Genomic DNA, 142,942 nt, shown 5'->3' with positions numbered 1-142,942 from the left:
ATTCAAGCGGAAAATAGCCCCAAGGCATCATGGTAAATGCAGTCATTTAAATATAAATAGCGAGAATTTTTCAAAAAATTATTCACCCTAAGTAGGTGCAGCAAGTACCGTATCGCTGTAGAAAGTTTTTCACCAAAGGTAGGTGCAGCGAGTGCCGTATCTCTGGACACATGTTTCTGGCTTTCGGCCGTCATCAGCAGAGAGCGTATGTAACTAAAAGGGGGCACTTGAAATGCCGCCAAACGTCTTCACAGGTTTTTGTACCACTCAGTAGGCGCACAGGTGCATCGCCAGTGCTCGTCAGCAAGACGCTCACGGGAGCCGTCATTTAGACATCCAAAAAGAAAAAGGGAGCACACTGCCTTGCATTCAAGCGGAAAATAGCCCCAAGGCATCACGGTAAATGCAGTCATTTAAATATAAATAGCGAGAATTTTTCAAAAAATGATTCACGCTAAGTAGGTGCAGCAAGTGCCGTATCGCTGTAGAAAGTCTTTCACCTAAGGTAGGTGCAGCGAGTGCCGTATCTCTGGACACGTGTTTCTGGCTTTCGGCCGTCATCAGCAGAGAGCGTATGTAACTGAAGGGGTCGCTTGAAATGCCGCCAAACGTCTTCACAGGTTTTTGTACCACTCAGTAGGCGCACAGGTGCATCGCCAGTGCTCGTCAGCTAGAGGCTCACGGGAGCCGTCATTTAGACATCCAAAAAGAAAAAGGGAGCACACTGCCTTGCATTCAAGGGGAAAATAGCCCCAAGGCATCATGGTAAATGCAGTCATTTAAATATAAATAGCGAGAATTTTTCAAAAAATTATTCACCCTAAGTAGGTGCAGCAAGTGCCGTATCGCTGTAGAAAGTCTTTCACCTAAGGTAGGTGCAGCGAGTGCCCTATCTCTAGACACGTGTTTCTGGCTTTCGGCCGTCATCAGCAGAGAGATCGTATGTAACTGAAGGGGTCGCTTGAAATGCCACCAAATGTCTTCACAGGTTTTTGTACCACTCAGTAGGCGCACAGGTGCATCGCCAGTGCTCGTCAGCAAGAGGCTCACGGGAACCGTCATTTAGACATCCAAAAAGAAAAAGGGAGCACACTGCCTTGCATTCAAGCGGAAAATAGCCCCAAGGCATCATGGTAAATGCAGTCATTTAAATATAAATAGCGAGAATTTTTCAAAAAATTATTCACCCTAAGTAGGTGCAGCAAGTTCCGTATCGCTGTAGAAAGTCTTTCACCTAAGGTAGGTGCAGCGAGTGCCGTATCTCTGGACACGTGTTTCTGGCTTTCGGCCGTCATCAGCAGAGAGCGTATGTAACTGAAGGGGTCGCTTGAAATGCCGCCAAACGTCTTCACAGGTTTTTGTACCACTCAGTAGGCGCACAAGTGCATTGCCAGTGCTCGTCAGCAAGAGGCTCACGGGAGCCGTAATTTAGACATCCAAAAAGAAAAAGGGAGCTCACTGCCTTGCATTCAAGCAGAAAATAGCCCAAAGGCATCATGGTAAATGTAGTCATTTAAATATAAATAGCGAGAATTTTTCAAAAAATTATTCACCCGAAGTAGGTGCAGCAAGTACCGTATCGCTGTAGAAAGTCTTTCACCTAAGGTAGGTGCAGCGAGTGCTGTATCTCTGGACACGTGTTTCTGGCTTTCGGCCGTCATGAGCAGAGAGCGTACGTAACTGAAGGGGTCGCTTGAAATGCTGCCAAACGTCTTCACAGGTTTTTGTACCACTCAGTAGGGGCACAGGTGCATGGCCAGTGCTCGTTAGCAAGAGGCTCACGGCAGCTGTCATTTAGACATCCAAAAAGAAAAAGGAAGCACACTGCCTTGCATTCAAGCGGAAAATAGCCCCAAGGCATCATGGTAAATGCAGTCATTTAAATATAAATAGCGAGAATTTTTCAAAAAATTATTCACCCTAAGTAGGTGCAGCAAGTGCCGTATCGCTGTAGAAAGTCTTTCACCTAAGGTAGTGCAGCGAGTGCCGTATCTCTGGACACGTGTTTCTGGCTTTCGGCCGTCACCAGCAGAGAGCGTATGTAACTGAAGGGGTCACTTGAAATGCCGCCAAACGTCTTCACAGGTTTTTCTACCACTCAGTAGGCGCACAGGTGCATCGCCAGTGCTCGTCAGCAAGAGGCTCACGGGTGCCGTCATTTAGACATCTAAAAAGAGAAAGGGAGCACACTGCCTTGCATTCAAGCGAAAAATAGCCCTAAGGCATCATGGTAAATGCAGTCATTTAAATATAAATAGCGAGAATTTTTCAAAAAATTATTCACCCTAAGTAGGTGCAGCAAGTGCCGCATCGCTGTAGAAAGTCTTTCACCTGAGGTAGGTGCAGCGAGTGCCGTATCTCTGGACACGTGTTTCTGGCTTTCGGCAGTCATCAGCAGAGAGCGTATGTAACTGAAGGGGTCGCTTGAAATGCCGCCAAACGTCTTCACATGTTTTTGTACCACTCAGTAGGCGCACAGGTGCATCGCCAGTGCTCGTCAGCAAGAGGCTCACGGGAGCCGTCATTTAGACATCCAAAAAGAAAAAGGGAGCACACTGCCTTGCATTCAAGAGGAAAATAGCCCCAAGGCATCATGATAAATGCAGTCATTTAAATATAAATAGCGAGAATTTTTCAAAAAATTATTCACCCTAAGTAGGTGCAGCAAGTGCCGTATCGCTGTAGAAAGTCTTTCAACTAAGGTAGGTGCAGCGAGTGCCGTATCTCTGGACACGTGTTTCTGGCTTTCGGCCGTCATCAGCAGAGAGCGTATGTAACTGAAGGGGTCGCCTGAAATGCCGCCAAACGTCTTCACAGGTTTTTGTACCACTCAGAAGGCGCACAGGTGCATCACCAGTGCTCGTCAGCAAGAGGCTCAAGGGAGCCCTAATTTAGACATCCAAAAAGAAAAAGGGAGCAAACTGCCTTGCATTCAAGCGGAAAATAGCCCCAAGGCATCATGGTAAATGCAGTCATTTAAATATAAATAGCGAGAATTTTTCAAAAAATTATTCACCCTAAGTTGGTGCAGCAAGTGCCGTATCGCTTTAGAAAGTCTTTCATCTGAGGTAGGTGCAGCGAGTGCCGTATCTCTGGACACGTGTTTCTGGCTTTCGGCCGTCATCAGCAGAGAGCATATGTAACTGAAGGGGTCACTTGAAATGCCGCCAAACGTCTTCAAAGGTTTTTGTACCACTCAGTAGGCGCACAGGTGCATCGCCAGTGCTCGTCAGCAAGAGGCTCACGGGAGCCGTCATTTAGACATCCAAAAAGAAAAAGGGAGCACACTACCTTGCATTCAAGAGGAAAATAGCCCCAAGGCATCATGGTAAATGCAGTCATTTATATAAAAATAGCGAGAATTTAAAAAAAAATTATTCACCCTAAGTAGGTGCAGCAAGTGCTGTATCGCTGTAGAAAGTCTTTCACCTAAGGTAGGTGCAGCGAGTGCCGTATCTCTGGACACATGTTTCTGGCTTTCGGCCGTCATCAGCAGAGAGCGTATGTAACTGAAGGGGTCGCTTGAAATGCCGCCAAACGTCTTCACAGGTTTTTGTACCACTCAGTAGGCGCACAGGTGCATCGCCAGTGCTCGTGAGCAAGAGGCTCACGGGAGCCGTCATTTAGACATCCAAAAAGAAAAAGGGAGCACACTGCCTTGCATTCAAGTAGAAAATAGCCCAAAGGCATCATGGTAAATGCAGTCATTAAAATATAAATAGCGCAAATTTTTAAAAAAATTATTCACCCTAAGTAGGTGCAGCAAGTGCCGTATCGCTGTAGAAAGTCTTTCACCTAAGGTAGGTGCAGCGAGTGCCGTATCTCTGGACACATGTTTCTGGCTTTCGGCCGTCATCAGCAGAGAGAGTATGTAACTGAAGGGGTAGCTTGAAATGCCGCCAAACGTCTTCCCAGGTTTTTGTACCACTCAGTAGGCGCACAGGTGCATCGCCAGTGCTCGTCAGCAAGAGGCTCACAGGAGCCGTCATTTAGACATCCAAAAAGAAAAAGGGAGCACACTGCCTTGCATTCAAGCGGAAAATAGCCAGTAGGTATCATGGTAAATGCAGTCATTTAAATATAAATAGCGCAAATTTTTCAAAAAATTATTCACCCTAAGTAGGTGCAGCAAGTGCCGTATCGCTGTAGAAAGTCTTTCACCTAAGGTAGGTGCAGCGAGTGCCGTATCTCTGGACACGTGTTTCTGGCTTTCGGCCGTCATCAGCAGAGAGCGTATGTAACTGAAGGGGTCACTTGAAATGCCGCCAAACGTCTTCACAGGTTTTTGTACCACTCAGTAGGCGCACAGGTGCATCGCCAGTGCTCGTCAGCAAGAGGCTCACGGGTGCCGTCATTTAGACATCTAAAAAGAGAAAGGGAGCACACTGCCTTGCATTCAAGCGAAAAATAGCCCCAAGGCATCATGGTAAATGCAGTCATTTAAATATAAATAGCGAGAATTTTTCAAAAAATTATTCACCCTTAGTAGGTGCAGCAAGTGCTGTATCGCTGTAGAAAGTCTTTCACCTAAGGTAGGTGCAGCGAGTGCCGTATCTCTGGACACGTGTTTCTGGCTTTCGGCCGTCATCAGCAGAGAGCGTATGTAACTGAAGGGGTCGCCTGAAATGGAGCCAAACGTCTTCACAGGTTTTTGTACCACTCAGTAGGCGCACAGGTGCATCACCAGTGCTCATCAGCAAGAGGCTCAAGGGAGCCGTAATTTAGACATCTTAAAAGAAAAAGGGAGCACACTGCCTTGCATTCAAGCGGAAAATAGCCCCAAGGCATCATGTTAAATGCAGTCATTTAAATATAAATAGCGAGAATTTTTCAAAAAATGATTCACCCTAAGTAAGTGCAGCAAGTACCGTATCGCTGTACAAAGTCTTTCACCTAAGGTAGGTGCAGCGAGTGCCGTATCTCTGGACACATGTTTCTGGCTTTCGGCCGTCATCAGCAGAGAGTGTATGTAACTGAAGAGGGTACTTGAAATGCCCCCAAACGTCTTCACAGGTTTTTGTACCACTCAGTAGGCGCACAGGTGCATCGCCAGTGCTCGTCAGCAAGAGGCTCACGGGAGCCGTCATTTAGACATCCAAAAAGAAAAAGGGAGCACAAAGCCTTGCATTCAAGCGGAAAATAGCCCCAAGGCATCATGGTAAATGCAGTCATTTAAATATAAATAGCGAGAATTTTTCAAAAAATTATTCACCCTAAGTAGGTGCAGCAAGTACCGTATCGCTGCAGAAAGTCTTTCACCTAAGGTAGGTGCAGCGAGTGCCGTATCTCTGGACACATGTTTCTGGCTTTCGGCCGTCATCAGCAGAGAGCGTATGTAACTGAAGGGGGCGCTTGAAATGCCGCCAAACGTCTTCAGAGGTTTTTGTACCACTCAGTAGGCGCACAAGTGCATCGCCAGTGCTCGTCAGCAAGAGGCTCACGGGAGCCGTCATTTAGACATCCAAAAAGAAAAAGGGAGAACACTGCCTTGCATTCAAGGGGAAAATAGCCCCAAGGCATCATGGTAAATGCAGTCATTTAAATATAAATAGCGAGAATTTTTCAAAACATTATTCACCCTAAGTAGGTGCAGCAAGTGCTGTATCGCTGTAGAAAGTCTTTCACCTAAGGTAGGTGCAGCGAGTGCCCTATCTCTAGACACGTGTTTCTGGCTTTCGGCCGTCATCAGCAGAGAGCGTATGTAACTGAAGGGGTCGCTTGAAATGCCACCAAACGTCTTCACAGGTTTTTGTACCACTCAGTAGGCGCACAGGTGCATCGCCAGTGCTCGTCAGCAAGAGGCTCACGGGAACCGTCATTTAGACATCCAAAAACAAAAAGGGAGCACACTGCCTTGCATTCAAGCGGAAAATAGCCCCAAGGCATCATGGTAAATGCAGTCATTTAAATATAAATAGCAAGAATTAAAAAAAAAATTATTCACCCTAAGTAGGTGCAGCAAGTGCCGTTTCGCTGTTGAAAGTCTTTCACCTAAGGTAGGTGCAGCGAGTGCCGTATCTCTGGACACGTGTTTCTGGCTTTCGGCCGTCATCAGCAGTGAGCGTATATAACTGAAGGGGTCGCTTGAAATGCCGCCAAATGTCTTCACAGGTTTTTGTACCACTCAGTAGGCGCACAGGTGCATCGCCAGTGCTCGTCAGCAAGAGGCTCACGGGAGCCGTAATTTAGACATCCAAAAAGAAAAAGGGAGCACACTGCCTTGCATTCAAGCGGAAAATAGCCCCAAGGCATCATGGTAAACGCAGTCATTTAAAAATAAATATCGAGAATTTTTCAAAAAATTATTCACCCTAAGTAGGTGCAGCAAGTGCCGTATCGCTGTATAAAGTCTTTCACCTAAGGTAGGTGCAGCGAGTGCCGTATCTCTGGACACGTGTTTCTGGCTTTCGGCCGTCATCAGCAGAGAGCGTATGTAACTGAAGGGGTCGCTTGAAATGCCGCCAAACGTCTTCACAGGTTTTTGTACCACTCAGTAGGCGCACAGGTGCATCGCCAGTGCTCGTCAGCAAGAGGCTCACGGGAGCCGTCATTTAGACATCCAAAAAGAAAAATTGAGCACACTGCCTTGCATTCAAGCGGAAAATAGCCCCAAGGCATCATGGTAAATGCAGTCATTTAAATATAAATAGCGATAATTTTTCAACAAATTATTCACCCTAAGTAGGTGCAGCAAGTGCTGTATCGCTGTAGAAAGTCTTTCACCTAAGCTAGGTGCAGCGAGTGCCGTATCTCTGGACACGTGTTTCTGGCTTTCGGCCGTCATCAGCAGAGAGCGTATGTAACTGAAGGGGTCGCTTGAAATGCCGCCAAACGTCTTCACAGGTTTTTGTACCACTCAGTAGGCGCACAGGTGCATGGCCAGTGCTCGTCAGCAAGAGGCTCACGGCAGCCGTCATTTAGACATCCAAAAAGAAAAAGGAAGCACACTGCCTTGCATTCAAGCGGAAAATAGCCCCAAGGCATCATGGTAAATGCATTCATTTAAATATAAATAGCGAGAATTTTTCAAAAAATTATTCACCCTAAGTAGGTGCAGCAAGTGCCGTATCGCTGTAGAAAGTCTTTCACCTAAGCTAGGTGCAGCGAGTGCCGTATCTCTGGACACGTGTTTCTGGCTTTCGGCCGTCATCAGCAGAGAGCGTATGTAACTGAAGGGGTCACTTGAAATGCCGCCAAACGTCTTCACAGGTTTTTGTACCACTCAGTAGGCACACAGGTGCATCGCCAGTGCTCGTCAGCAAGAGGCTCACGGGAGCCGTCATTTAGACATCCAAAAAGAAAAAGGGAGCACACTGCCTTGCATTCAAGAGGAAAATAGCCCCAAGGCATCATGGTAAATGCAGTCATTTAAATATAAATAGCGAGAATTTTTCAAAAAATTATTTACCCTAAGTAGGTGCAGCAAGTGCCGTATTGCTGTAGAAAGTCTTTCACCTAAGGTAGGTGCAGCGAGTGCCGAATCTCTGGACACGTGTTTCTGGCTTTCGGCCGTCATCAGCAGAGAGCATATGTAACTGAAGGGGTCGCTTGAAATGCCGCCAAACGTCTTCACAGGTTTTTGTACCACTCAGTAGGTGCACAGGTGCATCGCCAGTGCTCGTCAGCAAGAGGCTCACGGGTGCCGTCATTTAGACATCCAAAAAGAGAAAGGGAGCACACTGCCTTGCATTCAAGCGAAAAATAGCCCCAAGGCATCATGGTAAATGCAGTCATTTAAATCTAAATAGCGAGTATTTTTCAAAAAATTATTCACCCTTAGTAGGTGCAGCAAGTGCTGTATCGCTGTAGAAAGTCTTTCACCTAAGGTAGGTGCAGCGAGTGCCGTATCTCTGGACACGTGTTTCTGGCTTTCGGCCGTCATCAGCAGAGAGCGTATGTAACGGAAGGGGTCGCCTGAAATGGAGCCAAACGTCTTCACAGGTTTTTGTACCACTCAGTAGGCGCACAGGTGCATCACCAGTGCTCATCAGCAAGAGGCTCAAGGGAGCCGTAATTTAGACATCTTAAAAGAAAAAGGGAGCACACTGCCTTGCATTCAAGCGGAAAATAGCCCCAAGGCATCATGTTAAATGCAGTCATTTAAATATAAATAGCGAGAATTTTTCAAAAAATGATTCACCCTAAGTAGGTGCAGCAAGTACCGTATCGCTGTACAAAGTTTTTCACCTAAGGTAGGTGCAGCGAGTGCCGTATCTCTGGACACATGTTTCTGGCTTTCGGCCGTCATCAGCAGAGAGTGTATGTAACTGAAGAGGGTACTTGAAATGCCCCCAAACGTCTTCACAGGTTTTTGTACCACTCAGTAGGCGCACAGGTGCATCGCCAGTGCTCGTCAGCAAGAGGCTCACGGGAGCCGTCATTTAGACATCCAAAAAGAAAAAGGGAGCACAAAGCCTTGCATTCAAGCGGAAAATAGCCCCAAGGCATCATGGTAAATGCAGTCATTTAAATATAAATAGCGAGAATTTTTCAAAAAATTATTCACCCTAAGTAGGTGCAGCAAGTACCGTATCGCTGTAGAAAGTTTTTCACCTAAGGTAGGTGCAGCGAGTGCCGTATCTCTGGACACATGTTTCTGGCTTTCGGCCGTCATCAGCAGAGAGCGTATGTAACTAAAAGGGGGCACTTGAAATGCCGCCAAACGTCTTCACAGGTTTTTGTACCACTCAGTAGGCGCACAGGTGCATCGCCAGTGCTCGTCAGCAAGACGCTCACGGGAGCCGTCATTTAGACATCCAAAAAGAAAAAGGGAGCACTCTGCCTTGCATTCAAGCGGAAAATAGCCCCAAGGCATCATGGTAAATGCAGTCATTTAAATATAAATAGCGAGAATTTTTCAAAAAATTATTCACCCTAAGTAGGTGCAGCAAGTGCCGTATCGCTGTAGAAAGTCTTTCACCTAAGCTAGGTGCAGCGAGTGCCGTATCTCTGGACACGTGTTTCTGGCTTTCGGCCGTCATCAGCAGAGAGCGTATGTAACTGAAGGGGTCACTTGAAATGCCGCCAAACGTCTTCACAGGTTTTTGTACCACTCAGTAGGCACACAGGTGCATCGCCAGTGCTCGTCAGCAAGAGGCTCACGGGAGCCGTCATTTAGACATCCAAAAAGAAAAAGGGAGCACACTGCCTTGCATTCAAGAGGAAAATAGCCCCAAGGCATCATGGTAAATGCAGTCATTTAAATATAAATAGCGAGAATTTTTCAAAAAATTATTTACCCTAAGTAGGTGCAGCAAGTGCCGTATTGCTGTAGAAAGTCTTTCACCTAAGGTAGGTGCAGCGAGTGCCGAATCTCTGGACACGTGTTTCTGGCTTTCGGCCGTCATCAGCAGAGAGCATATGTAACTGAAGGGGTCGCGTGAAATGCCGCCAAACGTCTTCACAGGTTTTTGTACCACTCAGTAGGTGCACAGGTGCATCGCCAGTGCTCGTCAGCAAGAGGCTCACGGGTGCCGTCATTTAGACATCCAAAAAGAGAAAGGGAGCACACTGCCTTGCATTCAAGCGAAAAATAGCCCCAAGTCATCATGGTAAATGCAGTCATTTAAATCTAAATAGCGAGAATTTTTCAAAAAATTATTCACCCTTAGTAGGTGCAGCAACTGCTGTATCGCTGTAGAAAGTCTTTCACCTAAGGTAGGTGCAGCGAGTGCCGTATCTCTGGACACGTGTTTCTGGCTTTCGGCCGTCATCAGCAGAGAGCGTATGTAACTGAAGGGGTCGCCTGAAATGGAGCCAAACGTCTTCACAGGTTTTTGTACCACTCAGTAGGCGCACAGGTGCATCACCAGTGCTCATCAGCAAGAGGCTCAAGGGAGCCGTAATTTAGACATCTTAAAAGAAAAAGGGAGCACACTGCCTTGCATTCAAGCGGAAAATAGCCCCAAGGCATCATGTTAAATGCAGTCATTTAAATATAAATAGCGAGAATTTTTCAAAAAATGATTCACCCTAAGTAGGTGCAGCAAGTACCGTATCGCTGTACAAAGTCTTTCACCTAAGGTAGGTGCAGCGAGTGCCGTATCTCTGGACACATGTTTCTGGCTTTCGGCCGTCATCAGCAGAGAGTGTATGTAACTGAAGAGGGTACTTGAAATGCCCCCAAACGTCTTCACAGGTTTTTGTACCACTCAGTAGGCGCACAGGTGCATCGCCAGTGCTCGTCAGCAAGAGGCTCACGGGAGCCGTCATTTAGACATCCAAAAAGAAAAAGGGAGCACAAAGCCTTGCATTCAAGCGGAAAATAGCCCCAAGGCATCATGGTAAATGCAGTCATTTAAATATAAATAGCGAGAATTTTTCAAAAAATTATTCACCCTAAGTAGGTGCAGCAAGTACCGTATCGCTGTAGAAAGTTTTTCACCTAAGGTAGGTGCAGCGAGTGCTGTATCTCTGGACACATGTTTCTGGCTTTCGGCCGTCATCAGCAGAGAGCGTATGTAACTAAAAGGGGGCACTTGAAATGCCGCCAAACGTCTTCACAGGTTTTTGTACCACTCAGTAGGCGCACAGGTGCATCGCCAGTGCTCGTGAGCAAGACGCTCACGGGAGCCGTCATTTAGACATCCAAAAAGAAAAAGGGAGCACACTGCCTTGCATTCAAGCGGAAAATAGCCCCAAGGCATCACGGTAAATGCAGTCATTTAAATATAAATAGCGAGAATTTTTCAAAAAATGATTCACGCTAAGTAGGTGCAGCAAGTGCCGTATCGCTGTAGAAAGTCTTTCACCTAAGGTAGGTGCAGCGAGTGCCGTATCTCTGGACACGTGTTTCTGGCTTTCGGCCGTCATCAGCAGAGAGCGTATGTAACTGAAGGGGTCGCTTGAAATGCCGCCAAACGTCTTCACAGGTTTTTGTACCACTCAGTAGGCGCACAGGTGCATCGCCAGTGCTCGTCAGCTAGAGGCTCACGGGAGCCGTCATTTAGACATCCAAAAAGAAAAAGGGAGCACACTGCCTTGCATTCAAGGGGAAAATAGCCCCAAGGCATCATGGTAAATGCAGTCATTTAAATATAAATAGCGAGAATTTTTCAAAAAATGATTCACCCTTAGTAGGTGCAGCAAGTGCTGTATCGCTGTAGAAAGTCTTTCACCTAAGGTAGGTGCAGCGAGTGCCGTATCTCTGGACACGTGTTTCTGGCTTTCGGCCGTCATCAGCAGAGAGCGTATGTAACTGAAGGGGTCGCCTGAAATGGAGCCAAACGTCTTCACAGGTTTTTGTACCACTCAGTAGGCGCACAGGTGCATCACCAGTGCTCATCAGCAAGAGGCTCAAGGGAGCCGTAATTTAGACATCTTAAAAGAAAAAGGGAGCACACTGCCTTGCATTCAAGCGGAAAATAGCCCCAAGGCATCATGTTAAATGCAGTCATTTAAATATAAATAGCGAGAATTTTTCAAAAAATTATTCACCCTAAGTAGGTGCAGCAAGTGCCGCATCGCTGTAGAAAGTCTTTCACCTGAGGTAGGTGCAGCGAGTGCCGTATCTCTGGACACGTGTTTCTGGCTTTCGGCCGTCATCAGCAGAGAGCGTATGTAACTGAAGGGGTCGCTTGAAATGCCGCCAAATGTCTTCACATGTTTTTGTACAACTCAGTAGGCGCACAGGTGCATCGCCAGTGCTCGTCAGCAAGAGGCTCACGGGAGCCGTCATTTAGACATCCAAAAAGAAAAAGGGAGCACACTGCCTTGCATTCAAGAGGAAAATAGCCCCAAGGCATCATGATAAATGCAGTCATTTAAATATAAATAGCGAGAATTTTTCAAAAAATTATTCACCCTAAGTAGGTGCAGCAAGTGCCGTATCGCTGTAGAAAGTCTTTCAACTAAGGTAGGTGCAGCGAGTGCCGTATCTCTGGACACGTGTTTCTGGCTTTCGGCCGTCATCAGCAGAGAGCGTATGTAACTGAAGGGGTCGCCTGAAATGCCGCCAAACGTCTTCACAGGTTTTTGTACCACTCAGAAGGCGCACAGGTGCATCACCAGTGCTCGTCAGCAAGAGGCTCAAGGGAGCCCTAATTTAGACATCCAAAAAGAAAAAGGGAGCAAACTGCCTTGCATTCAAGCGGAAAATAGCCCCAAGGCATCATGGTAAATGCAGTCATTTAAATATAAATAGCGAGAATTTTTCAAAAAATTATTCACCCTAAGTTGGTGCAGCAAGTGCCGTATCGCTTTAGAAAGTCTTTCATCTGAGGTAGGTGCAGCGAGTGCCGTATCTCTGGACACGTGTTTCTGGCTTTCGGCCGTCATCAGCAGAGAGCATATGTAACTGAAGGGGTCACTTGAAATGCCGCCAAACGTCTTCAAAGGTTTTTGTACCACTCAGTAGGCGCACAGGTGCATCGCCAGTGCTCGTCAGCAAGAGGCTCACGGGAGCCGTCATTTAGACATCCAAAAAGAAAAAGGGAGCACACTACCTTGCATTCAAGAGGAAAATAGCCCCAAGGCATCATGGTAAATGCAGTCATTTATATAAAAATAGCGAGAATTAAAAAAAAAATTATTCACCCTAAGTAGGTGCAGCAAGTGCCGTATCGCTGTAGAAAGTCTTTCACCTAAGGTAGGTGCAGCGAGTGCCGTATCTCTGGACACATGTTTCTGGCTTTCGGCCGTCATCAGCAGAGAGCGTATGTAACTGAAGGGGTCGCTTGAAATGCCGCCAAACGTCTTCACAGGTTTTTGTACCACTCAGTAGGCGCACAGGTGCATCGCCAGTGCTCGTGAGCAAGAGGCTCACGGGAGCCGTCATTTAGACATCCAAAAAGAAAAAGGTAGCACACTGCCTTGCATTCAAGTAGAAAATAGCCCAAAGGCATCATGGTAAATGCAGTCATTAAAATATAAATAGCGCACATTTTTAAAAAAATTATTCACCCTAAGTAGGTGCAGCAAGTGCCGTATCGCTGTAGAAAGTCTTTCACCTAAGGTAGGTGCAGCGAGTGCCGTATCTCTGGACACATGTTTCTGGCTTTCGGCCGTCATCAGCAGAGAGAGTATGTAACTGAAGGGGTCGCTTGAAATGCCACCAAACGTCTTCCCAGGTTTTTGTACCACTCAGTAGGCGCACAGGTGCATCGCCAGTGCTCGTCAGCAAGAGGCTCACAGGAGCCGTCATTTAGATATCCACAAAGAAAAAGGGAGCACACTGCCTTGCATTCAAGCGGAAAATAGCCCCTAGGTATCATGGTAAATGCAGTCATTTAAATATAAATAGCGCAAATTTTTCAAAAAATTATTCACCCTAAGTAGGTGCAGCAAGTGCTGTATCGCTGTAGAAAGTCTTTCACCTAAGGTAGGTGCAGCGAGTGCCGTATCCCTGGACACATGTTTCTGGCTTTCGGCAGTCATCAGCAGAGAGCGTATGTAACTGAAGGGGTCGCTTGAAATGCCGCCAAACGTATTCACAGGTTTTTGTACCACTCAGTAGGCGCACAGGTGCATCGCCAGTGCTCATTAGCAAGAGGCTCACAGGAGCCGTCATTTAGACATCCAAAAAGAAAAAGGGAGCACACTGCCTTGCACTCAAGCGGAAAATAGCCCCAAGGCATCATGGTAAATGCAGTCATTTAAATATAAATAGCGCAAATATTTCAAAAAATTATTCACCCTAAGTAGGTGCAGCAAGTGCCGTATCGCTGTAGAAAGTCTTTCACCTAAGGTAGGTGCAGCGAGTGCCGTATCTCTGGACACGTGTTTCTGGCTTTCGGCCGTCATCAGCAGAGAGCGTATGTAACTGAAGGGGTCGCTTGAAATGCTGCCAAACGTCTTCACAGGATTTTGCACCACTCAGTAGGCGCACAGGTGCATCGCCAGTGCTCGTCAGCAAGAGGCTCATGGGAGCCGTCATTTAGACATCCAAAAAGAAAAAGGGAGCACACTGCCTTGCATTCAAGCAGAAAATAGCAACAAGGCATCATGGTAAATGCAGTCATTTAAATATAAATAGCGAGAATTTTTAAAAAAATTATTCACCCTAAGTAGGTGCAGCAAGTGCTGTATCGCTGTAGAAAGTCTTTCACCTAAGGTAGGTGCAGCGAGTGCCGTATCTCTGGACACGTGTTTCTGGCTTTCGGCCGCCATCAGCAGTGAGCGTATGTAACTGAAGGGGTCGCTTGAAATGCCGCCAAACGTCTTCACAGGTTTTTGTACCACTCAGTAGGCGCACAGGTGCATCGCCAGTGCGCGTCAGCTAGAGGCTCACGGGAGCCGTCATTTAGACATCCAAAAAGAAAAAGGGAGCACACTGCCTTGCATTCAAGGGGAAAATAGCCCCAAGGCATCATGGTAAATGCAGTCATTTAAATATAAAAAGCGAGAATTTTTCAAAAAATTATTCACCCTAAGTAGGTGCAGCAAGTGCTGTATCGCTGTAGAAAGTCTTTCACCTAAGGTAGGTGCAGCGAGTGCCCTATCTTTAGACACGTGTTTCTGGCTTTCGGCCGTCATCAGCAGAGAGCGTATGTAACTGAAGGGGTCGCTTGAAATGCCACCAAACGTCTTCACAGGTTTTTGTACCACTCAGTAGGCGCACAGGTGCATCGCCAGTGCTCGTCAGCAAGAGGCTCACGGGACCGTCATTTAGACATAAAAAAAAAAAAAGGGAGCACACTGCCTTGCATTCAAGCTGAAAATAGCCCCAAGGCATCATGGTAAATGCAGTCATTTAAATATAAATAGCAAGAATTTTAAAAAAAATGATTCACCCTAAGTAGGTGCAGCAAGTGCCGTATCGCTGTAGAAAGTCTTTCACCTAAGGTAGGTGCAGCGAGTGCCCTATCTCGGGACACGTGTTTCTGGCTTTCGGCCGTCATCACCAGTGAGCGTATGTAACTGAAGGGGTCGCTTGAAATGCCGCCAAATGTCTTCACAGGTTTTTGTACCACTCAGTAGGCGCACAGGTGCATTGCCAGTGCTCGTCAGCAAGAGGCTCACGGGAGCCGTCATTTAGACATCCAAAAAGAAAAAGGGAGCACACTGCGTTGCATTCAAGCGGAAAATAGCCCCAAGGCATCATGGTAAATGCAGTCATTTAAAAATAAATAGCGAGAATTTTTCAAAAAATTATTCACCCTAAGTAGGTGCAGCAAGTGCTGTATCGCTGTATAAAGTCTTTCACCTAAGGTAGGTGCAGCGAGTGCCGTATCTCTGGACACGTGTTTCTGGCTTTCGGCCGTCATCAGCAGAGAGCGTATGTAACTAAAGGGGTCGCTTGAAATGCTGCCAAAGGTCTTCCCAGGTTTTTGTACCACTCAGTAGGCGAACAGGTGCATCGCCAGTGCTCGTCAGCAAGAGGCTCACGGGAGCCGTCATTTAGACATCCAAAAAGAAAAAGGGAGCACACTGCGTTGCATTCAAGCGGAAAATAGCCCCAAGGCATCATGGTAAATGCAGTCATTTAAATATAAGTACCGAGAATTTTTCAAAAAATTATTCACCCTAAGTAGGTGCAGCAAGTGCCGTATCGCTGTAGAAAGTCTTTCACCTAAGGTAGGTGCAGCGAGTGCCGTATCTCTGGACACGTGTTTCTGGCTTTCGGCCGTCATCAGCAGAGAGCGTATGTAACTGAAGGGGTCGCTTGAAATTCCGCCAAACGTCTTTACAGGTTTTTGTACCACTCAATAGGCGCACAGGTGCATCGCCAGTGCTCGTCAGTAAGAGGCTCACGGGAGCCGTCATTTAGACATCCAAAAAGAAAAAGGGAGCACACTGCCTTGCATTCAAGCGGAAAATAGCCCCAAGGCATCATGGTAAATGCAGTAATTTAAATATAAATAGCGAGGATTTTTCAAAAAATTATTCACCCTAAGTAGGTGCAGCAAGTGCCGTATCCCTGTAGAAAGTCTTTCACCTAAGGCAGGTGCAGCGAGTGCCGTATCTCTGGACACGTGTTTCTGGCTCTCGGCCGTCATCAGCACAGAGCGTATGTAACTGAAGGGGTCGCTTGAAATGCCGCCAAAGGTATTCACAGGTTTTTGTACCACTCAGTAGGCGCACAGGTGCATTGCCAGTGCTCATTAGCAAGAGGCTCACAGGAGACATCATTTAGACATCCAAAAAGAAAAAGGGAGCACACTGCCTTGCATTCAAGTGGAAAATAGCCCCAAGGCATCATGGTAAATGCAGTCATTTAAATATAAATAGCGCAAATATTTCAAAAAATTATTCACCCTAAGTAGGTGCAGCAAGTGCCGTATCGCTGTAGAAAGTCTTTCACCTAAGGTAGGTGCAGCGAGTGCCGTATCTCTGGACACGTGTTTCTGGCTTTCGGCCGTCATCAGCAGAGAGCGTATGTAACTGAAGGGGTCGCTTGAAATGCTGCCAAACGTCTTCACAGGTTTTTGCACCACTCAGTAGGCGCACAGGTGCATCGCCAGTGCTCGTCAGCAAGAGGCTCATGGGAGCCGTCATTTAGACATCCAAAAAGAAAAAGGGAGCACACTGCCTTGCATTCAAGCAGAAAATAGCCCCAAGGCATCATGGTAAATGCAGTCATTTAAATATAAATAGCGAGAATTTTTTTAAAAATTATTCACCCTAAGTAGGTGCAGCAAGTGCTGTATCGCTGTAGAAAGTCTTTCACCTAAGGTAGGTGCAGCGAGTGCCGTATCTCTGGACACGTGTTTCTGGCTTTCGGCCGCCATCAGCAGTGAGCGTATGTAACTGAAGGGGTCGCTTGAAATGCCGCCAAACGTCTTCACAGGTTTTTGTACCACTCAGTAGGCGCACAGGTGCATCGCCAGTGCGCGTCAGCTAGAGGCTCACGGGAGCCGTCATTTAGACATCCAAAAAGAAAAAGGGAGCACACTGCCTTGCATTCAAGGGGAAAATAGCCCCAAGGCATCATGGTAAATGCAGTCATTTAAATATAAAAAGCGAGAATTTTTCAAAAAATTATTCACCCTAAGTAGGTGCAGCAAGTGCTGTATCGCTGTAGAAAGTCTTTCACCTAAGGTAGGTGCAGCGAGTGCCCTAACTCTAGACATGTGTTTCTGGCTTTCGGCTGTCATCAGCAGAGAGCGTATGTAACTGAAGGGGTCGCTTGAAATGCCACCAAACGTCTTCACAGGTTTTTGTACCACTCAGTAGGCGCACAGGTGCATCGCCAGTGCTCGTCAGCAAGAGGTTCACGGGAACCGTCATTTAGACATCCAAAAACAAAAAGGGAGCACACTGCCTTGCATTCAAGCTGAAAATAGCCCCAAGGCATCATGGTAAATGCAGTCATTTAAATATAAATAGCAAGAATTTTAAAAAAAATGATTCACCCTAAGTAGGTGCAGCAAGTGCCGTATCGCTGTAGAAAGTCTTTCACCTAAGGTAGGTGCAGCGAGTGCCCTATCTCTGGACACGTGTTTCTGGCTTTCGGCCGTCATCAGCAGTGAGCGTATGTAACTGAAGGGGTCGCTTGAAATGCCGCCAAATGTCTTCACAGGTTTTTGTACCACTCAGTAGGCGTACAGGTGCATCGCCATTGATCGTCAGCAAGAGGCTCACGGGAGCCGTCATTTAGACATCCAAAAAGAAAAAGGGAGCACACTGCCTTGCATTCAAGCGGAAAATAGCCCCAAGGCATCATGGTAAATGCAGTCATTTAAAAATAAATAGCGAGAATTTTTCAAAAAATTACTCACCCTAAGTAGGTGCAGCAAGTGCCGTATCGCTGTAGAAAGTCTTTCACCTAAGGTAGGTGCAGCGAGTGCCGTATCTCTGGACACGTGTTTCTGGCTTTCGGCCGTCATCAGCAGAGAGCGTATGTAACTGAAGGGGTCGCTTGAAATTCCGCCAAACGTCTTCACAGGTTTTTGTACCACTCAGTAGGCGCACAGGTGCATCGCCAGTGCTCGTCAGTAAGAGGCTCACGGGAGCCGTCATTTAGACATCCAAAAAGAAAAAGGGAGCACACTGCCTTCCATTCAAGCGGAAAATAGCCCCAAGGCATCATGGTAAATGCAGTCATTTAAATATAAATAGCGAGAATTTTTCAAAAAATTATTCACCCTAAGTAGGTGCAGCAATTTCTGTATCGCTGTAGAAAGTCTTTCACCTAAGGTAGGTGCAGCGAGTGCCGTATCTCTGGACACGTGTTTCTGGCTTTCGGCCGTCATCAGCAGAGAGCGTATGTAACTGAAGGGGTCGCTTGAAATGCCGCCAAACGTCTTCACAGGTTTTTGTACCACTCAGTAGCCGCACAAGTGCATCGCCAGTGCTCGTCAGCAAGAGGCTCACGGGAGCCGTCATTTAGACATCCAAAAAGAAAAAGTGAGCACACTGCCTTGCATTCAAGCAGAAAATAGCCCAAAGGCATCATGGTAAATGTAGTCATTGAAATATAAATAGCGAGAATTTTTCAAAAAATTATTCACCCGAAGTAGGTGCAGCAAGTGCCGAATCGCTGTAGAAAGTCTTTCACCTAAGGTAGGTGCAGCGAGTGCCCTATCTCTAGACACGTGTTTCTGGCTTTCGGCTGTCATCAGCAGAGAGCGTATGTAACTGAAGGGGTCGCTTGAAATGCCACCAAACGTCTTCACAGGTTTTTGTACCACTCAGTAGGCGCACAGGTGCATCGCCAGTGCTCGTCAGCAAGAGGCTCACGGGAACCGTCATTTAGACATCCAAAAAGAAAAAGGGAGCACACTGCCTTGCATTCAAGCGGAAAATAGCCCCAAGGCATCATGGTAAATGCAGTCATTTAAATATAAATAGCAAGAATTTTAAAAAAAATTATTCACCCTAAGTAGGTGCAGCAAGTGCCGTATCGCTGTAGAAAGTCTTTCACCTAAGGTAGGTGCAGCGAGTGCCGTATCTCTGGACACGTGTTTCTGGCTTTCGGCCGTCATCAGCAGTGAGCGTATGTAACTGAAGGGGTCGCTTGAAATGCCGCCAAAAGTCTTCACAGGTTTTTGTACCACTCAGTAGGCGCACAGGTGCATCACCAGTGCTCGTCAGCAAGAGGCTCACGGGAGCTGTAATTTAGACATCCAAAAAGAAAAAGGGAGCACACTGCCTTAAATTCTAGCGGAAAATAGCCCCAAGGCATCATGGTAAATGCAGTCATTTAAAAATAAATAGCGAGAATTTTTCAAAAAATTATTCACCCTAAGTAGGTGCAGCAAGTGCCGTATCGCTGTATAAAGTCTTTCACCTAAGGTAGGTACAGCGAGTGCCCTATCTCTAGACACGTGTTTCTGGCTTTCGGCCGTCATCAGCAGAGAGCGTATGTAACTGAAGGGGTCGCTTGAAATGCCACCAAACGTCTTCACAGGTTTTTGTACCACTCAGTAGGCGCACAGGTGCATCGCCAGTGCTCGTCAGCAAGAGGCTCACGGGAACCGTCATTTAGACATCCAAAAACAAAAAGGGAGCACACTGCCTTGCATTCAAGCGGAAAATAGCCCCAAGGCATCATGGTAAATGCAGTCATTTAAATATAAATAGCAAGAATTTTAAAAAAAATTATTCACCCTAAGTAGGTGCAGCAAGTGCTGTATCGCTGTAGAAAGTCTTTCACCTAAGGTAGGTGCAGCGAGTGCCGTATCTCTGGACACGTGTTTCTGGCTTTCGGCCGTCATCAGCAGAGAGCGTATGTAACTGAAGGGGTCGCTTGAAATGCCGCCAAACGTCTTCACAGGTTTTTGTACCACTCAGTAGGCGCACAGGTGCATCGCCAGTGCTCGTCAGCAAGAGGCTCACGGGAGCCGTCATTTAGACATCCAAAAAGAAAAAGGGAGCACACTGCCTTGCATTCAAGCGGAAAATAGCCCCAAGGCATCATGGTAAATGCAGTCATTTGAATATAAATAGCGAGAATTTTTCAAAAAATTATTCACCCTAAGTAGGTGCAGCAAGTTCCGTATCGCTGTAGAAAGTCTTTCACCTAAGGTAGGTGCAGCGAGTGCCGTATCTCTGGACACGTGTTTCTGGCTTTCGGCCGTCATCAGCAGAGAGCGTATGTAACTGAAGGGGTCGCTTGAAATGCCGCCAAACGTCTTCACAGGTTTTTGTACCACTCAGTAGGCGCACAAGTGCATCGCCAGTGCTCGTCAGCAAGAGGCTCATGGGAGCCGTCATTTAGACATCCAAAAAGAAAAAGGGAGCACACTGCCTTGCATTCAAGCGGAAAATAGCCCCAAGGCATCATGGTAAATGCAGTCATTTAAAAATAAATAGCGAGAATTTTTCAAAAAATTATTCACCCGAAGTAGGTGCAGCAAGTGCCGTATCGCTGTATAAAGTCTTTCACCTAAGGTAGGTGCAGCGAGTGCCGTATCTCTGGACACGTGTTTCTGGCTTTCGGCCGTCATCAGCAGAGAGCGTATGTAACTAAAGGGGTCGCTTGAAATGCTGCCAAAGGTCTTCCCAGGTTTTTGTACCACTCAGTAGGCGAACAGGTGCATCGCCAGTGCTCGTCAGCAAGAGGCTCACGGGAGCCGTCATTTAGACATCCAAAAAGAAAAAGGGAGCACACTGCCTTGCATTCAAGCGGAAAATAGCCCCAAGGCACCATGGTAAATGCAGTCATTTAAATATAAATAGCGAGAATTTTTCAAAAAATTATTCACCCTAAGTAGGTGCAGCAAGTGCCGTATCGCTGTAGAAAGTCTTTCACCTAAGGTAGGTGCAGCGAGTGCCGTATCTCTGGACACGTGTTTCTGGCTTTCGGCCGTCATCAGCAGAGAGCGTATGTAACTGAAGGGGTCGCTTGAAATTCCGCCAAACGTCTTCACAGGTTTTTGTACCACTCAGTAGGCGCACAGGTGCATCGCCAGTGCTCGTCAGTAAGAGGCTCACGGGAGCCGTCATTTAGACATCCAAAAAGAAAAAGGGAGCACACTGCCTTCCATTCAAGCGGAAAATAGCCCCAAGGCATCATGGTAAATGCAGTCATTTAAATATAAATAGCGAGAATTTTTCAAAAAATTATTCACCCTAAGTAGGTGCAGCAAGTTCTGTATCGCTGTAGAAAGTCTTTCACCTAAGGTAGGTGCAGCGAGTGCCGTATCTCTGGACACGTGTTTCTGGCTTTCGGCCGTCATCAGCAGAGAGCGTATGTAACTGAAGGGGTCGCTTGAAATGCCGCCAAACGTCTTCACAGGTTTTTGTACCACTCAGTAGCCGCACAAGTGCATCGCCAGTGCTCGTCAGCAAGAGGCTCACGGGAGCCGTCATTTAGACATCCAAAAAGAAAAAGGGAGCACACTGCCTTGCATTCAAGCAGAAAATAGCCCCAAGGCATCATGGTAAATGTAGTCATTGAAATATAAATAGCGAGAATTTTTCAAAAAATTATTCACCCGAAGTAGGTGCAGCAAGTGCCGTATCGCTGTAGAAAGTCTTTCACCTAAGGTAGGTGCAGCGAGTGCCCTCTCTCTAGACATGTGTTTCTGGCTTTCGGCCGTCATCAGCAGAGAGCGTATGTAACTGAAGGGGTCGCTTGAAATGCCACCAAACGTCTTCACAGGTTTTTGTACCACTCAGTAGGCGCACAGGTGCATCGCCAGTGCTCGTCAGCAAGAGGCTCACGGAACCGTCATTTAGACATCCAAAAACAAAAAGGGAGCACACTGCCTTGCATTCAAGCGGAAAATAGCCCCAAGGCATCATGGTAAATGCAGTCATTTAAATATAAATAGCAAGAATTTTAAAAAAAATTATTCACCCTAAGTAGGTGCAGCAAGTGCCGTATCGCTGTAGAAAGTCTTTCACCTAAGGTAGGTGCAGCGAGTGCCGTATCTCTGGACACGTGTTTCTGGCTTTCGGCCGTCATCAGCAGAGAGCGTATGTAACTGAAGGGGTCGCTTGAAATGCCGCCAAACGTCTTCACAGGTTTTTGTACCACTCAGTAGGCGCACAAGTGCATCGCCAGTGCTCGTCAGCAAGAGGCTCACGGGAGCCGTCATTTAGACATCCAAAAAGAAAAAGGGAGCACACTGCCTTGCATTCAAGCGGAAAATAGCCCCAAGACATCATGGTAAATGCAGTCATTTAAATATAAATAGCGAGAATTTTTCAAAAAATTATTCACCCTAAGTAGGTGCAGCAAGTGCCGTATCGCTGTAGAAAGTCTTTCACCTAAGCTAGGTGCAGCGAGTGCCGTATCTCTGGACACGTGTTTCTGGCTTTCGGCCGTCATCAGCAGAGAGCGTATGTAACTGAAGGGGTCGCTTGAAATGCCGCCAAACGTCTTCACAGGTTTTTGTACCACTCAGTAGGCGCACAGGTGCATGGCCAGTGCTCGTCAGCAAGAGGCTCACGGCAGCCGTCATTTAGACATCCAAAAAGAAAAAGGAAGCACACTGCCTTGCATTCAAGCGGAAAATAGCCCCAAGGCATCATGGTAAATGCAGTCATTTAAATATAAATAGCGAGAATTTTTCAAAAAATTATTCACCCTAAGTAGGTGCAGCAAGTGCCGTATCGCTGTAGAAAGTCTTTCACCTAAGCTAGGTGCAGCGAGTGCCGTATCTCTGGACACGTGTTTCTGGCTTTCGGCCGTCATCAGCAGAGAGCGTATGTAACTGAAGGGGTCACTTGAAATGCCGCCAAACGTCTTCACAGGTTTTTGTACCACTCAGTAGGCACACAGGTGCATCGCCAGTCCTCGTCAGCAAGAGGCTCACGGGAGCCGTCATTTAGACATCCAAAAAGAAAAAGGGAGCACACTGCCTTGCATTCAAGAGGAAAATAGCCCCAAGCCATCATGGTAAATGCAGTCATTTAAATATAAATAGCGAGAATTTTTCAAAAAATTATTTACCCTAAGTAGGTGCAGCAAGTGCCGTATTGCTGTAGAAAGTCTTTCACCTAAGGTAGGTGCAGCGAGTGCCGAATCTCTGGACACGTGTTTCTGGCTTTCGGCCGTCATCAGCAGAGAGCATATGTAACTGAAGGGGTCGCTTGAAATGCCGCCAAACGTCTTCACAGGTTTTTGTACCACTCAGTAGGTGCACAGGTGCATCGCCAGTGCTCGTCAGCAAGAGGCTCACGGGTGCCGTCATTTAGACATCCAAAAAGAGAAAGGGAGCACACTGCCTTGCATTCAAGCGAAAAATAGCCCCAAGGCATCATGGTATATGCAGTCATTTAAATCTAAATAGCGAGAATTTTTCAAAAAATTATTCACCCTTAGTAGGTGCAGCAAGTGCTTTATCGCTGTAGAAAGTCTTTCACCTAAGGTAGGTGCAGCGAGTGCCGTATCTCTGGACACGTGTTTCTGGCTTTCGGCCGTCATCAGCAGAGAGCGTATTTAACTGAAGGGGTCGCCTGAAATGGAGCCAAACGTCTTCACAGGTTTTTGTACCACTCAGTAGGCGCACAGGTGCATCACCAGTGCTCATCAGCAAGAGGCTCAAGGGAGCCGTCATTTAGACATCTTAAAAGAAAAAGGGAGCACACTGCCTTGCATTCAAGCGGAAAATAGCCCCAAGGCATCATGTTAAATGCAGTCATTTAAATATAAATAGCGACAATTTTTCAAAAAATGATTCACCCTAAGTAGGTGCAGCAAGTACCGTATCGCTGTACAAAGTCTTTCACCTAAGGTAGGTGCAGCGAGTGCCGTATCTCTGGACACATGTTTCTGGCTTTCGGCCGTCATCAGCAGAGAGTGTATGTAACTGAAGAGGGTACTTGAAATGCCCCCAAACGTCTTCACAGGTTTTTGTACCACTCAGTAGGCGCACAGGTGCATCGCCAGTGCTCGTCAGCTAGAGGCTCACGGGAGCCGTCCTTTAGACATCCAAAAAGAAAAAGGGAGCACACTGCCTTGCATTCAAGGGGAAAATAGCCCCAAGGCATCATGGTAAATGCAGTCATTTAAATATAAATAGCGAGAATTTTTCAAAAAATTATTCACCCTATGTAGGTGCAGCAAGTGCCGTATCGCTGTAGAAAGTCTTTCACCTAAGGTAGGTGCAGCGAGTGCCCTATCACTAGACACGTGTTTCTGGCTTTCGGCCGTCATCAGCAGAGAGCGTATGTAACTGAAGGGGTCGCTTGAAATGCCACCAAATGTCTTCACAGGTTTTTGTACCACTCAGTAGGCGCACAGGTGCATCGCCAGTGCTCGTTAGCAAGAGGCTCACGGGAACCGTCATTTAGACATCCAAAAAGAAAAAGGGAGCACACTGCCTTGCATTCAAGCGGAAAATAGCCCCAAGGCATCATGGTAAATGCAGTCATTTAAATATAAATAGCGAGAATTTTTCAAAAAATTATTCACCCTAAGTAGGTGCAGCAAGTTCCGTATCGCTGTAGAAAGTCTTTCACCTAAGGTAGGTGCAGCGAGTGCCGTATCTCTGGACACGTGTTTCTGGCTTTCGGCCGTCATCAGCAGAGAGCGTATGTAACTGAAGGGGTCGCTTGAAATGCCGCCAAACGTCTTCACAGGTTTTTGTACCACTCAGTAGGCGCACAAGTGCATCGCCAGTGCTCGTCAGCAAGAGGCTCACGGGAGCCGTAATTTAGACATCCAAAAAGAAAAAGGGAGCTCACTGCCTTGCATTCAAGCAGAAAATAGCCCCAAGGCATCATGGTAAATGTAGTCATTTAAATATAAATAGCGAGAATTTTTCAAAAAATTATTGACCCGAAGTAGGTGCAGCAAGTACCGTATCGCTGTAGAAAGTCTTTCACCTAAGGTAGGTGCAGCGAGTGCTGTATCTCTGGACACGTGTTTCTGGCTTTCGGCCGTCATCAGCAGAGAGCGTACGTAACTGAAGGGGTCGCTTGAAATGCTGCCAAACGTCTTCACAGGTTTTTGTACCACTCAGTAGGCGCACAGGTGCATGGCCAGTGCTCGTCAGCAAGAGGCTCACGGCAGCTGTCATTTAGACATCCAAAAAGAAAAAGGAAGCACACTGCCTTGCATTCAAGCGGAAAATAGCCCCAAGGCATCATGGTAAATGCAGTCATTTAAATATAAATAGCGAGAATTTTTCAAAAAATGATTCACCCTAAGTAGGTGCAGCAAGTGCCGTATCGCTGTAGAAAGTCTTTCACCTAAGGTAGGTGCAGCGAGTGCCGTATCTCTGGACACGTGTTTCTGGCTTTCGGCCGTCACCAGCAGAGAGCGTATGTAACTGAAGGGGTCACTTGAAATGCCGCCAAACGTCTTCACAGGTTTTTGTACCACTCAGTAGGCGCACAGGTGCATCGCCAGTGCTCGTCAGCAAGAGGCTCACGGGTGCCGTCATTTAGACATCTAAAAAGAGAAAGGGAGCACACTGCCTTGCATTCAAGCGAAAAATAGCCCCAAGGCATCATGGTAAATGCAGTCATTTAAAAATAAATAGCGTGAATTTTTCAAAAAATTATTCACCCTTAGTAGGTGCAGCAAGTGCTGTATCGCTGTAGAAAGTCTTTCACCTAAGGTAGGTGCAGCGAGTGCCGTATCTCTGGACACGTGTTTCTGGCTTTCGGCCGTCATCAGCAGAGAGTGTATGTAACTGAAGGGGTCGCCTGAAATGGAGCCAAACGTCTTCACAGGTTTTTGTACCACTCAGTAGGCGCACAGGTGCATCACCAGTGCTCATCAGCAAGAGGCTCAAGGGAGCCGTAATTTAGACATCTTAAAAGAAAAAGGGAGCACACTGCCTTGCATTCAAGCGGAAAATAGCCCCAAGGCATCATGTTAAATGCAGTCATTTAAATATAAATAGCGAGAATTTTTCAAAAAATTATTCACCCTAAGTAGGTGCAGCAAGTGCCGCATCGCTGTAGAAAGTCTTTCACCTGAGGTAGGTGCAGCGAGTGCCGTATCTCTGGACACGTGTTTCTGGCTTTCGGCCGTCATCAGCAGAGAGCGTATGTAACTGAAGGGGTCGCTTGAAATGCCGCCAAACGTCTTCACATGTTTTTGTACCACTCAGTAGGCGCACAGGTGCATCGCCAGTGCTCGTCAGCAAGAGGCTCACGGGAGCCGTCATTTAGACATCCAAAAAGAAAAAGGGAGCACACTGCCTTGCATTCAAGAGGAAAATAGCCCCAAGGCATCATGATAAATGCAGTCATTTAAATATAAATAGCGAGAATTTTTCAAAAAATTATTCACCCTAAGTAGGTGCAGCAAGTGCCGTATCGCTGTAGAAAGTCTTTCAACTAAGGTAGGTGCAGCGAGTGCCGTATCTCTGGACACGTGTTTCTGGCTTTCGGCCGTCATCAGCAGAGAGCGTATGTAACTGAAGGGGTCGCCTGAAATGCCGCCAAACGTCTTCACAGGTTTTTGTACCACTCAGAAGGCGCACAGGTGCATCACCAGTGCTCGTCAGCAAGAGGCTCAAGGGAGCCCTAATTTAGACATCCAAAAAGAAAAAGGGAGCAAACTGCCTTGCATTCAAGCGGAAAATAGCCCCAAGGCATCATGGTAAATGCAGTCATTTAAATATAAATAGCGAGAATTTTTCAAAAAATTATTCACCATAAGTTGGTGCAGCAAGTGCCGTATCGCTTTAGAAAGTCTTTCATCTGAGGTAGGTGCAGCGAGTGCCGTATCTCTGGACACGTGTTTCTGGCTTTCGGCCGTCATCAGCAGAGAGCATATGTAACTGAAGGGGTCACTTGAAATGCCGCCAAACGTCTTCACAGGTTTTTGTACCACTCAGTAGGCGCACAGGTGCATCGCCAGTGCTCGTCAGCAAGAGGCTCACGGGAGCCGTCATTTAGACATCCAAAAAGAAAAAGGGAGCACACTGCCTTGCATTCAAGAGGAAAATAGCCCCAAGGCATCATGATAAATGCAGTCATTTAAATATAAATAGCGAGAATTTTTCAAAAAATTATTCACCCTAAGTAGGTGCAGCAAGTGCCGTATCGCTGTAGAAAGTCTTTCAACTAAGGTAGGTGCAGCGAGTGCCGTATCTCTGGACACGTGTTTCTGGCTTTCGGCCGTCATCAGCAGAGAGCGTATGTAACTGAAGGGGTCGCCTGAAATGCCGCCAAACGTCTTCACAGGTTTTTGTACCACTCAGAAGGCGCACAGGTGCATCACCAGTGCTCGTCAGCAAGAGGCTCAAGGGAGCCCTAATTTAGACATCCAAAAAGAAAAAGGGAGCAAACTGCCTTGCATTCAAGCGGAAAATAGCCCCAAGGCATCATGGTAAATGCAGTCATTTAAATATAAATAGCGAGAATTTTTCAAAAAATTATTCACCATAAGTTGGTGCAGCAAGTGCCGTATCGCTTTAGAAAGTCTTTCATCTGAGGTAGGTGCAGCGAGTGCCGTATCTCTGGACACGTGTTTCTGGCTTTCGGCCGTCATCAGCAGAGAGCATATGTAACTGAAGGGGTCACTTGAAATGCCGCCAAACGTCTTCACAGGTTTTTGTACCACTCAGTAGGCGCACAGGTGCATCGCCAGTGCTCGTCAGCAAGAGGCTCACGGGAGCCGTCATTTAGACATCCAAAAAGAAAAAGGGAGCACACTACCTTGCATTCAAGAGGAAAATAGCCCCAAGGCATCATGGTAAATGCAGTCATTTATATAAAAATAGCGAGAATTTTTAAAAAAATTATTCACCCTAAGTAGGTGCAGCAAGTGCCGTATCGCTGTAGAAAGTCTTTCACCTAAGGTAGGTGCAGCGAGTGCCGTATCTCTGGACACATGTTTCTGGCTTTCGGCCGTCATCAGCAGAGAGCGTATGTAACTGAAGGGGTCGCTTGAAATGCCGCCAAACGTCTTCACAGGTTTTTGTACCACTCAGTAGCCGCACAGGTGCATCGCCAGTGCTCATCAGCAAGAGGCTCACGGGAGCCGTCATTTAGACATCCAAAAAGAAAAAGGGAGCACACTGCCTTGCATTCAAGTAGAAAATAGCCCAAAGCCATCATGGTAAATGCAGTCATTAAAATATAAATAGCGCAAATTTTAAAAAAAATTATTCACCCTAAGTAGGTGCAGCAAGTGCCGTATCGCTGTAGAAAGTCTTTCACCTAAGGTAGGTGCAGCGAGTGCCGTATCTCTGGACACATGTTTCTGGCTTTCGGCCGTCATCAGCAGAGAGAGTATGTAACTGAAGGGGTCGCTTGAAATGCCGCCAAACGTCTTCCCAGGTTTTTGTACCACTCAGTAGGCGCACAGGTGCATCGCCAGTGCTCGTCAGCAAGAGGCTCACAGGAGCCGTCATTTAGACATCCAAAAAGAAAAAGGGAGCACACTGCCTTGCATTCAAGCGGAAAATAGCCCCTAGGTATCATGGTAAATGCAGTCATTTAAATATAAATAGCGCAAATTTTTAAAAAAATTATTCACCCTAAGTAGGTGCAGCAAGTGCTGTATCGCTGTAGAAAGTCTTTCACCTAAGGTAGGTGCAGCGAGTGCCGTATCCCTGGACACATGTTTCTGGCTTTCGGCAGTCATCAGCAGAGAGCGTATGTAACTGAAGGGGTCGCTTGAAATGCCGCCAAACGTCTTCACAGGTTTTTGTACTACTCAGTAGGCGCACAGGTGCATCGCCAGTGCTCGTCAGCAAGAGGCTCATGGGAGCCGTCATTTAGACATCCAAAAAGAAAAAGGGAGCACACTGCCTTGCATTCAAGCGGAAAATAGCCCCAAGGCATCATGGTAAATGCAGTCATTTAAATATAAATAGCGCACATTTTTTTAAAAATTATTCACCCTAAGTAGGTGCAGCAAGTGCCGTATCGCTGTAGAAAGTCTTTCACCTAAGGTAGGTGCAGCGAGTGCCGTATCTCTGGACACGTGTTTCTGGCTTTCGGCCGTCATCAGCAGAGAGCGTATGTAACTAAATGGGTCGCTTGAAATGCCACCAAACGTCTTCACAGGTTTTTGTACCACTCAGTAGGCGCACAGGTGCATCGCCAGTGCTCGTCAGCAAGAGGTTCACGGGAACCGTCATTTAGACATCCAAAAAGAAAAAGGGAGCACACTGCCTTGCATTCAAGCGGAAAATAGCCCCAAGGCATCATGGTAAATGCAGTCATTTAAATATCAATAGCAAGAATTTAAAAAAAAATTATTCACCCTAAGTAGGTGCAGCAAGTGCCGTATCGCTGTAGAAAGTCTTTCACCTAAGGTAGGTGCAGCGAGTGCCGTATCTCTGGACACGTGTTTCTGGCTTTCGGCCGTCATCAGCAGTGAGCGTATGTAACTGAAGGGGTCGCTTGAAATGCCGCCAAAAGTCTTCACAGGTTTTTGTACCACTCAGTAGGCGCACAGGTGCATCACCAGTGCTCGTCAGCAAGAGGCTCACGGGAGCTGTAATTTAGACATCCAAAAAGAAAAAGGGAGCACACTGCCTTAAATTCAAGCGGAAAATAGCCCCAAGGCATCATGGTAAATGCAGTCATTTAAAAATAAATAGCGAGAATTTTTCAAAAAATTATTCACCCTAAGTAGGTGCAGCAAGTGCTGTATCGCTGTATAAAGTCTTTCACCTAAGGTAGGTGCAGCGAGTGCCCTATCTCTAGACACGTGTTTCTGGCTTTCGGCCGTCATCAGCAGAGAGCGTATGTAACTGAAGGGGTCGCTTGAAATGCCACCAAACGTCTTCACAGGTTTTTGTACCACTCAGTAGGCGCACAGGTGCATCGCCAGTGCTCGTCAGCAAGAGGCTCACGGGAACCGTCATTTAGACATCCAAAAACAAAAAGGGAGCACACTGCCTTGCATTCAAGCGGAAAATAGCCCCAAGGCATCATGGTAAATGCAGTCATTTAAATATAAATAGCAAGAATTTTAAAAAAAATTATTCACCCTAAGTAGGTGCAGCAAGTGCCGTATCGCTGTAGAAAGTCTTTCACCTAAGGTAGGTGCAGCGAGTGCCGTATCTCTGGACACGTGTTTCTGGCTTTCGGCCGTCATCAGCAGAGAGCGTATGTAACTGAAGGGGTCGCTTGAAATGCTGCCAAACGTCTTCACAGGTTTTTGTACCACTCAGTAGGCGCACAGGTGCATCGCCAGTGCTCGTCAGCAAGAGGCTCACGGGAGCCGTCATTTAGACATCCAAAAAGAAAAAGGGAGCACACTGCCTTGCATTCAAGCGGAAAATAGCCCCAAGGCATCATGGTAAATGCAGTCATTTGAATATAAATAGCGAGAATTTTTCAAAAAATTATTCACCCTAAGTAGGTGCAGCAAGTTCCGTATCGCTGTAGAAAGTCTTTCACCTAAGGTAGGTGCAGCGAGTGCCGTATCTCTGGACACGTGTTTCTGGCTTTCGGCCGTCATCAGCAGAGAGCGTATGTAACTGAAGGGGTCGCTTGAAATGCCGCCAAACGTCTTCACAGGTTTTTGTACCACTCAGTAGGCGCACAAGTGCATCGCCAGGGCTCGTCAGCAAGAGGCTCATGGGAGCCGTCATTTAGACATCCAAAAAGAAAAAGGGAGCACACTGCCTTGCATTCAAGCGGAAAATAGCCCCAAGGCATCATGGTAAATGCAGTCATTTAAAAATAAATAGCGAGAATTTTTCAAAAAATTATTCACCCGAAGTAGGTGCAGCAAGTGCCGTATCGCTGTATAAAGTCTTTCACCTAAGGTAGGTGCAGCGAGTGCCGTATCTCTGGACACGTGTTTCTGGCTTTCGGCCATCATCAGCAGAGAGCGTATGTAACTGAAGGGGTCGCTTGAAATGCTGCCAAACATCTTCACAGGATTTTGCACCACTCAGTAGGCGCACAGGTGCATTGCCAGTGCTCGTCAGCAAGAGGCTCATGGGAGCCGTCATTTAGACATCCAAAAAGAAAAAGGGAGCACACTGCCTTGCATTCAAGCAGAAAATAGCCCCAAGGCATCATGGTAAATCCAGTCATTTAAATATAAATAGCGAGAATTTTTTAAAAAATTATTCACCCTAAGTAGGTGCAGCAAGTGCTGTATCGCTGTAGAAAGTCTTTCACCTAAGGTAGGTGCAGCGAGTGCCGTATCTCTGGACACGTGTTTCTGGCTTTCGGCCGCCATCAGCAGTGAGCGTATGTAACTGAAGGGGTCGCTTGAAATGCCGCCAAACGTCTTCACAGGTTTTTGTACCACTCAGTAGGCGCACAGGTGCATCGCCAGTGCGCGTCAGCTAGAGGCTCACGGGAGCCGTCATTTAGACATCCAAAAAGAAAAAGGGAGCACACTGCCTTGCATTCAAGGGGAAAATAGCCCCAAGGCATCATGGTAAATGCAGTCATTTAAATATAAAAAGCGAGAATTTTTCAAAAAATTATTCACCCTAAGTAGGTGCAGCAAGTGCTGTATCGCTGTAGAAAGTCTTTCACCTAAGGTAGGTGCAGCGAGTGCCCTATCTTTAGACTTGTGTTTCTGGCTTTCGGCCGTCATCAGCAGAGAGCGTATGTAACTGAAGGGGTCGCTTGAAATGCCACCAAACGTCTTCACAGGTTTTTGTACCACTCAGTAGGCGCACAGGTGCATCGCCAGTGCGCGTCAGCTAGAGGCTCACGGGAGCCGTCATTTAGACATCCAAAAAGAAAAAGGGAGCACACTGCCTTGCATTCAAGGGGAAAATAGCCCCAAGGCATCATGGTAAATGCAGTCATTTAAATATAAAAAGCGAGAATTTTTCAAAAAATTATTCACCCTAAGTAGGTGCAGCAAGTGCTGTATCGCTGTAGAAAGTCTTTCACCTAAGGTAGGTGCAGCGAGTGCCCTATCTTTAGACTCGTGTTTCTGGCTTTCGGCCGTCATCAGCAGAGAGCGTATGTAACTGAAGGGGTCGCTTGAAATGCCACCAAACGTCTTCACAGGTTTTTGTACCACTCAGTAGGCGCACAGGTGCATCGCCAGTGCTCGTCAGCAAGAGGCTCACGGGAGCCGTCATTTAGACATCCAAACAGAAAAAGGGAGCACACTGCCTTGCATTCAAGCAGAAAATAGCCCAAAGGCATCATGGTTAATGCAGTCATTTAAATATAAATAGCGCAAATTTTTTAAAAAATTATTCACCCTAAGTAGGTGCAGCAAGTGCCGTATCGCTGTAGAAAGTCTTTCACCTAAGGTAGGTGCAGCGAGTGCTGTATCTCTGGACACGTGTTTCTGGCTTTCGGCCGTCATCAGTAGAGAGCGTATGTAACTGAAGGGGTCGCTTGAAATGCCGCCAAACATCTTCACAGGTTTTTGTACCACTCAGTAGGTGCACAGGTGCATCGCCAGTGCTCGTCAGGAAGAGGCTCACAGGAGCCGTCATTTAGACATCCAAAAAGAAAAAGGGAACACACTGCCTTGCATTCAAGCGGAAAATAGCCCCAAGGTATCATGGTAAGTGCAGTCATTTAAATATAAATAGCGCAAATTTTTCAAAAAATTATTCACCCTAAGTAGGTGCAGCAAGTGCTGTATCGCTGTAGAAAGTCTTTCACCTAAGGTAGGTGCAGCGAGTGCCGTATCCCTGGACACATGTTTCTGGCTTTAGGCCGTCATCAGCAGAGAGCGTATGTAACTGAAGGGGTCGCTTGAAATGCCGCCAAACGTCTTCACAGGTTTTTGTACCACTCAGCAGGCGCACAGGTGCATCGCCAGTGCTCGTCAGCAAGAGGCTCACGGGAGCCGTCATTTAGACATCCAAAAAGAAAAAGGGAGCACACTGCCTTGCATTCAAGAAGAAAATAGCCCCAAGGCATCATGGTAAATGCAGTCATTTAAGTATAAATAGCGCAAATTTTTTACAAAATTATTCACCTTAAGTAGGTGCAGCAAGTGCCGTATCGCTGTAGAAAGTCTTTCACCTAAGGTAGGTGCAGCGAGTGCCGTATCTCTGGACACGTGTTTCTGGCTTTCGGCCGTCATCAGCAGAGAGCGTATGTAACTTTAGGGGTCGCTTGAAATGCCGCCAAACGTCTTCACAGGTTTTTGTACCACTCAGTAGGGGGACAGGTGCATCGCCAGTGCTCGTCAGCAAGAGGCTCACGGGAGCCGTCATTTAGATATCCAACAAGAAAAAAAGGAGCACACTGCCTTGCATTCAAGCGGAAAATAGCCCCATGGCATCATGGTAAATGCAGTAATTTAAATCTAAATAGCGAGGATTTTTCAAAAAATTATTCACCCTAAGTAGGTGCAGCAAGTGCCGTATCGCTGTAGAAAGTCTTTCACCTAAGGTAGGTGCAGCGAGTGCCGTATCTCTGGACACGCGTTTCTGTCTCTCAGCCGTCATCAGCAGAGAGCGTATGTAACTGAAGGGGTCGCTTGAAATGCCGCCAAACGTCTTCACAGGTTTTTGTACCACTCAGTAGGCGCACAGGTGCATCGCCAGTGCTCATTAGCAAGAGGCTCACAGGAGCCGTCATTTAGACATCCAAAAAGAAAAAGGGAGCACACTGCCTTGCATTCGAGCGGAAAATAGCCCCAAGGCATCATGGTAAATGCAGTCATTTAAATATAAATAGCGCAAATTTTTCAAAAAATGATTCACCCTAAGTAGGTGCAGCAAGTGCCGTATCGCTGTAGAAAGTCTTTCACCTAAGGTAGGTGCAGCGAGTGCCGTATCTCTGGACACGTGTTTCTGGCTTTCGAACGTCATCAGCAGAGAGCGTATGTAACTGAAGGGGTCGCTTGAAATGCCGCCAAACATCTTCACAGGTTTTTCTACCACTCAGTAGGCGCACAGGTGCATCGCCAGTGCGCGTCAGCAAGACGCTCACGGGAGCCGCAATTTAGACACCCAAAAAGAAAAAGGGAGCACACTGCCTTGCATTCAAGAGGAAAATAGCCCCAAGGCATTATGGTAAATGCAGTCATTTAAATATAAATAGGGCGAATTTTTCAAAAATTATTCACCCTAAGTAGGTGCAGCAAGTGCTGTATCGCTGTGGAAAGTCTTTCACCTAAGGTAGGTGCAGCGAGTGCCGTATCCCTGGACACATGTTTCTGGCTTTCGGCCGTCATCAGCAGAGAGCGTATGTAACTGAAGGGGTCGCTTGAAATGCCGCCAAACATCTTCACAGGTTTTTGTACCACTCAGTAGGCGCACAGGTGCATCGCCAGTGCTCGTCAGCAAGAGGCTCACGGGAGCCGTCATTTAGACATCCAAAAAGAAAAAGGGAGCACACTGCCTTGCATTCAAGCGGAAAATAGCCCCAAGGCATCATGGTAAATGCAGTCATTTAAATATAAATAGCGCACATTTTTTAAAACATTATTCACCCTAAGTAGGTGCAGCAAGTGCCGTATCGCTGTAGAACGTTTTTCACCTAAGGTAGGTGCAGCGAGTGCCGTATCTCTGGACACGTGTTTCTGGCTTTCGGCCGTCATCAGCAGAGAGCGTATGTAACTGAAGGGGTCGCTTGAAATGCCGCCAAACGTCTTCACAGGTTTTTGTACCACTCAGTAGGGGGACAGGTGCATCGCCAGTGCTCGTCAGCAAGAGGCTCACGGGAGCCGTCATTTAGACATCCAACAAGAAAAAAAGGAGCACAATGCCTTGCATTCAAGCGGAAAATAGCCCCAAGGCATCATGGTAAATGCAGTAATTTAAATATAAATAGCGAGGATTTTTCAAACAATTATTCACCCTAAGTAGGTGCAGCAAGTGCCGTATCGCTGTAGAAAGTCTTTCACCTAAGGTAGGTGCAGCGAGTGCCGTATCTCTGGACACGTGTTTCTGGCTCTCTGCAGTCATCACCAGAGAGCATATGTAACTGAAGGGGTCGCTTGAAATGCCGCCAAACGTCTTCACAGGTTTTTGTACCACTCAGTAGGTGCACAGGTGCATCACCAGTGCTCGTCAGCAAGAGGCTCACGGGAGCCGTCATTTAGACATCCAAAAAGAAAAACGGAGCACAAAGCTTTGCATTCAAGCGGAAAATAGCCCCAAGGCATCATGGTAAATGCAGTCATTTAAATATAAATAGCGAGAATTTTTCAAAAAATTATTCACCCTAAGTCGGTGCAGCAAGTACTGTATCGCTGTAGAAAGTCTTTCACCTAAGGTAGGTGCAGCGAGTGCCGTATCTCTGGACACATGTTCCTGGCTTTCGGCCGTCATCAGCAGAGAGCGTATGTAACTGAAGGGGGCGCTTGAAATGCCGCCAAAAGTATTCACAGGTTTGTGTACCACTCAGTAGGCGCACAGGTGCATCGCCAGTGCTCGTCAGCAAGACGCTCACGGGAGCCGTCATTTAGACATCCAAAAAGAAAAAGGAGCACACTGCCTTGCATTCAAGCGGAAAATAGCCCCAAGGCATCATGGTAAATGCAGTCATTTAAATATAAATAGCGAGAATTTTTCAAAAAATTATTCACCCTAAGTAGGTGCAGCAAGTGCCGTATCGCTGTAGAAAGTCTTTCACCTAAGGTAGGTGCAGCGAGTGCCCTATCTCTAGACACGTGTTTCTGGCTTTCGGCCGTCATCAGCAGAGAGCATATGTAACTGAAGGGGTCGCTTGAAATGCCACCAAACGTCTTCACAGGTTTTTGTACCACTCAGTAGGCGCACAGGTGCATCGCCAGTGCTCGTCAGCAAGAGGCTCACGGGAACCGCCATTTAGACATCCAAAAACAAAAAGGGAGCACACTGCCTTGCATTCAAGCGGAAAATAGCCCCAAGGCATCATGGTAAATGCAGTCATTTAAATATAAATAGCAAGAATTTTTAAAAAAATTATTCACCCTAAGTAGGTGCAGCAAGTGCTGTATCGCTGTAGAAAGTCTTTCACCTAAGGTAGGTGCAGCAAGTGCCCTATCTCTGGACACGTGTTTCTGGCTTTCGGCCGTCATCAGCAGTGAGCGTATGTAACTGAAGGGGTCGCTTGAAATGCCGCCAAATGTCTTCACAGGTTTTTGTACCACTCAGTAGGCGCACAGGTGCATCGCCAGTGCTCGTCAGCAAGAGGCTCACGGGAGCCGTAATTTAGACATCCAAAAAGAAAAAGGGAGCACACTGCCTTGCATTCAAGCGGAAAATAGCCCCAAGGCATCATGGTAAATGCAGTCATTTAAAAATAAATAGCGAGAATTTTTCAAAAAATTATTCACCCTAAGTAGGTGCAGCAAGTGCCGTATCGCTGTATAAAGTCTTTCACCTAAGGTAGGTGCAGCGAGTGCCGTATCTCTGGACTCGTGTTTCTGGCTTTCGGTCGTCATCAGCAGAGAGCGTATGTAACTAAAGGGTTCGCTTGAAATGCCGCCAAAGGTCTTCCCAGGTTTTTGTACCACTCAGTAGGTGTACAGCTGCATCGCCAGTGCTCGTCAGCAAGAGGCTCACGGGAGCCGTCATTTAGACATCCAAAAAGAAAAAGGGAGCACACTGCCTTGCATTCAAGCGGAAAATAGCCCCAAGGCATCATGGTAAATGCAGTCATTTAAATATAAATAGCGAGAATTTTTCAAAAAATTATTCACCCTAAGTAGGTGCAGCAAGAGCTGTATCGCTGTAGAAAGTCTTTCACCTAAGGTAGGTGCAGCGAGTGCCGTATCTCTGGACAAGTGTTTCTGGCTTTCGGCCGTCATCAGCAGAGAGCGTATGTAACTGAAGGGGTCGCTTGAAATGCCGCCAAACGTCTTCACAGGTTTTTGTACCACTCAGTAGGCGCACAGGTGCATCGCCAGTGCTCGTCAGCAAGAGGCTCACGGGAGCCGTCATTTAGACATCCAAAAAGAAAAGGGGAGCACACTGCCTTGCATTCAAGCGGAAACTAGCCCCAAGGCATCATGGTAAATGCAGTAATTTAAGTATAAATAGCGAAAAAAATTCAAAAAATGATTTACCCTAAGTAGGTGCAGCAAGTGCCGTATCGCTGTAGAAAGTCTTTTACCTAAGGTAGGTGCAGCGAGTGCCGTATCTCTGGACACGTGTTTCTGGCTTTCGGCCGTCATCAGCAGAGAGCGTATGTAACTGAAGGGGTCGCTTGAAATGCCGCCAAATGTCTTCACAGGTTTTTGTACCACTCAGTAGGGGGACAGGTGCATTGCCAATGCTCGTCAGCAAGAGGCTCACGGGAGCCGTCATTTAGACATCCAAAAAGAAAAAGGGAGCACACTGCCTTGCATTCAATCGGAAAATAGCCCCAAGGCATCATGGTAAATGCAGTCATTTAAATATAAATAGCGAGAATTTTTCAAAAAATGATTCACCCTAAGTAGGTGCAGCAAGTGCCATATCGCTGTAGAAAGTCTTTCACCTAAGGTAGGTGCGGCGAGTGCCGTATCTCTGGACACGTGTTTCTGGCTTTCGGCCGTCATCAGCAGAGAGCGTATGTAACTGAAGGGGTCGCTTGAAATGCCGCCAAACGTCTTCACAGGTTTTTGTACCACTCAGTAGGCGCACAGGTGCATCGCCAGTGCTCGTCATCAAGAGGCTCACAGGAGCAGTCATTTAGACATCCAAAAAGAAAAAGTGAGCACACTGCCTTGCATTCAAGCGGAAAATAGACCCAAGGCATCATGGTAAATGCAGTCATTTAAATATAAATAGGGCACATTTTTAAAAAAATTATTCACCCTAAGTAAGTGCAGCAAGTGCCGTATCGCTGTAGAAAGTCTTTCACCTAAGGTAGGTGCAGCGAGTGCCGTATCTCTGGACACGTGTTTCTGACTTTCGGCCGTCATCAGCAGAGAGCGTATGTAACTGAAGGGGTCGTTTGAAATGCCGCCAAACGTCTTCACAGGCTTTTGTACCACTCAGTAGGCGCACAGGTGCATCGCCAGTGCTCGTCAGCAAGAGGCTCACGGGAGCCGTCATTTAGACATCCAAAAAGAAAAAGGGAGCACACTGCCTTGCATTCAAGCGGAAAATAGCCCCATGGCATCATGGTAAATGTAGTCATTTAAATATAAATAGCGAGAATTTTTCAAAAAATGATTCACCCTAAGTAGGTGCAGCAAGTGCCGTATCGCTGTAGAAAGTCCTTCACCTAAGGTAGGTGCAGCGAGTGCTGTATCTCTGGACAAGTATTTATGGCTTTCGGCCGTCATCAGCAGAGAGCGTATGTAACTGAAGGGGTCGCTTGAAATGCCGCCAAACGTCTTCACAGGTTTTTGTTCCACTCAGTAGGCGCACAGGTGCATTGCCAGTGCTCGTCAGCAAGAGGCTCACGGGAGCCGTCATTTAGACATCCAAAAAGAAAAAAAGGAGCACACTGCCTTGCATTCAAGCTGAAAATAGCCCCAAGGCATCATGGTAAATGCAGTCATTTAAATATAAATACCGAGGATTTTTCAAAAAATTATTCACCCTATGTAGGTGCAGCAAGTGCTGTATCGCTGTAGAAAGTCTTTCACCTAAGGTAGGTGCAACGAGTGCCGTATCTCTGGACACGTGTTTCTGGCTTTCGGCCGTCATCAGCAGAGAGAGTATGTAACTGAAGGGGTCGCTTGAAATGCCGCCAAACGTCTTCACAGGTTTTTGTACCACTCAGTAGGCGCACAGGTGCATCACCAGTGCTCGTCAGAAAGAGGCTCACGGGAGCCGTCATTTAGACATCCAAAAAGAAAAAGGGAGCACACTGCCTTGCATTCAAGCAGAAAATAGCCCCAAGGCATCATGGTAAATGCAGTCATTTAAATATAAATAGCGCAAATGTTTAAAAACATTATTCACCCTAAGTAGGTGTAGCAAGTGCTGTATCGCTGTAGAAAGTCTTTCACCTAAGGTAGGTGCAGCGAGTGCCATATCTCTGGACACGTGTTTCTGGCTTTCGGCCGTCATCAGCAGAGAGCGTATGTTACTGAAGGGGTCGCTTGAAATGCCGCCAAACGTCTTCACAGGTTTTTGTACCACTCAGTAGGTGCACAGGTGCATCGCCAGTGCTCGTCAGCAAGAGGCTCACGGGAGCCATCATTTAGACATCCAAAAAGAAAAAGGGAGCACACTGCCTTGCATTCAAGCGGAAAATAGCCCCAAGGCATCATGGTAAATGCAGTCATTTAAATATAAATAGCGAGAATTTTTCAAAAAATTATTCACCCTAAGTAGGTGCAGCAAGTGCCGTATCGCTGAAGAAAGTCTTTCACCTAAGGTAGGTGCAGCGAGTGCCGTATCTCTGGACACCTGTTTCTGGCTTTCGGCCGTCATCAGCAGAGAGCGTATGTAACTGAAGGGGTCGCTTGAAATGCCGCTAAACGTCTTCACAGGTTTTTGTACCACTCAGTAGGCGCACAGGTGCATCGCCAGTGCTCGTCAGCAAGAGGCTCACGGGAGCCGTCATTTAGACATCCAAAAAGAAAAAGGGAGCACACTGCCTTGCATTCAAGCGGAAACTAGCCCCAAGGCATCATGGTAAATGCAGTCATTTAAATATAAATAGGGCAAATTTTTTAAATAATTATTCACCCTAAGTAAGTGCAGAAAGTGCTGTATCGCTGTAGAAAGTCTTTCACCTAAGGTAGGTGCAGCGAGTGCCGTATCTCTGGACACGTGTTTCTGGCTTTCGGCCGTCATCAGCAGAGAGCGTATGTAACTGAAGGGGTCGCTTGAAATGCCGCCAAACGTCTTCACAGGTTTTTGTTCCACTCAGTAGGCGCACAGGTGCATTGCCAGTGCTCGTCAGCAAGAGGCTCACGGGAGCCGTCATTTAGACATCCAAAAAGAAAAAAAGGAGCACACTGCCTTGCATTCAAGCGGAAAATAGCCCCAAGGCATCATGGTAAATGCAGTCATTTAAAAATAAATAGCGAGGATTTTTCAAAAAATTATTCACCCTAAGTAGGTGCAGCAAGTGCCGTATCGCTGTAGAAAGTCTTCTACCTAAGGTAGGTGCAGCGAGTGCCGTATCTCTGGACACGTGTTTCTGGCTTTCGGCCGTCATCAGCAGAGAGCGTATGTAACTGAAGGAGTCGCTTGAAATGCCGCCAAACGTCTTCACAGGTTTTTGTACCACTCAGTAGGAGCACAGGTGCATTTCCAATGCTCGTCAGCAAGAGGCTCACGGGAGCCGTCATTTAGACATCCAAAAAGAAAAAGGGAGCACACTGTCTTGCATTCAATCGGAAAATAGCCCCAAGGCATCATGGAAAATGCAGTCATTTAAATATAAATAGCGAGAATTTTTCAAAAAATGATTCACCCTAAGTAGGTGCAGCAAGTGCTGTATCGCTGTAGAAAGTCTTTCACCTAAGGTAGGTGCAGCGAGTGCCGTATCTCTGGACACGTGTTTCTGGCTTTCGGCCGTCATCAGCAGAGAGCGTATGTAACTGAAGGGGTCGCTTGAAATGCCGCCAAACGTCTTCACAGGTTTTTGTACCACTCAGTAGGCGCACAGGTGCATCGCCAGTGCTCGTCAGCAAGAGGCTCACGGGAGCCGTCATTTCGACATCCAAAAAGAAAAAGGGAGCACACTGCCTTGCATTCAAGCGGAAAATAGCCCCAAGCATTATGGTAAATGCAGTCATTTAAATAGAAATAGCGAGAATTTTTCAAAAAATTATTCACCCTAAGTAGGTGCAGCAAGTGCCCTATCGCTGTAGAAAGTCTTTCACCTAAGGTAGGTGCAGCGAGTGCCGTATCTCTGGACACCTGTTTCTGGCTTTCGGCCGTCATCAGCAGAGAGCGTATGTAACTGAAGGGGTCGCTTGAAATGCCGCTAAACGTCTTCACAGGTTTTTGTACCACTCAGTAGGCGCACAGGTGCATCGCCAGTGCTCGTCAGCAAGAGGCTCACGGGAGCCGTCATTTAGACATCCAAAAAGAAAAAGGGAGCACACTGCCTTGCATTCAAGCGGAAAATAGCCCCAAGGCATCATGGTAAATGCAGTCATTTAAATATAAATAGCGCAAATTTTTCAAAACATTATTCACCCTAAGTAGGTGCAGCAAGTGCCGTATCGCTGTAGAAAGTCTTTTACCTAAGGTAGGTGCAGCAAGTGCCGTATCTCTGGACACGTGATTCTGGCTTTCGGCCGTCATCAGCAGAGAGCGTATGTAACTGAAGGGGTCGCTTGAAATGCCGTCAAATGTCTTCACAGGTTTTTGTACCACTCAGTAGGCGCACAGGTGCATCGCCAGTGCTCGTCAGCAAGAGGCTCACGGGAGCCGTCATTTAGACATCCAAAAAGAAAAAGGGAGCACACTGCCTTGCATTCAAGCGGAAACTAGCCCCAAGGAATCATGGTAAATGCAGTCATTTAAATAGAAATAGCGAGAATTTTTCAAAAAATTATTCACCCTAAGTTGGTGCAGCAAGTGCCGTATCGCTGTAGAAAGTCTTTCACCTAAGGTAGGTGCAGCGAGTGCCGTATCTCTGGACACGTGTTTCTGGCTCTCGGCAGTCATCACCAGAGAGCATATGTAACTGAAGGGGTCGCTTGAAATGCCGCCAAACGTCTTCACAGGTTTTTGTACCACTCAGTAGGTGCACAGGTGCATCACCAGTGCTCGTCAGCAAGAGGCTCACGGGAGCCGTCATTTAGACATCCAAAAAGAAAAACGGAGCACAAAGCTTTGCATTCAAGCGGAAAATAGCCCCAAGGCATCATGGTAAATGCAGTCATTTAAATATAAATAGCGAGAATTTTTCAAAAAATTATTCACCCTAAGTCGGTGCAGCAAGTACTGTATCGCTGTAGAAAGTCTTTCACCTAAGGTAGGTGCAGCGAGTGCCGTATCTCTGGACACATGTTCCTGGCTTTCGGCCGTCATCAGCAGAGAGCGTATGTAACTGAAGGGGGCGCTTGAAATGCCGCCAAAAGTATTCACAGGTTTGTGTACCACTCAGTAGGCGCACAGGTGCATCGCCAGTGCTCGTCAGCAAGACGCTCACGGGAGCCGTCATTTAGACATCCAAAAAGAAAAAGGAGCACACTGCCTTGCATTCAAGCGGAAAATAGCCCCAAGGCATCATGGTAAATGCAGTCATTTAAATATAAATAGCGAGAATTTTTCAAAAAATTATTCACCCTAAGTAGGTGCAGCAAGTGCCGTATCGCTGTAGAAAGTCTTTCACCTAAGGTAGGTGCAGCGAGTGCCCTATCTCAAGACACGTGTTTCTGGCTTTCGGCCGTCATCAGCAGAGAGCATATGTAACTGAAGGGGTCGCTTGAAATGCCACCAAACGTCTTCACAGGTTTTTGTACCACTCAGTAGGCGCACAGGTGCATCGCCAGTGCTCGTCAGCAAGAGGCTCACGGGAACCGCCATTTAGACATCCAAAAACAAAAAGGGAGCACACTGCCTTGCATTCAAGCGGAAAATAGCCCCAAGGCATCATGGTAAATGCAGTCATTTAAATATAAATAGCAAGAATTTTTAAAAAAATTATTCACCCTAAGTAGGTGCAGCAAGTGCTGTATCGCTGTAGAAAGTCTTTCACCTAAGGTAGGTGCAGCAAGTGCCCTATCTCTGGACACGTGTTTCTGGCTTTCGGCCGTCATCAGCAGTGAGCGTATGTAACTGAAGGGGTCGCTTGAAATGCCGCCAAATGTCTTCACAGGTTTTTGTACCACTCAGTAGGCGCACAGGTGCATCGCCAGTGCTCGTCAGCAAGAGGCTCACGGGAGCCGTAATTTAGACATCCAAAAAGAAAAAGGGAGCACACTGCCTTGCATTCAAGCGGAAAATAGCCCCAAGGCATCATGGTAAATGCAGTCATTTAAAAATAAATAGCGAGAATTTTTCAAAAAATTATTCACCCTAAGTAGGTGCAGCAAGTGCCGTATCGCTGTATAAAGTCTTTCACCTAAGGTAGGTGCAGCGAGTGCCGTATCTCTGGACTCGTGTTTCTGGCTTTCGGTCGTCATCAGCAGAGAGCGTATGTAACTAAAGGGTTCGCTTGAAATGCCGCCAAAGGTCTTCCCAGGTTTTTGTACCACTCAGTAGGTGTACAGCTGCATCGCCAGTGCTCGTCAGCAAGAGGCTCACGGGAGCCGTCATTTAGACATCCAAAAAGAAAAAGGGAGCACACTGCCTTGCATTCAAGCGGAAAATAGCCCCAAGGCATCATGGTAAATGCAGTCATTTAAATATAAATAGCGAGAATTTTTCAAAAAATTATTCACCCTAAGTAGGTGCAGCAAGTGCCGTATCGCTGTAGAAAGTCTTTCACCTAAGGTAGGTGCAGCGAGTGCCGTATCTCTGGACACGTGTTTCTGGCTTTCGGCCGTCATCAGCAGAGAGCGTATGTAACTGAAGGGGTCGCTTGAAATTCAGCCAAACGTCTTCACAGGTTTTTGTACCACTCAGTAGGCGCACAGGTGCATCGCCAGTGCTCGTCAGTAAGAGGCTCACGGGAGCCGTCATTTAGACATCCAAAAAGAAAAAGGGAGCACACTGCCTTCCATTCAAGCGGAAAAGAGCCCCAAGGCATCATGGTAAATGCAGTCATTTAAATATAAATAGCGAGAATTTTTCAAAAAATTATTCACCCTAAGTAGGTGCAGCAAGTTCCGTATCGCTGTAGAAAGTCTTTGAACTAAGGTAGGTGCAGCGAGTGCCGTATCTCTGGACACGTGTTTCTGGCTTTCGGCTGTCATCAGCAGAGAGCGGATGTAACTGAAGGGGTCGCTTGAAATGCCGCCAAACGTCTTCACAGGTTTTTGAACCACTCAGTAGGCGCACAAGTGCATCGCCAGTGCTCGTCAGCAAGAGGCTCACGGGAGCCGTCATTTAGACATCCAAAAAGAAAAAGGGAGCACACTGCCTTGCATTCAAGCGGAAAATAGCCCCAAGGCATCATGGTAAATGCAGTCATTTAAATATAAATAGCGAGAATTTTTCAAAAAATTATTCACCCTAAGTAGGTGCAGCAAGTGCTGTATCGCTGTAGAAAGTCTTTCACCTAAGATAGGTGCAGCGAGTGCCGTATCTCTGGACACGTGTTTCTGGCTTTCGGCCGTCAGCAGCAGTGAGCGTATGTAACTGAAGGGGTCGCTTGAAATGCCGCCAAACGTCTTCACAGGTTTTTGTACCACTCAGTAGGTGCACAGGTGCATCGCCAGTGCTCGTCAGCAAGAGGCTCACGGGAGCCATAATTTAGACATCTAAAAAGAAAAAGGGAGCACACTGCCTTGCATTCAAGCGGAAAATAGCCCCAAGGCATCATGGTAAATTCAGTCATTTAAATATAAATAGCGCGAATTTTTCAAAACATTATTCACCCTAAGTAGGTGCAGCAAGTGCCGTATCGCTGTAGAAAGTCTTTCACCTAAGGTAGGTGCAGCGAGTGCCGTATCTCTGGACACGTGATTCTGGCTTTCGGCCGTCATCAGCAGAGAGCGTATGTAACTGAAGGGGTCGCTTGAAATGCCGTCAAATGTCTTCACAGGTTTTTGTACCACTCAGTAGGCGCACAGGTGCATCGCCAGTGCTCGTCAGTAAGAGGCTCACGGGAGCCGTCATTTAGACATCCAAAAAGAAAAAGGGAGCACACTGCCTTGCATTCAAGCGGAAACTAGCCCCAAGGCATCATGGTAAATGCAGTCATTTAAATAGAAATAGCGGGAATTTTTCAAAAAATTATTCACCCTAAGTTGGTGCAGCAAGTGCCGTATCGCTGTAGAAAGTCTTTCACCTAAGGTAGGTTCAGCGAGTGCCGGATCTCTGGACACGTGTTTCTGGCTTTCGCCCGTCATCAGCAGAGAGCGTATGTAACTGAAGGGGTCGCTTGAAATGCCACCAAACGTCTTCACAGGTTTTTGTACCACTCAGTAGGCGCACAGGTGCATCGCCAGTGCTTGTCAGCAAGAGGCTCACGGGAGCCGTCATTTAGACATCCAAAAAGAAAAAGGGAGCACACTGCCTTGCATTCAAGCGGAAAATAGCCCCAAGGCATCATGGTAAATGCAGTCATTTAAATATAAATAGCGAGAATTTTTCAAAAAATTATTCACCCTAAGTAGGTGCAGCAAGTGCCGTATCGCTGTAGAAAGTCTTTCACCTAAGGTATGTGCAGAGAGTGCCGTATCTCTGGACACGTGTTTCTGGCTTTCGGCCGTCATCAGCAGAGAGTGTATGTAACTGAAGGGGTCGCTTGAAATGCCGCCAAACGTCTTCACAGGTTTTTGTACCAATCAGTAGGCGCACAGGTGCATCGCCAGTGCTCGTCAGCAAGAGGCTCACGGGAGCCGTCATTTAGACATCCAAAAAGAAAAAGGGAGCACACTGCCTTGCATTCAAGCGTAAAATAGCCCCAAGGCATCATGGTAAATGCAGTCATTTAAATATAAATAGCGAGAATTTTTCAAAAAATTATTCACCCTAAGTAGGTGCAGCAAGTGCCGTATCGCTGTAGAAAGTCTTTCACCTAAGGTATGTGCAGCGAGTGCCGTATCTCTGGACACGTGTTTCTGGCTTTCGGCCGTCATCAGCAGAGAGTGTATGTAACTGAAGGGGTCGCTTGAAATGCCGCCAAACGTCTTCACAGGTTTTTGTACCAATCATTTGGATGCACCAATCAGTAGGCGCACAGGTGCATCACCAGTGCTCATCAGCAAGAGGCTCACGGGAGCCGTCATTTAGACATCCAAAAAGAAAAAGGGAGCACACTGCCTTGCATTCAAGCGGAAAATAGCCCCAAGGCATCATGGTAAATGCAGTCATTTAAATATAAATAGCGCGAATTTTTCAAAAAATTATTCACCCTAAGTAGGTGCAGCAAGAGCTGTATCGCTGTAGAAAGTCTTTCACCTAAGGTAGGTGCAGCGAGTGCCGTATCTCTGGACAAGTGTTTCTGGCTTTCGGCCGTCATCAGCAGAGAGCGTATGTAACTGAAGGGGTCGCTTGAAATGCCGCCAAACGTCTTCACAGGTTTTTGTACCACTCAGTAGGCGCACAGGTGCATCGCCAGTGCTCGTCAGCAAGAGGCTCACGGGAGCCGTCATTTAGACATCCAAAAAGAAAAGGGGAGCACACTGCCTTGCATTCAAGCGGAAACTAGCCCCAAGGCATCATGGTAAATGCAGTAATTTAAGTATAAATAGCGAAAAAAATTCAAAAAATGATTTACCCTAAGTAGGTGCAGCAAGTGCTGTATCGCTGTAGAAAGTCTTTTACCTAAGGTAGGTGCAGCGAGTGCCGTATCTCTGGACACGTGTTTCTGGCTTTCGGCCGTCATCAGCAGAGAGCGTATGTAACTGAAGGGGTCGCTTGAAATGCCGCCAAATGTCTTCACAGGTTTTTGTACCACTCAGTAGGGGGACAGGTGCATTGCCAATGCTCGTCAGCAAGAGGCTCACGGGAGCCGTCATTTAGACATCCAAAAAGAAAAAGGGAGCACACTGCCTTGCATTCAATCGGAAAATAGCCCCAAGGCATCATGGTAAATGCAGTCATTTAAATATAAATAGCGAGAATTTTTCAAAAAATGATTCACCCTAAGTAGGTGCAGCAAGTGCCATATCGCTGTAGAAAGTCTTTCACCTAAGGTAGGTGCGGCGAGTGCCGTATCTCTGGACACGTGTTTCTGGCTTTCGGCCGTCATCAGCAGAGAGCGTATGTAACTGAAGGGGTCGCTTGAAATGCCGCCAAACGTCTTCACAGGTTTTTGTACCACTCAGTAGGCGCACAGGTGCATCGCCAGTGCTCGTCATCAAGAGGCTCACAGGAGCAGTCATTTAGACATCCAAAAAGAAAAAGTGAGCACACTGCCTTGCATTCAAGCGGAAAATAGACCCAAGGCATCATGGTAAATGCAGTCATTTAAATATAAATAGGGCACATTTTTAAAAAAATTATTCACCCTAAGTAAGTGCAGCAAGTGCCGTATCGCTGTAGAAAGTCTTTCACCTAAGGTAGGTGCAGCGAGTGCCGTATCTCTGGACACGTGTTTCTGACTTTCGGCCGTCATCAGCAGAGAGCGTATGTAACTGAAGGGGTCGTTTGAAATGCCGCCAAACGTCTTCACAGGCTTTTGTACCACTCAGTAGGCGCACAGGTGCATCGCCAGTGCTCGTCAGCAAGAGGCTCACGGGAGCCGTCATTTAGACATCCAAAAAGAAAAAGGGAGCACACTGCCTTGCATTCAAGCGGAAAATAGCCCCATGGCATCATGGTAAATGTAGTCATTTAAATATAAATAGCGAGAATTTTTCAAAAAATGATTCACCCTAAGTAGGTGCAGCAAGTGCCGTATCGCTGTAGAAAGTCCTTCACCTAAGGTAGGTGCAGCGAGTGCTGTATCTCTGGACACGTATTTATGGCTTTCGGCCGTCATCAGCAGAGAGCGTATGTAACTGAAGGGGTCGCTTGAAATGCCGCCAAACGTCTTCACAGGTTTTTGTTCCACTCAGTAGGCGCACAGGTGCATTGCCAGTGCTCGTCAGCAAGAGGCTCACGGGAGCCGTCATTTAGACATCCAAAAAGAAAAAAAGGAGCACACTGCCTTGCATTCAAGCTGAAAATAGCCCCAAGGCATCATGGTAAATGCAGTCATTTAAATATAAATACCGAGGATTTTTCAAAAAATTATTCACCCTATGTAGGTGCAGCAAGTGCTGTATCGCTGTAGAAAGTCTTTCACCTAAGGTAGGTGCAACGAGTGCCGTATCTCTGGACACGTGTTTCTGGCTTTCGGCCGTCATCAGCAGAGAGAGTATGTAACTGAAGGGGTCGCTTGAAATGCCGCCAAACGTCTTCACAGGTTTTTGTACCACTCAGTAGGCGCACAGGTGCATCACCAGTGCTCGTCAGAAAGAGGCTCACGGGAGCCGTCATTTAGACATCCAAAAAGAAAAAGGGAGCACACTGCCTTGCATTCAAGCAGAAAATAGCCCCAAGGCATCATGGTAAATGCAGTCATTTAAATATAAATAGCGCGAATGTTTAAAAACATTATTCACCCTAAGTAGGTGTAGCAAGTGCTGTATCGCTGTAGAAAGTCTTTCACCTAAGGTAGGTGCAGCGAGTGCCATATCTCTGGACACGTGTTTCTGGCTTTCGGCCGTCATCAGCAGAGAGCGTATGTTACTGAAGGGGTCGCTTGAAATGCCGCCAAACGTCTTCACAGGTTTTTGTACCACTCAGTAGGTGCACAGGTGCATCGCCAGTGCTCGTCAGCAAGAGGCTCACGGGAGCCATCATTTAGACATCCAAAAAGAAAAAGGGAGCACACTGCCTTGCATTCAAGCGGAAAATAGCCCCAAGGCATCATGGTAAATGCAGTCATTTAAATATAAATAGCGAGAATTTTTCAAAAAATTATTCACCCTAAGTAGGTGCAGCAAGTGCCGTATCGCTGAAGAAAGTCTTTCACCTAAGGTAGGTGCAGCGAGTGCCGTATCTCTGGACACGTGTTTCTGGCTTTCGGCCGTCATCAGCAGAGAGCGTATGTAACTGAAGGGGTCGCTTGAAATGCCGCTAAACGTCTTCACAGGTTTTTGTACCACTCAGTAGGCGCACAGGTGCATCGCCAGTGCTCGTCAGCAAGAGGCTCACGGGAGCCGTCATTTAGACATCCAAAAAGAAAAAGGGAGCACACTGCCTTGCATTCAAGCGGAAACTAGCCCCAAGGCATCATGGTAAATGCAGTCATTTAAATATAAATAGGGCAAATTTTTTAAATAATTATTCACCCTAAGTAAGTGCAGCAAGTGCTGTATCGCTGTAGAAAGTCTTTCACCTAAGGTAGGTGCAGCGAGTGCCGTATCTCTGGACACGTGTTTCTGGCTTTCGGCCGTCATCAGCAGAGAGCGTATGTAACTGAAGGGGTCGCTTGAAATGCCGCCAAACGTCTTCACAGGTTTTTGTTCCACTCAGTAGGCGCACAGGTGCATTGCCAGTGCTCGTCAGCAAGAGGCTCACGGGAGCCGTCATTTAGACATCCAAAAAGAAAAAAAGGAGCACACTGCCTTGCATTCAAGCGGAAAATAGCCCCAAGGCATCATGGTAAATGCAGTCATTTAAAAATAAATAGCGAGGATTTTTCAAAAAATTATTCACCCTAAGTAGGTGCAGCAAGTGCCGTATCGCTGTAGAAAGTCTTCTACCTAAGGTAGGTGCAGCGAGTGCCGTATCTCTGGACACGTGTTTCTGGCTTTCGGCCGTCATCAGCAGAGAGCGTATGTAACTGAAGGAGTCGCTTGAAATGCCGCCAAACGTCTTCACAGGTTTTTGTACCACTCAGTAGGAGCACAGGTGCATTTCCAATGCTCGTCAGCAAGAGGCTCACGGGAGCCGTCATTTAGACATCCAAAAAGAAAAAGGGAGCACACTGTCTTGCATTCAATCGGAAAATAGCCCCAAGGCATCATGGAAAATGCAGTCATTTAAATATAAATAGCGAGAATTTTTCAAAAAATGATTCACCCTAAGTAGGTGCAGCAAGTGCTGTATCGCTGTAGAAAGTCTTTCACCTAAGGTAGGTGCAGCGAGTGCCGTATCTCTGGACACGTGTTTCTGGCTTTCGGCCGTCATCAGCAGAGAGCGTATGTAACTGAAGGGGTCGCTTGAAATGCCGCCAAACGTCTTCACAGGTTTTTGTACCACTCAGTAGGCGCACAGGTGCATCGCCAGTGCTCGTCAGCAAGAGGCTCACGGGAGCCGTCATTTCGACATCCAAAAAGAAAAAGGGAGCACACTGCCTTGCATTCAAGCGGAAAATAGCCCCAAGCATTATGGTAAATGCAGTCATTTAAATAGAAATAGCGAGAATTTTTCAAAAAATTATTCACCCTAAGTAGGTGCAGCAAGTGCCCTATCGCTGTAGAAAGTCTTTCACCTAAGGTAGGTGCAGCGAGTGCCGTATCTCTGGACACCTGTTTCTGGCTTTCGGCCGTCATCAGCAGAGAGCGTATGTAACTGAAGGGGTCGCTTGAAATGCCGCTAAACGTCTTCACAGGTTTTTCTACCACTCAGTAGGCGCACAGGTGCATCGCCAGTGCTCGTCAGCAAGAGGCTCACGGGAGCCGTCATTTAGACATCCAAAAAGAAAAAGGGAGCACACTGCCTTGCATTCAAGCGGAAAATAGCCCCAAGGCATCATGGTAAATGCAGTCATTTAAATATAAATAGCGCAAATTTTTCAAAACATTATTCACCCTAAGTAGGTGCAGCAAGTGCCGTATCGCTGTAGAAAGTCTTTTACCTAAGGTAGGTGCAGCAAGTGCCGTATCTCTGGACACGTGATTCTGGCTTTCGGCCGTCATCAGCAGAGAGCGTATGTAACTGAAGGGGTCGCTTGAAATGCCGTCAAATGTCTTCACAGGTTTTTGTACCACTCAGTAGGCGCACAGGTGCATCGCCAGTGCTCGTCAGCAAGAGGCTCACGGGAGCCGTCATTTAGACATCCAAAAAGAAAAAGGGAGCACACTGCCTTGCATTCAAGCGGAAACTAGCCCCAAGGAATCATGGTAAATGCAGTCATTTAAATAGAAATAGCGAGAATTTTTCAAAAAATTATTCACCCTAAGTTGGTGCAGCAAGTGCCGTATCGCTGTAGAAAGTCTTTCACCTAAGGTAGGTGCAGCGAGTGCCGGATCTCTGGACACGTGTTTCTGGCTTTCGCCCGTCATCAGCAGAGAGCGTATGTAACTGAAGGGGTCGCTTGAAATGCCACCAAACGTCTTCACAGGTTTTTGTACCATTCAGTAGGCGCACAGGTGCATCGCCAGTGCTTGTCAGCAAGAGGCTCACGGGAGCCGTCATTTAGACATCCAAAAAGAAAAAGGGAGCACACTGCCTTGCATTCAAGCGTAAAATAGCCCCAAGGCATCATGGTAAATGCAGTCATTTATATATAAATAGCGAGAATTTTTCAAAAAATGATTCACCCTAAGTAGGTGCAGCAAGTGCCGTATCGCTGTAGAAAGTCTTTCACCTAAGGTATGTGCAGCGAGTGCCGAATCTCTGGACACGTGTTTCTGGCTTTCGGCCGTCATCAGCAGAGAGTGTATGTAACTGAAGGGGTCGCTTGAAATGCCGCCAAACGTCTTCACAGGTTTTTGTACCAATCAGTAGGCGCACAGGTGCATCGCCAGTGCTCTTCAGCAAGAGGCTCACGGGAGCCGTCATTTAGACATCCAAAAAGAAAAAGGGAGCACACTGCCTTGCATTCAAGCGGAAAATAGCCCCAAGGCATCATAGTAAATGCAGTCATTTAAATATAAATAGCGCGAATTTTTCAAAAAATGATTCACCCTAAGTAGGTGCAGCAAGAGCTGTATCGCTGTAGAAAGTCTTTCACCTAAGGTAGGTGCCGCGAGTGCCGTATCTCTGGACAAGTGTTTCTGGCTTTCAGCTGTCATCAGCAGAGAGCGTATGTAACTGAAGGGGTCGCTTGAAATGCCGCCAAACGTCTTCACAGGTTTTTGTACCACTCAGTAGGCGCACAGGTGCATCGCCAGTGCTCGTCAGCAAGAGGCTCACGGGAGCCGTCATTTAGACATCCAAAAAGAAAAAGGGAGCACACTGCCTTGCATTCAAGCGGAAAATAGCCCCAAGGCATCATGGTAAATGCAGTAATTTAAATATAAATAGCGAGGATTTTTAAAAAAATTATTCACCCTAAGTAGGTGCAGCAAGTGCCGTATCGCTGTAGAAAGTCTTTCACCTAAGGTAGGTGCAGCGAGTGCCGTATCCCTGGACACATGTTTCTGGCTTTCGGCAGTCATCAGCAGAGAGCGTATGTAACTGAAGGGGTCGCTTGAAATGCCGCCAAACGTCTTCACAGGTTTTTGTACCACTCAGTAGGCGCACAGGTGCATCGCCAGTGCTCGTCAGCAAGAGGCTCAAGGGAGCCGTAATTTAGACATCTTAAAAGAAAAAGGGAGCACACTGCCTTGCATTCAAGCGGAAAATAGCCCCAAGGCATCATGTTAAATGCAGTCATTTAAATATAAATAGCGAGAATTTTTCAAAAAATGATTCACCCTAAGTAGGTGCAGCAAGTACCGTATCGCTGTACAAAGTCTTTCACCTAAGGTAGGTGCAGCGAGTGCCGTATCTCTGGACACATGTTTCTGGCTTTCGGCCGTCATCAGCAGAGAGTGTATGTAACTGAAGAGGGTACTTGAAATGCCCCCAAACGTCTTCACAGGTTTTTGTACCACTCAGTAGGCGCACAGGTGCATCGCCAGTGCTCGTCAGCAAGAGGCTCACGGGAGCCGTCATTTAGACATCCAAAAAGAAAAAGGGAGCACAAAGCCTTGCATTCAAGCGGAAAATAGCCCCAAGGCATCATGGTAAATGCAGTCATTTAAATATAAATAGCGAGAATTTTTCAAAAAATTATTCACCCTAAGTAGGTGCAGCAAGTACCGTATCGCTGTAGAAAGTTTTTCACCAAAGGTAGGTGCAGCGAGTGCCGTATCTCTGGACACATGTTTCTGGCTTTCGGCCGTCATCAGCAGAGAGCGTATGTAACTAAAAGGGGGCACTTGAAATGCCGCCAAACGTCTTCACAGGTTTTTGTACCACTCAGTAGGCGCACAGGTGCATCGCCAGTGCTCGTCAGCAAGACGCTCACGGGAGCCGTCATTTAGACATCCAAAAAGAAAAAGGGAGCACACTGCCTTGCATTCAAGCGGAAAATAGCCCCAAGGCATCACGGTAAATGCAGTCATTTAAATATAAATAGCGAGAATTTTTCAAAAAATGATTCACGCTAAGTAGGTGCAGCAAGTGCCGTATCGCTGTAGAAAGTCTTTCACCTAAGGTAGGTGCAGCGAGTGCCGTATCTCTGGACACGTGTTTCTTGCTTTCGGCCGTCATCAGCAGAGAGCGTATGTAACTGAAGGGGTCGCTTGAAATGCCGCCAAACGTCTTCACAGGTTTTTGTACCACTCAGTAGGCGCACAGGTGCATCGCCAGTGCTCGTCAGCTAGAGGCTCACGGGAGCCGTCATTTAGACATCCAAAAAGAAAAAGGGAGCACACTGCCTTGCATTCAAGGGGAAAATAGCCCCAAGGCATCATGGTAAATGCAGTCATTTAAATATAAATAGCGAGAATTTTTCAAAAAATTATTCACCCGAAGTAGGTGCAGCAAGTACTGTATCGCTGTAGAAAGTCTTTCACCTAAGGTAGGTGCAGCGAGTGCTGTATCTCTGGACACGTGTTTCTGGCTTTCGGCCGTCATCAGCAGAGAGCGTACGTAACTGAAGGGGTCGCTTGAAATGCTGCCAAACGTCTTCACAGGTTTTTGTACCACTCAGTAGGCGCACAGGTGCATGGCCAGTGCTCGTCAGCAAGAGGCTCACGGCAGCTGTCATTTAGACATCCAAAAAGAAAAAGGAAGCACACTGCCTTGCATTCAAGCGGAAAATAGCCCCAAGGCATCATGGTAAATGCAGTCATTTAAATATAAATAGCGAGAATTTTTCAAAAAATTATTCACCCTAAGTAGGTGCAGCAAGTGCCGTATCGCTGTAGAAAGTCTTTCACCTAAGGTAGGTGCAGCGAGTGCCGTATCTCTGGACACGTGTTTCTGGCTTTCGGCCATCACCAGCAGAGAGCGTATGTAACTGAAGGGGTCACTTGAAATGCCGCCAAACGTCTTCACAGGTTTTTCTACCACTCAGTAGGCGCACAGGTGCATCGCCAGTGCTCGTCAGCAAGAGGCTCACGGGTGCCGTCATTTAGACATCTAAAAAGAGAAAGGGAGCACACTGCCTTGCATTCAAGCGAAAAATAGCCCCAAGGCATCATGGTAAATGCAGTCATTTAAATATAAATAGCGAGAATTTTTCAAAAAATTATTCACCCTTAGTAGGTGCAGCAAGTGCTGTATCGCTGTAGAAAGTCTTTCACCTAAGGTAGGTGCAGCGAGTGCCGTATCTCTGGACACGTGTTTCTGGCTTTCGGCCGTCATCAGCAGAGAGCGTATGTAACTGAAGGGGTCGCCTGAAATGGAGCCAAACGTCTTCACAGGTTTTTGTACCACTCAGTAGGCGCACAGGTGCATCACCAGTGCTCATCAGCAAGAGGCTCAAGGGAGCCGTAATTTAGACATCTTAAAAGAAAAAGGGAGCACACTGCCTTGCATTCAAGCGGAAAATAGCCCCAAGGCATCATGTTAAATGCAGTCATTTAAATATAAATAGCGAGAATTTTTCAAAAAATTATTCACCCTAAGTAGGTGCAGCAAGTGCCGTATCGCTGTAGAAAGTCTTTCAACTAAGGTAGGTGCAGCGAGTGCCGTATCTCTGGACACGTGTTTCTGGCTTTCGGCCGTCATCAGCAGAGAGCGTATGTAACTGAAGGGGTCGCCTGAAATGCCGCCAAACGTCTTCACAGGTTTTTGTACCACTCAGAAGGCGCACAGGTGCATCACCAGTGCTCGTCAGCAAGAGGCTCAAGGGAGCCCTAATTTAGACATCCAAAAAGAAAAAGGGAGCAAACTGCCTTGCATTCAAGCGGAAAATAGCCCCAAGGCATCATGGTAAATGCAGTCATTTAAATATAAATAGCGAGAATTTTTCAAAAAATTATTCACCCTAAGTTGGTGCAGCAAGTGCCGTATCGCTTTAGAAAGTCTTTCATCTGAGGTAGGTGCAGCGAGTGCCGTATCTCTGGACACGTGTTTCTGGCTTTCGGCCGTCATCAGCAGAGAGCATATGTAACTGAAGGGGTCACTTGAAATGCCGCCAAACGTCTTCAAAGGTTTTTGTACCACTCAGTAGGCGCACAGATGCATCGCCAGTGCTCGTCAGCAAGAGGCTCACGGGAGCCGTCATTTAGACATCCAAAAAGAAAAAGGGAGCACACTGCCTTGCATTCAAGAGGAAAATAGCCCCAAGGCATCATGGTAAATGCAGTCATTTATATAAAAATAGCGAGAATTTTAAAAAAAATTATTCACCCTAAGTAGGTGCAGCAAGTGCCGTATCGCTGTAGAAAGTCTTTCACCTAAGGTAGGTGCAGCGAGTGCCGTATCTCTGGACACATGTTTCTGGCTTTCGGCCGTCATCAGCAGAGAGCGTATGTAACTGAAGGGGTCGCTTGAAATGCCGCCAAACGTCTTCACAGGTTTTTGTACCACTCAGTAGGCGCACAGGTGCATCGCCAGTGCTCGTGAGCAAGAGGCTCACGGGAGCCGTCATTTAGACATCCAAAAAGAAAAAGGGAGCACACTGCCTTGCATTCAAGTAGAAAATAGCCCAAAGGCATCATGGTAAATGCAGTCATTAAAATATAAATAGCGCAAATTTTTAAAAAAATTATTCACCCTAAGTAGGTGCAGCAAGTGCCGTATCGCTGTAGAAAGTCTTTCACCTAAGGTAGGTGCAGCGAGTGCCGTATCTCTGGACACATGTTTCTGGCTTTCGGCCGTCATCAGCAGAGAGAGTATGTAACTGAAGGGGTCGCTTGAAATGCCGCCAAACATCTTCCCAGGTTTTTGTACCACTCAGTAGGCGCACAGGTGCATCGCCAGTGCTCGTCAGCAAGAGGCTCACAGGAGCCGTCATTTAGACATCCAAAAAGAAAAAGGGAGCACACTGCCTTGCATTCAAGCGGAAAATAGCCCCTAGGTATCATGGTAAATGCAGTCATTTAAATATAAATAGCGCAAATTTTTCAAAAAATTATTCACCCTAAGTAGGTGCAGCAAGTGCTGTATCGCTGTAGAAAGTCTTTCACCTAAGGTAGGTGCAGCGAGTGCCGTATCCCTGGACACATGTTTCTGGCTTTCGGCAGTCATCAGCAGAGAGCGTATGTAACTGAAGGGGTCGCTTGAAATGCCGCCAAACGTCTTCACAGGTTTTTGTACCACTCAGTAGGCGCACAGGTGCATCGCCAGTGCTCGTCAGCAAGAGGCTCATGGGAGCCGTCATTTAGACATCCAAAAAGAAAAAGGGAGCACACTGCCTGGCACTCAAGCGGAAAATAGCCCCAAGGCATCATGGTAAATGCAGTCATTTAAATATAAATAGCGCAAATTTTTAAAAAAATTATTCACCCTAAGTAGGTGCAGCAAGTGCCGTATCGCTGTAGAAAGTCTTTCACCTAAGGTAGGTGCAGCGAGTGCCGTATCTCTGGACACGTGTTTCTGGCTTTCGGCCGTCATCAGCAGAGAGCGTATGTAACTGAAGGGGTCGCTTGAAATGCCGCCAAACGTCTTCACAGGTTTTTGTACCACTCAGTAGGGGGACAGGTGCATCGCCAGTGCTCTTCAGCAAGAGGCTCACGGGAGCCGTCATTTAGACATCCAACAAGTAAAAAAGGAGCACACTGCCTTGCATTCAAGCGGAAAATAGCCCCAAGGCATCATGGTAAATGCAGTAATTTAAATATAAATAGCGAGGATTTTTCAAAAAATTATTCACCCTAAGTAGGTGCAGCAAGTGCCGTATCGCTGTAGAAAGTCTTTCACCTAAGGTAGGTGCAGCGAGTGCCGTATCTCTGGACACGTGTTTCTGGCTCTCGGCCGTCATCAGCAGAGAGCGTATGTAACTGAAGGGGTCGCTTGAAATGCCGCCAAACGTATTCACAGGTTTTTGTACCACTCAGTAGGCGCACAGGTGCATCGCCAGTGCTCATTAGCAAGAGGCTCACAGGAGCCGTCATTTAGACATCCAAAAAGAAAAAGGGAGCACACTGCCTTGCATTCAAGTGGAAAATAGCCCCAAGGCATCATGGTAAATGCAGTCATTTAAATATAAATAGCGCAAATATTTCAAAAAATTATTCACCCTAAGTAGGTGCAGCAAGTGCCGTATCGCTGTAGAAAGTCTTTCACCTAAGGTAGGTGCAGCGAGTGCCGTATCTCTGGACACGTGTTTCTGGCTTTCGGCCGTCATCAGCAGAGAGCGTATGTAACTGAAGGGGTCGCTTGAAATGCTGCCAAACTTCTTCACAGGATTTTGCACCACTCAGTAGGCGCACAGGTGCATCGCCAGTGCTCGTCAGCAAGAGGCTCATGGGAGCCGTCATTTAGACATCCAAAAAGAAAAAGGGAGCACACTGCCTTGCATTCAAGCAGAAAATAGCCCCAAGGCATCATGGTAAATGCAGTCATTTAAATATAAATAGCGAGAATTTTTTAAAAAATTATTCACCCTAAGTAGGTGCAGCAAGTGCTGTATCGCTGTAGAAAGTCTTTCACCTAAGGTAGGTGCAGCGAGTGCCGTATCTCTGGACACGTGTTTCTGGCTTTCGGCCGCCATCAGCAGTGAGCGTATGTAACTGAAGGGGTCGCTTGAAATGCCGCCAAACGTCTTCACAGGTTTTTGTACCACTCAGTAGGCGCACAGGTGCATCGCCAGTGCGCGTCAGCTAGAGGCTCACGGGAGCCTTCATTTAGACATCCAAAAAGAAAAAGGGAGCACACTGCCTTGCATTCAAGGGGAAAATAGCCCCAAGGCATCATGGTAAATGCAGTCATTTAAATATAAAAAGCGAGAATTTTTCAAAAAATTATTCACCCTAAGTAGGTGCAGCAAGTGCTGTATCGCTGTAGAAAGTCTTTCACCTAAGGTAGGTGCAGCGAGTGCCCTATCTTTAGACACGTGTTTCTGGCTTTCGGCCGTCATCAGCAGAGAGCGTATGTAACTGAAGGGGTCGCTTGAAATGCCACCAAACGTCTTCACAGGTTTTTGTACCACTCAGTAGGCGCACAGGTGCATCGCCAGTGCTCGTCAGCAAGAGGCTCACGGGAACCGTCATTTAGACATCCAAAAACAAAAAGGGAGCACACTGCCTTGCATTCAAGCTGAAAATAGCCCCAAGGCATCATGGTAAATGCAGTCATTTAAATATAAATAGCAAGAATTTAAAAAAAAAATATTCACCCTAAGTAGGTGCAGCAAGTGCCGTATCGCTGTAGAAAGTCTTTCACCTAAGGTAGGTGCAGCGAGTGCCCTATCTCGGGACACGTGTTTCTGGCTTTCGCCCGTCATCAGCAGTGAGCGTATGTAACTGAAGGGGTCACTTGAAATGCCGCCAAACGTCTTCAAAGGTTTTTGTACCACTCAGTAGGCGCACAGATGCATCGCCAGTGCTCGTCAGCAAGAGGCTCACGGGAGCCGTCATTTAGACATCCAAAAAGAAAAAGGGAGCACACTGCCTTGCATTCAAGAGGAAAATAGCCCCAAGGCATCATGGTAAATGCAGTCATTTATATAAAAATAGCGAGAATTTTAAAAAAAATTATTCACCCTAAGTAGGTGCAGCAAGTGCCGTATCGCTGTAGAAAGTCTTTCACCTAAGGTAGGTGCAGCGAGTGCCGTATCTCTGGACACATGTTTCTGGCTTTCGGCCGTCATCAGCAGAGAGTGTATGTAACTGAAGGGGTCGCTTGAAATGCCGCCAAACGTCTTCACAGGTTTTTGTACCACTCAGTAGGCGCACAGGTGCATCGCCAGTGCTCGTGAGCAAGAGGCTCACGGGAGCCGTCATTTAGACATCCAAAAAGAAAAAGGGAGCACACTGCCTTGCATTCAAGTAGAAAATAGCCCAAAGGCATCATGGTAAATGCAGTCATTAAAATATAAATAGCGCAAATTTTTAAAAAAATTATTCACCCTAAGTAGGTGCAGCAAGTGCCGTATCGCTGTAGAAAGTCTTTCACCTAAGGTAGGTGCAGCGAGTGCCGTATCTCTGGACACATGTTTCTGGCTTTCGGCCGTCATCAGCAGAGAGAGTATGTAACTGAAGGGGTCGCTTGAAATGCCGCCAAACGTCTTCCCAGGTTTTTGTACCACTCAGTAGGCGCACAGGTGCATCGCCAGTGCTCGTCAGCAAGAGGCTCACAGGAGCCGTCATTTAGACATCCAAAAAGAAAAAGGGAGCACACTGCCTTGCATTCAAGCGGAAAATAGCCCCTAGGTATCATGGTAAATGCAGTCATTTAAATATAAATAGCGCACATTTTTCAAAAAATTATTCACCCTAAGTAGGTGCAGCAAGTGCTGTATCGCTGTAGAAAGTCTTTCACCTAAGGTAGGTGCAGCGAGTGCCGTATCCCTGGACACATGTTTCTGGCTTTCGGCAGTCATCAGCAGAGAGCGTATGTAACTGAAGGGGTCGCTTGAAATGCCGCCAAACGTCTTCACAGGTTTTTGTACCACTCAGTAGGCGCACAGGTGCATCGCCAGTGCTCGTCAGCAAGAGGCTCATGGGAGCCGTCATTTAGACATCCAAAAAGAAAAAGGGAGCACACTGCCTGGCACTCAAGCGGAAAATAGCCCCAAGGCATCATGGTAAATGCAGTCATTTAAATATAAATAGCGCAAATTTTTTAAAAAATTATTCACCCTAAGTAGGTGCAGCAAGTGCCGTATCGCTGTAGAAAGTCTTTCACCTAAGGTAGGTGCAGCGAGTGCCGTATCTCTGGACACGTGTTTCTGGCTTTCGGCCGTCATCAGCAGAGAGCGTATGTAACTGAAGGGGTCGCTTGAAATGCCGCCAAACGTCTTCACAGGTTTTTGTACCACTCAGTAGGGGGACAGGTGCATCGCCAGTGCTCTTCAGCAAGAGGCTCCCGGGAGCCGTCATTTAGACATCCAACAAGTAAAAAAGGAGCACACTGCCTTGCATTCAAGCGGAAAATAGCCCCAAGGCATCATGGTAAATGCAGTAATTTAAATATAAATAGCGAGGATTTTTCAAAAAATTATTCACCCTAAGTAGGTGCAGCAAGTGCCGTATCGCTGTAGAAAGTCTTTCACCTAAGGTAGGTGCAGCGAGTGCCGTATCTCTGGACACGTGTTTCTGGCTCTCGGCCGTCATCAGCAGAGAGCGTATGTAACTGAAGGGGTCGCTTGAAATGCCGCCAAACGTATTCACAGGTTTTTGTACCACTCAGTAGGCGCACAGGTGCATCGCCAGTGCTCATTAGCAAGAGGCTCACAGGAGCCGTCATTTAGACATCCAAAAAGAAAAAGGGAGCACACTGCCTTGCATTCAAGTGGAAAATAGCCCCAAGGCATCATGGTAAATGCAGTCATTTAAATATAAATAGCGCAAATATTTCAAAAAATTATTCACCCTAAGTAGGTGCAGCAAGTGCCGTATCGCTGTAGAAAGTCTTTCACCTAAGGTAGGTGCAGCGAGTGCCGTATCTCTGGACACGTGTTTCTGGCTTTCGGCCGTCATCAGCAGAGAGCGTATGTAACTGAAGGGGTCGCTTGAAATGCTTCCAAACTTCTTCACAGGATTTTGCACCACTCAGTAGGCGCACAGGTGCATCGCCAGTGCTCGTCAGCAAGAGGCTCATGGGAGCCGTCATTTAGACATCCAAAAAGAAAAAGGGAGCACACTGCCTTGCATTCAAGCAGAAAATAGCCCCAAGGCATCATGGTAAATGCAGTCATTTAAATATAAATAGCGAGAATTTTTTAAAAAATTATTCACCCTAAGTAGGTGCAGCAAGTGCTGTATCGCTGTAGAAAGTCTTTCACCTAAGGTAGGTGCAGCGAGTGCCGTATCTCTGGACACGTGTTTCTGGCTTTCGGCCGCCATCAGCAGTGAGCGTATGTAACTGAAGGGGTCGCTTGAAATGCCGCCAAACGTCTTCACAGGTTTTTGTACCACTCAGTAGGCGCACAGGTGCATCGCCAGTGCGCGTCAGCTAGAGGCTCACGGGAGCCGTCATTTAGACATCCAAAAAGAAAAAGGGAGCACACTGCCTTGCATTCAAGGGGAAAATAGCCCCAAGGCATCATGGTAAATGCAGTCATTTAAATATAAAAAGCGAGAATTTTTCAAAAAATTATTCACCCTAAGTAGGTGCAGCAAGTGCTGTATCGCTGTAGAAAGTCTTTCACCTAAGGTAGGTGCAGCGAGTGCCCTATCTTTAGACACGTGTTTCTGGCTTTCGGCCGTCATCAGCAGAGAGCGTATGTAACTGAAGGGGTCGCTTGAAATGCCACCAAACGTCTTCACAGGTTTTTGTACCACTCAGTAGGCGCACAGGTGCATCGCCAGTGCTCGTCAGCAAGAGGCTCACGGGAACCGTCATTTAGACATCCAAAAACAAAAAGGGAGCACACTGCCTTGCATTCAAGCTGAAAATAGCCCCAAGGCATCATGGTAAATGCAGTCATTTAAATATAAATAGCAAGAATTTAAAAAAAAAATATTCACCCTAAGTAGGTGCAGCAAGTGCCGTATCGCTGTAGAAAGTCTTTCACCTAAGGTAGGTGCAGCGAGTGCCCTATCTCGGGACACGTGTTTCTGGCTTTCGCCCGTCATCAGCAGTGAGCGTATGTAACTGAAGGGGTCGCTTGAAATGCCGCCAAATGTCTTCTCAGGTTTTTGTACCACTCAGTAGGCGCACAGGTGCATCGCCAGTGCTCGTCAGCAAGAGGCTCACGGGAGCCGTCATTTAGACATCCAAAAAGAAAAAGGGAGCACACTGCGTTGCATTCAAGCGGAAAATAGCCCCAAGGCATCATGGTAAATGCAGTCATTTAAAAATAAATAGCGAGAATTTTTCAAAAAATTATTCACCCTAAGTAGGTGCAGCAAGTGCTGTATCGCTGTATAAAGTCTTTCACCTAAGGTAGGTGCAGCGAGTGCCGTATCTCTGGACACGTGTTTCTGGCTTTCGGCCGTCATCAGCAGAGAGCGTATGTAACTAAAGGGGTCGCTTGAAATGCTGCCAAAGGTCTTCCCAGGTTTTTGTACCACTCAGTAGGCGAACAGGTGCATCGCCAGTGCTCGTCAGCAAGAGGCTCACGGGAGCCGTCATTTAGACATCCAAAAAGAAAAAGGGAGCACACTGCCTTGCATTCAAGCGGAAAATAGCCCCAAGGCATCATGGTAAATGCAGTCATTTAAATATAAATACCGAGAATTTTTCAAAAAATTATTCACCCTAAGTAGGTGCAGCAAGTGCCGTATCGCTGTAGAAAGTCTTTCACCTAAGGTAGGTGCAGCGAGTGCCGTATCTCTGGACACATGTTTATGGCTTTCGGCCGTCATCAGCAGAGAGCGTATGTAACTGAAGGGGTCGCTTGAAATTCTGCCAAACGTCTTCACAGGTTTTTGTACCACTCAGTAGGCGCACAGGTGCATCGCCAGTGCTCGTCAGTAAGAGGCTCACGGGAGCCGTCATTTAGACATCCAAAAAGAAAAAGGGAGCACACTGCCTTCCATTCAAGCGGAAAATAGCCCCAAGGCATCATGGTAAATGCAGTCATTTAAATATAAATAGCGAGAATTTTTCAAAAAATTATTCACCCTAAGTAGGTGCAGCAAGTTCTGTATCGCTGTAGAAAGTCTTTCACCTAAGGTAGGTGCAGCGAGTGCCGTATCTCTGGACATGTGTTTCTGGCTTTCGGCCGTCATCAGCAGAGAGCGTATGTAACTGAAGGGGTCGCTTGAAATGCCGCCAAACGTCTTCACAGGTTTTTGTACCACTCAGTAGGGGGACAGGTGCATCGCCAGTGCTCTTCAGCAAGAGGCTCACGGGAGCCGTCATTTAGACATCCAACAAGTAAAAAAGGAGCACACTGCCTTGCATTCAAGCGGAAAATAGCCCCAAGGCATCATGGTAAATGCAGTAATTTAAATATAAATAGCGAGGATTTTTCAAAAAATTATTCACCCTAAGTAGGTGCAGCAAGTGCCGTATCCCTGTAGAAAGTCTTTCACCTAAGGCAGGTGCAGCGAGTGCCGTATCTCTGGACACGTGTTTCTGGCTCTCGGCCGTCATCAGCAGAGAGCGTATGTAACTGAAGGGGTCGCTTGAAATGCCGCCAAAGGTATTCACAGGTTTTTGTACCACTCAGTAGGCGCACAGGTGCATCGCCAGTGCTCATTAGCAAGAGGCTCACAGGAGCCGTCATTTAGACATCCAAAAAGAAAAAGGGAGCACACTGCCTTGCATTCAAGTGGAAAATAGCCCCAAGGCATCATGGTAAATGCAGTCATTTAAATATAAATAGCGCACATTTTTCAAAAAATTATTCACCCTAAGTAGGTGCAGCAAGTGCCGAATCGCTGTAGAAAGTCTTTCACCTAAGGTAGGTGCAGCGAGTGCCGTATCTCTGGACACGTGTTTCTGGCTTTCGGCCATCATCAGCAGAGAGCGTATGTAACTGAAGGGGTCGCTTGAAATGCTGCCAAACGTCTTCACAGGTTTTTGTACCACTCAGTAGGCGCACAGGTGCATCGCCAGTGCTCGTCAGCAAGAGGCTCACGGGAGCCGTCATTTAGACATCCAAAAAGAAAAAGGGAGCACACTGCCTTGCATTCAAGCAGAAAATAGCCCCAAGGCATCATGGTAAATGCAGTCATTTAAATATAAACAGCGAGAATTTTTCAAAAAATTATTCACCCTAAGTAGGTGCAGCAAGTGCCGTATCGCTGTAGAAAGTCTTTCACCTAAGGTAGGTACAGCGAGTGCCGTATCTCTGGACACGTGTTTCTGGCTTTTGGCCGTCATCAGCAGAGAGCGTATGTAACTGAAGGGGTCTCTTGAAATGCCGCCAAACGTCTTCACAGGTTTTTGTACCACTCAGTAGGTGCACAGGTGCATCGCCAGTGCTCGTCAGCAAGAGGCTCACGGGAGCCATCATTTAGACATCCAAAAAGAAAAAGGGAGCACAAAGCCTTGCATTCAAGCGGAAAATAGCCCCAAGGCATCATGGTAAATGCAGTCATTTAAATATAAATAGCGAGAATTTTTCAAAAAATTATTCACCCTAAGTAGGTGCAGCAAGTACCGTATCGCTGCAGAAAGTCTTTCACCTAAGGTAGGTGCAGCGAGTGCCGTATCTCTGGACACATGTTTCTGGCTTTCGGCCGTCATCAGCAGAGAGCGTATGTAACTGAAGGGGGCGCTTGAAATGCCGCCAAACGTCTTCACAGGTTTTTGTACCACTCAGTAGGCGCACAAGTGCATCGCCAGTGCTCGTCAGCAAGAGGCTCACGGGAGCTGTCATTTAGACATCCAAAAAGAAAAAGGGAGAACACTGCCTTGCATTCAAGGGGAAAATAGCCCCAAGGCATCATGGTAAATGCAGTCATTTAAATATAAATAGCGAGAATTTTTCAAAACATTATTCACCCTAAGTAGGTGCAGCAAGTGCTGTATCGCTGTAGAAAGTCTTTCACCTAAGGTAGGTGCAGCGAGTGCCCTATCTCTAGACACGTGTTTCTGGCTTTCGGCCGTCACCAGCAGAGAGCGTATGTAACTGAAGGGGTCACTTGAAATGCCGCCAAACGTCTTCACAGGTTTTTGTACCACTCAGTAGGCGCACAGGTGCATCGCCAGTGCTCGTCAGCAAGAGGCTCACGGGTGCCGTCATTTAGACATCTAAAAAGAGAAAGGGAGCACACTGCCTTGCATTCAAGCGAAAAATAGCCCCAAGGCATCATGGTAAATGCAGTCATTTAAATATAAATAGCGAGAATTTTTCAAAAAATTATTCACCCTTAGTAGGTGCAGCAAGTGCTGTATCGCTGTAGAAAGTCTTTCACCTAAGGTAGGTGCAGCGAGTGCCGTATCTCTGGACACGTGTTTCTGGCTTTCGGCCGTCATCAGCAGAGAGCGTATGTAACTGAAGGGGTCGCCTGAAATGGAGCCAAAAGTCTTCACAGGTTTTTGTACCACTCAGTAGGCGCACAGGTGCATCACCAGTGCTCATCAGCAAGAGGCTCAAGGGAGCCGTAATTTAGACATCTTAAAAGAAAAAGGGAGCACACTGCCTTGCATTCAAGCAGAAAATAGCCCTAAGGCATCATGTTAAATGCAGTCATTTAAATATAAATAGCGAGAATTTTTCAAAAAATTATTCACCCTAAGTAGGTGCAGCAAGTGCCGCATCGCTGTAGAAAGTCTTTCACCTGAGGTAGGTGCAGCGAGTGCCGTATCTCTGGACACGTGTTTCTGGCTTTCGGCCGTCATCAGCAGAGAGCGTATGTAACTGAAGGGGTCGCTTGAAATGCCGCCAAACGTCTTCACATGTTTTTGTACCACTCAGTAGGCGCACAGGTGCATCGCCAGTGCTCGTCAGCAAGAGGCTCACGGGAGCCGTCATTTAGACATCCAAAAAGAAAAAGGGAGCACACTGCCTTGCATTCAAGAGGAAAATAGCCCCAAGGCATCATGATAAATGCAGTAATTTAAATATAAATAGCGAGAATTTTTCAAAAAATTATTCACCCTAAGTAGGTGCAGCAAGTGCCGTATCGCTGTAGAAAGTCTTTCAACTAAGGTAGGTGCAGCGAGTGCCGTATCTCTGGACACGTGTTTCTGGCTTTCGGCCGTCATCAGCAGAGAGCGTATGTAACTGAAGGGGTCGCCTGAAATGCCGCCAAACGTCTTCACAGGTTTTTGTACCACTCAGAAGGCGCACAGGTGCATCACCAGTGCTCGTCAGCAAGAGGCTCAAGGGAGCCCTAATTTAGACATCCAAAAAGAAAAAGGGAGCAAACTGCCTTGCATTCAAGCGGAAAATAGCCCCAAGGCATCATGGTAAATGCAGTCATTTAAATATAAATAGCGAGAATTTTTCAAAAAATTATTCACCCTAAGTTGGTGCAGCAAGTGCCGTATCGCTTTAGAAAGTCTTTCATCTGAGGTAGGTGCAGCGAGTGCCGTATCTCTGGACACGTTTTTCTGGCTTTCGGCCGTCATCAGCAGAGAGCATATGTAACTGAAGGGGTCACTTGAAATGCCGCCAAACGTCTTCAAAGGTTTTTGTACCACTCAGTAGGCGCACAGGTGCATCGCCAGTGCTCGTCAGCAAGAGGCTCACGGGAGCCGTCATTTAGACATCCAAAAAGAAAAAGGGAGCACACTACCTTGCATTCAAGAGGAAAATAGCCCCAAGGCATCATGGTAAATGCAGTCATTTATATAAAAATAGCGAGAATTTAAAAAAAAAATATTCACCCTAAGTAGGTGCAGCAAGTGCCGTATCGCTGTAGAAAGTCTTTCACCTAAGGTAGGTGCAGCGAGTGCCGTATCTCTGGACACATGTTTCTGGCTTTCGGCCGTCATCAGCAGAGAGCGTATGTAACTGAAGGGGTCGCTTGAAATGCCGCCAAACGTCTTCACAGGTTTTTGTACCACTCAGTAGGCGCACAGGTGCATCGCCAGTGCTCGTGAGCAAGAGGCTCACGGGAGCCGTCATTTAGACATCCAAAAAGAAAAAGGGAGCACACTGCCTTGCATTCAAGTAGAAAATAGCCCAAAGGCATCATGGTAAATGCAGTCATTAAAATATAAATAGCGCAAATTTTTAAAAAAATTATTCACCCTAAGTAGGTGCAGCAAGTGCTGTATCGCTGTAGAAAGTCTTTCACCTAAGGTAGGTGCAGCGAGTGCCGTATCTCTGGACACATGTTTCTGGCTTTCGGCCGTCATCAGCAGAGAGAGTATGTAACTGAAGGGGTCGCTTGAAATGCCGCCAAACGTCTTCCCAGGTTTTTGTACCACTCAGTAGGCGCACAGGTGCATCGCCAGTGCTCGTCAGCAAGAGGCTCACAGGAGCCGTCATTTAGACATCCAAAAAGAAAAAGGGAGCACACTGCCTTGCATTCAAGCGGAAAATAACCAGTAGGTATCATGGTAAATGCAGTCATTTAAATATAAATAGCGCAAATTTTTCAAAAAATTATTCACCCTAAGTAGGTGCAGCAAGTGCTGTATCGCTGTAGAAAGTCTTTCACCTAAGGTAGGTGCAGCGAGTGCCGTATCCCTGGACACATGTTTCTGGCTTTCGGCAGTCATCAGCAGAGAGCGTATGTAACTGAAGGGGTCGCTTGAAATGCCGCCAAACGTCTTCACAGGTTTTTGTACCACTCAGTAGGCGCACAGGTGCATCGCCAGTGCTCGTCAGCAAGAGGCTCATGGGAGCCGTCATTTAGACATCCAAAAAGAAAAAGGGAGCACACTGCCTTGCACTCAAGCGGAAAATAGCCCCAAGGCATCATGGTAAATGCAGTCATTTAAATATAAATAGCGCAAATTTTTTAAAAAATTATTCACCCTAAGTAGGTGCAGCAAGTGCCGTATCGCTGTAGAAAGTCTTTCACCTAAGGTAGGTGCAGCGAGTGCCGTATCTCTGGACACGTGTTTCTGGCTTTCGGCCGTCATCAGCAGAGAGCGTATGTAACTGAAGGGGTCGCTTGAAATGCCGCCAAACGTCTTCACAGGTTTTTGTACCACTCAGTAGGGGGACAGGTGCATCGCCAGTGCTCTTCAGCAAGAGGCTCACGGGAGCCGTCATTTAGACATCCAACAAGTAAAAAAGGAGCACACTGCCTTGCATTCAAGCGGAAAATAGCCCCAAGGCATCATGGTAAATGCAGTAATTTAAATATAAATAGCGAGGATTTTTCAAAAAATTATTCACCCTAAGTAGGTGCAGCAAGTGCCGTATCGCTGTAGAAAGTCTTTCACCTAAGGTAGGTGCAGCGAGTGCCGTATCTCTGGACACGTGTTTCTGGCTCTCGGCCGTCATCAGCAGAGAGCGTATGTAACTGAAGGGGTCGCTTGAAATGCCGCCAAACGTATTCACAGGTTTTTGTACCACTCAGTAGGCGCACAGGTGCATCGCCAGTGCTCATTAGCAAGAGGCTCACAGGAGCCGTCATTTAGACATCCAAAAAGAAAAAGGGAGCACACTGCCTTGCATTCAAGTGGAAAATAGCCCCAAGGCATCATGGTAAATGCAGTCATTTAAATATAAATAGCGCAAATATTTCAAAAAATTATTCACCCTAAGTAGGTGCAGCAAGTGCCGTATCGCTGTAGAAAGTCTTTCACCTAAGGTAGGTGCAGCGAGTGCCGTATCTCTGGACACGTGTTTCTGGCTTTCGGCCGTCATCAGCAGAGAGCGTATGTAACTGAAGGGGTCGCTTGAAATGCTGCCAAACGTCTTCACAGGATTTTGCACCACTCAGTAGGCGCACAGGTGCATCGCCAGTGCTCGTCAGCAAGAGGCTCATGGGAGCCGTCATTTAGACATCCAAAAAGAAAAAGGGAGCACACTGCCTTGCATTCAAGCAGAAAATAGCCCCAAGGCATCATGGTAAATGCAGTCATTTAAATATAAATAGCGAGAATTTTTTAAAAAATTATTCACCCTAAGTAGGTGCAGCAAGTGCTGTATCGCTGTAGAAAGTCTTTCACCTAAGGTAGGTGCAGCGAGTGCCGTATCTCTGGACACGTGTTTCTGGCTTTCGGCCGCCATCAGCAGTGAGCGTATGTAACTGAAGGGGTCGCTTGAAATGCTGCCAAACGTCTTCACAGGTTTTTGTACCACTCAGTAGGCGCACAGGTGCATCGCCAGTGCGCGTCAGCTAGAGGCTCATGGGAGCCGTCATTTAGACATCCAAAAAGAAAAAGGGAGCACACTGCCTTGCATTCAAGGGGAAAATAGCCCCAAGGCATCATGGTAAATGCAGTCATTTAAATATAAAAAGCGAGAATTTTTCAAAAAATTATTCACCCTAAGTAGGTGCAGCAAGTGCTGTATCGCTGTAGAAAGTCTTTCACCTAAGGTAGGTGCAGCGAGTGCCCTATCTTTAGACACGTGTTTCTGGCTTTCGGCCGTCATCAGCAGAGAGCGTATGTAACTGAAGGGGTCGCTTGAAATGCCACCAAACGTCTTCACAGGTTTTTGTACCACTCAGTAGGCGCACAGGTGCATCGCCAGTGCTCGTCAGCAAGAGGCTCACGGGAACCGTCATTTAGACATCCAAAAACAAAAAGGGAGCACACTGCCTTGCATTCAAGCTGAAAATAGCCCCAAGGCATCATGGTAAATGCAGTCATTTAAATATAAATAGCAAGAATTTAAAAAAAAATTATTCACCCTAAGTAGGTGCAGCAAGTGCCGTATCGCTGTAGAAAGTCTTTCACCTAAGGTAGGTGCATCGAGTGCCCTATCTCGGGACACGTGTTTCTGGCTTTCGGCCGTCATCAGCAGTGAGCGTATGTAACTGAAGGGGTCGCTTGAAATGCCGCCAAATGTCTTCACAGGTTTTTGTACCACTCAGTAGGCGCACAGGTGCATCGCCAGTGCTCGTCAGCAAGAGGCTCACGGGAGCCGTCATTTAGACATCCAAAAAGAAAAAGGGAGCACACTGCGTTGCATTCAAGCGGAAAATAGCCCCAAGGCATCATGGTAAATGCAGTCATTTAAAAATAAATAGCGAGAATTTTTCAAAAAATTATTCACCCTAAGTAGGTGCAGCAAGTGCTGTATCGCTGTATAAAGTCTTTCACCTAAGGTAGGTGCAGCGAGTGCCGTATCTCTGGACACGTGTTTCTGGCTTTCGGCCGTCATCAGCAGAGAGCGTATGTAACTAAAGGGGTCGCTTGAAATGCTGCCAAAGGTCTTCCCAGGTTTTTGTACCACTCAGTAGGCGAACAGGTGCATCGCCAGTGCTCGTCAGCAAGAGGCTCACGGGAGCCGTCATTTAGACATCCAAAAAGAAAAAGGGAGCACACTGCCTTGCATTCAAGCGGAAAATAGCCCCAAGGCATCATGGTAAATGCAGTCATTTAAATATAAATACCGAGAATTTTTCAAAAAATTATTCACCCTAAGTAGGTGCAGCAAGTGCCGTATCGCTGTAGAAAGTCTTTCACCTAAGGTAGGTGCAGCGAGTGCCGTATCTCTGGACACGTGTTTCTGCCTTTCGGCCGTCATCAGCAGAGAGCGTATGTAACTGAAGGGGTCGCTTGAAATTCTGACCAAACGTCTTCACAGGTTTTTGTACCACTCAGTAGGCGCACAGGTGCATCGCCAGTGCTCGTCAGTAAGAGGCTCACGGGAGCCGTCATTTAGACATCCAAAAAGAAAAAGGGAGCACACTGCCTTCCATTCAAGCGGAAAATAGCCCCAAGGCATCATGGTAAATGCAGTCATTTAAATATAAATAGCGAGAATTTTTCAAAAAATTATTCACCCTAAGTAGGTGCAGCAAGTTCTGTATCGCTGTAGAAAGTCTTTCACCTAAGGTAGGTGCAGCGAGTGCCGTATCTCTGGACACGTGTTTCTGGCTTTCGGCCGTCATCAGCAGAGAGCGTATGTAACTGAAGGGGTCGCTTGAAATGCCGCCAAACGTCTTCACAGGTTTTTGTACCACTCAGTAGGGGGACAGGTGCATCGCCAGTGCTCTTCAGCAAGAGGCTCACGGGAGCCGTCATTTAGACATCCAACAAGTAAAAAAGGAGCACACTGCCTTGCATTCAAGCGGAAAATAGCCCCAAGGCATCATGGTAAATGCAGTCATTTAAATATAAATAGCGAGGATTTTTCAAAAAATTATTCACCCTAAGTAGGTGCAGCAAGTGCCGTATCCCTGTAGAAAGTCTTTCACCTAAGGCAGGTGCAGCGAGTGCCGTATCTCTGGACACGTGTTTCTGGCTCTCGGCCGTCATCAGCAGAGAGCGTATGTAACTGAAGGGGTCGCTTGAAATGCCGCCAAAGGTATTCAAAGGTTTTTGTACCACTCAGTAGGCGCACAGGTGCATCGCCAGTGCTCATTAGCAAGAGGCTCACAGGAGCCGTCATTTAGACATCCAAAAAGAAAAAGGGAGCACACTGCCTTGCATTCAAGTGGAAAATAGCCCCAAGGCATCATGGTAAATGCAGTCATTTAAATATAAATAGCGCAAATTTTTCAAAAAATTATTCACCCTAAGTAGGTGCAGCAAGTGCCGAATCGCTGTAGAAAGTCTTTCACCTAAGGTAGGTGCAGCGAGTGCCGTATCTCTGGACACGTGTTTCTGGCTTTCGGCCATCATCAGCAGAGAGCGTATGTAACTGAAGGGGTCGCTTGAAATGCTGCCAAACGTCTTCACAGGTTTTTGTACCACTCAGTAGGCGCACAGGTGCATCGCCAGTGCTCGTCAGCAAGAGGCTCATGGGAGCCGTCATTTAGACATCCAAAAAGAAAAAGGGAGCACACTGCCTTGCATTCAAGCAGAAAATAGCCCCAAGGCATCATGGTAAATGCAGTCATTTAAATATAAATAGCGAGAATTTTTTAAAAAATTATTCACCCTAAGTAGGTGCAGCAAGTGCTGTATCGCTGTAGAAAGTCTTTCACCTAAGGTAGGTGCAGCGAGTGCCGTATCTCTGGACACGTGTTTCTGGCTTTCGGCCGCCATCAGCAGTGAGCGTATGTAACTGAAGGGGTCGCTTGAAATGCTGCCAAACGTCTTCACAGGTTTTTGTACCACTCAGTAGGCGCACAGGTGCATCGCCAGTGCGCGTCAGCTAGAGGCTCATGGGAGCCGTCATTTAGACATCCAAAAAGAAAAAGGGAGCACACTGCCTTGCATTCAAGGGGAAAATAGCCCCAAGGCATCATGGTAAATGCAGTCATTTAAATATAAAAAGCGAGAATTTTTCAAAAAATTATTCACCCTAAGTAGGTGCAGCAAGTGCTGTATCGCTGTAGAAAGTCTTTCACCTAAGGTAGGTGCAGCGAGTGCCCTATCTTTAGACACGTGTTTCTGGCTTTCGGCCGTCATCAGCAGAGAGCGTATGTAACTGAAGGGGTCGCTTGAAATGCCACCAAACGTCTTCACAGGTTTTTGTACCACTCAGTAGGCGCACAGGTGCATCGCCAGTGCTCGTCAGCAAGAGGCTCACGGGAACCGTCATTTAGACATCCAAAAACAAAAAGGGAGCACACTGCCTTGCATTCAAGCTGAAAATAGCCCCAAGGCATCATGGTAAATGCAGTCATTTAAATATAAATAGCAAGAATTTTAAAAAAAATTATTCACCCTAAGTAGGTGCAGCAAGTGCCGTATCGCTGTAGAAAGTCTTTCACCTAAGGTAGGTGCAGCGAGTGCCCTATCTCGGGACACGTGTTTCTGGCTTTCGGCCGTCATCAGCAGTGAGCGTATGTAACTGAAGGGGTCGCTTGAAATGCCGCCAAATGTCTTCACAGGTTTTTGTACCACTCAGTAGGCGCACAGGTGCATCGCCAGTGCTCGTCAGCAAGAGGCTCACGGGAGCCGTCATTTAGACATCCAAAAAGAAAAAGGGAGCACACTGCGTTGCATTCAAGCGGAAAATAGCCCCAAGGCATCATGGTAAATGCAGTCATTTAAAAATAAATAGCGAGAATTTTTCAAAAAATTATTCACCCTAAGTAGGTGCAGCAAGTGCTGTATCGCTGTATAAAGTCTTTCACCTAAGGTAGGTGCAGCGAGTGCCGTATCTCTGGACACGTGTTTCTGGCTTTCGGCCGTCATCAGCAGAGAGCGTATGTAACTAAAGGGGTCGCTTGAAATGCTGCCAAAGGTCTTCCCAGGTTTTTGTACCACTCAGTAGGCGAACAGGTGCATCGCCAGTGCTCGTCAGCAAGAGGCTCACGGGAGCCGTCATTTAGACATCCAAAAAGAAAAAGGGAGCACACTGCCTTGCATTCAAGCGGAAAATAGCCCCAAGGCATCATGGTAAATGCAGTCATTTAAATATAAATACCGAGAATTTTTCAAAAAATTATTCACCCTAAGTAGGTGCAGCAAGTGCCGTATCGCTGTAGAAAGTCTTTCACCTAAGGTAGGTGCAGCGAGTGCCGTATCTCTGGACACGTGTTTCTGGCTTTCGGCCGTCATCAGCAGAGAGCGTATGTAACTGAAGGGGTCGCTTGAAATTCCGACCAAACGTCTTCACAGGTTTTTGTACCACTCAGTAGGCGCACAGGTGCATCGCCAGTGCTCGTCAGTAAGAGGCTCACGGGAGCCGTCATTTAGACATCCAAAAAGAAAAAGGGAGCACACTGCCTTCCATTCAAGCGGAAAATAGCCCCAAGGCATCATGGTAAATGCAGTCATTTAAATATAAATAGCGAGAATTTTTCAAAAAATTATTCACCCTAAGTAGGTGCAGCAAGTTCTGTATCGCTGTAGAAAGTCTTTCACCTAAGGTAGGTGCAGCGAGTGCCGTATCTCTGGACACGTGTTTCTGGCTTTCGGCCGTCATCAGCAGAGAGCGTATGTAACTGAAGGGGTCGCTTGAAATGCCGCCAAACGTCTTCACAGGTTTTTGTACCACTCAGTAGGGGGACAGGTGCATCGCCAGTGCTCTTCAGCAAGAGGCTCACGGGAGCCGTCATTTAGACATCCAACAAGTAAAAAAGGAGCACACTGCCTTGCATTCAAGCGGAAAATAGCCCCAAGGCATCATGGTAAATGCAGTCATTTAAATATAAATAGTGAGGATTTTTCAAAAAATTATTCACCCTAAGTAGGTGCAGCAAGTGCCGTATCCCTGTAGAAAGTCTTTCACCTAAGGCAGGTGCAGCGAGTGCCGTATCTCTGGACACGTGTTTCTGGCTCTCGGCCGTCATCAGCAGAGAGCGTATGTAACTGAAGGGGTCGCTTGAAATGCCGCCAAAGGTATTCAAAGGTTTTTGTACCACTCAGTAGGCGCACAGGTGCATCGCCAGTGCTCATTAGCAAGAGGCTCACAGGAGCCGTCATTTAGACATCCAAAAAGAAAAAGGGAGCACACTGCCTTGCATTCAAGTGGAAAATAGCCCCAAGGCATCATGGTAAATGCAGTCATTTAAATATAAATAGTGCAAATTTTTCAAAAAATTATTCACCCTAAGTAGGTGCAGCAAGTGCCGAATCGCTGTAGAAAGTCTTTCACCTAAGGTAGGTGCAGCGAGTGCCGTATCTCTGGACACGTGTTTCTGGCTTTCGGCCATCATCAGCAGAGAGCGTATGTAACTGAAGGGGTCGCTTGAAATGCTGCCAAACGTCTTCACAGGTTTTTGTACCACTCAGTAGGCGCACAGGTGCATCGCCAGTGCTCGTCAGCAAGAGGCTCACGGGAGCCGTCATTTAGACATCCAAAAAGAAAAAGGGAGCACACTGCCTTGCATTCAAGCAGAAAATAGCCCCAAGGCATCATGGTAAATGCAGTCATTTAAATATAAATAGCGAGAATTTTTCAAAAAATTATTCACCCTAAGTAGGTGCAGCAAGTGCTGTATCGCTGTAGAAAGTCTTTCACCTAAGGTAGGTACAGCGAGTGCCGTATCTCTGGACACGTGTTTCTGGCTTTTGGCCGTCATCAGCAGAGAGCGTATGTAACTGAAAGGGGTCTCTTGAAATGCCGCCAAACGTCTTCACAGGTTTTTGTACCACTCAGTAGGTGCACAGGTGCATCGCCAGTGCTCGTCAGCAAGAGGCTCACGGGAGCCATCATTTAGACATCCAAAAAGAAAAAGGGAGCACAAAGCCTTGCATTCAAGCGGAAAATAGCCCCAAGGCATCATGGTAAATGCAGTCATTTAAATATAAATAGCGAGAATTTTTCAAAAAATTATTCACCCTAAGTAGGTGCAGCAAGTACCGTATCGCTGCAGAAAGTCTTTCACCTAAGGTAGGTGCAGCGAGTGCCGTATCTCTGGACACATGTTTCTGGCTTTCGGCCGTCATCAGCAGAGAGCGTATGTAACTGAAGGGGGCGCTTGAAATGCCGCCAAACGTCTTCAGAGGTTTTTGTACCACTCAGTAGGCGCACAAGTGCATCGCCAGTGCTCGTCAGCAAGAGGCTCACGGGAGCCGTCATTTAGACATCCAAAAAGAAAAAGGAAGAACACTGCCTTGCATTCAAGGGGAAAATAGCCCCAAGGCATCATGGTAAATGCAGTCATTTAAATATAAATAGCGAGAATTTTTCAAAACATTATTCACCCTAAGTAGGTGCAGCAAGTGCTGTATCGCTGTAGAAAGTCTTTCACCTAAGGTAGGTGCAGCGAGTGCCCTATCTCTAGACACGTGTTTCTGGCTTTCGGCCGTCATCAGCAGAGAGCGTATGTAACGGAAGGGGTCGCTTGAAATGCCACCAAACGTCTTCACAGGTTTTTGTACCACTCAGTAGGCGCACAGGTGCATCGCCAGTGCTCGTCAGCAAGAGGCTCACGGGAACCGTCATTTAGACATCCAAAAACTAAAAGGGAGCACACTGCCTTGCATTCAAGCGGAAAATAGCCCCAAGGCATCATGGTAAATGCAGTCATTTAAATATAAATAGCAAGAATTTAAAAAAAAATTATTCACCCTAAGTAGGTGCAGCAAGTGCCGTATCGCTGTTGAAAGTCTTTCACCTAAGGTAGGTGCAGCGAGTGCCGTATCTCTGGACACGTGTTTCTGGCTTTCGGCCGTCATCAGCAGTGAGCGTATATAACTGAAGGGGTCGCTTGAAATGCCGCCAAATGTCTTCACAGGTTTTTGTACCACTCAGTAGGCGCACAGGTGCATCGCCAGTGCTCGTCAGCAAGAGGCTCACGGGAGCCGTCATTTAGACATCCAAAAAGAAAAAGGGAGCACACTGCCTTGCATTCAAGCGGAAAATAGCCCCAAGGCATCATGGTAAACGCAGTCATTTAAAAATAAATATCGAGAATTTTTCAAAAAATTATTCACCCTAAGTAGGTGCAGCAAGTGCCGTATCGCTGTATAAAGTCTTTCACCTAAGGTAGGTGCAGCGAGTGCCGTATCTCTGGACACGTGTTTCTGGCTTTCGGCCGTCATCAGCAGAGAGCGTATGTAACTGAAGGGGTCGCTTGAAATGCCGCCAAACGTCTTCACAGGTTTTTGTACCACTCAGTAGGCGCACAGGTGCATCGCCAGTGCTCGTCAGCAAGAGGCTCACGGGAGCCGTCATTTAGACATCCAAAAAGAAAAATTGAGCACACTGACTTGCATTCAAGCAGTAAAATAGCCCCAAGGCATCATGGTAAATGCAGTCATTTAAATATAAATAGCGAGAATTTTTCAACAAATTATTCACCCTAAGTAGGTGCAGCAAGTTCCGTATCGCTGTATAAAGTCTTTCACCTAATATAGGTGCAGCGAGTGCCGTATCTCTGGACACGTGTTTCTGGCTTTCGGCCGTCATCAGTAGAGAGCGTATGTAACTGAACGGGTCGCTTGAAATGCCGCCAAACGTCTTCACAGGTTTTTGTACCACTCAGTAGGCGCACAAGTGCATCGCCAGTGCTCGTCAGCAAGAGGCTCACGGGAGCCGTCATTTAGACATCCAAAAAGAAAAAGGGAGCACACTGCCTTGCATTCAAGCGGAAAATAGCCCCAAGGCATCATGGTAAATGCAGTCATTTAAATATAAATAGCGAGAATTTTTCAAAAAATTATTCACCCTAAGTAGGTGCAGCAAGTGCCGTATCGCTGTAGAAAGTCTTTCACCTAAGCTAGGTGCAGCGAGTGCCGTATCTCTGGACACGTGTTTCTGGCTTTCGGCCGTCATCAGCAGAGAGCGTATGTAACTGAAGGGGTCGCTTGAAATGCCGCCAAACGTCTTCACAGGTTTTTGTACCACTCAGTAGGCGCACAGGTGCATGGCCAGTGCTCGTCAGCAAGAGGCTCACGGCAGCCGTCATTTAGACATCCAAAAAGAAAAAGGAAGCACACTGCCTTGCATTCAAGCGGAAAATAGCCCCAAGGCATCATGGTAAATGCAGTCATTTAAATATAAATAGCGAGAATTTTTCAAAAAATTATTCACCCTAAGTAGGTGCAGCAAGTGCCGTATCGCTGTAGAAAGTCTTTCACCTAAGCTAGGTGCAGCGAGTGCCGTATCTCTGGACACGTGTTTCTGGCTTTCGGCCGTCATCAGCAGAGAGCGTATGTAACTGAAGGGGTCACTTGAAATGCCGCCAAACGTCTTCACAGGTTTTTGTACCACTCAGTAGGCACACAGGTGCATCGCCAGTGCTCGTCAGCAAGAGGCTCACGGGAGCCGTCATTTAGACATCCAAAAAGAAAAAGTGAGCACACTGCCTTGCATTCAAGCGGAAAATAGCCCCAAGGCATCATGGTAAATGCAGTCATTTAAATATAAATAGCGAGAATTTTTCAAAAAATTATTTACCCTAAGTAGGTGCAGCAAGTGCCGTATTGCTGTAGAAAGTCTTTCACCTAAGGTAGGTGCAGCGAGTGCCGAATCTCTGGACACGTGTTTCTGGCTTTCGGCCGTCATCAGCAGAGAGCATATGTAACTGAAGGGGTCGCTTGAAATGCCGCCAAACGTCTTCACAGGTTTTTGTACCACTCAGTAGGTGCACAGGTGCATCGCCAGTGCTCGTCAGCAAGAGGATCACGGGTGCCGTCATTTAGACATCCAAAAAGAGAAAGGGAGCACACTGCCTTGCATTCAAGTGAAAAATAGCCCCAAGGCATCATGGTAAATGCAGTCATTTAAATCTAAATAGCGAGAATTTTTCAAAAAATTATTCACCCTTAGTAGGTGCAGCAAGTGCTGTATCGCTGTAGAAAGTCTTTCACCTAAGGTAGGTGCAGCGAGTGCCGTATCTCTGGACACGTGTTTCTGGCTTTCGGCCGTCATCAGCAGAGAGCGTATGTAACTGAAGGGGTCGCCTGAAATGGAGCCAAACGTCTTCACAGGTTTTTGTACCACTCAGTAGGCGCACAGGTGCATCACCAGTGCTCATCAGCAAGAGGCTCAAGGGAGCCGTAATTTAGACATCTTAAAAGAAAAAGGGAGCACACTGCCTTGCATTCAAGCGAAAAATAGCCCCAAGGCATCATGTTAAATGCAGTCATTTAAATATAAATAGCGAGAATTTTTCAAAAAATGATTCACCCTAAGTAGGTGCAGCAAGTACCGTATCGCTGTACAAAGTCTTTCACCTAAGGTAGGTGCAGCGAGTGCCGTATCTCTGAACACATGTTTCTGGCTTTCGGCCGTCATCAGCAGAGAGTGTATGTAACTGAAGAGGGTACTTGAAATGCCCCCAAACGTCTTCACAGGTTTTTGTACCACTCAGTAGGCGCACAGGTGCATCGCCGGTGCTCGTCAGCAAGAGGCTCACGGGAGCCGTCATTTAGACATCCAAAAAGAAAAAGGGAGCACAAAGCCTTGCATTCAAGCGGAAAATAGCCCCAAGGCATCATGGTAAATGCAGTCATTTAAATATAAATAGCGAGAATTTTTCAAAAAATTATTCACCCTAAGTAGGTGCAGCAAGTACTGTATCGCTGTAGAAAGTTTTTCACCTAAGGTAGGTGCAGCGAGTGCCGTATCTCTGGACACATGTTTCTGGCTTTCGGCCGTCATCAGCAGAGAGCGTATGTAACTAAAAGGGGGCACTTGAAATGCCGCCAAACGTCTTCACAGGTTTTTGTACCACTCAGTAGGCGCACAGGTGCATCGCCAGTGCTCGTCAGCAAGACGCTCACGGGAGCCGTCATTTAGACATCCAAAAAGAAAAAGGGAGCACACTGCCTTGCATTCAAGCGGAAAATAGCCCCAAGGCATCATGGTAAATGCAGTCATTTAAATATAAATAGCGAGAATTTTTCAAAAAATTATTCACCCTAAGTAGGTGCAGCAAGTGCCGTATCGCTGTAGAAAGTCTTTCACCTAAGCTAGGTGCAGCGAGTGCCGTATCTCTGGACACGTGTTTCTGGCTTTCGGCCGTCATCAGCAGAGAGCGTATGTAACTGAAGGGGTCACTTGAAATGCCGCCAAACGTCTTCACAGGTTTTTGTACCACTCAGTAGGCACACAGGTGCATCGCCAGTGCTCGTCAGCAAGAGGCTCACGGGAGCCGTCATTTAGACATCCAAAAAGAAAAAGGGAGCACACTGCCTTGCATTCAAGAGGAAAATAGCCCCAAGGCATCATGGTAAATGCAGTCATTTAAATATAAATAGCGAGAATTTTTCAAAAAATTATTTACCCTAAGTAGGTGCAGCAAGTGCCGTATTGCTGTAGAAAGTCTTTCACCTAAGGTAGGTGCAGCGAGTGCCGAATCTCTGGACACGTGTTTCTGGCTTTCGGCCGTCATCAGCAGAGAGCATATGTAACTGAAGGGGTCGCTTGAAATGCCGCCAAACGTCTTCACAGGTTTTTGTACCACTCAGTAGGTGCACAGGTGCATCGCCAGTGCTCGTCAGCAAGAGGCTCACGGGTGCCGTCATTTAGACATCCAAAAAGAGAAAGGGAGCACACTGCCTTGCATTCATGCGAAAAATAGCCCCAAGGCATCATGGTAAATGCAGTCATTTAAATCTAAATAGCGAGAATTTTTCAAAAAATTATTCACCCTTAGTAGGTGCAGCAAGTGCTGTATCGCTGTAGAAAGTCTTTCACCTAAGGTAGGTGCAGCGAGTGCCGTATCTCTGGACACGTGTTTCTGGCTTTCGGCCGTCATCAGCAGAGAGCGTATGTAACTGAAGGGGTCGCCTGAAATGGAGCCAAACGTCTTCACAGGTTTTTGTACCACTCAGTAGGCGCACAGGTGCATCACCAGTGCTCATCAGCAAGAGGTTCAAGGGAGCCGTAATTTAGACATCTTAAAAGAAAAAGGGAGCACACTGCCTTGCATTCAAGCGGAAAATAGCCCCAAGGCATCATGTTAAATGCAGTCATTTAAATATAAATAGCGAGAATTTTTTAAAAAATGATTCACCCTAAGTAGGTGCAGCAAGTACCGTATCGCTGTACAAAGTCTTTCACCTAAGGTAGGTGCAGCGAGTGCCGTATCTCTGGACACATGTTTCTGGCTTTCGGCCGTCATCAGCAGAGAGTGTATGTAACTGAAGAGGGTACTTGAAATGCCCCCAAACGTCTTCACAGGTTTTTGTACCACTCAGTAGGCGCACAGGTGCATCGCCAGTGCTCGTCAGCAAGAGGCTCACGGGAGCCGTCATTTAGACATCCAAAAAGAAAAAGGGAGCACAAAGCCTTGCATTCAAGCGGAAAATAGCCCCAAGGCATCATGGTAAATGCAGTCATTTAAATATAAATAGCGAGAATTTTTCAAAAAATTATTCACCCTAAGTAGGTGCAGCAAGTACCGTATCGCTGCAGAAAGTCTTTCACCTAAGGTAGGTGCAGCGAGTGCCGTATCTCTGGACACATGTTTCTGGCTTTCGGCCGTCATCAGCAGAGAGCGTATGTAACTGAAGGGGGCGCTTGAAATGCCGCCAAACGTCTTCAGAGGTTTTTGTACCACTCAGTAGGCGCACAAGTGCATCGCCAGTGCTCGTCAGCAAGAGGCTCACGGGAGCCGTCATTTAGACATCCAAAAAGAAAAAGGGAGAACACTGCCTTGCATTCAAGGGGAAAATAGCCCCAAGGCATCATGGTAAATGCAGTCATTTAAATATAAATAGCGAGAATTTTTCAAAACATTATTCACCCTAAGTAGGTGCAGCAAGTGCTGTATCGCTGTAGAAAGTCTTTCACCTAAGGTAGGTGCAGCGAGTGCCCTATCTCTAGACACGTGTTTCTGGCTATCGGCCGTCATCAGCAGAGAGCGTATGTAACTGAAGGGGTCGCTTGAAATGCCACCAAACGTCTTCACAGGTTTTTGTACCACTCAGTAGGCGCACAGGTGCATCGCCAGTGCTCGTCAGCAAGAGGCTCACGGGAACCGTCATTTAGACATCCAAAAACAAAAAGGGAGCACACTGCCTTGCATTCAAGCGGAAAATAGCCCCAAGGCATCATGGTAAATGCAGTCATTTAAATATAAATAGCAAGAATTTAAAAAAAAATTATTCACCCTAAGTAGGTGCAGCAAGTGCCGTTTCGCTGTTGAAAGTCTTTCACCTAAGGTAGGTGCAGCGAGTGCCGTATCTCTGGACACGTGTTTCTGGCTTTCGGCCGTCATCAGCAGTGAGCGTATATAACTGAAGGGGTCGCTTGAAAAGCCGCCAAATGTCTTCACAGGTTTTTGTACCACTCAGTAGGCGCACAGGTGCATCGCCAGTGCTCGTCAGCAAGAGGCTCACGGGAGCCGTAATTTAGACATCCAAAAAGAAAAAGGGAGCACACTGCCTTGCATTCAAGCGGAAAATAGCCCCAAGGCATCATGGTAAACGCAGTCATTTAAAAATAAATATCGAGAATTTTTCAAAAAATTATTCACCCTAAGTAGGTGCAGCAAGTGCCGTATCGCTGTATAAAGTCTTTCACCTAAGGTAGGTGCAGCGAGTGCCGTATCTCTGGACACGTGTTTCTGGCTTTCGGCCGTCATCAGCAGAGAGCGTATGTAACTGAAGGGGTCGCTTGAAATGCCGCCAAACGTCTTCACAGGTTTTTGTACCACTCAGTAGGCGCACAGGTGCATCGCCAGTGCTCGTCAGCAAGAGGCTCACGGGAGCCGTCATTTAGACATCCAAAAAGAAAAATTGAGCACACTGCCTTGCATTCAAGCGGAAAATAGCCCCAAGGCATCATGGTAAATGCAGTCATTTAAATATAAATAGCGAGAATTTTTCAACAAATTATTCACCCTAAGTAGGTGCAGCAAGTGCTGTATCGCTGTAGAAAGTCTTTCACCTAAGCTAGGTGCAGCGAGTGCCGTATCTCTGGACACGTGTTTCTGGCTTTCGGCCGTCATCAGCAGAGAGCGTATGTAACTGAAGGGGTCGCTTGAAATGCCGCCAAACGTCTTCACAGGTTTTTGTACCACTCAGTAGGCGCACAGGTGCATGGCCAGTGCTCGTCAGCAAGAGGCTCACGGCAGCCGTCATTTAGACATCCAAAAAGAAAAAGGAAGCACACTGCCTTGCATTCAAGCGGAAAATAGCCCCAAGGCATCATGGTAAATGCAGTCATTTAAATATAAATAGCGAGAATTTTTCAAAAAATTATTCACCCTAAGTAGGTGCAGCAAGTGCCGTATCGCTGTAGAAAGTCTTTCACCTAAGCTAGGTGCAGCGAGTGCCGTATCTCTGGACACGTGTTTCTGGCTTTCGGCCGTCATCAGCAGAGAGCGTATGTAACTGAAGGGGTCACTTGAAATGCCGCCAAACGTCTTCACAGGTTTTTGTACCACTCAGTAGGCACACAGGTGCATCGCCAGTGCTCGTCAGCAAGAGGCTCACGGGAGCCGTCATTTAGACATCCAAAAAGAAAAAGGGAGCACACTGCCTTGCATTCAAGAGGAAAATAGCCCCAAGGCATCATGGTAAATGCAGTCATTTAAATATAAATAGCGAGAATTTTTCAAAAAATTATTTACCCTAAGTAGGTGCAGCAAGTGCCGTATTGCTGTAGAAAGTCTTTCACCTAAGGTAGGTGCAGCGAGTGCCGAATCTCTGGACACGTGTTTCTGGCTTTCGGCCGTCATCAGCAGAGAGCATATGTAACTGAAGGGGTCGCTTGAAATGCCGCCAAACGTCTTCACAGGTTTTTGTACCACTCAGTAGGTGCACAGGTGCATCGCCAGTGCTCGTCAGCAAGAGGCTCACGGGTGCCGTCATTTAGACATCCAAAAAGAGAAAGGGAGCACACTGCCTTGCATTCAAGCGAAAAATAGCCCCAAGGCATCATGGTAAATGCAGTCATTTAAATCTAAATAGCGAGAATTTTTCAAAAAATTATTCACCCTTAGTAGGTGCAGCAAGTGCTGTATCGCTGTAGAAAGTCTTTCACCTAAGGTAGGTGCAGCGAGTGCCGTATCTCTGGACACGTGTTTCTGGCTTTCGGCCGTCATCAGCAGAGAGCGTATGTAACTGAAGGGGTCGCCTGAAATGGAGCCAAACGTCTTCACAGGTTTTTGTACCACTCAGTAGGCGCACAGGTGCATCACCAGTGCTCATCAGCAAGAGGCTCAAGGGAGCCGTAATTTAGACATCTTAAAAGAAAAAGGGAGCACACTGCCTTGCATTCAAGCGGAAAATAGCCCCAAGGCATCATGTTAAATGCAGTCATTTAAATATAAATAGCGAGAATTTTTCAAAAAATGATTCACCCTAAGTAGGTGCAGCAAGTACCGTATCGCTGTACAAAGTTTTTCACCTAAGGTAGGTGCAGCGAGTGCCGTATCTCTGGACACATGTTTCTGGCTTTCGGCCGTCATCAGCAGAGAGTGTATGTAACTGAAGAGGGTACTTGAAATGCCCCCAAACGTCTTCACAGGTTTTTGTACCACTCAGTAGGCGCACAGGTGCATCGCCAGTGCTCGTCAGCAAGAGGCTCACGGGAGCCGTCATTTAGACATCCAAAAAGAAAAAGGGAGCACAAAGCCTTGCATTCAAGCGGAAAATAGCCCCAAGGCATCATGGTAAATGCAGTCATTTAAATATAAATAGCGAGAATTTTTCAAAAAATTATTCACCCTAAGTAGGTGCAGCAAGTACCGTATCGCTGTAGAAAGTTTTTCACCTAAGGTAGGTGCAGCGAGTGCCGTATCTCTGGACACATGTTTCTGGCTTTCGACCGTCATCAGCAGAGAGCGTATGTAACTAAAAGGGGGCACTTGAAATGCCGCCAAACGTCTTCACAGGTTTTTGTACCACTCAGTAGGCGCACAGGTGCATCGCCAGTGCTCGTCAGCAAGACGCTCACGGGAGCCGTCATTTAGACATCCAAAAAGAAAAAGGGAGCACTCTGCCTTGCATTCAAGCGGAAAATAGCCCCAAGGCATCATGGTAAATGCAGTCATTTAAATATAAATAGCGAGAATTTTTCAAAAAATTATTCACCCTAAGTAGGTGCAGCAAGTGCCGTATCGCTGTAGAAAGTCTTTCACCTAAGCTAGGTGCAGCGAGTGCCGTATCTCTGGACACGTGTTTCTGGCTTTCGGCCGTCATCAGCAGAGAGCGTATGTAACTGAAGGGGTCGCTTGAAATGCCGCCAAACGTCTTCACAGGTTTTTGTACCACTCAGTAGGCGCACAGGTGCATCGCCAGTGCTCGTCAGCTAGAGGCTCACGGGAGCCGTCATTTAGACATCCAAAAAGAAAAAGGGAGCACACTGCCTTGCATTCAAGGGGAAAATAGCCCCAAGGCATCATGGTAAATGCAGTCATTTAAATATAAATAGCGAGAATTTTTCAAAAAATGATTCACCCTTAGTAGGTGCAGCAAGTGCTGTATCGCTGTAGAAAGTCTTTCACCTAAGGTAGGTGCAGCGAGTGCCGTATCTCTGGACACGTGTTTCTGGCTTTCGGCCGTCATCAGCAGAGAGCGTATGTAACTGAAGGGGTCGCCTGAAATGGAGCCAAACGTCTTCACAGGTTTTTGTACCACTCAGTAGGCGCACAGGTGCATCACCAGTGCTCATCAGCAAGAGGCTCAAGGGAGCCGTAATTTAGACATCTTAAAAGAAAAAGGGAGCACACTGCCTTGCATTCAAGCGGAAAATAGCCCCAAGGCATCATGTTAAATGCAGTCATTTAAATATAAATAGCGAGAATTTTTCAAAAAATTATTCACCCTAAGTAGGTGCAGCAAGTGCCGCATCGCTGTAGAAAGTCTTTCACCTGAGGTAGGTGCAGCGAGTGCCGTATCTCTGGACACGTGTTTCTGGCTTTCGGCCGTCATCAGCAGAGAGCGTATGTAACTGAAGGGGTCGCTTGAAATGCCGCCAAACGTCTTCACATGTTTTTGTACAACTCAGTAGGCGCACAGGTGCATCGCCAGTGCTCGTCAGCAAGAGGCTCACGGGAGCCGTCATTTAGACATCCAAAAAGAAAAAGGGAGCACACTGCCTTGCATTCAAGAGGAAAATAGCCCCAAGGCATCATGATAAATGCAGTCATTTAAATATAAATAGCGAGAATTTTTCAAAAAATTATTCACCCTAAGTAGGTGCAGCAAGTGCTGTATCGCTGTAGAAAGTCTTTCAACTAAGGTAGGTGCAGCGAGTGCCGTATCTCTGGACACGTGTTTCTGGCTTTCGGCCGTCATCAGCAGAGAGCGTATGTAACTGAAGGGGTCGCCTGAAATGCCGCCAAACGTCTTCACAGGTTTTTGTACCACTCAGAAGGTGCACAGGTGCATCACCAGTGCTCGTCAGCAAGAGGCTCAAGGGAGCCCTAATTTAGACATCCAAAAAGAAAAAGGGAGCAAACTGCCTTGCATTCAAGTGGAAAATAGCCCCAAGGCATCATGGTAAATGCAGTCATTTAAATATAAATAGCGAGAATTTTTCAAAAAAATATTCACCCTAAGTTGGTGCAGCAAGTGCCGTATCGCTTTAGAAAGTCTTTCATCTGAGGTAGGTGCAGCGAGTGCCGTATCTCTGGACACGTGTTTCTGGCTTTCGGCCGTCATCAGCAGAGAGCATATGTAACTGAAGGGGTCACTTGAAATGCCGCCAAACGTCTTCAAAGGTTTTTGTACCACTCAGTAGGCGCACAGGTGCATCGCCAGTGCTCGTCAGCAAGAGGCTCACGGGAGCCGTCATTTAGACATCCAAAAAGAAAAAGGGAGCACACTACCTTGCATTCAAGAGGAAAATAGCCCCAAGGCATCATGGTAAATGCAGTCATTTATATAAAAATAGCGAGAATTTAAAAAAAAATTATTCACCCTAAGTAGGTGCAGCAAGTGCCGTATCGCTGTAGAAAGTCTTTCACCTAAGGTAGGTGCAGCGAGTGCCGTATCTCTGGACACATGTTTCTGGCTTTCGGCCGTCATCAGCAGAGAGCGTATGTAACTGAAGGGGTCGCTTGAAATGCCGCCAAATGTCTTCACAGGTTTTTGTACCACTCAGTAGGCGCACAGGTGCATCGCCAGTGCTCGTGAGCAAGAGGCTCACGGGAGCCGTCATTTAGACATCCAAAAAGAAAAAGGGAGCACACTGCCTTGCATTCAAGTAGAAAATAGCCCAAAGGCATCATGGTAAATGCAGTCATTAAAATATAAATAGCGCACATTTTTAAAAAAATTATTCACCCTAAGTAGGTGCAGCAAGTGCCGTATCGCTGTAGAAAGTCTTTCACCTAAGGTAGGTGCAGCGAGTGCCGTATCTCTGGACACATGTTTCTGGCTTTCGGCCGTCATCAGCAGAGAGAGTATGTAACTGAAGGGGTCGCTTGAAATGCCACCAAACGTCTTCCCAGGTTTTTGTACCACTCAGTAGGCGCACAGGTGCATCGCCAGTGCTCGTCAGCAAGAGGCTCACAGGAGCCGTCATTTAGACATCCAAAAAGAAAAAGGGAGCACACTGCCTTGCATTCAAGCGGAAAATAGCCCCTAGGTATCATGGTAAATGCAGTCATTTAAATATAAATAGCGCAAATTTTTCAAAAAATTATTCACCCTAAGTAGGTGCAGCAAGTGCTGTATCGCTGTAGAAAGTCTTTCACCTAAGGTAGGTGCAGCGAGTGCCGTATCCCTGGACACATGTTTCTGGCTTTCGGCAGTCATCAGCAGAGAGCGTATGTAACTGAAGGGGTCGCTTGAAATGCCGCCAAACGTATTCACAGGTTTTTGTACCACTCAGTAGGCGCACAGGTGCATCGCCAGTGCTCATTAGCAAGAGGCTCACAGGAGCCGTCATTTAGACATCCAAAAAGAAAAAGGGAGCACACTGCCTTGCACTCAAGCGGAAAATAGCCCCAAGGCATCATGGTAAATGCAGTCATTTAAATATAAATAGCGCAAATATTTCAAAAAATTATTCACCCTAAGTAGGTGCAGCAAGTGCCGTATCGCTGTAGAAAGTCTTTCACCTAAGGTAGGTGCAGCGAGTGCCGTATCTCTGGACACGTGTTTCTGGCTTTCGGCCGTCATCAGCAGAGAGCGTATGTAACTGAAGGGGTCGCTTGAAATGCTGCCAAACGTCTTCACAGGATTTTGCACCACTCAGTAGGCGCACAGGTGCATCGCCAGTGCTCGTCAGCAAGAGGCTCATGGGAGCCGTCATTTAGACATCCAAAAAGAAAAAGGGAGCACACTGCCTTGCATTCAAGCAGAAAATAGCACCAAGGCATCATGGTAAATGCAGTCATTTAAATATAAATAGCGAGAATTTTTAAAAAAATTATTCACCCTAAGTAGGTGCAGCAAGTGCTGTATCGCTGTAGAAAGTCTTTCACCTAAGGTAGGTGCAGCGAGTGCCGTATCTCTGGACACGTCTTTCTGGCTTTCGGCCGCCATCAGCAGTGAGCGTATGTAACTGAAGGGGTCGCTTGAAATGCCGCCAAACGTCTTCACAGGTTTTTGTACCACTCAGTAGGCGCACAGGTGCATCGCCAGTGCGCGTCAGCTAGAGGCTCACGGGAGCCGTCATTTAGACATCCAAAAAGAAAAAGGGAGCACACTGCCTTGCATTCAAGGGGAAAATAGCCCCAAGGCATCATGGTAAATGCAGTCATTTAAATATAAAAAGCGAGAATTTTTCAAAAAATTATTCACCCTAAGTAGGTGCAGCAAGTGCTGTATCGCTGTAGAAAGTCTTTCACCTAAGGTAGGTGCAGCGAGTGCCCTATCTTTAGACACGTGTTTCTGGCTTTCGGCCGTCATCAGCAGAGAGCGTATGTAACTGAAGGGGTCGCTTGAAATGCCACCAAACGTCTTCACAGGTTTTTGTACCACTCAGTAGGCGCACAGGTGCATCGCCAGTGCTCGTCAGCAAGAGGCTCACGGGAACCGTCATTTAGACATCCAAAAACAAAAAGGGAGCACACTGCCTTGCATTCAAGCTGAAAATAGCCCCAAGGCATCATGGTAAATGCAGTCATTTAAATATAAATAGCAAGAATTTTAAAAAAAATTATTCACCCTAAGTAGGTGCAGCAAGTGCCGTATCGCTGTAGAAAGTCTTTCACCTAAGGTAGGTGCAGCGAGTGCCCTATCTCGGGACACGTGTTTCTGGCTTTCGGCCGTCATCAGCAGTGAGCGTATGTAACTGAAGGGGTCGCTTGAAATGCCGCCAAATGTCTTCACAGGTTTTTGTACCACTCAGTAGGCGCACAGGTGCATCGCCAGTGCTCGTCAGCAAGAGGCTCACGGGAGCCGTCATTTAGACATCCAAAAAGAAAAAGGGAGCACACTGCGTTGCATTCAAGCGGAAAATAGCCCCAAGGCATCATGGTAAATGCAGTCATTTAAAAATAAATAGCGAGAATTTTTCAAAAAATTATTCACCCTAAGTAGGTGCAGCAAGTGCTGTATCGCTGTATAAAGTCTTTCACCTAAGGTAGGTGCAGCGAGTGCCGTATCTCTGGACACGTGTTTCTGGCTTTCGGCCGTCATCAGCAGAGAGCGTATGTAACTAAAGGGGTCGCTTGAAATGCTGCCAAAGGTCTTCCCAGGTTTTTGTACCACTCAGTAGGCGAACAGGTGCATCGCCAGTGCTCGTCAGCAAGAGGCTCACGGGAGCCGTCATTTAGACATCCAAAAAGAAAAAGGGAGCACACTGCGTTGCATTCAAGCGGAAAATAGCCCCAAGGCATCATGGTAAATGCAGTCATTTAAATATAAGTACCGAGAATTTTTCAAAAAATTATTCACCCTAAGTAGGTGCAGCAAGTGCCGTATCGCTGTAGAAAGTCTTTCACCTAAGGTAGGTGCAGCGAGTGCCGTATCTCTGGACACGTGTTTCTGGCTTTCGGCCGTCATCAGCAGAGAGCGTATGTAACTGAAGGGGTCGCTTGAAATTCCGCCAAACGTCTTTACAGGTTTTTGTACCACTCAGTAGGCGCACAGGTGCATCGCCAGTGCTCGTCAGTAAGAGGCTCACGGGAGCCGTCATTTAGACATCCAAAAAGAAAAAGGGAGCACACTGCCTTGCATTCAAGCGGAAAATAGCCCCAAGGCATCATGGTAAATGCAGTAATTTAAATATAAATAGCGAGGATTTTTCAAAAAATTATTCACCCTAAGTAGGTGCAGCAAGTGCCGTATCCCTGTAGAAAGACTTTCACCTAAGGTAGGTGCAGCGAGTACCGTATCTCTGGACACGTGTTTCTGGCTCTCGGCCGTCATCAGCAGAGAGCGTATGTAACTGAAGGGGTCGCTTGAAATGCCGCCAAAGGTATTCACAGGTTTTTGTACCACTCAGTAGGCGCACAGGTGCATCGCCAGTGCTCATTAGCAAGAGGCTCACAGGAGACATCATTTAGACATCCAAAAAGAAAAAGGGAGCACACTGCCTTGCATTCAAGTGGAAAATAGCCCCAAGGCATCATGGTAAATGCAGTCATTTAAATATAAATAGCGCAAATATTTCAAAAAATTATTCACCCTAAGTAGGTGCAGCAAGTGCCGTATCGCTGTAGAAAGTCTTTCACCTAAGGTAGGTGCAGCGAGTGCCGTATCTCTGGACACGTGTTTCTGGCTTTCGGCCGTCATCAGCAGAGAGCGTATGTAACTGAAGGGGTCGCTTGAAATGCTGCCAAACGTCTTCACAGGTTTTTGCACCACTCAGTAGGCGCACAGGTGCATCGCCAGTGCTCGTCAGCAAGAGGCTCATGGGAGCCGTCATTTAGACATCCAAAAAGAAAAAGGGAGCACACTGCCTTGCATTCAAGCAGAAAATAGCCCCAAGGCATCATGGTAAATGCAGTCATTTAAATATAAATAGCGAGAATTTTTTTAAAAATTATTCACCCTAAGTAGGTGCAGCAAGTGCTGTATCGCTGTAGAAAGTCTTTCACCTAAGGTAGGTGCAGCGAGTGCCGTATCTCTGGACACGTGTTTCTGGCTTTCGGCCGCCATCAGTAGTGAGCGTATGTAACTGAAGGGGTCGCTTGAAATGCCGCCAAACGTCTTCACAGGTTTTTGTACCACTCAGTAGGCGCACAGGTGCATCGCCAGTGCGCGTCAGCTAGAGGCTCACGGGAGCCGTCATTTAGACATCCAAAAAGAAAAAGGGAGCACACTGCCTTGCATTCAAGGGGAAAATAGCCCCAAGGCATCATGGTAAATGCAGTCATTTAAATATAAAAAGCGAGAATTTTTCAAAAAATTATTCACCCTAAGTAGGTGCAGCAAGTGCTGTATCGCTGTAGAAAGTCTTTCACCTAAGGTAGGTGCAGCGAGTGCCCTAACTCTAGACATGTGTTTCTGGCTTTCGGCTGTCATCAGCAGAGAGCGTATGTAACTGAAGGGGTCGCTTGAAATGCCACCAAACGTCTTCACAGGTTTTTGTACCACTCAGTAGGCGCACAGGTGCATCGCCAGTGCTCGTCAGCAAGAGGTTCACGGGAACCGTCATTTAGACATCCAAAAACAAAAAGGGAGCACACTGCCTTGCATTCAAGCTGAAAATAGCCCCAAGGCATCATGGTAAATGCAGTCATTTAAATATAAATAGCAAGAATTTTAAAAAAAATTATTCACCCTAAGTAGGTGCAGCAAGTGCCGTATCGCTGTAGAAAGTCTTTCACCTAAGGTAGGTGCAGCGAGTGCCCTATCTCTGGACACGTGTTTCTGGCTTTCGGCCGTCATCAGCAGTGAGCGTATGTAACTGAAGGGGTCTCTTGAAATGCCGCCAAATGTCTTCACAGGTTTTTGTACCACTCAGTAGGCGTACAGGTGCATCGCCAGTGATCGTCAGCAAGAGGCTCACGGGAGCCGTCATTTAGACATCCAAAAAGAAAAAGGGAGCACACTGCCTTGCATTCAAGCGGAAAATAGCCCCAAGGCATCATGGTAAATGCAGTCATTTAAAAATAAATAGCGAGAATTTTTCAAAAAATTACTCACCCTAAGTAGGTGCAGCAAGTGCCGTATCGCTGTAGAAAGTCTTTCACCTAAGGTAGGTGCAGCGAGTGCCGTATCTCTGGACACGTGTTTCTGGCTTTCGGCCGTCATCAGCAGAGAGCGTATGTAACTGAAGGGGTCGCTTGAAATTCCGCCAAACGTCTTCACAGGTTTTTGTACCACTCAGTAGGCGCACAGGTGCATCGCCAGTGCTCGTCAGTAAGAGGCTCACGGGAGCCGTCATTTAGACATCCAAAAAGAAAAAGGGAGCACACTGCCTTCCATTCAAGCGGAAAATAGCCCCAAGGCATCATGGTAAATGCAGTCATTTAAATATAAATAGCGAGAATTTTTCAAAAAATTATTCACCCTAAGTAGGTGCAGCAATTTCTGTATCGCTGTAGAAAGTCTTTCACCTAAGGTAGGTGCAGCGAGTGCCGTATCTCTGGACACGTGTTTCTGGCTTTCGGCCGTCATCAGCAGAGAGCGTATGTAACTGAAGGGGTCGCTTGAAATGCCGCCAAACGTCTTCACAGGTTTTTGTACCACTCAGTAGCCGCACAAGTGCATCGCCAGTGCTCGTCAGCAAGAGGCTCACGGGAGCCGTCATTTAGACATCCAAAAAGAAAAAGTGAGCACACTGCCTTGCATTCAAGCAGAAAATAGCCCAAAGGCATCATGGTAAATGTAGTCATTGAAATATAAATAGCGAGAATTTTTCAAAAAATTATTCACCCGAAGTAGGTGCAGCAAGTGCCGAATCGCTGTAGAAAGTCTTTCACCTAAGGTAGGTGCAGCGAGTGCCCTATCTCTAGACACGTGTTTCTGGCTTTCGGCTGTCATCAGCAGAGAGCGTATGTAACTGAAGGGGTCGCTTGAAATGCCACCAAACGTCTTCACAGGTTTTTGTACCACTCAGTAGGCGCACAGGTGCATCGCCAGTGCTCGTCAGCAAGAGGCTCACGGGAACCGTCATTTAGACATCCAAAAAGAAAAAGGGAGCACACTGCCTTGCATTCAAGCGGAAAATAGCCCCAAGGCATCATGGTAAATGCAGTCATTTAAATATAAATAGCAAGAATTTAAAAAAAAATTATTCACCCTAAGTAGGTGCAGCAAGTGCCGTATCGCTGTAGAAAGTCTTTCACCTAAGGTAGGTGCAGCGAGTGCCGTATCTCTGGACACGTGTTTCTGGCTTTCGGCCGTCATCAGCAGTGAGCGTATGTAACTGAAGGGGTCGCTTGAAATGCCGCCAAAAGTCTTCACAGGTTTTTGTACCACTCAGTAGGCGCACAGGTGCATCACCAGTGCTCGTCAGCAAGAGGCTCACGGGAGCTGTAATTTAGACATCCAAAAAGAAAAAGGGAGCACACTGCCTTAAATTCTAGCGGAAAATAGCCCCAAGGCATCATGGTAAATGCAGTCATTTAAAAATAAATAGCGAGAATTTTTCAAAAAATTATTCACCCTAAGTAGGTGCAGCAAGTGCCGTATCGCTGTATAAAGTCTTTCACCTAAGGTAGGTGCAGCGAGTGCCCTATCTCTAGACACGTGTTTCTGGCTTTCGGCCGTCATCAGCAGAGAGCGTATGTAACTGAAGGGGTCGCTTGAAATGCCACCAAACGTCTTCACAGGTTTTTGTACCACTCAGTAGGCGCACAGGTGCATCGCCAGTGCTCGTCAGCAAGAGGCTCACGGGAACCGTCATTTAGACATCCAAAAACAAAAAGGGAGCACACTGCCTTGCATTCAAGCGGAAAATAGCCCCAAGGCATCATGGTAAATGCAGTCATTTAAATATAAATAGCAAGAATTTAAAAAAAAATTATTCACCCTAAGTAGGTGCAGCAAGTGCCGTATCGCTGTAGAAAGTCTTTCACCTAAGGTAGGTGCAGCGAGTGCCGTATCTCTGGACACGTGTTTCTGGCTTTCGGCCGTCATCAGCAGAGAGCGTATGTAACTGAAGGGGTCGCTTGAAATGCCGCCAAACGTCTTCACAGGTTTTTGTACCACTCAGTAGGCGCACAGGTGCATCGCCAGTGCTCGTCAGCAAGAGGCTCACGGGAGCCGTCATTTAGACATCCAAAAAGAAAAAGGGAGCACACTGCCTTGCATTCAAGCGGAAAATAGCCCCAAGGCATCATGGTAAATGCAGTCATTTGAATATAAATAGCGAGAATTTTTCAAAAAATTATTCACCCTAAGTAGGTGCAGCAAGTTCCGTATCGCTGTAGAAAGTCTTTCACCTAAGGTAGGTGCAGCGAGTGCCGTATCTCTGGACACGTGTTTCTGGCTTTCGGCCGTCATCAGCAGAGAGCGTATGTAACTGAAGGGGTCGCTTGAAATGCCGCCAAACGTCTTCACAGGTTTTTGTACCACTCAGTAGGCGCACAAGTGCATCGCCAGTGCTCGTCAGCAAGAGGCTCATGGGAGCCGTCATTTAGACATCCAAAAAGAAAAAGGGAGCACACTGCCTTGCATTCAAGCGGAAAATAGCCCCAAGGCATCATGGTAAATGCAGTCATTTAAAAATAAATAGCGAGAATTTTTCAAAAAATTATTCACCCGAAGTAGGTGCAGCAAGTGCCGTATCGCTGTATAAAGTCTTTCACCTAAGGTAGGTGCAGCGAGTGCCGTATCTCTGGACACGTGTTTCTGGCTTTCGGCCGTCATCAGCAGAGAGCGTATGTAACTAAAGGGGTCACTTGAAATGCTGCCAAAGGTCTTCCCAGGTTTTTGTACCACTCAGTAGGCGAACAGGTGCATCGCCAGTGCTCGTCAGCAAGAGGCTCACGGGAGCCGTCATTTAGACATCCAAAAAGAAAAAGGGAGCACACTGCCTTGCATTCAAGCGGAAAATAGCCCCAAGGCATCATGGTAAATGCAGTCATTTAAATATAAATAGCGAGAATTTTTCAAAAAATTATTCACCCTAAGTAGGTGCAGCAAGTGCCGTATCGCTGTAGAAAGTCTTTCACCTAAGGTAGGTGCAGCGAGTGCCGTATCTCTGGACACGTGTTTCTGGCTTTCGGCCGTCATCAGCAGAGAGCGTATGTAACTGAAGGGGTCGCTTGAAATTCTGCCAAACGTCTTCACAGGTTTTTGTACCACTCAGTAGGCGCACAGGTGCATCGCCAGTGCTCGTCAGTAAGAGGCTCACGGGAGCCGTCATTTAGACATCCAAAAAGAAAAAGGGAGCACACTGCCTTCCATTCAAGCGGAAAATAGCCCCAAGGCATCATGGTAAATGCAGTCATTTAAATATAAATAGCGAGAATTTTTCAAAAAATTATTCACCCTAAGTAGGTGCAGCAAGTTCTGTATCGCTGTAGAAAGTCTTTCACCTAAGGTAGGTGCAGCGAGTGCCGTATCTCTGGACACGTGTTTCTGGCTTTCGGCCGTCATCAGCAGAGAGCGTATGTAACTGAAGGGGTCGCTTGAAATGCCGCCAAACGTCTTCACAGGTTTTTGTACCACTCAGTAGCCGCACAAGTGCATCGCCAGTGCTCGTCAGCAAGAGGCTCACGGGAGCCGTCATTTAGACATCCAAAAAGAAAAAGGGAGCACACTGCCTTGCATTCAAGCAGAAAATAGCCCCAAGGCATCATGGTAAATGTAGTCATTGAAATATAAATAGCGAGAATTTTTCAAAAAATTATTCACCCGAAGTAGGTGCAGCAAGTGCCGTATCGCTGTAGAAAGTCTTTCACCTAAGGTAGGTGCAGCGAGTGCCCTCTCTCTAGACACGTGTTTCTGGCTTTCGGCCGTCATCAGCAGAGAGCGTATGTAACTGAAGGGGTCGCTTGAAATGCCACCAAACGTCTTCACAGGTTTTTGTACCACTCAGTAGGCGCACAGGTGCATCGCCAGTGCTCGTCAGCAAGAGGCTCACGGAACCGTCATTTAGACATCCAAAAACAAAAAGGGAGCACACTGCCTTGCATTCAAGCGGAAAATAGCCCCAAGGCATCATGGTAAATGCAGTCATTTAAATATAAATAGCAAGAATTTAAAAAAAAATTATTCACCCTAAGTAGGTGCAGCAAGTGTCGTATCGCTGTAGAAAGTCTTTCACCTAAGGTAGGTGCAGCGAGTGCCGTATCTCTGGACACGTGTTTCTGGCTTTCGGCCGTCATCAGCAGAGAGCGTATGTAACTGAAGGGGTCGCTTGAAATGCCGCCAAACGTCTTCACAGGTTTTTGTACCACTCAGTAGGCGCACAAGTGCATCGCCAGTGCTCGTCAGCAAGAGGCTCACGGGAGCCGTCATTTAGACATCCAAAAAGAAAAAGGGAGCACACTGCCTTGCATTCAAGCGGAAAATAGCCCCAAGACATCATGGTAAATGCAGTCATTTAAATATAAATAGCGAGAATTTTTCAAAAAATTATTCACCCTAAGTAGGTGCAGCAAGTGCCGTATCGCTGTAGAAAGTCTTTCACCTAAGCTAGGTGCAGCGAGTGCCGTATCTCTGGACACGTGTTTCTGGCTTTCGGCCGTCATCAGCAGAGAGCGTATGTAACTGAAGGGGTCGCTTGAAATGCCGCCAAACGTCTTCACAGGTTTTTGTACCACTCAGTAGGCGCACAGGTGCATGGCCAGTGCTCGTCAGCAAGAGGCTCACGGCAGCCGTCATTTAGACATCCAAAAAGAAAAAGGAAGCACACTGCCTTGCATTCAAGCGGAAAATAGCCCCAAGGCATCATGGTAAATGCAGTCATTTAAATATAAATAGCGAGAATTTTTCAAAAAATTATTCACCCTAAGTAGGTGCAGCAAGTGCCGTATCGCTGTAGAAAGTCTTTCACCTAAGCTAGGTGCAGCGAGTGCCGTATCTCTGGACACGTGTTTCTGGCTTTCGGCCGTCATCAGCAGAGAGCGTATGTAACTGAAGGGGTCACTTGAAATGCCGCCAAACGTCTTCACAGGTTTTTGTACCACTCAGTAGGCACACAGGTGCATCGCCAGTGCTCGTCAGCAAGAGGCTCACGGGAGCCGTCATTTAGACATCCAAAAAGAAAAAGAGAGCACACTGCCTTGCATTCAAGAGGAAAATAGCCCCAAGGCATCATGGTAAATGCAGTCATTTAAATATAAATAGCGAGAATTTTTCAAAAAATTATTTACCCTAAGTAGGTGCAGCAAGTGCCGTATTGCTGTAGAAAGTCTTTCACCTAAGGTAGGTGCAGCGAGTGCCGAATCTCTGGACACGTGTTTCTGGCTTTCGGCCGTCATCAGCAGAGAGCATATGTAACTGAAGGGGTCGCTTGAAATGCCGCCAAACGTCTTCACAGGTTTTTGTACCACTCAGTAGGTGCACAGGTGCATCGCCAGTGCTCGTCAGCAAGAGGCTCACGGGAACCGTCATTTAGACATCCAAAAAGAAAAAGGGAGCACACTGCCTTGCATTCAAGCGGAAAATAGCCCCAAGGCATCATGGTAAATGCAGTCATTTAAATATAAATAGCGAGAATTTTTCAAAAAATTATTCACCCTAAGTAGGTGCAGCAAGTTCCGTATCGCTGTAGAAAGTCTTTCACCTAAGGTAGGTGCAGCGAGTGCCGTATCTCTGGACACGTGTTTCTGGCTTTCGGCCGTCATCAGCAGAGAGCGTATGTAACTGAAGGGGTCGCTTGAAATGCCGCCAAACGTCTTCACAGGTTTTTGTACCACTCAGTAGGCGCACAAGTGCATCGCCAGTGCTCGTCAGCAAGAGGCTCACGGGAGCCGTAATTTAGACATCCAAAAAGAAAAAGGGAGCTCACTGCCTTGCATTCAAGCAGAAAATAGCCCCAAGGCATCATGGTAAATGTAGTCATTTAAATATAAATAGCGAGAATTTTTCAAAAAATTATTGACCCGAAGTAGGTGCAGCAAGTACCGTATCGCTGTAGAAAGTCTTTCACCTAAGGTAGGTGCAGCGAGTGCTGTATCTCTGGACACGTGTTTCTGGCTTTCGGCCGTCATCAGCAGAGAGCGTACGTAACTGAAGGGGTCGCTTGAAATGCTGCCAAACGTCTTCACAGGTTTTTGTACCACTCAGTAGGCGCACAGGTGCATGGCCAGTGCTCGTCAGCAAGAGGCTCACGGCAGCTGTCATTTAGACATCCAAAAAGAAAAAGGAAGCACACTGCCTTGCATTCAAGCGGAAAATAGCCCCAAGGCATCATGGTAAATGCAGTCATTTAAATATAAATAGCGAGAATTTTTCAAAAAATGATTCACCCTAAGTAGGTGCAGCAAGTGCCGTATCGCTGTAGAAAGTCTTTCACCTAAGGTAGGTGCAGCGAGTGCCGTATCTCTGGACACGTGTTTCTGGCTTTCGGCCGTCACCAGCAGAGAGCGTATGTAACTGAAGGGGTCACTTGAAATGCCGCCAAACGTCTTCACAGGTTTTTGTACCACTCAGTAGGCGCACAGGTGCATCGCCAGTGCTCGTCAGCAAGAGGCTCACGGGTGCCGTCATTTAGACATCTAAAAAGAGAAAGGGAGCACACTGCCTTGCATTCAAGCGAAAAATAGCCCCAAGGCATCATGGTAAATGCAGTCATTTAAATCTAAATAGCGAGAATTTTTCAAAAAATTATTCACCCTTAGTAGGTGCAGCAAGTGCTTTATCGCTGTAGAAAGTCTTTCACCTAAGGTAGGTGCAGCGAGTGCCGTATCTCTGGACACGTGTTTCTGGCTTTCGGCCGTCATCAGCAGAGAGCGTATTTAACTGAAGGGGACGCCTGAAATGGAGCCAAACGTCTTCACAGGTTTTTGTACCACTCAGTAGGCGCACAGGTGCATCACCAGTGCTCATCAGCAAGAGGCTCAAGGGAGCCGTAATTTAGACATCTTAAAAGAAAAAGGGAGCACACTGCCTTGCATTCAAGCGGAAAATAGCCCCAAGGCATCATGTTAAATGCAGTCATTTAAATATAAATAGCGAGAATTTTTCAAAAAATGATTCACCCTAAGAAGGTGCAGCAAGTACCGTATCGCTGTACAAAGTCTTTCACCTAAGGTAGGTGCAGCGAGTGCCGTATCTCTGGACACATGTTTCTGGCTTTCGGCCGTCATCAGCAGAGAGTGTATGTAACTGAAGAGGGTACTTGAAATGCCCCCAAACGTCTTCACAGGTTTTTGTACCACTCAGTAGGCGCACAGGTGCATCGCCAGTGCTCGTCAGCTAGAGGCTCACGGGAGCCATCCTTTAGACATCCAAAAAGAAAAAGGGAGCACACTGCCTTGCATTCAAGGGGAAAATAGCCCCAAGGCATCATGGTAAATGCAGTCATTTAAATATAAATAGCGAGAATTTTTCAAAAAATTATTCACCCTATGTAGGTGCAGCAAGTGCCGTATCGCTGTAGAAAGTCTTTCACCTAAGGTAGGTGCAGCGAGTGCCCTATCACTAGACACGTGTTTCTGGCTTTCGGCCGTCATCAGCAGAGAGCGTATGTAACTGAAGGGGTCGCTTGAAATGCCACCAAATGTCTTCACAGGTTTTTGTACCACTCAGTAGGCGCACAGGTGCATCGCCAGTGCTCGTCAGCAAGAGGCTCACGGGAACCGTCATTTAGACATCCAAAAAGAAAAAGGGAGCACACTGCCTTGCATTCAAGCGGAAAATAGCCCCAAGGCATCATGGTAAATGCAGTCATTTAAATATAAATAGCGAGAATTTTTCAAAAAATTATTCACCCTAAGTAGGTGCAGCAAGTTCCGTATCGCTGTAGAAAGTCTTTCACCTAAGGTAGGTGCAGCGAGTGCCGTATCTCTGGACACGTGTTTCTGGCTTTCGGCCGTCATCAGCAGAGAGCGTATGTAACTGAAGGGGTCGCTTGAAATGCCGCCAAACGTCTTCACAGGTTTTTGTACCACTCAGTAGGCGCACAAGTGCATCGCCAGTGCTCGTCAGCAAGAGGCTCACGGGAGCCGTAATTTAGACATCCAAAAAGAAAAAGGGAGCTCACTGCCTTGCATTCAAGCAGAAAATAGCCCCAAGGCATCATGGTAAATGTAGTCATTTAAATATAAATAGCGAGAATTTTTCAAAAAATTATTGACCCGAAGTAGGTGCAGCAAGTACCGTATCGCTGTAGAAAGTCTTTCACCTAAGGTAGGTGCAGCGAGTGCTGTATCTCTGGACACGTGTTTCTGGCTTTCGGCCGTCATCAGCAGAGAGCGTACGTAACTGAAGGGGTCGCTTGAAATGCTGCCAAACGTCTTCACAGGTTTTTGTACCACTCAGTAGGCGCACAGGTGCATGGCCAGTGCTCGTCAGCAAGAGGCTCACGGCAGCTGTCATTTAGACATCCAAAAAGAAAAAGGAAGCACACTGCCTTGCATTCAAGCGGAAAATAGCCCCAAGGCATCATGGTAAATGCAGTCATTTAAATATAAATAGCGAGAATTTTTCAAAAAATGATTCACCCTAAGTAGGTGCAGCAAGTGCCGTATCGCTGTAGAAAGTCTTTCACCTAAGGTAGGTGCAGCGAGTGCCGTATCTCTGGACACGTGTTTCTGGCTTTCGGCCGTCACCAGCAGAGAGCGTATGTAACTGAAGGGGTCACTTGAAATGCCGCCAAACGTCTTCACAGGTTTTTGTACCACTCAGTAGGCGCACAGGTGCATCGCCAGTGCTCGTCAGCAAGAGGCTCACGGGTGCCGTCATTTAGACATCTAAAAAGAGAAAGGGAGCACACTGCCTTGCATTCAAGCGAAAAATAGCCCCAAGGCATCATGGTAAATGCAGTCATTTAAATATAAATAGCAAGAATTTTTCAAAAAATTATTCACCCTTAGTAGGTGCAGCAAGTGCTGTATCGCTGTAGAAAGTCTTTCACCTAAGGTAGGTGCAGCGAGTGCCGTATCTCTGGACACGTGTTTCTGGCTTTCGGCCGTCATCAGCAGAGAGTGTATGTAACTGAAGGGGTCGCCTGAAATGGAGCCAAACGTCTTCACAGGTTTTTGTACCACTCAGTAGGCGCACAGGTGCATCACCAGTGCTCATCAGCAAGAGGCTCAAGGGAGCCGTAATTTAGACATCTTAAAAGAAAAAGGGAGCACACTGCCTTGCATTCAAGCGGAAAATAGCCCCAAGGCATCATGTTAAATGCAGTCATTTAAATATAAATAGCGAGAATTTTTCAAAAAATTATTCACCCTAAGTAGGTGCAGCAAGTGCCGCATCGCTGTAGAAAGTCTTTCACCTGAGGTAGGTGCAGCGAGTGCCGTATCTCTGGACACGTGTTTCTGGCTTTCGGCCGTCATCAGCAGAGAGCGTATGTAACTGAAGGGGTCGCTTGAAATGCCGCCAAACGTCTTCACATGTTTTTGTACCACTCAGTAGGCGCACAGGTGCATCGCCAGTGCTCGTCAGCAAGAGGCTCACGGGAGCCGTCATTTAGACATCCAAAAAGAAAAAGGGAGCACACTGCCTTGCATTCAAGAGGAAAATAGCCCCAAGGCATCATGATAAATGCAGTCATTTAAATATAAATAGCGAGAATTTTTCAAAAAATTATTCACCCTAAGTAGGTGCAGCAAGTGCCGTATCGCTGTAGAAAGTCTTTCAACTAAGGTAGGTGCAGCGAGTGCCGTATCTCTGGACACGTGTTTCTGGCTTTCGGCCGTCATCAGCAGAGAGCGTATGTAACTGAAGGGGTCGCCTGAAATGCCGCCAAACGTCTTCACAGGTTTTTGTACCACTCAGAAGGCGCACAGGTGCATCACCAGTGCTCGTCAGCAAGAGGCTCAAGGGAGCCCTAATTTAGACATCCAAAAAGAAAAAGGGAGCAAACTGCCTTGCATTCAAGCGGAAAATAGCCCCAAGGCATCATGGTAAATGCAGTCATTTAAATATAAATAGCGAGAATTTTTCAAAAAATTATTCACCATAAGTTGGTGCAGCAAGTGCCGTATCGCTTTAGAAAGTCTTTCATCTGAGGTAGGTGCAGCGAGTGCCGTATCTCTGGACACGTGTTTCTGGCTTTCGGCCGTCATCAGCAGAGAGCATATGTAACTGAAGGGGTCACTTGAAATGCCGCCAAACGTCTTCACAGGTTTTTGTACCACTCAGTAGGCGCACAGGTGCATCGCCAGTGCTCGTCAGCAAGAGGCTCACGGGAGCCGTCATTTAGACATCCAAAAAGAAAAAGGGAGCACACTACCTTGCATTCAAGAGGAAAATAGCCCCAAGGCATCATGGTAAATGCAGTCATTTATATAAAAATAGCGAGAATTTTTAAAAAAATATTCACCCTAAGTAGGTGCAGCAAGTGCCGTATCGCTGTAGAAAGTCTTTCACCTAAGGTAGGTGCAGCGAGTGCCGTATCTCTGGACACATGTTTCTGGCTTTCGGCCGTCATCAGCAGAGAGCGTATGTAACTGAAGGGGTCGCTTGAAATGCCGCCAAACGTCTTCACAGGTTTTTGTACCACTCAGTAGGCGCACAGGTGCATCGCCAGTGCTCATCAGCAAGAGGCTCACGGGAGCCGTCATTTAGACATCCAAAAAGAAAAAGGGAGCACACTGCCTTGCATTCAAGTAGAAAATAGCCCAAAGCCATCATGGTAAATGCAGTCATTAAAATATAAATAGCGCAAATTTTTAAAAAAATTATTCACCCTAAGTAGGTGCAGCAAGTGCCGTATCGCTGTAGAAAGTCTTTCACCTAAGGTAGGTGCAGCGAGTGCCGTATCTCTGGACACATGTTTCTGGCTTTCGGCCGTCATCAGCAGAGAGAGTATGTAACTGAAGGGGTCGCTTGAAATGCCGCCAAACGTCTTCCCAGGTTTTTGTACCACTCAGTAGGCGCACAGGTGCATCGCCAGTGCTCGTCAGCAAGAGGCTCACAGGAGCCGTCATTTAGACATCCAAAAAGAAAAAGGGAGCACACTGCCTTGCATTCAAGCGGAAAATAGCCCCTAGGTATCATGGTAAATGCAGTCATTTAAATATAAATAGCGCAAATTTTTCAAAAAATTATTCACCCTAAGTAGGTGCAGCAAGTGCTGTATCGCTGTAGAAAGTCTTTCACCTAAGGTAGGTGCAGCGAGTGCCGTATCCCTGGACACATGTTTCTGGCTTTCGGCAGTCATCAGCAGAGAGCGTATGTAACTGAAGGGGTCGCTTGAAATGCCGCCAAACGTCTTCACAGGTTTTTGTACTACTCAGTAGGCGCACAGGTGCATCGCCAGTGCTCGTCAGCAAGAGGCTCATGGGAGCCGTCATTTAGACATCCAAAAAGAAAAAGGGAGCACACTGCCTTGCATTCAAGCGGAAAATAGCCCCAAGGCATCATGGTAAATGCAGTCATTTAAATATAAATAGCGCACATTTTTTTAAAAATTATTCACCCTAAGTAGGTGCAGCAAGTGCCGTATCGCTGTAGAAAGTCTTTCACCTAAGGTAGGTGCAGCGAGTGCCGTATCTCTGGACACGTGTTTCTGGCTTTCGGCCGTCATCAGCAGAGAGCGTATGTAACTAAAGGGGTCGCTTGAAATGCCTCCAAACGTCTTCACAGGTTTTTGTACCACTCAGAAGGCGCACAGGTGCATCGCCAGTGCTCGTCAGCAAGAGGCTCACGGGAACCGTCATTTAGACATCCAAAAAGAAAAAGGGAGCACACTGCCTTGCATTCAAGCGGAAAATAGCCCCAAGGCATCATGGTAAATGCAGTCATTTAAATATCAATAGCAAGAATTTTAAAAAAAATTATTCACCCTAAGTAGGTGCAGCAAGTGCCGTATCGCTGTAGAAAGTCTTTCACCTAAGGTAGGTGCAGCGAGTGCCGTATCTCTGGACACGTGTTTCTGGCTTTCGGCCGTCATCAGCAGTGAGCGTATGTAACTGAAGGGGTCGCTTGAAATGCCGCCAAAAGTCTTCACAGGTTTTTGTACCACTCAGTAGGCGCACAGGTGCATCACCAGTGCTCGTCAGAAAGAGGCTCACGGGAACTGTAATTTAGACATCCAAAAAGAAAAAGGGAGCACACTGCCTTAAATTCAAGCGGAAAATAGCCCCAAGGCATCATGGTAAATGCAGTCATTTAAAAATAAATAGCGAGAATTTTTCAAAAAATTATTCACCCTAAGTAGGTGCAGCAAGTGCTGTATCGCTGTATAAAGTCTTTCACCTAAGGTAGGTGCAGCGAGTGCCCTATCTCTAGACACGTGTTTCTGGCTTTCGGCCGTCATCAGCAGAGAGCGTATGTAACTGAAGGGGTCGCTTGAAATGCCACCAAACGTCTTCACAGGTTTTTGTACCACTCAGTAGGCGCACAGGTGCATCGCCAGTGCTCGTCAGCAAGAGGCTCACGGGAACCGTCATTTAGACATCCAAAAACAAAAAGGGAGCACACTGCCTTGCATTCAAGCGGAAAATAGCCCCAAGGCATCATGGTAAATGCAGTCATTTAAATATAAATAGCAAGAATTTTTAAAAAAATTATTCACCCTAAGTAGGTGCAGCAAGTGCCGTATCGCTGTAGAAAGTCTTTCACCTAAGGTAGGTGCAGCGAGTGCCGTATCTCTGGACACGTGTTTCTGGCTTTCGGCCGTCATCAGCAGAGAGCGTATGTAACTGAAGGGGTCGCTTGAAATGCCGCCAAACGTCTTCACAGGTTTTTGTACCACTCAGTAGGCGCACAGGTGCATCGCCAGTGCTCGTCAGCAAGAGGCTCACGGGAGCCGTCATTTAGACATCCAAAAAGAAAAAGGGAGCACACTGCCTTGCATTCAAGCGGAAAATAGCCCCAAGGCATCATGGTAAATGCAGTCATTTGAATATAAATAGCGAGAATTTTTCAAAAAATTATTCACCCTAAGTAGGTGCAGCAAGTTCCGTATCGCTGTAGAAAGTCTTTCACCTAAGGTAGGTGCAGCGAGTGCCGTATCTCTGGACACGTGTTTCTGGCTTTCGGCCGTCATCAGCAGAGAGCGTATGTAACTGAAGGGGTCGCTTGAAATGCCGCCAAACGTCTTCACAGGTTTTTGTACCACTCAGTAGGCGCACAAGTGCATCGCCAGGGCTCGTCAGCAAGAGGCTCATGGGAGCCGTCATTTAGACATCCAAAAAGAAAAAGGGAGCACACTGCCTTGCATTCAAGCGGAAAATAGCCCCAAGGCATCATGGTAAATGCAGTCATTTAAAAATAAATAGCGAGAATTTTTCAAAAAATTATTCACCCGAAGTAGGTGCAGCAAGTGCCGTATCGCTGTATAAAGTCTTTCACCTAAGGTAGGTGCAGCGAGTGCCGTATCTCTGGACACGTGTTTCTGGCTTTCGGCCGTCATCAGCAGAGAGCGTATGTAACTGAAGGGGTCGCTTGAAATGCTGCCAAACGTCTTCACAGGATTTTGCACCACTCAGTAGGCGCACAGGTGCATCGCCAGTGCTCGTCAGCAAGAGGCTCATGGGAGCCGTCATTTAGACATCCAAAAAGAAAAAGGGAGCACACTGCCTTGCATTCAAGCAGAAAATAGCCCCAAGGCATCATGGTAAATGCAGTCATTTAAATATAAATAGCGAGAATTTTTAAAAAAATTATTCACCCTAAGTAGGTGCAGCAAGTGCTGTATCGCTGTAGAAAGTCTTTCACCTAAGGTAGGTGCAGCGAGTGCCGTATCTCTGGACACGTGTTTCTGGCTTTCGGCCGCCATCAGCAGTGAGCGTATGTAACTGAAGGGGTCGCTTGAAATGCCGCCAAACGTCTTCACAGGTTTTTGTACCACTCAGTAGGCGCACAGGTGCATCGCCAGTGCGCGTCAGCTAGAGGCTCACGGGAGCCGTCATTTAGACATCCAAAAAGAAAAAGGGAGCACACTGCCTTGCATTCAAGGGGAAAATAGCCCCAAGGCATCATGGTAAATGCAGTCATTTAAATATAAAAAGCGAGAATTTTTCAAAAAATTATTCACCCTAAGTAGGTGCAGCAAGTGCCGTATCGCTGTAGAAAGTCTTTCACCTAAGGTAGGTGCAGCGAGTGCCGTATCTCTGGACACGTGTTTCTGGCTTTCGGCCGTCATCAGCAGAGAGCGTATGTAACTGAAGGGGTCGCTTGAAATGCCGCCAAACGTCGTCACAGGTTTTTGTACCACTCAGTAGGCGCACAAGTGCATCGCCAGTGCTCGTCAGCAAGAGGCTCACGGGAGCCGTCATTTAGACATCCAAAAAGAAAAAGGGAGCACACTGCCTTGCATTCAAGCGGAAAATAGCCCCAAGACATCATGGTAAATGCAGTCATTTAAATATAAATAGCGAGAATTTTTCAAAAAATTATTCACCCTAAGTAGGTGCAGCAAGTGCCGTATCGCTGTAGAAAGTCTTTCACCTAAGCTAGGTGCAGCGAGTGCCGTATCTCTGGACACGTGTTTCTGGCTTTCGGCCGTCATCAGCAGAGAGCGTATGTAACTGAAGGGGTCGCTTGAAATGCCGCCAAACGTCTTCACAGGTTTTTGTACCACTCAGTAGGCGCACAGGTGCATGGCCAGTGCTCGTCAGCAAGAGGCTCGCGGCAGCCGTCATTTAGACATCCAAAAAGAAAAAGGAAGCACACTGCCTTGCATTCAAGCGGAAAATAGCCCCAAGGCATCATGGTAAATGCAGTCATTTAAATATAAATAGCGAGAATTTTTCAAAAAATTATTCACCCTAAGTAGGTGCAGCAAGTGCCGTATCGCTGTAGAAAGTCTTTCACCTAAGCTAGGTGCAGCGAGTGCCGTATCTCTGGACACGTGTTTCTGGCTTTCGGCCGTCATCAGCAGAGAGCGTATGTAACTGAAGGGGTCACTTGAAATGCCGCCAAACGTCTTCACAGGTTTTTGTACCACTCAGTAGGCACACAGGTGCATCACCAGTGCTCGTCAGCAAGAGGCTCACGGGAGCCGTCATTTAGACATCCAAAAAGAAAAAGGGAGCACACTGCCTTGCATTCAAGAGGAAAATAGCCCCAAGGCATCATGGTAAATGCAGTCATTTAAATATAAATAGCGAGAATTTTTCAAAAAATTATTTACCCTAAGTAGGTGCAGCAAGTGCCGTATTGCTGTAGAAAGTCTTTCACCTAAGGTAGGTGCAGCGAGTGCCGAATCTCTGGACACGTGTTTCTGGCTTTCGGCCGTCATCAGCAGAGAGCATATGTAACTGAAGGGGTCGCTTGAAATGCCGCCAAACGTCTTCACAGGTTTTTGTACCACTCAGTAGGTGCACAGGTGCATCGCCAGTGCTCGTCAGCAAGAGGCTCACGGGTGCCGTCATTTAGACATCCAAAAAGAGAAAGGGAGCACACTGCCTTGCATTCAAGCGAAAAATAGCCCCAAGGCATCATGGTAAATGCAGTCATTTAAATCTAAATAGCGAGAATTTTTCAAAAAATTATTCACCCTTAGTAGGTGCAGCAAGTGCTTTATCGCTGTAGAAAGTCTTTCACCTAAGGTAGGTGCAGCGAGTGCCGTATCTCTGGACACGTGTTTCTGGCTTTCGGCCGTCATCAGCAGAGAGCGTATTTAACTGAAGGGGTCGCCTGAAATGGAGCCAAACGTCTTCACAGGTTTTTGTACCACTCAGTAGGCGCACAGGTGCATCACCAGTGCTCATCAGCAAGAGGCTCAAGGGAGCCGTAATTTAGACATCTTAAAAGAAAAAGGGAGCACACTGCCTTGCATTCAAGCGGAAAATAGCCCCAAGGCATCATGTTAAATGCAGTCATTTAAATATAAATAGCGAGAATTTTTCAAAAAATGATTCACCCTAAGAAGGTGCAGCAAGTACCGTATCGCTGTACAAAGTCTTTCACCTAAGGTAGGTGCAGCGAGTGCCGTATCTCTGGACACATGTTTCTGGCTTTCGGACGTCATCAGCAGAGAGTGTATGTAACTGAAGAGGGTACTTGAAATGCCCCCAAACGTCTTCACAGGTTTTTGTACCACTCAGTAGGCGCACAGGTGCATCGCCAGTGCTCGTCAGCTAGAGGCTCACGGGAGCCGTCCTTTAGACATCCAAAAAGAAAAAGGGAGCACACTGCCTTGCATTCAAGGGGAAAATAGCCCCAAGGCATCATGGTAAATGCAGTCATTTAAATATAAATAGCGAGAATTTTTCAAAAAATTATTCAGCCTATGTAGGTGCAGCAAGTGCCGTATCGCTGTAGAAAGTCTTTCACCTAAGGTAGGTGCAGCGAGTGCCCTATCACTAGACACGTGTTTCTGGCTTTCGGCCGTCATCAGCAGAGAGCGTATGTAACTGAATGGGTCGCTTGAAATGCCACCAAATGTCTTCACAGGTTTTTGTACCACTCAGTAGGCGCACAGGTGCATCGCCAGTGCTCGTCAGCAAGAGGCTCACGGGAACCGTCATTTAGACATCCAAAAAGAAAAAGGGAGCACACTGCCTTGCATTCAAGCGGAAAATAGCCCCAAGGCATCATGGTAAATGCAGTCATTTAAATATAAATAGCGAGAATTTTTCAAAAAATTATTCACCCTAAGTAGGTGCAGCAAGTTCCGTATCGCTGTAGAAAGTCTTTCACCTAAGGTAGGTGCAGCGAGTGCCGTATCTCTGGACACGTGTTTCTGGCTTTCGGCCGTCATCAGCAGAGAGCGTATGTAACTGAAGGGGTCGCTTGAAATGCCGCCAAACGTCTTCACAGGTTTTTGTACCACTCAGTAGGCGCACAAGTGCATCGCCAGTGCTCGTCAGCAAGAGGCTCACGGGAGCCGTAATTTAGACATCCAAAAAGAAAAAGGGAGCTCACTGCCTTGCATTCAAGCAGAAAATAGCCCCAAGGCATCATGGTAAATGTAGTCATTTAAATATAAATAGCGAGAATTTTTCAAAAAATTATTGACCCGAAGTAGGTGCAGCAAGTACCGTATCGCTGTAGAAAGTCTTTCACCTAAGGTAGGTGCAGCGAGTGCTGTATCTCTGGACACGTGTTTCTGGCTTTCGGCCGTCATCAGCAGAGAGCGTACGTAACTGAAGGGGTCGCTTGAAATGCTGCCAAACGTCTTCACAGGTTTTTGTACCACTCAGTAGGCGCACAGGTGCATGGCCAGTGCTCGTCAGCAAGAGGCTCACGGCAGCTGTCATTTAGACATCCAAAAAGAAAAAGGAAGCACACTGCCTTGCATTCAAGCGGAAAATAGCCCCAAGGCATCATGGTAAATGCAGTCATTTAAATATAAATAGCGAGAATTTTTCAAAAAATGATTCACCCTAAGTAGGTGCAGCAAGTGCCGTATCGCTGTAGAAAGTCTTTCACCTAAGGTAGGTGCAGCGAGTGCCGTATCTCTGGACACGTGTTTCTGGCTTTCGGCCGTCACCAGCAGAGAGCGTATGTAACTGAAGGGGTCACTTGAAATGCCGCCAAACGTCTTCACAGGTTTTTGTACCACTCAGTAGGCGCACAGGTGCATCGCCAGTGCTCGTCAGCAAGAGGCTCACGGGTGCCGTCATTTAGACATCTAAAAAGAGAAAGGGAGCACACTGCCTTGCATTCAAGCGAAAAATAGCCCCAAGGCATCATGGTAAATGCAGTCATTTAAATATAAATAGCGAGAATTTTTCAAAAAAATATTCACCCTTAGTAGGTGCAGCAAGTGCTGTATCGCTGTAGAAAGTCTTTCACCTAAGGTAGGTGCAGCGAGTGCCGTATCTCTGGACACGTGTTTCTGGCTTTCGGCCGTCATCAGCAGAGAGTGTATGTAACTGAAGGGGTCGCCTGAAATGGAGCCAAACGTCTTCACAGGTTTTTGTACCACTCAGTAGGCGCACAGGTGCATCACCAGTGCTCATCAGCAAGAGGCTCAAGGGAGCCGTAATTTAGACATCTTAAAAGAAAAAGGGAGCACACTGCCTTGCATTCAAGCGGAAAATAGCCCCAAGGCATCATGTTAAATGCAGTCATTTAAATATAAATAGCGAGAATTTTTCAAAAAATTATTCACCCTAAGTAGGTGCAGCAAGTGCCGCATCGCTGTAGAAAGTCTTTCACCTGAGGTAGGTGCAGCGAGTGCCGTATCTCTGGACACGTGTTTCTGGCTTTCGGCCGTCATCAGCAGAGAGCGTATGTAACTGAAGGGGTCGCTTGAAATGCCGCCAAACGTCTTCACATGTTTTTGTACCACTCAGTAGGCGCACAGGTGCATCGCCAGTGCTCGTCAGCAAGAGGCTCACGGGAGCCGTCATTTAGACATCCAAAAAGAAAAAGGGAGCACACTGCCTTGCATTCAAGAGGAAAATAGCCCCAAGGCATCATGATAAATGCAGTCATTTAAATATAAATAGCGAGAATTTTTCAAAAAATTATTCACCCTAAGTAGGTGCAGCAAGTGCCGTATCGCTGTAGAAAGTCTTTCAACTAAGGTAGGTGCAGCGAGTGCCGTATCTCTGGACACGTGTTTCTGGCTTTCGGCCGTCATCAGCAGAGAGCGTATGTAACTGAAGGGGTCGCCTGAAATGCCGCCAAACGTCTTCACAGGTTTTTGTACCACTCAGAAGGCGCACAGGTGCATCACCAGTGCTCGTCAGCAAGAGGCTCAAGGGAGCCCTAATTTAGACATCCAAAAAGAAAAAGGGAGCAAACTGCCTTGCATTCAAGCGGAAAATAGCCCCAAGGCATCATGGTAAATGCAGTCATTTAAATATAAATAGCGAGAATTTTTCAAAAAATTATTCACCATAAGTTGGTGCAGCAAGTGCCGTATCGCTTTAGAAAGTCTTTCATCTGAGGTAGGTGCAGCGAGTGCCGTATCTCTGGACACGTGTTTCTGGCTTTCGGCCGTCATCAGCAGAGAGCATATGTAACTGAAGGGGTCACTTGAAATGCCGCCAAACGTCTTCACAGGTTTTTGTACCACTCAGTAGGCGCACAGGTGCATCGCCAGTGCTCGTCAGCAAGAGGCTCACGGGAGCCGTCATTTAGACATCCAAAAAGAAAAAGGGAGCACACTACCTTGCATTCAAGAGGAAAATAGCCCCAAGGCATCATGGTAAATGCAGTCATTTATATAAAAATAGCGAGAATTTTTAAAAAAATTATTCACCCTAAGTAGGTGCAGCAAGTGCCGTATCGCTGTAGAAAGTCTTTCACCTAAGGTAGGTGCAGCGAGTGCCGTATCTCTGGACACATGTTTCTGGCTTTCGGCCGTCATCAGCAGAGAGCGTATGTAACTGAAGGGGTCGCTTGAAATGCCGCCAAACGTCTTCACAGGTTTTTGTACCACTCAGTAGGCGCACAGGTGCATCGCCAGTGCTCATCAGCAAGAGGCTCATGGGAGCCGTCATTTAGACATCCAAAAAGAAAAAGGGAGCATACTGCCTTGCATTCAAGTAGAAAATAGCCCAAAGCCATCATGGTAAATGCAGTCATTAAAATATAAATAGCGCAAATTTTTAAAAAAATTATTCACCCTAAGTAGGTGCAGCAAGTGCCGTATCGCTGTAGAAAGTCTTTCACCTAAGGTAGGTGCAGCGAGTGCCGTATCTCTGGACACATGTTTCTGGCTTTCGGCCGTCATCAGCAGAGAGAGTATGTAACTGAAGGGGTCGCTTGAAATGCCGCCAAACGTCTTCCCAGGTTTTTGTACCACTCAGTAGGCGCACAGGTGCATCGCCAGTGCTCGTCAGCAAGAGGCTCACAGGAGCCGTCATTTAGACATCCAAAAAGAAAAAGGGAGCACACTGCCTTGCATTCAAGCGGAAAATAGCCCCTAGGTATCATGGTAAATGCAGTCATTTAAATATAAATAGCGCAAATTTTTCTAAAAATTATTCACCCTAAGTAGGTGCAGCAAGTGCTGTATCGCTGTAGAAAGTCTTTCACCTAAGGTAGGTGCAGCGAGTGCCGTATCCCTGGACACATGTTTCTGGCTTTCGGCAGTCATCAGCAGAGAGCGTATGTAACTGAAGGGGTCGCTTGAAATGCCGCCAAACGTCTTCACAGGTTTTTGTACTACTCAGTAGGCGCACAGGTGCATCGCCAGTGCTCGTCAGCAAGAGGCTCATGGGAGCCGTCATTTAGACATCCAAAAAGAAAAAGGGAGCACACTGCCTTGCATTCAAGCGGAAAATAGCCCCAAGGCATCATGGTAAATGCAGTCATTTAAATATAAATAGCGCACATTTTTTTTTAAATTATTCACCCTAAGTAGGTGCAGCAAGTGCCGTATCGCTGTAGAAAGTCTTTCACCTAAGGTAGGTGCAGCGAGTGCCGTATCTCTGGACACGTGTTTCTGGCTTTCGGCCGTCATCAGCAGAGAGCGTATGTAACTAAAGGGGTCGCTTGAAATGCCACCAAACGTCTTCACAGGTTTTTGTACCACTCAGAAGGCGCACAGGTGCATCGCCAGTGCTCGTCAGCAAGAGGCTCACGGGAACCGTCATTTAGACATCCAAAAAGAAAAAGGGAGCACACTGCCTTGCATTCAAGCGGAAAATAGCCCCAAGGCATCATGGTAAATGCAGTCATTTAAATATCAATAGCAAGAATTTTAAAAAAAATTATTCACCCTAAGTAGGTGCAGCAAGTGCCGTATCGCTGTAGAAAGTCTTTCACCTAAGGTAGGTGCAGCGAGTGCCGTATCTCTGGACACGTGTTTCTGGCTTTCGGCCGTCATCAGCAGTGAGCGTATGTAACTGAAGGGGTCGCTTGAAATGCCGCCAAAAGTCTTCACAGGTTTTTGTACCACTCAGTAGGCGCACAGGTGCATCACCAGTGCTCGTCAGCAAGAGGCTCACGGGAGCTGTAATTTAGACATCCAAAAAGAAAAAGGGAGCACACTGCCTTAAATTCAAGCGGAAAATAGCCCCAAGGCATCATGGTAAATGCAGTCATTTAAAAATAAATAGCGAGAATTTTTCAAAAAATTATTCACCCTAAGTAGGTGCAGCAAGTGCTGTATCGCTGTATAAAGTCTTTCACCTAAGGTAGGTGCAGCGAGTGCCCTATCTCTAGACACGTGTTTCTGGCTTTCGGCCGTCATCAGCAGAGAGCGTATGTAACTGAAGGGGTCGCTTGAAATGCCACCAAACGTCTTCACAGGTTTTTGTACCACTCAGTAGGCGCACAGGTGCATCGCCAGTGCTCGTCAGCAAGAGGCTCACGGGAACCGTCATTTAGACATCCAAAAACAAAAAGGGAGCACACTGCCTTGCATTCAAGCGGAAAATAGCCCCAAGGCATCATGGTAAATGCAGTCATTTAAATATAAATAGCAAGAATTTTAAAAAAAATTATTCACCCTAAGTAGGTGCAGCAAGTGCCGTATCGCTGTAGAAAGTCTTTCACCTAAGGTAGGTGCAGCGAGTGCCGTATCTCTGGACACGTGTTTCTGGCTTTCGGCCGTCATCAGCAGAGAGCGTATGTAACTGAAGGGGTCGCTTGAAATGCCGCCAAACGTCTTCACAGGTTTTTGTACCACTCAGTAGGCGCACAGGTGCATCGCCAGTGCTCGTCAGCAAGAGGCTCACGGGAGCCGTCATTTAGACATCCAAAAAGAAAAAGGGAGCACACTGCCTTGCATTCAAGCGGAAAATAGCCCCAAGGCATCATGGTAAATGCAGTCATTTGAATATAAATAGCGAGAATTTTTCAAAAAATTATTCACCCTAAGTAGGTGCAGCAAGTTCCGTATCGCTGTAGAAAGTCTTTCACCTAAGGTAGGTGCAGCGAGTGCCGTATCTCTGGACACGTGTTTCTGGCTTTCGGCCGTCATCAGCAGAGAGCGTATGTAACTGAAGGGGTCGCTTGAAATGCCGCCAAACGTCTTCACAGGTTTTTGTACCACTCAGTAGGCGCACAAGTGCATCGCCAGGGCTCGTCAGCAAGAGGCTCATGGGAGCCGTCATTTAGACATCCAAAAAGAAAAAGGGAGCACACTGCCTTGCATTCAAGCGGAAAATAGCCCCAAGGCATCATGGTAAATGCAGTCATTTAAAAATAAATAGCGAGAATTTTTCAAAAAATTATTCACCCGAAGTAGGTGCAGCAAGTGCCGTATCGCTGTATAAAGTCTTTCACCTAAGGTAGGTGCAGCGAGTGCCGTATCTCTGGACACGTGTTTCTGGCTTTCGGCCGTCATCAGCAGAGAGCGTATGTAACTGAAGGGGTCGCTTGAAATGCTGCCAAACGTCTTCACAGGATTTTGCACCACTCAGTAGGCGCACAGGTGCATCGCCAGTGCTCGTCAGCAAGAGGCTCATGGGAGCCGTCATTTAGACATCCAAAAAGAAAAAGGGAGCACACTGCCTTGCATTCAAGCAGAAAATAGCCCCAAGGCATCATGGTAAATGCAGTCATTTAAATATAAATAGCGAGAATTTTTTTAAAAATTATTCACCCTAAGTAGGTGCAGCAAGTGCTGTATCGCTGTAGATAGTCTTTCACCTAAGGTAGGTGCAGCGAGTGCCGTATCTCTGGACACGTGTTTCTGGCTTTCGGCCGCCATCAGCAGTGAGCGTATGTAACTGAAGGGGTCGCTTGAAATGCCGCCAAACGTCTTCACAGGTTTTTGTACCACTCAGTAGGCGCACAGGTGCATCGCCAGTGCGCGTCAGCTAGAGGCTCACGGGAGCCGTCATTTAGACATCCAAAAAGAAAAAGGGAGCACACTGCCTTGCATTCAAGGGGAAAATAGCCCCAAGGCATCATGGTAAATGCAGTCATTTAAATATAAAAAGCGAGAATTTTTCAAAAAATTATTCACCCTAAGTAGGTGCAGCAAGTGCTGTATCGCTGTAGAAAGTCTTTCACCTAAGGTAGGTGCAGCGAGTGCCCTATCTTTAGACTCGTGTTTCTGGCTTTCGGCCGTCATCAGCAGAGAGCGTATGTAACTGAAGGGGTCGCTTGAAATGCCACCAAACGTCTTCACAGGTTTTTGTACCACTCAGTAGGCGCACAGGTGCATCGCCAGTGCTCGTCAGCAAGAGGCTCACGGGAGCCGTCATTTAGACATCCAAACAGAAAAAGGGAGCACACTGCCTTGCATTCAAGCAGAAAATAGCCCAAAGGCATCATGGTTAATGCAGTCATTTAAATATAAATAGCGCAAATTTTTAAAAAAATTATTCACCCTAAGTAGGTGCAGCAAGTGCCGTATCGCTGTAGAAAGTCTTTCACCTAAGGTAGGTGCAGCGAGTGCTGTATCTCTGGACACGTGTTTCTGGCTTTCGGCCGTCATCAGTAGAGAGCGTATGTAACTGAAGGGGTCGCTTGAAATGCCGCCAAACATCTTTACAGGTTTTTGTACCACTCAGTAGGTGCACAGGTGCATCGCCAGTGCTCGTCAGGAAGAGGCTCACAGGAGCCGTCATTTAGACATCCAAAAAGAAAAAGGGAACACACTGCCTTGCATTCAAGCGGAAAATAGCCCCAAGGTATCATGGTAAGTGCAGTCATTTAAATATAAATAGGGCAAATTTTTCAAAAAATTATTCACCCTAAGTAGGTGCAGCAAGTGCTGTATCGCTGTAGAAAGTCTTTCACCTAAGGTAGGTGCAGCGAGTGCCGTATCCCTGGACACATGTTTCTGGCTTTAGGCCGTCATCAGCAGAGAGCGTATGTAACTGAAGGGGTCGCTTGAAATGCCGCCAAACGTCTTCACAGGTTTTTGTACCACTCAGCAGGCGCACAGGTGCATCGCCAGTGCTCGTCAGCAAGAGGCTCACGGGAGCCGTCATTTAGACATCCAAAAAGAAAAAGGGAGCACACTGCCTTGCATTCAAGAAGAAAATAGCCCCAAGGCATCATGGTAAATGCAGTCATTTAAATATAAATAGCGCAAATTTTTTACAAAATTATTCACCTTAAGTAGGTGCAGCAAGTGCCGTATCGCTGTAGAAAGTCTTTCACCTAAGGTAGGTGCAGCGAGTGCCGTATCTCTGGACACGTGTTTCTGGCTTTCGGCCGTCATCAGCAGAGAGCGTATGTAACTTTAGGGGTCGCTTGAAATGCCGCCAAACGTCTTCACAGGTTTTTGTACCACTCAGTAGGGGGACAGGTGCATCGCCAGTGCTCGTCAGCAAGAGGCTCACGGGAGCCGTCATTTAGATATCCAACAAGAAAAAAAGGAGCACACTGCCTTGCATTCAAGCGGAAAATAGCCCCATGGCATCATGGTAAATGCAGTAATTTAAATCTAAATAGCGAGGATTTTTCAAAAAATTATTCACCCTAAGTAGGTGCAGCAAGTGCCGTATCGCTGTAGAAAGTCTTTCACCTAAGGTAGGTGCAGCGAGTGCCGTATCTCTGGACACGCGTTTCTGTCTCTCAGCCGTCATCAGCAGAGAGCGTATGTAACTGAAGGGGTCGCTTGAAATGCCGCCAAACGTCTTCACAGGTTTTTGTACCACTCAGTAGGCGCACAGGTGCATCGCCAGTGCTCATTAGCAAGAGGCTCACAGGAGCCGTCATTTAGACATCCAAAAAGAAAAAGGGAGCACACTGCCTTGCATTCGAGCGGAAAATAGCCCCAAGGCATCATGGTAAATGCAGTCATTTAAATATAAATAGCGCAAATTTTTCAAAAAATGATTCACCCTAAGTAGGTGCAGCAAGTGCCGTATCGCTGTAGAAAGTCTTTCACCTAAGGTAGGTGCAGCGAGTGCCGTATCTCTGGACACGTGTTTCTGGCTTTCGAACGTCATCAGCAGAGAGCGTATGTAACTGAAGGGGTCGCTTGAAATGCCGCCAAACATCTTCACAGGTTTTTCTACCACTCAGTAGGCGCACAGGTGCATCGCCAGTGCGCGTCAGCAAGACGCTCACGGGAGCCGCAATTTAGACACCCAAAAAGAAAAAGGGAGCACACTGCCTTGCATTCAAGAGGAAAATAGCCCCAAGGCATTATGGTAAATGCAGTCATTTAAATATAAATAGGGAGAATTTTTCAAAAATTATTCACCCTAAGTAGGTGCAGCAAGTGCTGTATCGCTGTGGAAAGTCTTTCACCTAAGGTAGGTGCAGCGAGTGCCGTATCCCTGGACACATGTTTCTGGCTTTCGGCCGTCATCAGCAGAGAGCGTATGTAAATGAAGGGGTCGCTTGAAATGCCGCCAAACATCTTCACAGGTTTTTGTACCACTCAGTAGGCGCACAGGTGCATCGCCAGTGCTCGTCAGCAAGAGGCTCACGGGAGCCGTCCTTTAGACATCCAAAAAGAAAAAGGGAGCACACTGCCTTGCATTCAAGCGGAAAATAGCCCCAAGGCATCATGGTAAATGCAGTCATTTAAATATAAATAGCGCAAATTTTTTAAAACATTATTCACCCTAAGTAGGTGCAGCAAGTGCCGTATCGCTGTAGAACGTTTTTCACCTAAGGTAGGTGCAGCGAGTGCCGTATCTCTGGACACGTGTTTCTGGCTTTCGGCCGTCATCAGCAGAGAGCGTATGTAACTGAAGGGGTCGCTTGAAATGCCGCCAAACGTCTTCACAGGTTTTTGTACCACTCAGTAGGGGGACAGGTGCATCGCCAGTGCTCGTCAGCAAGAGGCTCACGGGAGCCGTCATTTAGACATCCAACAAGAAAAAAAGGAGCACACTGCCTTGCATTCAAGCGGAAAATAGCCCCAAGGCATCATGGTAAATGCAGTAATTTAAATATAAATAGCGAGGATTTTTCAAAAAATTATTCACCCTAAGTAGGTGCAGCAAGTGCCGTATCGCTGTAGAAAGTCTTTCACCTAAGGTAGGTGCAGCGAGTGCCGTATCTCTGGACACGTGTTTCTGGCTCTCGGCAGTCATCACCAGAGAGCATATGTAACTGAAGGGGTCGCTTGAAATGCCGCCAAACGTCTTCACAGGTTTTTGTACCACTCAGTAGGTGCACAGGTGCATCACCAGTGCTCGTCAGCAAGAGGCTCACGGGAGCCGTCATTTAGACATCCAAAAAGAAAAACGGAGCACAAAGCTTTGCATTCAAGCGGAAAATAGCCCCAAGGCATCATGGTAAATGCAGTCATTTAAATATAAATAGCGAGAATTTTTCAAAAAATGATTCACCCTAAGTCGGTGCAGCAAGTACTGTATCGCTGTAGAAAGTCTTTCACCTAAGGTAGGTGCAGCGAGTGCCGTATCTCTGGACACATGTTCCTGGCTTTCGGCCGTCATCAGCAGAGAGCGTATGTAACTGAAGGGGGCGCTTGAAATGCCGCCAAAAGTATTCACAGGTTTTTGTACCACTCAGTAGGCGCACAGGTGCATCGCCAGTGCTCGTCAGCAAGACGCTCACGGGAGCCGTCATTTAGACATCCAAAAAGAAAAAGGGAGCACACTGCCTTGCATTCAAGCGGAAAATAGCCCCAAGGCATCATGGTAAATGCAGTCATTTAAATATAAATAGCGAGAATTTTTCAAAAAATTATTCACCCTAAGTAGGTGCAGCAAGTGCCGTATCGCTGTAGAAAGTCTTTCACCTAAGGTAGGTGCAGCGAGTGCCCTATCTCTAGACACGTGTTTCTGGCTTTCGGCCGTCATCAGCAGAGAGCGTATGTAACTGAAGGGGTCGCTTGAAATGCCACCAAACGTCTTCACAGGTTTTTGTACCACTCAGTAGGCGCACAGGTGCATCGCCAGTGCTCGTCAGCAAGAGGCTCACGGGAACCGCCATTTAGACATCCAAAAACAAAAAGGGAGCACACTGCCTTGCATTCAAGCGGAAAATAGCCCCAAGGCATCATGGTAAATGCAGTCATTTAAATATAAATAGCAAGAATTTTTAAAAAAATTATTCACCCTAAGTAGGTGCAGCAAGTGCTGTATCGCTGTAGAAAGTCTTTCACCTAAGGTAGGTGCAGCAAGTGCCCTATCTCTGGACACGTGTTTCTGGCTTTCGGCCGTCATCAGCAGTGAGCGTATGTAACTGAAGGGGTCGCTTGAAATGCCGCCAAATGTCTTCACAGGTTTTTGTACCACTCAGTAGGCGCACAGGTGCATCGCCGGTGCTCGTCAGCAAGAGGCTCACGGGAGCCGTAATTTAGACATCCAAAAAGAAAAAGGGAGCACACTGCCTTGCATTCAAGCGGAAAATAGCCCCAAGGCATCATGGTAAATGCAGTCATTTAAAAATAAATAGCGAGAATTTTTCAAAAAATTATTCACCCTAAGTAGGTGCAGCAAGTGCCGTATCGCTGTATAAAGTCTTTCACCTAAGGTAGGTGCAGCGAGTGCCGTATCTCTGGACTCGTGTTTCTGGCTTTCGGTCGTCATCAGCAGAGAGCGTATGTAACTAAAGGGGTCGCTTGAAATGCCGCCAAAGGTCTTCCCAGGTTTTTGTACCACTCAGTAGGTGTACAACTGCATCGCCAGTGCTCGTCAGCAAGAGGCTCACGGGAGCCGTCATTTAGACATCCAAAAAGAAAAAGGGAGCACACTGCCTTGCATTCAAGCGGAAAATAGCCCCAAGGCATCATGGTAAATGCAGTCATTTAAATATAAATAGCGAGAATTTTTCAAAAAATTATTCACCCTAAGTAGGTGCAGCAAGTGCCGTATCGCTGTAGAAAGTCTTTCACCTAAGGTAGGTGCAGCGAGTGCCGTATCTCTGGACACGTGTTTCTGGCTTTCGGCCGTCATCAGCAGAGAGCGTATGTAACTGAAGGGGTCGCTTGAAATTCAGCCAAACGTCTTCACAGGTTTTTGTACCACTCAGTAGGCGCACAGGTGCATCGCCAGTGCTCGTCAGTAAGAGGCTCACGGGAGCCGTCATTTAGACATCCAAAAAGAAAAAGGGAGCACACTGCCTTCCATTCAAGCGGAAAAGAGCCCCAAGGCATCATGGTAAATGCAGTCATTTAAATATAAATAGCGAGAATTTTTCAAAAAATTATTCACCCTAAGTAGGTGCAGCAAGTTCCGTATCGCTGTAGAAAGTCTTTGACCTAAGGTAGGTGCAGCGAGTGCCGTATCTCTGGACACGTGTTTCTGGCTTTCGGCTGTCATCAGCAGAGAGCGGATGTAACTGAAGGGGTCGCTTGAAATGCCGCCAAACGTCTTCACAGGTTTTTGAACCACTCAGTAGGCGCACAAGTGCATCGCCAGTGCTCGTCAGCAAGAGGCTCACGGGAGCCGTCATTTAGACATCCAAAAAGAAAAAGGGAGCACACTGCCTTGCATTCAAGCGGAAAATAGCCCCAAGGCATCATGGTAAATGCAGTCATTTAAATATAAATAGCGAGAATTTTTCAAAAAATTATTCACCCTAAGTAGGTGCAGCAAGTGCTGTATCGCTGTAGAAAGTCTTTCACCTAAGATAGGTGCAGCGAGTGCCGTATCTCTGGACACGTGTTTCTGGCTTTCGGCCGTCAGCAGCAGTGAGCGTATGTAACTGAAGGGGTCGCTTGAAATGCCGCCAAACGTCTTCACAGGTTTTTGTACCACTCAGTAGGTGCACAGGTGCATCGCCAGTGCTCGTCAGCAAGAGGCTCACCGGAGCCATAATTTAGACATCTAAAAAGAAAAAGGGAGCACACTGCCTTGCATTCAAGCGGAAAATAGCCCCAAGGCATCATGGTAAATTCAGTCATTTAAATATAAATAGCGCGAATTTTTCAAAACATTATTCACCCTAAGTAGGTGCAGCAAGTGCCGTATCGCTGTAGAAAGTCTTTCACCTAAGGTAGGTGCAGCGAGTGCCGTATCTCTGGACACGTGATTCTGGCTTTCGGCCGTCATCAGCAGAGAGCGTATGTAACTGAAGGGGTCGCTTGAAATGCCGTCAAATGTCTTCACAGGTTTTTGTACCACTCAGTAGGCGCACAGGTGCATCGCCAGTGCTCGTCAGCAAGAGGCTCACGGGAGCCGTCATTTAGACATCCAAAAAGAAAAAGGGAGCACACTGCCTTGCATTCAAGCGGAAACTAGCCCCAAGGCATCATGGTAAATGCAGTCATTTAAATAGAAATAGCGGGAATTTTTCAAAAAATTATTCACCCTAAGTTGGTGCAGCAAGTGCCGTATCGCTGTAGAAAGTCTTTCACCTAAGGTAGGTTCAGCGAGTGCCGGATCTCTGGACACGTGTTTCTGGCTTTCGCCCGTCATCAGCAGAGAGCGTATGTAACTGAAGGGGTCGCTTGAAATGCCACCAAACGTCTTCACAGGTTTTTGTACCACTCAGTAGGCGCACAGGTGCATCGCCAGTGCTTGTCAGCAAGAGGCTCACGGGAGCCGTCATTTAGACATCCAAAAAGAAAAAGGGAGCACACTGCCTTGCATTCAAGCGGAAAATAGCCCCAAGGCATCATGGTAAATGCAGTCATTTAAATATAAATAGCGAGAATTTTTCAAAAAATTATTCACCCTAAGTAGGTGCAGCAAGTGCCGTATCGCTGTAGAAAGTCTTTCACCTAAGGTATGTGCAGAGAGTGCCGTATCTCTGGACACGTGTTTCTGGCTTTCGGCCGTCATCAGCAGAGAGTGTATGTAACTGAAGGGGTCGCTTGAAATGCCGCCAAACGTCTTCACAGGTTTTTGTACCAATCAGTAGGCGCACAGGTGCATCGCCAGTGCTCGTCAGCAAGAGGCTCACGGGAGCCGTCATTTAGACATCCAAAAAGAAAAAGGGAGCACACTGCCTTGCATTCAAGCGTAAAATAGCCCCAAGGCATCATGGTAAATGCAGTCATTTAAATATAAATAGCGAGAATTTTTCAAAAAATTATTCACCCTAAGTAGGTGCAGCAAGTGCCGTATCGCTGTAGAAAGTCTTTCACCTAAGGTATGTGCAGCGAGTGCCGTATCTCTGGACACGTGTTTCTGGCTTTCGGCCGTCATCAGCAGAGAGTGTATGTAACTGAAGGGGTCGCTTGAAATGCCGCCAAACGTCTTCACAGGTTTTTGTACCAATCATTTGGATGCACCAATCAGTAGGCGCACAGGTGCATCGCCAGTGCTCATCAGCAAGAGGCTCACGGGAGCCGTCATTTAGACATCCAAAAAGAAAAAGGGAGCACACTGCCTTGCATTCAAGCGGAAAATAGCCCCAAGGCATCATGGTAAATGCAGTCATTTAAATATAAATAGCGCAAATTTTTCAAAAAATTATTCACCCTAAGTAGGTGCAGCAAGAGCTGTATCGCTGTAGAAAGTCTTTCACCTAAGGTAGGTGCAGCGAGTGCCGTATCTCTGGACAAGTGTTTCTGGCTTTCGGCCGTCATCAGCAGAGAGCGTATGTAACTGAAGGGGTCGCTTGAAATGCCGCCAAACGTCTTCACAGGTTTTTGTACCACTCAGTAGGCGCACAGGTGCATCGCCAGTGCTCGTCAGCAAGAGGCTCACGGGAGCCGTCATTTAGACATCCAAAAAGAAAAGGGGAGCACACTGCCTTGCATTCAAGCGGAAACTAGCCCCAAGGCATCATGGTAAATGCAGTAATTTAAGTATAAATAGCGAAAAAAAATCAAAAAATGATTTACCCTAAGTAGGTGCAGCAAGTGCCGTATCGCTGTAGAAAGTCTTTTACCTAAGGTAGGTGCAGCGAGTGCCGTATCTCTGGACACGTGTTTCTGGCTTTCGGCCGTCATCAGCAGAGAGCGTATGTAACTGAAGGGGTCGCTTGAAATGCCGCCAAATGTCTTCACAGGTTTTTGTACCACTCAGTAGGCGCACAGGTGCATTGCCAATGCTCGTCAGCAAGAGGCTCACGGGAGCCGTCATTTAGACATCCAAAAAGAAAAAGGGAGCACACTGCCTAGCATTCAATCGGAAAATAGCCCCAAGGCATCATGGTAAATGCAGTCATTTAAATATAAATAGCGAGAATTTTTCAAAAAATGATTCACCCTAAGTAGGTGCAGCAAGTGCCATATCGCTGTAGAAAGTCTTTCACCTAAGGTAGGTGCGGCGAGTGCCGTATCTCTGGACACGTGTTTCTGGCTTTCGGCCGTCATCAGCAGAGAGCGTATGTAACTGAAGGGGTCGCTTGAAATGCCGCCAAACGTCTTCACAGGTTTTTGTACCACTCAGTAGGCGCACAGGTGCATCGCCAGTGCTCGTCAGCAAGAGGCTCACAGGAGCCGTCATTTAGACATCCAAAAAGAAAAAGTGAGCACACTGCCTTGCATTCAAGCGGAAAATAGACCCAAGGCATCATGGTAAATGCAGTCATTTAAATATAAATAGGGCACATTTTAAAAAAAATTATTCACCCTAAGTAAGTGCAGCAAGTGCCGTATCGCTGTAGAAAGTCTTTCACCTAAGGTAGGTGCAGCGAGTGCCGTATCTCTGGACACGTGTTTCTGACTTTCGGCCGTCATCAGCAGAGAGCGTATGTAACTGAAGGGGTCGTTTGAAATGCCGCCAAACGTCTTCACAGGCTTTTGTACCACTCAGTAGGCGCACAGGTGCATCGCCAGTGCTCGTCAGCAAGAGGCTCACGGGAGCCGTCATTTAGACATCCAAAAAGAAAAAGGGAGCACACTGCCTTGCATTCAAGCGGAAAATAGCCCCATGGCATCATGGTAAATGTAGTCATTTAAATATAAATAGCGAGAATTTTTCAAAAAATGATTCACCCTAAGTAGGTGCAGCAAGTGCCGTATCGCTGTAGAAAGTCCTTCACCTAAGGTAGGTGCAGCGAGTGCTGTATCTCTGGACACGTATTTATGGCTTTCGGCCGTCATCAGCAGAGAGCGTATGTAACTGAAGGGGTCGCTTGAAATGCCGCCAAACGTCTTCACAGGTTTTTGTTCCACTCAGTAGGCGCACAGGTGCATTGCCAGTGCTCGTCAGCAAGAGGCTCACGGGAGCCGTCATTTAGACATCCAAAAAGAAAAAAAGGAGCACACTGCCTTGCATTCAAGCTGAAAATAGCCCCAAGGCATCATGGTAAATGCAGTCATTTAAATATAAATACCGAGGATTTTTCAAAAAATTATTCACCCTATGTAGGTGCAGCAAGTGCTGTATCGCTGTAGAAAGTCTTTCACCTAAGGTAGGTGCAACGAGTGCCGTATCTCTGGACACGTGTTTCTGGCTTTCGGCCGTCATCAGCAGAGAGAGTATGTAACTGAAGGGGTCGCTTGAAATGCCGCCAAACGTCTTCACAGGTTTTTGTACCACTCAGTAGGCGCACAGGTGCATCACCAGTGCTCGTCAGAAAGAGGCTCACGGGAGCCGTCATTTAGACATCCAAAAAGAAAAAGGGAGCACACTGCCTTGCATTCAAGCAGAAAATAGCCCCAAGGCATCATGGTAAATGCAGTCATTTAAATATAAATAGCGCGAATGTTTAAAAACATTATTCACCCTAAGTAGGTGTAGCAAGTGCTGTATCGCTGTAGAAAGTCTTTCACCTAAGGTAGGTGCAGCGAGTGCCATATCTCTGGACACGTGTTTCTGGCTTTCGGCCGTCATCAGCAGAGAGCGTATGTTACTGAAGGGGTCGCTTGAAATGCCGCCAAACGTCTTCACAGGTTTTTGTACCACTCAGTAGGTGCACAGGTGCATCGCCAGTGCTCGTCAGCAAGAGGCTCACGGGAGCCATCATTTAGACATCCAAAAAGAAAAAGGGAGCACACTGCCTTGCATTCAAGCGGAAAATAGCCCCAAGGCATCATGGTAAATGCAGTCATTTAAATATAAATAGCGAGAATTTTTCAAAAAATTATTCACCCTAAGTAGGTGCAGCAAGTGCCGTATCGCTGTAGAAAGTCTTTCACCTAAGGTAGGTGCAGCGAGTGCCGTATCTCTGGACACCTGTTTCTGGCTTTCGGCCGTCATCAGTAGAGAGCGTATGTAACTGAAGGGGTCGCTTGAAATGCCGCTAAACGTCTTCACAGGTTTTTGTACCACTCAGTAGGCGCACAGGTGCATCGCCAGTGCTCGTCAGCAAGAGGCTCACGGGAGCCGTCATTTAGACATCCAAAAAGAAAAAGGGAGCACACTGCCTTGCATTCAAGCGGAAACTAGCCCCAAGGCATCATGGTAAATGCAGTCATTTAAATATAAATAGGGCACATTTTTTAAATAATTATTCACCCTAAGTAAGTGCAGCAAGTGCTGTATCGCTGTAGAAAGTCTTTCACCTAAGGTAGGTGCAGCGAGTGCCGTATCTCTGGACACGTGTTTCTGGCTTTCGGCCGTCATCAGCAGAGAGCGTATGTAACTGAAGGGGTCGCTTGAAATGCCGCCAAACGTCTTCACAGGTTTTTGTTCCACTCAGTAGGCGCACAGGTGCATTGCCAGTGCTCGTCAGCAAGAGGCTCACGGGAGCCGTCATTTAGACATCCAAAAAGAAAAAAAGGAGCACACTGCCTTGCATTCAAGCGGAAAATAGCCCCAAGGCATCATGGTAAATGCAGTCATTTAAAAATAAATAGCGAGGATTTTTCAAAAAATTATTCACCCTAAGTAGGTGCAGCAAGTGCCGTATCGCTGTAGAAAGTCTTCTACCTAAGGTAGGTGCAGCGAGTGCCGTATCTCTGGACACGTGTTTCTGGCTTTCGGCCGTCATCAGCAGAGAGCGTATGTAACTGAAGGAGTCGCTTGAAATGCCGCCAAACGTCTTCACAGGTTTTTGTACCACTCAGTAGGAGCACAGGTGCATTTCCAATGCTCGTCAGCAAGAGGCTCACGGGAGCCGTCATTTAGACATCCAAAAAGAAAAAGGGAGCACACTGTCTTGCATTCAATCGGAAAATAGCCCCAAGGCATCATGGAAAATGCAGTCATTTAAATATAAATAGCGAGAATTTTTCAAAAAATGATTCACCCTAAGTAGGTGCAGCAAGTGCTGTATCGCTGTAGAAAGTCTTTCACCTAAGGTAGGTGCAGCGAGTGCCGTATCTCTGGACACGTGTTTCTGGCTTTCGGCCGTCATCAGCAGAGAGCGTATGTAACTGAAGGGGTCGCTTGAAATGCCGCCAAACGTCTTCACAGGTTTTTGTACCACTCAGTAGGCGCACAGGTGCATCGCCAGTGCTCGTCAGCAAGAGGCTCACGGGAGCCGTCATTTCGACATCCAAAAAGAAAAAGGGAGCACACTGCCTTGCATTCAAGCGGAAAATAGCCCCAAGCATTATGGTAAATGCAGTCATTTAAATAGAAATAGCGAGAATTTTTCAAAAAATTATTCACCCTAAGTAGGTGCAGCAAGTGCCCTATCGCTGTAGAAAGTCTTTCACCTAAGGTAGGTGCAGCGAGTGCCGTATCTCTGGACACCTGTTTCTGGCTTTCGGCCGTCATCAGCAGAGAGCGTATGTAACTGAAGGGGTCGCTTGAAATGCCGCTAAACGTCTTCACAGGTTTTTGTACCACTCAGTAGGCGCACAGGTGCATCGCCAGTGCTCGTCAGCAAGAGGCTCACGGGAGCCGTCATTTAGACATCCAAAAAGAAAAAGGGAGCACACTGCCTTGCATTCAAGCGGAAAATAGCCCCAAGGCATCATGGTAAATGCAGTCATTTAAATATAAATAGCGCGAATTTTTCAAAACATTATTCACCCTAAGTAGGTGCAGCAAGTGCCGTATCGCTGTAGAAAGTCTTTTACCTAAGGTAGGTGCAGCAAGTGCCGTATCTCTGGACACGTGATTCTGGCTTTCGGCCGTCATCAGAAGAGAGCGTATGTAACTGAAGGGGTCGCTTGAAATGCCACCAAACGTCTTCACAGGTTTTTGTACCACTCAGTAGGCGCACAGGTGCATCGCCAGTGCTTGTCAGCAAGAGGCTCACGGGAGCCGTCATTTAGACATCCAAAAGGAAAAAGGGAGCACACTGCCTTGCATTCAAGCGTAAAATAGCCCCAAGGCATCATGGTAAATGCAGTCATTTAAATAGAAATAGCGAGAATTTTTCAAAAAATGATTCACCCTAAGTAGGTGCAGCAAGTGCCGTATCGCTGTAGAAAGTCTTTCACCTAAGGTATGTGCAGCGAGTGCCGAATCTCTGGACACGTGTTTCTGGCTTTCGGCCGTCATCAGCAGAGAGTGTATGTAACTGAAGGGGTCGCTTGAAATGCCGCCAAACGTCTTCACAGGTTTTTGTACCAATCAGTAGGCGCACAGGTGCATCGCCAGTGCTCTTCAGCAAGAGGCTCACGGGAGCCGTCATTTAGACATCCAAAAAGAAAAAGGGAGCACACTGCCTTGCATTCAAGCGGAAAATAGCCCCAAGGCATCATAGTAAATGCAGTCATTTAAATATAAATAGCGCAAATTTTTCAAAAAATGATTCACCCTAAGTAGGTGCAGCAAGAGCTGTATCGCTGTAGAAAGTCTTTCACCTAAGGTAGGTGCCGCGAGTGCCGTATCTCTGGACAAGTGTTTCTGGCTTTCAGCTGTCATCAGCAGAGAGCGTATGTAACTGAAGGGGTCGCTTGAAATGCCGCCAAACGTCTTCACAGGTTTTTGTACCACTCAGTAGGCGCACAGGTGCATCGCCAGTGCTCGTCAGCAAGAGGCTCACGGGAGCCATCATTTAGACATCCAAAAAGAAAAAGTGAGCACACTGCCTCGCATTCAAGCGGAAAATAGCCCCAAGGCATCATGGTAAATGCAGTCATTTAAACATAAATAGGGCAAATTTTTCAAAAAATTATTCACCCAAAGTAAGTGCAGCAAGTGCTGTATCGCTGTAGAAAGTCTTTCACCTAAGGTAGGTGCAGCGAGTGCCGTATCTCTGGACACGTGTTTCTGGCTTTCGGCCGTCATCAGCAGAGAGCGTATGTAATTGAAGGGGTCGCTTGAAATGCCGCCAATCGTCTTCACAGGTTTTTGTTCCACTCAGTAGGCGCACAGGTGCATTGCCAGTGCTCGTCAGCAAGAGGCTCACGGGAGCCGTCATTTAGACATCCAAAAGAAAAAAAGGAGCACACTGCCTTGCATTCAAGCTGAAAATAGCCCCAAGGCATCATGGTAAATGCAGTCATTTAAATATAAATAGCGAGGATTTTTCAAAAAATTATTCACCCTAAGTAGGTGCAGCAAGTGCCGTATCGCTGTAGTAAGTCTTTCACCTAAGGTAGGTGCAGCGAGTGCCGTATCTCTGGACACGTGTTTCTGGCTTTCGGCCGTCATCAGCAGAGAGAGTATGTAACTGAAGGGGTCGCTTGAAATGCCGCCAAACGTCTTCACAGGTTTTTGTACCACTCAGTAGGCGCACAGGTGCATCGCCAGTGCTCGTCAGAAAGAGGCTCACGGGAGCTGTCATTTAGACATCCAAAAAGAAAAAGGGAGCACACTGCCTTGCATTCAAGCGGAAAATAGCCCCAAGGCATCATGGTAAATGCAGTCATTTAAATATAAATAGCGCGAATTTTTAAAAACATTATTCACCCTAAGTAGGTGTAGCAAGTGCCGTATCGCTGTAGAAAGTCTTTCACCTAAGGTAGGTGCAGCGAGTGCCGTATCTCTGGACACGTGTTTCTGGCTTTCGGCCGTCATCAGCAGAGAGCGAATGTAACTGAAGGGGTCGCTTGAAATGCCGCTAAACGTCTTCACAGGTTTTTGTACCACTCAGTAGGCGCACAAGTGCATAGCCAGTGCTCGTCAGCAAGAGGCTCACGGGAGCCGTCATTTAGACATCCAGAAAGAAAAAGGGAGTACACTGCCTTGCATTCAAGCGTAAAATAGCCCCAAGGCATCATGGAAAATGCAGTCATTTGAATATAAATAGCGAGAATTTTTCAAAAAATTATTCACCCTAAGTATGTGCAGCAAGTGCTGTATCGCTGTAGAAAGTCTTTCACCTAAGGTAGGTGCAGCGAGTGCCGTATCTCTGGACACGTGTTTCTGGCTTTCGGCCGTCATCAGCAGAGAGCGTATGTAACTGAAGGGGTCGCTTGAAATGCCTCCAAACGTCTTCACAGGTTTTTGTACCACTCAGTAGGAGCACAGGTGCATCGCCAGTGCTCGTCAGCAAGAGGCTCACGGGAGCTGTCATTTAGACATCCAATAAGAAAAAGGGAGCACACTGCCTTGCATTCAAGCGGAAAATAGCCCCAAGGCATCATGGTAAATGCAGTCATTTAAATATAAATAGCGCAAAGTTTTAAAAAAATTATTCACCCTAAGTAAGTGCAGCAAGTGCTGTATCGCTGTAGAAAGTCTTTCACCTAAGGTAGGTGCAGCGAGTGCCGTATCTCTGGACACGTGTTTCTGGCGTTCGGCCGTCATCAGCAGAGAGCGTATGTAACTGAAGAGGTCGCTTGAAATGCCGCCAAACGTCTTCACAGGTTTTTTTACCACTCAGTAGGCGCACAGGTGCATCGCCAGTGCTCGTCAGCAAGAGGCTCACGGGAGCCGTCATTTAGACATCCAAAAAGAAAAAGGGAGCACACTGCCTTGCATTCAAGCGGAAAAAAGCCCGAAGGCATCATGGTAAATGTAGTCATTTAAATATAAATGGCGAGAATTTTTCAAAAAATTGTTCACCCTAAGTAGGTGCAGCAAGTGCTGTATCGCTGTAGAAAGTCTTTCACCTAAGGTAGGTGCAGCGAGTGCTGTATCTCTGGACACGTGTTTCTGGCTTTCGGCCGTCATCAGCAGAGAGCGTATGTTACTGAAGGGGTCGCTTGAAATGCCGCCAAACGTCTTCACAGGTTTTTTTACCACTCAGTAGGCGCACAGGTGCATCGCCAGTGCTCGTCAGCAAGAGGCTCACGGGAGCCGTCATTTAGACATCCAAAAAGAAAAAAAGGAGCACACTGCCTTGCATTCAAGCGGAAAATAGCCCCAAGGCTTCATGGCAAATGCAGTCATTTAAATATAAATAGCGAGGATTTTTCAAAAAATTATTCACCCTAAGTAGGTGTAGCAAGTGCTGTATCGCTGTAGAAAGTCTTTCACCTAAGGTAGGTGCAGCGAGTGCCATATCTCTGGACACGTGTTTCTGGCTTTCGGCCGTCATCAGCAGAGAGCGTATGTTACTGAAGGGGTCGCTTGAAATGCCGCCAAACGTCTTCACAGGTTTTTGTACCACTCAGTAGGTGCACAGGTGCATCGCCAGTGCTCGTCAGCAAGAGGCTCACGGGAGCCATCATTTAGACATCCAAAAAGAAAAAGGGAGCACACTGCCTTGCATTCAAGCGGAAAATAGCCCCAAGGCATCATGGTAAATGCAGTCATTTAAATATAAATAGCGAGAATTTTTCAAAAAATTATTCACCCTAAGTAGGTGCAGCAAGTGCCGTATCGCTGTAGAAAGTCTTTCACCTAAGGTAGGTGCAGCGAGTGCCGTATCTCTGGACACCTGTTTCTGGCTTTCGGCCGTCATCAGCAGAGAGCGTATGTAACTGAAGGGGTCGCTTGAAATGCCGCTAAACGTCTTCACAGGTTTTTGTACCACTCAGTAGGCGCACAGGTGCATCGCCAGTGCTCGTCAGCAAGAGGCTCACGGGAGCCGTCATTTAGACATCCAAAAAGAAAAAGGGAGCACACTGCCTTGCATTCAAGCGGAAACTAGCCCCAAGGCATCATGGTAAATGCAGTCATTTAAATATAAATAGGGCAAATTTTTTAAATAATTATTCACCCTAAGTAAGTGCAGCAAGTGCTGTATCGCTGTAGAAAGTCTTTCACCTAAGGTAGGTGCAGCGAGTGCCGTATCTCTGGACACGTGTTTCTGGCTTTCGGCCGTCATCAGCAGAGAGCGCATGTAACTGAAGGGGTCGCTTGAAATGCCGCCAAACGTCTTCACAGGTTTTTGTTCCACTCAGTAGGCGCACAGGTGCATTGCCAGTGCTCGTCAGCAAGAGGCTCACGGGAGCCGTCATTTAGACATCCAAAAAGAAAAAAAGGAGCACACTGCCTTGCATTCAAGCGGAAAATAGCCCCAAGGCATCATGGTAAATGCAGTCATTTAAAAATAAATAGCGAGGATTTTTCAAAAAATTATTCACCCTAAGTAGGTGCAGCAAGTGCCGTATCGCTGTAGAAAGTCTTTTACCTAAGGTAGGTGCAGCGAGTGCCGTATCTCTGGACACGTGTTTCTGGCTTTCGGCCGTCATCAGCAGAGAGCGTATGTAACTGAAGGGGTCGCTTGAAATGCCGCCAAACGTCTTCACAGGTTTTTGTACCACTCAGTAGGAGCACAGGTGCATTGCCAATGCTCGTCAGCAAGAGGCTCACGGGAGCCGTCATTTAGACATCCAAAAAGAAAAAGGGAGCACACTGCCTTGCATTCAATCGGAAAATAGCCCCAAGGCATCATGGAAAATGCAGTCATTTAAATATAAATAGCGAGAATTTTTCAAAAAATGATTCACCCTAAGTAGGTGCAGCAAGTGCTGTATCGCTGTAGAAAGTCTTTCACCTAAGGTAGGTGCAGCGAGTGCCGTATCTCTGGACACGTGTTTCTGGCTTTCGGCCGTCATCAGCAGAGAGCGTATGTAACTGAAGGGGTCGCTTGAAATGCCGCCAAACGTCTTCACAGGTTTTTGTACCACTCAGTAGGCGCACAGGTGCATCGCCAGTGCTCGTCAGCAAGAGGCTCACGGGAGCCGTCATTTCGACATCCAAAAAGAAAAAGGGAGCACACTGCCTTGCATTCAAGCGGAAAATAGCCCCAAGCATTATGGTAAATGCAGTCATTTAAATAGAAATAGCGAGAATTTTTCAAAAAATTATTCACCCTAAGTAGGTGCAGCAAGTGCCGTATCGCTGTAGAAAGTCTTTCACCTAAGGTAGGTGCAGCGAGTGCCGTATCTCTGGACACCTGTTTCTGGCTTTCGGCCGTCATCAGCAGAGAGCGTATGTAACTGAAGGGGTCGCTTGAAATGCCACTAAACGTCTTCACAGGTTTTTGTACCACTCAGTAGGCGCACAGGTGCATCGCCAGTGCTCGTCAGCAAGAGGCTCACGGGAGCCGTCATTTAGACATCCAAAAAGAAAAAGGGAGCACACTGCCTTGCATTCAAGCGGAAAATAGCCCCAAGGCATCATGGTAAATGCAGTCATTTAAATATAAATAGCGCGAATTTTTCAAAACATTATTCACCCTAAGTAGGTGCAGCAAGTGCCGTATCGCTGTAGAAAGTCTTTCACCTAAGGTAGGTGCAGCAAGTGCCGTATCTCTGGACACGTGTTTCTGGCTTTCGGCCGTCATCAGCAGAGAGAGTATGTAACTGAAGGGGTCGCTTGAAATGCCGCCAAACGTCTTCACAGGTTTTTGTACCACTCAGTAGGCGCACAGGTGCATCACCAGTGCTCGTCAGAAAGAGGCTCACGGGAGCCGTCATTTAGACATCCAAAAAGAAAAAGGGAGCACACTGCCTTGCATTCAAGCAGAAAATAGCCCCAAGGCATCATGGTAAATGCAGTCATTTAAATATAAATAGCGCGAATGTTTAAAAACATTATTCACCCTAAGTAGGTGTAGCAAGTGCTGTATCGCTGTAGAAAGTCTTTCACCTAAGGTAGGTGCAGCGAGTGCCATATCTCTGGACACGTGTTTCTGGCTTTCGGCCGTCATCAGCAGAGAGCGTATGTTACTGAAGGGGTCGCTTGAAATGCCGCCAAACGTCTTCACAGGTTTTTGTACCACTCAGTAGGTGCAGAGGTGCATCGCCAGTGCTCGTCAGCAAGAGGCTCACGGGAGCCATCATTTAGACATCCAAAAAGAAAAAGGGAGCACACTGCCTTGCATTCAAGCGGAAAATAGCCCCAAGGCATCATGGTAAATGCAGTCATTTAAATATAAATAGCGAGAATTTTTCAAAAAATTATTCACCCTAAGTAGGTGCAGCAAGTGCCGTATCGCTGTAGAAAGTCTTTCACCTAAGGTAGGTGCAGCGAGTGCCGTATCTCTGGACACCTGTTTCTGGCTTTCGGCCGTCATCAGTAGAGAGCGTATGTAACTGAAGGGGTCGCTTGAAATGCCGCTAAACGTCTTCACAGGTTTTTGTACCACTCAGTAGGCGCACAGGTGCATCGCCAGTGCTCGTCAGCAAGAGGCTCACGGGAGCCGTCATTTAGACATCCAAAAAGAAAAAGGGAGCACACTGCCTTGCATTCAAGCGGAAACTAGCCCCAAGGCATCATGGTAAATGCAGTCATTTAAATATAAATAGGGCACATTTTTTAAATAATTATTCACCCTAAGTAAGTGCAGCAAGTGCTGTATCGCTGTAGAAAGTCTTTCACCTAAGGTAGGTGCAGCGAGTGCCGTATCTCTGGACACGTGTTTCTGGCTTTCGGCCGTCATCAGCAGAGAGCGTATGTAACTGAAGGGGTCGCTTGAAATGCCGCCAAACGTCTTCACAGGTTTTTGTTCCACTCAGTAGGCGCACAGGTGCATTGCCAGTGCTCGTCAGCAAGAGGCTCACGGGAGCCGTCATTTAGACATCCAAAAAGAAAAAAAGGAGCACACTGCCTTGCATTCAAGCGGAAAATAGCCCCAAGGCATCATGGTAAATGCAGTCATTTAAAAATAAATAGCGAGGATTTTTCAAAAAATTATTCACCCTAAGTAGGTGCAGCAAGTGCCGTATCGCTGTAGAAAGTCTTCTACCTAAGGTAGGTGCAGCGAGTGCCGTATCTCTGGACACGTGTTTCTGGCTTTCGGCCGTCATCAGCAGAGAGCGTATGTAACTGAAGGAGTCGCTTGAAATGCCGCCAAACGTCTTCACAGGTTTTTGTACCACTCAGTAGGAGCACAGGTGCATTTCCAATGCTCGTCAGCAAGAGGCTCACGGGAGCCGTCATTTAGACATCCAAAAAGAAAAAGGGAGCACACTGTCTTGCATTCAATCGGAAAATAGCCCCAAGGCATCATGGAAAATGCAGTCATTTAAATATAAATAGCGAGAATTTTTCAAAAAATGATTCACCCTAAGTAGGTGCAGCAAGTGCTGTATCGCTGTAGAAAGTCTTTCACCTAAGGTAGGTGCAGCGAGTGCCGTATCTCTGGACACGTGTTTCTGGCTTTCGGCCGTCATCAGCAGAGAGCGTATGTAACTGAAGGGGTCGCTTGAAATGCCGCCAAACGTCTTCACAGGTTTTTGTACCACTCAGTAGGCGCACAGGTGCATCGCCAGTGCTCGTCAGCAAGAGGCTCACGGGAGCCGTCATTTCGACATCCAAAAAGAAAAAGGGAGCACACTGCCTTGCATTCAAGCGGAAAATAGCCCCAAGCATTATGGTAAATGCAGTCATTTAAATAGAAATAGCGAGAATTTTTCAAAAAATTATTCACCCTAAGTAGGTGCAGCAAGTGCCCTATCGCTGTAGAAAGTCTTTCACCTAAGGTAGGTGCAGCGAGTGCCGTATCTCTGGACACCTGTTTCTGGCTTTCGGCCGTCATCAGCAGAGAGCGTATGTAACTGAAGGGGTCGCTTGAAATGCCGCTAAACGTCTTCACAGGTTTTTGTACCACTCAGTAGGCGCACAGGTGCATCGCCAGTGCTCGTCAGCAAGAGGCTCACGGGAGCCGTCATTTAGACATCCAAAAAGAAAAAGGGAGCACACTGCCTTGCATTCAAGCGGAAAATAGCCCCAAGGCATCATGGTAAATGCAGTCATTTAAATATAAATAGCGCGAATTTTTCAAAACATTATTCACCCTAAGTAGGTGCAGCAAGTGCCGTATCGCTGTAGAAAGTCTTTCACCTAAGGTAGGTGCAGCGAGTGCCGGATCTCTGGACACGTGTTTCTGGCTTTCGCCCGTCATCAGCAGAGAGCGTATGTAACTGAAGGGGTCGCTTGAAATGCCACCAAACGTCTTCACAGGTTTTTGTACCACTCAGTAGGCGCACAGGTGCATCGCCAGTGCTTGTCAGCAAGAGGCTCACGGGAGCCGTCATTTAGACATCCAAAAGGAAAAAGGGAGCACACTGCCTTGCATTCAAGCGTAAAATAGCCCCAAGGCATCATGGTAAATGCAGTCATTTAAATATAAATAGCGAGAATTTTTCAAAAAATGATTCACCCTAAGTAGGTGCAGCAAGTGCCGTATCGCTGTAGAAAGTCTTTCACCTAAGGTATGTGCAGCGAGTGCCGAATCTCTGGACACGTGTTTCTGGCTTTCGGCCGTCATCAGCAGAGAGTGTATGTAACTGAAGGGGTCGCTTGAAATGCCGCCAAACGTCTTCACAGGTTTTTGTACCAATCAGTAGGCGCACAGGTGCATCGCCAGTGCTCTTCAGCAAGAGGCTCACGGGAGCCGTCATTTAGACATCCAAAAAGAAAAAGGGAGCACACTGCCTTGCATTCAAGCGGAAAATAGCCCCAAGGCATCATAGTAAATGCAGTCATTTAAATATAAATAGCGCGAATTTTTCAAAAAATGATTCACCCTAAGTAGGTGCAGCAAGAGCTGTATCGCTGTAGAAAGTCTTTCACCTAAGGTAGGTGCCGCGAGTGCCGTATCTCTGGACAAGTGTTTCTGGCTTTCAGCTGTCATCAGCAGAGAGCGTATGTAACTGAAGGGGTCGCTTGAAATGCCGCCAAACGTCTTCACAGGTTTTTGTACCACTCAGTAGGCGCACAGGTGCATCGCCAGTGCTCGTCAGCAAGAGGCTCACGGGAGCCATCATTTAGACATCCAAAAAGAAAAAGTGAGCACACTGCCTCGCATTCAAGCGGAAAATAGCCCCAAGGCATCATGGTAAATGCAGTCATTTAAACATAAATAGGGCAAATTTTTCAAAAAATTATTCACCCAAAGTAAGTGCAGCAAGTGCTGTATCGCTGTAGAAAGTCTTTCACCTAAGGTAGGTGCAGCGAGTGCCGTATCTCTGGACACGTGTTTCTGGCTTTCGGCCGTCATCAGCAGAGAGCGTATGTAATTGAAGGGGTCGCTTGAAATGCCGCCAATCGTCTTCACAGGTTTTTGTTCCACTCAGTAGGCGCACAGGTGCATTGCCAGTGCTCGTCAGCAAGAGGCTCACGGGAGCCGTCATTTAGACATCCAAAAGAAAAAAAGGAGCACACTGCCTTGCATTCAAGCTGAAAATAGCCCCAAGGCATCATGGTAAATGCAGTCATTTAAATATAAATAGCGAGGATTTTTCAAAAAATTATTCACCCTAAGTAGGTGCAGCAAGTGCCGTATCGCTGTAGTAAGTCTTTCACCTAAGGTAGGTGCAGCGAGTGCCGTATCTCTGGACACGTGTTTCTGGCTTTCGGCCGTCATCAGCAGAGAGAGTATGTAACTGAAGGGGTCGCTTGAAATGCCGCCAAACGTCTTCACAGGTTTTTGTACCACTCAGTAGGCGCACAGGTGCATCGCCAGTGCTCGTCAGAAAGAGGCTCACGGGAGCTGTCATTTAGACATCCAAAAAGAAAAAGGGAGCACACTGCCTTGCATTCAAGCGGAAAATAGCCCCAAGGCATCATGGTAAATGCAGTCATTTAAATATAAATAGCGCAAATTTTTAAAAACATTATTCACCCTAAGTAGGTGTAGCAAGTGCCGTATCGCTGTAGAAAGTCTTTCACCTAAGGTAGGTGCAGCGAGTGCCGTATCTCTGGACACGTGTTTCTGGCTTTCGGCCGTCATCAGCAGAGAGCGAATGTAACTGAAGGGGTCGCTTGAAATGCCGCTAAACGTCTTCACAGGTTTTTGTACCACTCAGTAGGCGCACAAGTGCATAGCCAGTGCTCGTCAGCAAGAGGCTCACGGGAGCCGTCATTTAGACATCCAGAAAGAAAAAGGGAGTACACTGCCTTGCATTCAAGCGTAAAATAGCCCCAAGGCATCATGGAAAATGCAGTCATTTGAATATAAATAGCGAGAATTTTTCAAAAAATTATTCACCCTAAGTATGTGCAGCAAGTGCTGTATCGCTGTAGAAAGTCTTTCACCTAAGGTAGGTGCAGCGAGTGCCGTATCTCTGGACACGTGTTTCTGGCTTTCGGCCGTCATCAGCAGAGAGCGTATGTAACTGAAGGGGTCGCTTGAAATGCCTCCAAACGTCTTCACAGGTTTTTGTACCACTCAGTAGGAGCACAGGTGCATCGCCAGTGCTCGTCAGCAAGAGGCTCACGGGAGCTGTCATTTAGACATCCAATAAGAAAAAGGGAGCACACTGCCTTGCATTCAAGCGGAAAATAGCCCCAAGGCATCATGGTAAATGCAGTCATTTAAATATAAATAGCGCAAAGTTTTAAAAAAATTATTCACCCTAAGTAAGTGCAGCAAGTGCTGTATCGCTGTAGAAAGTCTTTCACCTAAGGTAGGTGCAGCGAGTGCCGTATCTCTGGACACGTGTTTCTGGCGTTCGGCCGTCATCAGCAGAGAGCGTATGTAACTGAAGAGGTCGCTTGAAATGCCGCCAAACGTCTTCACAGGTTTTTTTACCACTCAGTAGGCGCACAGGTGCATCGCCAGTGCTCGTCAGCAAGAGGCTCACGGGAGCCGTCATTTAGACATCCAAAAAGAAAAAGGGAGCACACTGCCTTGCATTCAAGCGGAAAAAAGCCCGAAGGCATCATGGTAAATGTAGTCATTTAAATATAAATGGCGAGAATTTTTCAAAAAATTGTTCACCCTAAGTAGGTGCAGCAAGTGCTGTATCGCTGTAGAAAGTCTTTCACCTAAGGTAGGTGCAGCGAGTGCTGTATCTCTGGACACGTGTTTCTGGCTTTCGGCCGTCATCAGCAGAGAGCGTATGTTACTGAAGGGGTCGCTTGAAATGCCGCCAAACGTCTTCACAGGTTTTTTTACCACTCAGTAGGCGCACAGGTGCATCGCCAGTGCTCGTCAGCAAGAGGCTCACGGGAGCCGTCATTTAGACATCCAAAAAGAAAAAAAGGAGCACACTGCCTTGCATTCAAGCGGAAAATAGCCCCAAGGCTTCATGGCAAATGCAGTCATTTAAATATAAATAGCGAGGATTTTTCAAAAAATTATTCACCCTAAGTAGGTGTAGCAAGTGCTGTATCGCTGTAGAAAGTCTTTCACCTAAGGTAGGTGCAGCGAGTGCCATATCTCTGGACACGTGTTTCTGGCTTTCGGCCGTCATCAGCAGAGAGCGTATGTTACTGAAGGGGTCGCTTGAAATGCCGCCAAACGTCTTCACAGGTTTTTGTTCCACTCAGTAGGTGCACAGGTGCATCGCCAGTGCTCGTCAGCAAGAGGCTCACGGGAGCCATCATTTAGACATCCAAAAAGAAAAAGGGAGCACACTGCCTTGCATTCAAGCGGAAAATAGCCCCAAGGCATCATGGTAAATGCAGTCATTTAAATATAAATAGCGAGAATTTTTCAAAAAATTATTCACCCTAAGTAGGTGCAGCAAGTGCCGTATCGCTGTAGAAAGTCTTTCACCTAAGGTAGGTGCAGCGAGTGCCGTATCTCTGGACACCTGTTTCTGGCTTTCGGCCGTCATCAGCAGAGAGCGTATGTAACTGAAGGGGTCGCTTGAAATGCCGCTAAACGTCTTCACAGGTTTTTGTACCACTCAGTAGGCGCACAGGTGCATCGCCAGTGCTCGTCAGCAAGAGGCTCACGGGAGCCGTCATTTAGACATCCAAAAGAAAAAGGGAGCACACTGCCTTGCATTCAAGCGGAAACTAGCCCCAAGGCATCATGGTAAATGCAGTCATTTAAATATAAATAGGGCAAATTTTTTAAATAATTATTCACCCTAAGTAAGTGCAGCAAGTGCTGTATCGCTGTAGAAAGTCTTTCACCTAAGGTAGGTGCAGCGAGTGCCGTATCTCTGGACACGTGTTTCTGGCTTTCGGCCGTCATCAGCAGAGAGCGCATGTAACTGAAGGGGTCGCTTGAAATGCCGCCAAACGTCTTCACAGGTTTTTGTTCCACTCAGTAGGCGCACAGGTGCATTGCCAGTGCTCGTCAGCAAGAGGCTCACGGGAGCCGTCATTTAGACATCCAAAAAGAAAAAAAGGAGCACACTGCCTTGCATTCAAGCGGAAAATAGCCCCAAGGCATCATGGTAAATGCAGTCATTTAAAAATAAATAGCGAGGATTTTTCAAAAAATTATTCACCCTAAGTAGGTGCAGCAAGTGCCGTATCGCTGTAGAAAGTCTTTTACCTAGGGTAGGTGCAGCGAGTGCCGTATCTCTGGACACGTGTTTCTGGCTTTCGGCCGTCATCAGCAGAGAGCGTATGTAACTGAAGGGGTCGCTTGAAATGCCGCCAAACGTCTTCACAGGTTTTTGTACCACTCAGTAGGAGCACAGGTGCATTGCCAATGCTCGTCAGCAAGAGGCTCACGGGAGCCGTCATTTAGACATCCAAAAAGAAAAAGGGAGCACACTGCCTTGCATTCAATCGGAAAATAGCCCCAAGGCATCATGGAAAATGCAGTCATTTAAATATAAATAGCGAGAATTTTTCAAAAAATGATTCACCCTAAGTAGGTGCAGCAAGTGCTGTATCGCTGTAGAAAGTCTTTCACCTAAGGTAGGTGCAGCGAGTGCCGTATCTCTGGACACGTGTTTCTGGCTTTCGGCCGTCATCAGCAGAGAGCGTATGTAACTGAAGGGGTCGCTTGAAATGCCGCCAAACGTCTTCACAGGTTTTTGTACCACTCAGTAGGCGCACAGGTGCATCGCCAGTGCTCGTCAGCAAGAGGCTCACGGGAGCCGTCATTTCGACATCCAAAAAGAAAAAGGGAGCACACTGCCTTGCATTCAAGCGGAAAATAGCCCCAAGCATTATGGTAAATGCAGTCATTTAAATAGAAATAGCGAGAATTTTTCAAAAAATTATTCACCCTAAGTAGGTGCAGCAAGTGCCGTATCGCTGTAGAAAGTCTTTCACCTAAGGTAGGTGCAGCGAGTGCCGTATCTCTGGACACCTGTTTCTGGCTTTCGGCCGTCATCAGCAGAGAGCGTATGTAACTGAAGGGGTCGCTTGAAATGCCGCTAAACGTCTTCACAGGTTTTTGTACCACTCAGTAGGCGCACAGGTGCATCGCCAGTGCTCGTCAGCAAGAGGCTCACGGGAGCCGTCATTTAGACATCCAAAAAGAAAAAGGGAGCACACTGCCTTGCATTCAAGCGGAAAATAGCCCCAAGGCATCATGGTAAATGCAGTCATTTAAATATAAATAGCGCGAATTTTTCAAAACATTATTCACCCTAAGTAGGTGCAGCAAGTGCCGTATCGCTGTAGAAAGTCTTTCACCTAAGGTAGGTGCAGCAAGTGCCGTATCTCTGGACACGTGATTCTGGCTTTCGGCCGTCATCAGCAGAGAGCATATGTAACTGAAGGGGTCGCTTGAAATGCCGTCAAATGTCTTCACAGGTTTTTGTACCACTCAGTAGGCGCACAGGTGCATCGCCAGTGCTCGTCAGCAAGAGGCTCACGGGAGCCGTCATTTAGACATCCAAAAAGAAAAAGGGAGCACACTGCCTTGCATTCAAGCGGAAACTAGCCCCAAGGCATCATGGTAAATGCAGTCATTTAAATAGAAATAGCGAGAATTTTTCAAAAAATTATTCACCCTAAGTTGGTGCAGCAAGTGCCGTATCGCTGTAGAAAGTCTTTCACCTAAGGTATGTGCAGCGAGTGCCGTATCTCTGGACACGTGTTTCTGGCTTTCGGCCGTCATCAGCAGAGAGTGTATGTAACTGAAGGGGTCGCTTGAAATGCCGCCAAACGTCTTCACAGGTTTTTGTACCAATCAGTAGGCGCACAGGTGCATCGCCAGTGCTCGTCAGCAAGAGGCTCACGGGAGCCGTCATTTAGACATCCAAATAGAAAAAGGGAGCACACTGCCTTGCATTCAAGCGGAAAATAGCCCCAAGGCATCATGGTAAATGCAGTCATTTAAATATAAATAGCGCAAATTTTTCAAAAAATGATTCACCCTAAGTAGGTGCAGCAAGAGCTGTATCGCTGTAGAAAGTCTTTCACCTAAGGTAGGTGCAGCGAGTGCCGTATCTCTGGACAAGTGTTTCTGGCTTTCAGCTGTCATCAGCAGAGAGCGTATGTAACTGAAGGGGTCGCTTGAAATGCCGCCAAACGTCTTCACAGGTTTTTGTACCACTCAGTAGGCGCACAGGTGCATCGCCAGTGCTCGTCAGCAAGAGGCTCACGGGAGCCATCATTTAGACATCCAAAAAGAAAAAGTGAGCACACTGCCTTGCATTCAAGCGGAAAATAGCCCCAAGGCATCATGGTAAATGCAGTCATTTAAATATAAATAGGGCAAATTTTTCAAAAAATTATTCACCCAAAGTAAGTGCAGCAAGTGCCGTATCGCTGTAGAAAGTCTTTCACCTAAGGTAGGTGCAGCGAGTGCCGTATCTCTGGACACGTGTTTCTGGCTTTCGGCCGTCATCAGCAGAGAGCGTATGTAATAGAAGGGGTCGCTTGAAATGCCGCCAATCGTCTTCACAGGTTTTTGTTCCACTCAGTAGGCGCACAGGTGCATTGCCAGTGCTCGTCAGCAAGAGGCTCACGGGAGCCGTCATTTAGACATCCAAAAAGAAAAAAAGGAGCACACTGCCTTGCATTCAAGCTGAAAATAGCCCCAAGGCATCATGGTAAATGCAGTCATTTAAATATAAATAGCGAGGATTTTTCAAAAAATTATTCACCCTAAGTAGGTGCAGCAAGTGCCGTATCGCTGTAGTAAGTCGTTCACCTAAGGTAGGTGCAGCGAGTGCCGTATCTCTGGACACGTGTTTCTGGCTTTCGGCCGTCATCAGCAGAGAGAGTATGTAACTGAAGGGGTCGCTTGAAATGCCGCCAAACGTCTTCACAGGTTTTTGTACCACTCAGTAGGCGCACAGGTGCATCGCCAGTGCTCGTCAGAAAGAGGCTCACGGGAGCTGTCATTTAGACATCCAAAAAGAAAAAGGGAGCACACTGCCTTGCATTCAAGCGGAAAATAGCCCCAAGGCATCATGGTAAATGCAGTCATTTAAATATAAATAGCGCGAATTTTTAAAAACATTATTCACCCTAAGTAGGTGTAGCAAGTGCCGTATCGCTGTAGAAAGTCTTTCACCTAAGGTAGGTGCAGCGAGTGCCGTATCTCTGGACACGTGTTTCTGGCTTTCGGCCGTCATCAGCAGAGAGCGTATGTAACTGAAGGGGTCGCTTGAAATGCAGCTAAACGTCTTCACAGGTTTTTGTACCACTCAGTAGGCGAACAAGTGCATAGCCAGTGCTCGTCAGCAAGAGGCTCACGGGAGCCGTCATTTAGACATCCAGAAAGAAAAAGGGAGTACACTGCCTTGCATTCAAGCGTAAAATAGCCCCAAGGCATCATGGAAAATGCAGTCATTTGAATATAAATAGCGAGAATTTTTCAAAAAATTATTCACCCTAAGTAGGTGCAGCAAGTGCTGTATCGCTGTAGAAAGTCTTTCACCTAGGGTAGGTGCAGCGAGTGCCGTATCTCTGGACACGTGTTTCTGGCTTTCGGCCGTCATCAGCAGAGAGCGTATGTAACTGAAGGGGTCGCTTGAAATGCCTCCAAACGTCTTCACAGGTTTTTGTACCACTCAGTAGGAGCACAGGTGCATCGCCAGTGCTCGTCAGCAAGAGGCTCACGGGAGCTGTCATTTAGACATCCAATAAGAAAAAGGGAGCACACTGCCTTGCATTCAAGCGGAAAATAGCCCCAAGGCATCATGGTAAATGCAGTCATTTAAATATAAATAGCGCAAAGTTTTAAAAAAATTATTCACCCTAAGTAAGTGCAGCAAGTCCTGTATCGCTGTAGAAAGTCTTTCACCTAAGGTAGGTGCAGCGAGTGCCGTATCTCTGGACACGTGTTTCTGGCGTTCGGCCGTCATCAGCAGAGAGCGTATGTAACTGAAGAGGTCGCTTGAAATGCCGCCAAACGTCTTCACAGGTTTTTTTACCACTCAGTAGGCGCACAGGTGCATCGCCAGTGCTCGTCAGCAAGAGGCTCACGGGAGCCGTCATTTAGACATCCAAAAAGAAAAAGGGAGCACACTGCCTTGCATTCAAGCGGAAAAAAGCCCGAAGGCATCATGGTAAATGTAGTCATTTAAATATAAATGGCGAGAATTTTTCAAAAAATTGTTCACCCTAAGTAGGTGCAGCAAGTGCTGTATCGCTGTAGTAAGTCTTTCACCTAAGGTAGGTGCAGCGAGTGCTGTATCTCTGGACACGTGTTTCTGGCTTTCGGCCGTCATCAGCAGAGAGAGTATGTAACTGAAGGGGTCGCATGAAATGCCACCAAACGTCTTCACAGGTTTTTGTTCCACTCAGTAGGCGCACAGGTGCATCGCCAGTGCTCGTCAGCAAGAGGCTCACGGGAGCCGTCATTTAGACATCCAAAAAGAAAAAAAGGAGCACACTGCCTTGCATTCAAGCGGAAAATAGCCCCAAGGCTTCATGGTAAATGCAGTCATTTAAATATAAATAGCGAGGATTTTTCAAAAAATTATTCACCCTAAGTAGGTGCAGCAAGTGCCGTATCGCTGTATAAAGTCTTTCACCTAAGGTAGGTGCAGCGAGTGCCGTATCTCTGGACACGTGTTTCTGGCTTTCGGCCGTCATCAGCAGAGAGCGTATTTAACTGAAGGGGTTGCTTGAAATGCCACCAAACGTCTTCACAGGTTTTTGTACCACTCAGTAGGCGCACAGGTGCGTCGCCAGTGCTCGTCAGCAAGAGGCTCACGGGAGCCGTCATTTAGACATCCAAAAAGAAACAGGGAGCACACTGCCTTGCATTCAAGCGGAAAATAGCCCCAAAGCATCATAGTAAATGAAGTCATTTAAATATAAATAGCGCAAATTAAAAAAAAAAATATTCACCCTAAGTAGGTGCAGCAAGTGCCGTATCGCTGTAGAAAGTCTTTCACCTAAGGTAGGTGCAGCGAGTGCCGTATCTCTGGACACGTGTTTCTGGCTTTCGGCCGTCATCAGCAGAGAGAGAATGGAACTGAAGGGGTCGCTTTAAATGCCGCCAAACGTCTTCCCAGGTTTTTGTACCACTCAGTAGGCGCACAGGTGCATCGCCAGTGCTCGTCAGCAAGAGGCTCACGGGAGCCGTCATTTAGACATCCAAAAAGAAAAAGGGAGCACACTGCCTTGCATTCAAGCGGAAAATAGCCCCAAGGCATCATGGTAAATGCAGTCATTTAAATATAAATAGCGAGAATTTTTCAAAAAATTATTCACCCTAAGTAGGTGCAGCAAGTGCTGTATCGCTGTAGAAAGTCTTTCACCTAAGGTAGGTGCATCGAGTACCGTGTCTCTGGACACGTGTTTCTGGTTTTCGGCCGTCATCAGCAGAGAGCGTATGTAACTGAAGGGGTCGCTTGTAATGCCGCCAAACGTCTTCACAGATTTTTGTACCATTCCGTAGGTGCACAGGTGCATAGCCAGTGCTCGTTAGCAAGAGGCTCACGGGAGCCGTCATTTAGACATCCAAAAAGAAAAAGGGAGCACACTGCCTTGCATTCAAGGGGAAAATAGCCCCAAGGCATCATGGTAAATGCAGTCATTTAAATATAAATAGCGCACATTTTTCAAAACATTATTCACCCTAAGTAAGTGCAGCAAGTGCCGTATCGCTGTAGAAAGTCTTTCACCTAAGGTAGGTGCAGCGAGTGCCGTATCTCTGGACACGTGATTCTGGCTTTCAGCCGTCATCAGCAGAGAGCGTATGTAACTGAAGGGGTCACTTGAAATCCTGCCAAATGTCTTTGCAGGTTTATATACCACTCAGTAGGCGCACAGGTGCATCGCCAGTGCTCGTCAGCAAGATGCTCACGGGAGCCGTCATTCAGACATCCAAAAAGAAAAAGGGAGCACAGTGCCTTGCATTCAAGCGGAAAATAGCCCCAAGGCATCATGGTAAATGCAGTCATTTAAATATAAATAGCGAGAATTTTTCAAAAAATTATTCACCCTAAGTAGGTGCAGCAAGTGCTGTATCGCTGTAGAAAGTCTTTCACCTAAGGTAGGTGCAGC

This window comes from Pleurodeles waltl, chromosome 10 (assembly GCF_031143425.1).
Source record: "Pleurodeles waltl isolate 20211129_DDA chromosome 10, aPleWal1.hap1.20221129, whole genome shotgun sequence".
Classification (NCBI taxonomy): domain Eukaryota; kingdom Metazoa; phylum Chordata; class Amphibia; order Caudata; family Salamandridae; genus Pleurodeles; species Pleurodeles waltl.
This window is presented reverse-complemented; position numbering follows the sequence as displayed.